The sequence below is a fragment of the Passer domesticus genome, chromosome 1 (assembly GCF_036417665.1).
Source record: "Passer domesticus isolate bPasDom1 chromosome 1, bPasDom1.hap1, whole genome shotgun sequence".
Taxonomy (NCBI): domain Eukaryota; kingdom Metazoa; phylum Chordata; class Aves; order Passeriformes; family Passeridae; genus Passer; species Passer domesticus.
The window spans coordinates 36,180,706-36,296,619 of record NC_087474.1 but is presented as its reverse complement, the minus strand read 5'-3'; the positions used below and the strand labels follow the sequence as shown (position 1 = coordinate 36,296,619).

At 39.0% G+C, this 115,914-nt stretch overlaps 6 protein-coding genes and 2 long non-coding RNA genes across 14 annotated transcripts in view; 6 read left to right on the top strand and 2 right to left on the bottom strand.

The window, feature by feature from the left end:
• Window positions 1-4,911: 4,911 nt before the first annotated feature.
• Window positions 4,912-9,735, top strand: SGO1 (shugoshin 1). Of its 3 annotated transcripts, none has more exons than XM_064414229.1 (9): window positions 4,912-5,057; window positions 5,427-5,569; window positions 5,653-5,849; window positions 6,259-6,363; window positions 6,819-6,883; window positions 7,039-7,178; window positions 7,759-8,604; window positions 8,794-8,968; window positions 9,200-9,735. In XM_064414229.1, exons 2-9 carry the CDS (start codon window positions 5,434-5,436, stop codon window positions 9,300-9,302), a joined length of 1,767 nt encoding a protein of 588 aa, XP_064270299.1. In that variant the 5' UTR covers window positions 4,912-5,057; window positions 5,427-5,433; the 3' UTR covers window positions 9,303-9,735. The 3 variants fall into 3 exon arrangements, with proteins under 3 accessions (XP_064270299.1, XP_064270301.1, XP_064270289.1); XM_064414219.1 differs by having other exon boundaries at window positions 4,922-5,057; window positions 5,365-5,569; XM_064414231.1 differs by lacking the exon at window positions 6,259-6,363 and having other exon boundaries at window positions 4,920-5,057; window positions 5,365-5,569.
• Window positions 9,736-10,353: 618 nt separating this feature from the next.
• KAT2B (lysine acetyltransferase 2B) lies at window positions 10,354-50,692 on the bottom strand. Of its 2 annotated transcripts, XM_064414194.1 has the most exons (18): window positions 50,324-50,692; window positions 41,936-42,062; window positions 36,872-37,017; window positions 36,279-36,368; window positions 34,359-34,540; window positions 31,933-32,124; window positions 29,406-29,512; window positions 28,686-28,811; window positions 27,118-27,254; window positions 25,532-25,740; window positions 23,185-23,311; window positions 20,857-20,967; window positions 19,690-19,833; window positions 16,808-16,922; window positions 16,007-16,043; window positions 15,584-15,647; window positions 15,402-15,486; window positions 10,354-12,333 (listed from the first exon to the last, which is right to left on the bottom strand). In XM_064414194.1, the coding sequence occupies exons 1-18, from the start codon at window positions 50,543-50,545 to the stop codon at window positions 12,140-12,142; spliced, it is 2,415 nt and encodes an 804-aa protein (XP_064270264.1). In that variant the 5' UTR covers window positions 50,546-50,692; the 3' UTR covers window positions 10,354-12,139. The 2 variants fall into 2 exon arrangements, with proteins under 2 accessions (XP_064270264.1, XP_064270275.1); XM_064414205.1 differs by lacking the exon at window positions 15,402-15,486.
• A 152-nt stretch (window positions 50,693-50,844) lies between these two features.
• On the top strand, window positions 50,845-80,398 carry LOC135297086 (uncharacterized). Its single transcript, XR_010359105.1, has 6 exons — window positions 50,845-51,179; window positions 51,621-51,701; window positions 52,227-52,452; window positions 52,549-52,967; window positions 78,160-78,332; window positions 80,265-80,398. It is a non-coding gene; the product is annotated as an uncharacterized LOC135297086 (long non-coding RNA).
• LOC135286611 (protein phosphatase 2C-like domain-containing protein 1) lies at window positions 57,075-60,637 on the top strand. Its single transcript, XM_064399700.1, is given in 5 exon segments — window positions 57,075-57,169; window positions 59,878-60,327; window positions 60,329-60,370; window positions 60,372-60,477; window positions 60,479-60,637. Coding segments are annotated over 5 exon segments (831 nt in total). The 3' UTR covers window positions 60,617-60,637.
• PP2D1 (protein phosphatase 2C like domain containing 1) lies at window positions 62,935-65,122 on the top strand. The gene is given in 10 exon segments (XM_064399686.1): window positions 62,935-63,001; window positions 63,956-64,013; window positions 64,015-64,052; window positions 64,055-64,086; window positions 64,088-64,569; window positions 64,571-64,617; window positions 64,620-64,783; window positions 64,786-64,846; window positions 64,849-64,962; window positions 64,965-65,122. Coding segments are annotated over 10 exon segments (1,221 nt in total).
• Window positions 65,301-81,688, bottom strand: RAB5A (RAB5A, member RAS oncogene family). 3 transcript variants are annotated; one of them, XM_064414259.1, is made up of 6 exons: window positions 81,372-81,688; window positions 75,670-75,922; window positions 72,261-72,412; window positions 71,041-71,163; window positions 69,116-69,209; window positions 65,301-66,797 (listed from the first exon to the last, which is right to left on the bottom strand). In XM_064414259.1, the coding sequence occupies exons 2-6, from the start codon at window positions 75,830-75,832 to the stop codon at window positions 66,682-66,684; spliced, it is 648 nt and encodes a 215-aa protein (XP_064270329.1). In that variant the 5' UTR covers window positions 75,833-75,922; window positions 81,372-81,688; the 3' UTR covers window positions 65,301-66,681. The 3 variants fall into 3 exon arrangements, with proteins under 3 accessions (XP_064270329.1, XP_064270312.1, XP_064270319.1); XM_064414242.1 differs by having other exon boundaries at window positions 81,495-81,687; XM_064414249.1 differs by lacking the exon at window positions 81,372-81,688 and adding an exon at window positions 80,926-81,127.
• Window positions 81,689-87,536: 5,848 nt separating this feature from the next.
• Window positions 87,537-102,257, top strand: EFHB (EF-hand domain family member B). Of its 2 annotated transcripts, XM_064414176.1 has the most exons (13): window positions 87,537-87,687; window positions 87,988-88,047; window positions 88,852-88,995; window positions 90,305-90,485; window positions 91,109-91,219; window positions 92,829-92,955; window positions 93,307-93,390; window positions 95,183-95,250; window positions 96,730-96,884; window positions 97,726-97,933; window positions 98,295-98,498; window positions 99,002-99,183; window positions 102,012-102,257. In XM_064414176.1, the coding sequence occupies exons 1-13, from the start codon at window positions 87,622-87,624 to the stop codon at window positions 102,174-102,176; spliced, it is 1,755 nt and encodes a 584-aa protein (XP_064270246.1). In that variant the 5' UTR covers window positions 87,537-87,621; the 3' UTR covers window positions 102,177-102,257. The 2 variants fall into 2 exon arrangements, with proteins under 2 accessions (XP_064270246.1, XP_064270255.1); XM_064414185.1 differs by lacking the exons at window positions 87,537-87,687; window positions 87,988-88,047 and having other exon boundaries at window positions 88,954-89,089.
• A 13,403-nt stretch (window positions 102,258-115,660) lies between these two features.
• Window positions 115,661-115,914, top strand: part of LOC135287655 (uncharacterized) — a 4,708-nt gene continuing 4,454 nt past the window's right edge. The window contains exon 1 of the long non-coding RNA XR_010351220.1: window positions 115,661-115,787. This is a non-coding gene — a long non-coding RNA (uncharacterized LOC135287655). The remainder of the gene's footprint in view (window positions 115,788-115,914) is intronic.

Sequence of the window (115,914 nt, the reverse complement as noted above, 5' to 3'; positions counted from 1 at the left end):
TGCTTCTGACTGCAAGCTCTGGAACCACTGTGTACTGGAGAAAGTCAGGGTTCTGGTCTACTGACAGGTGGCACAATGATAAATTAAGGTACATACCAACAGAAACGTTGAGAAAATGTTTAACATTTAATTTACACTTTTGACACGTTATTCCTCTTTTCTCATTAGACCATTTAGTTTCAAGATTTCAGATTGACACTTATATTGTTGCATACTGGTATGGATTAAGACAATCTTTTGGGAATCTGGATTTTTCCTGGCACTGAAAGGAAAGATTTGGTGGCAACTCAGATATATATAATTCAGAGTGTCTAAAGTGGAAGACACAGCTGTATCTGATGCATATAATTATCACTGCATATTTTTGTCTCAGGAATATTTCTCATGAACAGATCAAGATGCTTGGTAATCTTTCACATCCTTACTTAAACTGATTAATAATTAAAAACATTTTAGAATTAGTTAGAATACAAAGATTTATATATATATATATATATATGCATTTATAGCAATTTAGAATACATATTTACACCAAAAAGACACTGATACAACTAATGTAGGAATGCTGATTTATAGATAATTAATTTTAGCTTAATGAAACCCATGTTGCCTCATGCTTCAATTAACTCAGGCTTCTTTTCCTCTTATATTTGTGATTTTGCTTGTAAGTAGAACAAAGTTATTTTTGAGAAAGAAAAAAAATAGCATTGTAATTAGAAAGTGGTTATGGATAACTTAGAATAGAGAATGCAATACTAATGATATATTCCAATAGGAATAGTCTGAACTTTAGCAACTTATGGCTCTAATTTGATATATCTTTCTGAAATGCAAAAGAAATAGCACATAGGGACATACAAAAAAATAATTACACCCAAAAAACGCTCACAGTTCTTTTTAACCTTGCCAAAGGACAAATATCAATTATCAGTTATCTGGTTGTCAAAATCCTCTCAGGTTTTTCAGTCAAATTTGTACAAGCTAGTACACCTTATTTGTTCAAATATGCCTTGCCTGCTTCTTCAAAAAACGTTTGCTGCTTTTCTGTTTTCAGGAAGAATAGTGTGTATCAGCATCTTGCAGTTCCCACACGTCAAATATTCTTGGACTCCTGTCAGGATACTTCCAAGATGATGATAGCTACAAACACCCTACTGCAAGCTGATCAGAGCTGAACAGTTTGAAGGCAGCTCACAAATGAGCCATCCAATGGCCAAGCACCGCAAGGCAGCATCAGTGTGCATGTCAGAGCAAATGAGAACAGAGCTGACTCAGCAAGACATAAATGATCTTCCCAAACCCCAAAGGTAATGGAAAGCAAGACAGTCCTATGTGCCACTAATCAGTCTCTATCCCTTCTAATGGAAGGAAATACTGCTGGTGTGTAAGAGCCACTTCTAAGGATGCCCTCTAACAGGACACTTGCAGGATTCATTAATTTGGTACTACACATAACAGTATATTGTATACACTTTTCCTTTTACCCACACAGTATGCACTGCATTCCATACATTGTGATTTCCAGCTCTGTACCTCTTTATGGTAGAGGTAGTAAAATATGAGTCATATCTACCATCCTAACCCAGCAACTCTGATGGTTAGCACCAGACAGTACCAACATCACCACTGATGTAGGCTTGGACGTGGAGGAGCTGAAAAGAAGGGTGGGGTATTTAAGCTGGGTATCAGGAGGTTACCCAGCTGCCTGCATCAACAAAAGCTTGCCATCGGTCACCACATCATGGCTGCTCTTCTGTGCCCTAGTAGCGGTCATCAAAAATGAGTGAAAAAGTAAATACAGCAAGTCTAAACATCTGTTCTTATAAGCCATTCACTTCATCCTGTTTTTGAAACCAGTAAGAGTTTTAAAAATATTTTCCATCAAGTACTGGATTATCAATGCCTCTCATAAGCACTCACTCAAAAAGTTAAAAATCCATTTATTTGAAGACATTGGTTTTGGTAGCAATAAAAGTAACTTATTTAAATTTGCACAGGATATTTATTAGCTTATTGTTTGCTTAGTTGGGAAAAACAACTTTCTATCTTTGAGCCCTAACAGAATGTTTTGGACATCACCATGTAACATCACATTCAGACAACTCTGATAAGAAGTAGCCAGAACTCTCCCGAATCACGGCTCTGAATCCTGTAATTTGCTGTCATTATATGAAGCAACTCTTGCCTTGCAATGCAAGACAATAAATCTAAGATGAGAGCAAATCTTTCCATACTGCAATTCCAGTCGCAGCAGCAGCTGTTTTGCCACATGAGTACACCCGCTAGAAATAAACTAATAATCCATAGCAACTCTGGCAGCAATGACAGCATCAATCTTTATAGAGGAAAACATGAAATTGCTTACAGCAAAGATTCAGTTGAGCTAGAAAAATTCACTACTTGGAATCCTCTGCTATAAGTAAGTAAAATAATACAGAGAGTGTAGCCTGCAAATAATCTAATAGAAACAAAACTGTCTAGAGATGAGACTAATGCACAAAGGAGCACACCTCAGTAACAGTCAAAATGTGATTATCAGGACATAAAAATTCAAATACAGGAAATAAAAGATAATCTTCAGAAAGATTCCAAAGTGCTTCTGAAAGAGCTGTAACAAAACTGATGGAAACAACAGAATGGAAAAAAAAAGGTGATATAAGTATACTCAGGACAAAAAAAAATTAATGAATAGTAGCACTTAGATAATAATGAGGAAAGAATTATTTTTTAATCAAAACAGGGTTCATTTAATCACAATGAGTGTATTTGTGTTAAGCTAATAAATGGCTAATAGATAAAAGACCTTACCAGCATTGCTGGGAACTATCAATTGCTACTTGGCCAAATGCAAAACATTTTAAGCAAGACAAAGTCTGTAGGGAAAGGTATTGCTTTGGGTGAGAATAGCTGTGCCTAGCTGGGAGGAAAAAAAAAAAGAGCTGAAAAACAACCCTCCAAGCCCCCAGAAGCTGAGTTCAACCACATAGTTTCATCTATGTTTAGAGACAGAGAGATTTGCAATGCTCCAGGTGACACAGTTTGCTGCAGCTGAGTGGAGGAGTGTGCCCAATTATGGCCTTTAAAACAGTGAGAGGCCCGAGGGAAGGGGATGTAAAGCTAATCATACAACAGCAGAAAACCAGCATTTCTACAGACTGTGATTCCTGATGGCCAGAAGGCCTCTATTTTTCTTCTGGTTTTGCAGGGGAGGGAGAGAGGGGAAGAGAAACTGAGGAGGTTTGGGGTTTTTTGGTTGCTTGGTTGGGTTTTAAATTAAAACCTTTCTTTTTCCCCCAAGCCTGTGAGGTTTTGTTTTGTTTTGGGAGAGTTTTTTGGGCTGGAAGGATGGGTGGGTAGAAGTTACTTAGGTTCATCAAGCAGATGAGAAAAAAGAAAAAAACATGTGGTGAGAAACTAAAATTGTGGGTTGCTGTGGTTTTGTGTGTTACTAGTAAGTAAGTGGGTCTATAATGTGTGTAAATTGCTAGTAATTTTTCATGCTGAATCCTAAAGAAAATATGAGGTTTTTTACACGATCTCATGTCTCCAAAGGGAATAGTCACACTGCATCCAGGGCTGGGTTTGCAGGACAACCTGTTTGCTAACAGGAATGCAACAGCAGCTTTAATAGTATCTATTGATGAAGTAGGAAAGTTAAATATTCATTTATACTACTGTAAAACTACATAGGCAAGGCTTTCAAGGCTGAACTGGAAAAATTACATGACTTTGCAAGGAGTGGGGAAGGACAAAAGCAAAACATCATGGTTTCTGTCATGATCCATGAGAATTGTTCAAGTTTGAAATCAGATTGCCACAACACATCCAAGCTGTAATGAATAAAACCAGGAACAGCTGTAAGACAAAAAAAAATGTGTAGTAGCTATGAAATGCTGATTTAACAGAATAGAGAATACCATTTATTCTGCTAATAAGACATCATTTAGCTGATTTTTTTCCTCCAGTTTCTCTCAGTGGTTAGTCAAGGTTCAGCACGCTATGGTAAAGATGTGTATAAGCACACAGAAGATGCAAGTTCCCTCACGCTTGTCAGGAAAATCCACAAATGCCAGAGAGGTTTATGTCCAAAAAGGAGACAGAGGAGTCCTGTAATTTTATTCTAATAAAGAGAGGGTCCACCGGGACACGCAGATGCTGGGTTTTCTCTCTCGAGGTTTCAGAGGGCACAGCCTCCTTTTATCCTGAACTCCCGGCCGCATGTTGTCCTCTTCCCTTCCCCATTGCTGAGGCACTGGGAAGGTACAGCCTTCCTGAACCGCCTGCCACATACTCACCCCTTGAACCGACTATTTTACCCCAAAATCAGGTTTGTGCAGACCCTTATCTATTTCACAAGCCGAGCTGCCTGGGCTCTGCAACAAACTTGCTGCCTGAAGTTGGAGACACCAGGACCCATTTCATAGACTTCAACACCCACACCTTCACCCATCACATCGCTTGTGAAGACATCAGCCTTCTTCCTCTCGCTCTTGTCCTACACTTCACGGCCTGCCTGGCCGTGGGTGACTCTCACAGTGCAACTTTCACAGAGTGTGAGAGGTCATGCTGCTACTGCTGCAAGAAGCGGCCACAAGCAATAAAGCACCACAAATTAAGGAGTTTAATTAAGGACTTTAATCTGCCGTTTACACCGCGATTACTCGCCCCACGTCTGCCCCGCGGTCACTGAGGCGCTGCCGGAGGTGGGCGGGGCCAGGCGCGGGTGCGCGCGGCGCTCGCGGCATGACGCAAGCTCGGGGCGCACCAATGGGAGGTGGCGGCGGCGGCGTTTGAACGGCGCGTAGCGGCGGCGAGCGCGGGTGGTGCCGCCCCGCGGGGCCCAGCGGCCGCTGCTGCGCTTCCCGGTGCGGGGCCCGAGCGCGGAGCGGGCACAGCCGGGCCGCGGGAAGGAGCGCCGGGGAGCACCGAGCTGCGGGACGAGGGGAAATCCGCGCCGCTGCTGCGCCCGGATCCGTGCGGGCCCTTCCGCCGGGGGCTCGGGCGGCCGCAGCCGGTCGCGGGGAGGGGCCCGGCTCTGCGCTCGCCCCTGCGAGGAGGTACGGCCGGCCGGTGCGGGGTGCTGGGGCGCCGTGCCTGCGCTCGGATGAGCGGGGGCCCGGCTGCCGGCGCCTCGGGAGGCCCCCGGCGAGCCCTTGGCGCCGGCCCCGGTGTTTAAAGCCCTGCCGCGGGCCCCGGGCGTTTCAGTTCAGGCACCGCGCGGCCGGGACTGCGGCCTGGCCGCTGCGGCTGCGGGGAGAACGGCAGAGCGGCGCGTCTGCTCCTGCTGTGGGTGCTTGCTGTGTGTGGGCCTCCGCTTAAAATCGGCCCGAGCTTTACTCGTCTGTCCCTGTGCCTTCCCTTTAGGCGTTGGGGGCGCGAGGTGCAGCCCCAGCTTCGTGGGCGCCTCACACTTCCTGCTTTTAAAGGGAGAAGATGGCAGAGACCTCGAGGAAGTCCTTCAAAGACAGTCTGAGTGATATAAAACAACGTATGAGAGAGAAAAGAACTCAGAAATGGTCAAGGCTGGGTAAAACTACCCAGTTCTCCACCGTAAAGGCCAAAAGAGCAAGTAAGATGCTTAAATATCTTAGGATTTATAATTTGTTTGTTTTCTTTTCAATCCCGTTTGAAACACTCACTGTTGCGTTGCAGCCAACAACTCCAACAAAATGAAGATCATTCAAGCAAACAACAGAGATCTGGCTCTGTCCTTGCAAGAACACAAACTCAAACTGAGGGAAGCTGAAGCTACCATTCTTCAGCTAAGGAAAGATTATCACATTTTAAAGGCTCAGATGTTTGACTTGCAAAGAAATCATAGATTCCAGCAAGAACAACGACGTGTGGAGGTATTCTTAATAATAACTATATGAGCTGGTGAAGCTGAACATCAGAATCTGTACCAATCCATTGATAGATATTTTTATGATCTTAAATGTTTCATAAAACACTAGCTCAGTATGTTCAATGGGGTTTTTTCACCTGACTTGGTATGCAGGTTTGGATACCTTGACACATGGTAATGAAGTTTTCTTCTCACTACTCTTTCTCATTTACTTAAAATAAGAAAGACTTTATGTTTACTCTTAGTTAACAAAAATTAAAGTCTATCTTGTGTGAATTTTGTAGGGAGCTTATCACATGTGAAGACAGATGACGGGTTTCTTCAGATTTTAGTTACCTCCTAATGCTGATGAGTTTGTAGTTGGTACTAGAGTATGATAGTAACAGTGTTACTGTCCTTCCTTTGTCCATTAGACCCGACTGTCAGCCTTGAATGAGATAATTTCCAAAGTTTCTCAGAATTTACTGGACTCGGTCACTCTCCTTGGCCCAGCAAAGAACTTGTGTTCCATAGATGTAGTAAGTAGCTTTTCCTCTTGAGGAGCAGGGCTTCTATTTCTGGTTGCCTTCACTTCTTCCACCATAGATGCACGCAGATTTTGAGATTTTTAGAGGAAGGACTAGTCCCACAGTTCCTGGTATCCCAGGAGTGCACAGTGTGGGAGTGTGTCAGTGAGTTCTAAGTAGGACTGAGGCTCTGCTAGGAGGTGGTTGGACCTGATTTTCTGGGGTTTTATGCACAGTCTCTTCTCCTGTCTGCTTGCTGTAGGATTGAGCTGGGGATGAATGTGCTGATGTGCAGAGGCTGAGAAGGTGGCTGGCTAACACCCACAGCACTTGGTGTTAGCTACACAGAAAGAGAGTCAAGGGCCACTTTGGTGCTTCCTGGGGTAACTTGGCTGTTGTCTAAAATTTGTAGATGGTGCAAGCTTGTTTCAGCCATTTAATCACAGTAAGATTTATTTTGTTGACAGAATCAAAGAGTGCTTTCTTCAGGTCCTGAAAACAGTTGCAGTGTCACAGAATCAGCACATTCAATGTAAGTATCATTGATTAATTCCTGTCTGTGCTTGGAAAAACTGTTACAGGAAGTTTAATTTTCTGACTGGAAAAAGGGAAGCAACCCCATGTAATGAAAACTGTTCCTAAACTCTGTTGCTGTTTAGTAAATACTACCTTTGGTATTTTCTCCAGAGGACCTCTAAAGTGCCTTCTTGAAGATGGTCCTGTACTTCCAAGTGGGATGGAAGCTGGTGGTGACAGAAATTCCTTGTCAAAGATCTGTGGGGAATCTGACAGTGACATTTCCTTTACCAAAATTATTCCAAGTGAAGGTAACTAAATCAAAGTATCAGACATTGCTCTGTTTTTGAATTAGGAAAACAATGTGTGAGTACAAGTTTAAAAAATTGCTGCTTTTGAAGGAACAGATAAGTAACTTTCTGCTTCTCGTCATAAAGGGGAAATAATAATGCTGGTAAAATGTTTGAATGAAGATGTCCAGCAAAATGGGGTGGAATTTGAAACTGCTTTACCTTCTCTATAGCTGCAATCCAGTTTCATTATCTGTCAAACAGTTCAACCAAGTAAAATTGCTGTTATACACTCATTAGCATTTATGCAATCAATAAAAACTTACTAACAAAGCAAAATAATCAGGAAAATAAATGATCTGTAAATAACTTTCCAAAAGGAACATTTCAGAGGAAAATACTAGTGTTATATTGCCCAACTTCTTTCTGCATGAAAGCTATATTAAATAGAGCTTATCCCAATTGCCAAATTTTAGTTTTTGAAAATTGGAGAAAACCCAAAGAATAGTCTGAATTTTTGACAGGTTCAGAATTTTTGCACAAGATCTTAACATGGTTTTTCTGTCTGCCTTTAATATGACATTTTCTCTTCAACTACAAGGACAGCCATCTGATTTTCATCTGAACAACACAGAGCCAGAGCTGGAAAATGTTTCTTCAAGTGTCAAGTTTGGATTTGGTAGCGTGTTACCAAAGAGTGTATCCACCAGACGTCACTTTTCAAGGATCAGGAACCCTGATGTAATTTGTACTGGTGTCTTGGACCATTTAGAAGCACCTGATTCAGTAAAAGAACTTTCTGAACAGGATGAAATTAGGCTTGAGGAAAGTCTAGAGAAGTGTGCTACAGAAAATATAAATGCAGCTGTTCCTCGCTTGAATGAAAGCAATATCGATTCAGAGCTGGCGTTGAGGCAGAAAACTTCTGAAACTGCACAGTTGAAATTAAAGCGTAATTCTGATCTGAAACAACCGGAGTGTAAAAGCAGAGAAAACCCTCAACGAAGGAAAGAAAAGCACCAGAAAGGAAAACTGGAATGGCCGCTTACTTCCCAACAAAGACCAGGAAAACTGGGTAAAAAGGCCTCTAAAGAAAAACGGAATTTCTTGGGTGATATCAGTGATGCTTATGACTTTCATTTGGAAGAGAGTGTCCATCTTACACCTTTTCGACAAAACAAGGTGAATGACAGTGATACTGAAGTGGAGGATGAAGAAGACTCAGCTGAAACCAATACCATTGAGTCAAGCAGTACTGCAGGTGACTCAGATGACAGCCTCTATGAGCCTTACAAGGGTAAACCAAAGAAAAGGCGAAGCTCAATGAATGAGAGCCCTGTGTCACCAATCCATCCAAGGCCAAGGTCTAAAAGATGTTTGGCACAGCGTGAGCAGAAGCTCTGTCATGAAGAGGAGACTGAAAACAAATTAAGTGATAAATCTATTAGTAAGTACAGAAAGTGTTTTGTAATTGGTTTTGTTTTCTTGAAAGACAGCATTGTTTAGGAGATTTAGGCTTTTTTATTTTAGGGGGGGGTTTTAATAGCAACTAAAAGAGTAATGTTTTAAGAATGGTTATATTTTCTTTAAAGCCCACTTAGCTGACTGAACTGAACTGTGCCTAATTTCTTCACAGAGCAGCCTTCTGAGCCATCTCGTGGGCATCTCTGTGATGTTACCAATACAGCTGCAGTGCTCCCCAGCACTGGAGATGCAGAAATTGTCTCTGAAGGTGAAGGACATCAGTCTCCAAAACGCATGAGGCGAAGCTGTGCTGGTACTGTGAGCTACAAAGAACCAAGTATTGTAGGGTAGGTGTTTTTTCAGTTTGACATAAAGTTCAAGATATTCCATCCAATAGAGGATTTGAAAGGCTTATTTAGATCTTGAAAACAAGACCTTAAAAAAAGAGCTCAAAGAACTCAAATTCTAGAGTTAATAATACAGCCTAGTTCGTGTGAAATGGAGTTTACTAGCTAAAAGTTATTGTTTTAAGTGATGTAGGGAACAGAACTCAGTTTTGCCTTTCTTTTTTCAAACAGGAAACTCAGGAGAGGAGATCCATTTACAGATACAAAGTTCCTGTGTTCTCCAATTTTCAAGCTGAAAAAAGATGCTAAGCGACGTTCTCGTAAGATTCTATGAAAATATCCAATGAGAAAATGGTTTCTTGCCTTTGAGATTCTCAGCAAAACCACGCTTCTGCCATGAAGACAGTAATTTCCTGGATGAAATATTTTGTTGCACAATATGTTATATAAATATGTAAATAGTTGTGTGTCTAGTATTAAAGACATCAGATTAAGGGGGCCTGGATTTTTTCTAGTGACTTGTTTTTAATGATATTGATTACTTTTCTAACTAATGTGATTCTATTCAAGCTCCTTTTGAATGGATCTGGGAGTATATGAGAAATCTCTGATGGATACAATGGTGAATATCATTTTATGGGTGAACTTCAGGCACTTAAAATATTCTGAGCAGCAAGTATTTTTAATAACTGTGTTTGTACAGATCTTATGTGATGGCTGTAGTTTCATGTCGAATCTTGTAATAAACATCTTAGTATTTTGAAACAGCTCTGAGTGAATTAGTGTTTTTTGGCAGTTTCCCTAGTTGCTGCAAGGGCACTAATGTCAGCAGTGGGCATTACAGGCCGGTGTACTCTATTCCCATCTTATGTGGTGGCATAAGCACTGTTCAGAAGCAACTCAGTAGCTGCAATTTGATTCTGTAGTAGCTGCAGCTACTGAGCTGGTGTAGCTGTGTTCACAACACAGCCTTTGGCTGTTTGAATGGGAACTTAGCTTTATCTTCGTATCCTGAAATTCTAGCCACAAGGCCTCACCCTCTCAGTCTGGAATTCTAGGACTAGAGGAATTTGAGTGGTTGAACTATATTGGTTGGAGCCTGATCCCAAGACTGCCAAGGTTGTGGGTCCTATCCCTGTATCAACCATTCGTTTTAGAGATGCACTTAATGATCCTTGAGGGTATTCTGTGAACCTTAGGTGCTCTTTCATTAAATAAATCTGCAACAGCTGTTTTAGCAGGGAGAGAAAAAGATCAGGGTGATTGTAGAGCAACCCAAGGCAGGTGTAGCGGGTCTGGGTAGTGTTTTTTCTTACTGGATTGAGCAAGCTTGAAAAATTGAAGCGATGAAGTACCAAGTAATGAAAAAAAGAGACCAAAATAAGTAGGGTTTTGTACATATATAATTTAAAACTATTCTGTACCAGTACAATATATTAATTTGACAAATGTAAAGTTCATCAGCTGTTAAAGCATTTGCAAAACCACATATCCTACCATAACTTTATTGCACAGTATCTATGAAAATATTAATTCTTAAATTAGAAAACACGTTTCAATATAGAAGAGACAATCTGATTGAAAGACAATAAGAAAATCTACTCTGAAAATAACAAAAATTCACAGGTTACCAAGCTTAACAGGTGCATCTGTAGGCCCAATCTACAAAACAGGTTTATAGTATCCTGTTCTGGCTATTAAAGAAAAAGTACTCACTGTACCTTGGTTATAGATCCCAATGTAGGTCAGACTAAATTCATACAAAACACGATGGCAAGTCCAGCATTAACATTTTGAATACCTTGGGTGCCACATTTACTACTTCTAGATAGTTCCTGACATCTCCTTGCTGAATCTAAAATTGCACAGGCATTTTGCAGGAATAAATTCTTTGACACAGCACAGGACTGGTTTTCTCAGTCTCATAACTTGAATTTTACCAGTGTAACATCTGTAATTATAAAACACCAAGAATGAAAGTTTAATCTGTTTTTCACAAAAGCAGTTATAATTTACAAACTAATTAGAAAATGTCAAGGGACAGCTTTTTGGCCTGTACTGATCTCCATTAAGGATTTAGGTGTACCTCTTAAATGTAGTGTAAGCAGCAAAACGTATATATATTATATGTATATATGAGTGCGTGTTCCTTTTGAAGATATACTAAGAGTTGTACAATGCTAATATGTTCCTGGGTCTAAATAATCACAGTTAATATGCATTTACAATAAAGCTTGGTAGAAAATCCAGTTTACCACGGAGCCAGGTATCTAAGCTCAAAGCTGTCCTATGTTCTCTTCCTTTGCGTACAATAGTCTTATTTCTGCTGAACAATCTAAAGAATTTAGCAGTGAGGAGTAGTAAGTAGAGTGGATCATGAAGTGCATAAAACCTTAACTCTACTAAGCCAATTAAAATTGTCTAGTAGATGCGAAGTAGTCTCTAAAGTTATTTTGGGTACTTATGTCCTGCATAAGCCAAGTCACTATGACATTGCGCATCTAGCCAGTTTTTTTTTTTTTTAAGAGTGGTTATGAGATTACAATTTGCAGGTAAAATATTTATCAAAACTGAAAATGAATAGAAAAACTTGCATCTATCAAAGACCACAGGCAGTCCTTTTTCAGAACTGGCTGCTCTTCTCTCACAGCTTCTCAACCAGCTGAGTGTTTCTTTTAAAAAATAATATCTTATAAAAAGATTCTACAAAGAAACAAGTGTTTCAGAACCCCCCCACACCTGTTGTTTTCCCTTACAATTTTCTTTTTTTACTGGAAAAAATAATAAAACTTTATCAAATAGGTACTGCATTAGGTAAGCTATAACATTAGGTAAGCTATAACATCTGTTGTCTGGGAATTTTCTTCATCTTCCCAAACATGTGCAATTTCCCCCATGTTTGTGGGGTTTCTGAGGCTGTAGCTGATAAAATTATTAGGAACATAAGGTAATCGGCACACAAAAGAAATATTCCGTAATTAAATACATTATAAAGCATTTTAATAAAATAATTTTTGTAACTTCAGTATAATACATGTTTGTAAAACTAAAAGGGTTTTTAAAAGTGCTAAGTATTAAACAGAAGTTTCTTAAAAGTCCCACAACTCAGATATAGAACGGCTTTCCCTGTCCATAACATAGGCACACTATTTGGTAGTAAAAAAGACAGTGTCACTTGTCAATCAATCCAGCTTCTTTAATTTTTGTGTAGAAGAATTTCTCCAGTATATTGGCACATTTGTAGTATTCACTCTCGGGGGGGTTGTACTCTCTGCAGTTTGTAAAGACTCGCTGCAAGTCTGCCATGAATAATTTCTTAGACACGTAGTACCTGTTCTTGAGTCGCTCACTCATTGTTTTGAGATCTGCACAGAAGAAAAATAGATTAACAGCGTTGGATTCAAATTTGTTTTGTGTGCAGTGTCCCTTCAGACTGATTTGCCATTTAACATGAACTGGCAAAGCTAGGACTTGGAATGGAAATTGCCTTCATCTCAGGCAGGGTCTGTATTTTAGCTTCAAAAGCAACTGAGCTGCTGGAACTAAGCAATGTCTCATGGTAAGGATGAATTTATGTAGCGTTCATTTTTAATTCTTTAAAACATTAAAGCTTTTTTTGTTCTGTTCTCATACTTAGAGCTCTGAGTTTCCTGTGGTTAGTAGATGTCCCTAATCCTCTTCTGACTGTCCTGAGACAACCTGTTCTCAGCTCTGCTGGAGGAGGCCTTAGGGGCATATGGGCAAAGAATTCAAACATCACAAAACATGTATGTTAAACAAAAATCCTTACTGCTGTGCAAACACAGCAGAGAAGATACATTGGTCTACACTACGAGCAGGATTTGCAGCTTTGGAAAAAAAAAAAAAGACAAAATTTGTTCTATGCTCTACATACATTTTTATTACCTCTTGAGTGTTTATAGTTGTATATACTTTTTAAGAACCACGTGAGAACTGATCTTCCCTGCTTTCAGAGCATCATGCAAAACATTTACTTACAGAACATTCTTTAAGAAATGTTCTCCTTTAAACTAAAATCAGTCATCCATAAAATATGTAAATCATATAAGTGTTCTCCACATAGTCATTTTCCCAGTAATTCTCATCAGGCATTTAAAAATTCTGTCTACATTACAAGGGTTTTAAGAGTGAATACAGGAATAGAAGTAGTGGGAGGTGTGCTGGATGCCATGTTTTCTCACCTCAGATGCTCTTAACTATTTTTTTAGCAATGCTTGAGCCAGACATCAGCAGCACCTTTGTGAAAATAACAGAAGTAGTGGAAATGCAGAAGACTTAATGAGTATTGCAAGGACACCAGAGACCTCCAATGCAAAGGAATTAAAGTTTTTAACTTCAAACTTAAAAAAATATGGTTGTATTTTTGTTTTGGTAATGGTTTGGGGGGTTTGGAGGGTTGGGTTTGGTTTTTTTAAGGGAGATTTGAATTTATTAAAAGAGGAAACCCTTTAAATTGACAAGATGGGCTTTATCTACCGGATGCTCTCAAACATTTTTCCAGTGGTACAGAACTTGCCACTCCCTAGTTTTGCACAATATTTTGCAAGAGTAAAAGCTCATTCAGCTCCCACTAAGTCTGAAATTCAGGTGCCTATACCTAAACTAGATATCCATAGACTAATTATAGCACCGAGCTGAAAAAGCTGTTCAGCTCACCCTAAAGCAAATGTTGCCTGGCTAGAGAGTTAAGCTGTTCTCCTCTAAGCACAGTGAAAGTTTGGCTCCACCTGTCACTCAGCCATACAGCTTTTGAATGGCAGATGAAAAGGGGGGAAAAAAACCCAAAGAGTATTGCTTGATATAGTTTTAAGTGCTCTGAAGAGCACTTAAACCTTATACATGAGAACTGACCTTAGGAGGTAGAAAAAAAACATTTACAGCTATACCTCTCAAAAACTGTACGATTTAGTCTGTACACAAACATAAAGGCAATTGTTCTATCTTGTCTGAGCAACTTTTTACAGTATCAGCATGCTGGCAGGGAGAGCAGAAAGAAATCTGAATGTATCACAAATCAAGGCACAGTTTAGTCATGCTGGGTTCCTTAGCTGAAAAAAACAAAGCAAAATTAAACCAAAGACCTCAGCTCAATCCTCAAAGTAAACTGCTGCCCCTACCTCTAGTGTAATGCATCTGAACAAGGAAAGGACAGACAACACTCCTAGTTTGAGTCTGCCAACTCAGGTAAGTTATTTGTAACCACTGTTCAGATTAAACAGATTTCTGAGCTAGATCTGCTCAGAAAAGCAGATAGAGAAAACGCTGCCACAAAGGGGGACTCATATTCTTTTTCTTCATTGGTAGAAAATAAATTTGTGTTGGGGGTACAGGAAACCAGTGATTGGTTTATAAAGTATATGTACATTTGGGAATGGTGATTTGAATACAAAAAATAATTAAACTAAATTGATAGACATGGGCTTGAAGCCCATGCAAAGCAATGTGAACAAATACTTTTATTCTCTGAGAACCTGATGGCTAGTAGCCTGCCATGAACCTGTATTTCATTCTCTAACAATATTAAAGGGTTCAGAAACTGTAATCAGAATGATAGAGGTGAGTGTTGCATAAATGAGGGAGGAGTACCAATTCAATTGGAATTCAATTTTCAATGTTGTGCAGTACAAATCAAGCATTCTTTTAGAGTATCACTGAATTATCATTGAAATTATATGTGCCAGAAGTCAAAAGCTGGGTCATAAGAGAAGCAGTCAAAAGAAAAACATTATTAGCAGTTGTGTACTTCCCTTTGCAAGCAATCCTACATAAACAATAGCTGTGCTACTTAGAAGTAAAAATAAATATAAAAATAAATGTAACACCTCAGACAACCGTGGCAGATCTAAAAGATAAAGATAAAAGCTTTAAATTAGTTGCATGAAGCATTTCCTAAACTTAGATTGGAGCAAAGTGTTAAGACTTAGTTAGAAAACCCTGTGACCTTTGAAAATGCTTTTTTTTTTTTTTAATATGATTTAGAAATCTTAAATCTGTATTTCAGAGCAACTCAAATGCTCAGGTGTTACTGAAAGTTAGCCTTGCCTTCAGTTTTTTTAACATATGAGTAGGATCTGCAATGGCCAGCTACCACACACAGGAATGTATCCCTACAACTCACCTACACCAGCTGAGTCCTGAAAGCTTCTAGCTGACTGCACCATTTAAGAGCTTGTTAGAGTTCTCTGGGGCACACTAAGATTTCAGATACGTACACCACACGTTTCACAAAGGTCACAGAGCACTCATCAATTTCAAACGACAGCATCACACTCTTGACACTTCAGAGCTGCAAGGTATTCAGCTGCAAGTAACATATATCTTTTACCATAAAACAATCAGATTAAAATGTATCTGCTATGTCTGCAGCTATAATGATTTTTAAACTCTACTTAAAAAATGTTAATGGCATTACCCATGGGAAACCTTATAACTTCATAATATCCAGGAGCTTCTGTTCTCTTCACAGGTTCCATGAAGGGCCAAGCGCTTTGATGGCTCTTTGGTAAAAAAAAAAGTAAGGTATCTAATATGGAAACTAGATATTGGAAATAATTTTTAAATCTTTACAGAAAGTAAACTAGAGGTAGCACTCACCTTGACTTGCTGAAGGATGGTTTTTAACGTGCTGTAAAGTTGATCTGGATCCTTGGACTCCTTACTTGAAGGAAAATATAAATAGAAAAAGATTAGTTTGGGTCCCTTATCTTTGTTTCTACAATTTGCATCTTACCTAAAAGCAACGCCAAAGTTTCAAGCAATTTATGGAAGAAATAAAATTTAAAACAAGCAAACAAACCCAAACAAAAATCCTCAGAAAAGAAGCCCATTACCCAAACCAGACTTGTCTATAACAAAAAATAAAATAAAAAATACCACCAAAAAGCCACTTAAGAACTCATCTCTTGTAGATTATTTGATTTCCAACGGATGGAAGGAAATATGAAGTGACATTGTCTAAAGACTTTTCTCAAAGGAATATCCCAACTGCTTCAACATTTTACTTTGTGTAGCACTTACCCTCTTTCTTTTCCGCTTGGTTTCCAGCCAGTCTCTCCTGTATACCAACAACATGAGATATTATATGGGAACTACAGTAGGTCAAAACATTAACTGAGTTATTGCAACTCAAAGAAGAAAAGCCATTTCAGCACTACTGCAGTAAAATGGGTTTGTTTTAATAAAAGCTACTCCTAATAAATAACATAACCATCTAGCCCGAAGCTCCATTCAATTTCCTACATGACTCTTCCACCAGACTGCTGAAAAGATTCTAAAATATTTCTATATGAAACACATTTCTTTCCAATAATTCAATACATATTTTACTGCAACCCACCCCTGTAAAGAATAATCATGACAAAGTTATACAATTTGATTCCCCAGGGACAAAGAATAAATTGCAGAAAAGCCTAGCTGAAAAAAAGTCCCCCAAAATATGATACTTAATTATTTTTAATTCTGTTTTGTCCTGTACATTCATGCCTAGCACAGAAATCATTGCTGCTCAGGAGTTCAGTGCATTAAAATGGTGCCAGAGGGAAACTGCTGCCTACACTGTGATACAAATCAAAGAGGGATCACATATAAGTAAAATTATATACACGTACATAAAAGAGGATCAGCCTGGGATGCCTTGGGGAAATTTCAAAGACAGCAGTTGTAATGGAAACACAATAATCTTCACAGAAATCAAATCAGCAGACTAAAACCATTACATTCTAATCAAAAAGAACTATGTAACTACATTACTATTTCTAGTCTTGGACCATTCTTGGTCTATTCTGCTCCTGTTCTACATTAAAAGAGATTGATACATACTAATTCCAGGAATGCTTTCTATAGGAATCTGCCGTACTCCATCTTTGAAGCAAGAAAGGCCGGGATAGACTTTTCGGATTTGAGCTTGCTTCCTTTCTATGAGCTTTTTAATGATCTGTAATAAAGCAGCAGAGAAAACAAAAAATAATTTATTTGGTCCAAAGTCACCCAGAAGATTAATGCAAAACTGTGATGAACAGAAACATTCTCACTTCCTATCCTTGCAGTCATTTTCCATGAAGCTGGAAATGGGGCTGAGCTACCTGACCAAGCACAGATTTTGCAAATGAAGCTACTAAGTCTCTCAGCTATTTTGGTACAAATCTAGAAAAAAAATCAGTGATTGCTTCCTCTATTGATCACAAGCTGCACAGCTCTTGGGAAGACAGGAGCAGAGGCAGGGAAGGAAATTTCCTGGAAGAAGTTTTGAGAACTGGCTATAAAATTTCAACAGCTGGAACCTCTGAAATGCTTCAGCACAGCTGGTCAAAAAATTTCAAGGCACATATTGATGCATGTATTTTTATGTACATACATGTTCATATTCCAAAATTTTAGAAATTAGAAACCCATTTACTTCAAAGTCTCCATATAGCTATCTGCAGGAGCTGCTTATGTATCAATCAAAGATACTCTCATGAAAGATTTTCTCTGGAGGATGTCAGAATGATGCCACTCCTCAGAACCAAAATTCTACTCTCTTTGCAAATGCTAGGGAAAGGCTTTTCCCACTCCTGGGTAAACTCTGTTTTACTTTGCAATCTCATTACCTCAAATTATAAGCAATTTGCTTTGGTGCTCTTGATACCCAGTTAGATACTTATCTAAGCTTTGTGTGTCCTGGACATGTGTCTTTCAAAACTTCCTAACTTGGAGCAAACAAATGCACAGCCATAGAGACTTCCAGTCTGATAGAATATTTTCTTTGGAAATAATAAAATGGACATATTTATATTTTTAAGGACCTTCACTCCCTCATACATAGTATTTCCTCTCAAAGAAGGGAAAAAGATAAAACCAGACTTTCAAAAGAGCTTAGAAATGTTAAGAGGAATACAGTGTAGAACAGCACCATGGGCAGATTCCAGCATTATAGGAAAATAATTTCAAACTAATTATCAAATCCAACTTAAGCCCTTCTTACAATTTAGGAACTAGTGGCTCTTCCTGATCAAAGCAAGCTGTTCAATCAGTACCAGTGATTACTCACAAGTCAGGAGGTCACAAAGCTTTGCATAGAGGGACTGGTCATGTTTTCCAGAATGACTATAAACAAGCTACTGGTAGAGTATCAGGTGATATGGTTTTAGCAGCCACAGGCATATACTCCAGTTCTTTAAATAAAGGCTTATATCCCATGAAAAATTTCACTTCTAGAAGGACAGATACTGAAAAGCCTGATGTCTGCTACTGGTCAATACCAGCATTCAACAAAATTGGTACACAATACCAACTGTCAACATTCAAAATTCTTTTTATGTCCAGGTAGCATTTCCACTGCCTTTGATATGCACAGACAAACAAACACTCTTCATGAGACTGCAGACTGTGGGGGTTATTTCTAAATTTCCTTGCAACAGGGAGAGTAAAAAATCTGATTGGTGTTTTTAATGGTAGGCAGGCAATCCTAAGATGCAGCTCCAAAGCTGTATGTAATTATTCTCAGAGAAGATCAACAGCACAGATCAATGTATAACAGCAGCTTTCCTCCTGGTAATTTTAGACATGAGATGTCTGGAGGACCAAGGCACTTTATAAGACGAATGTCTCCAAGTTCTTTAGAATAATGTGGACATTCTAACAAATAAGAGAGTGAAAAAAGCTAATAAAGCAGACCCAGAAGCAAAACTTTGAAAACTAACAACTTTTTGGAAGTGGCATGTTATGTTGATGGTTTGGGCCCAGAACCGTACTACTGCAATGAGGCATGCCTAGAGATGTAACAGGCTACCAGAGACACATCCACTGTCCACACTGACAACATCCCATCCCTAAGGGGCAGCTGGCATTCCAGCAGCAGCCTGGAATCTGAAGGGTGATGCAGCCAAGCAGAAATGAAAGGGGGAAAACTTATGATCCCTGTTGTATGGATATATGAAAACTTTCCCAATAAGAAAAGTTTAAAAACCTTGTAAATTAAATGTAAAACCATCATCACATCAGGAAGTGTCTTTCCTTCTCCAAGCACAGGCCAAATCATTCTATTGGAAGAAAAATTATTGTTCCATAAAGAAGCTTTTTAACAAAATAAAAAGTCAGGCTTGAACAATCTTGCAAGAACAAATTATAATTGTATTTCTTCAAAAACAAAGGAAAATATTTAAACAAAAGGAGAAATGTCATAATTATTTTGCTGATAAACTGCCTTATTATACAGAATATTAGTAAGAATTAAATAAAGAACAACCCACATAAAATCCAAAGAAATTAGGACAGTCTACCCTTGATTTATATATTTTACAAATGATGGAAAAAAGTATTCTCTTTTTCTCAAATAAAACAGGCCATGAAATACAAACACTCCATTTAAATGTCACTCTAATGAACATTTCTGAGGGAAGAAAGGAACTGACAAAATCATAAAAAAATAAACCTCACAAGATTTTGCTTAGTTAACTACCACAAAATTTAACTGTGAATTACTCCTCAAAATAACAGTACTTTAACAGTCTTGTTCTTGCTATGTCAGCAAGTTAGAATTTGATGCTTCAACTAAAAAAATTTGGTACTGGGACTTGAATGAAGGGATTATTCTAACTAATAAAAAGTATGCACTCAAATTTAAGCACCAAAGCAAATAAGAGAGCTAACCTGGCACCCACTGAATTGTTTCTAAACATCTGAATAAAGAGTAACATTAAACATTTCATTTCAACATTCACCTCTTTTTGCTTTTTGATGATGACAGAAAATTCCGTGTAGGGGATCCTTGGATTTAATTCACATCCCATTAATGTGGCACCCTCATAATCTTTGATGTAGCCAACATATTTTGCTTTTGGTACTTTAATATCTTTGGAGAAACCCTGACAAAGAAAAAAAAAGAACTTATATTGTCATTATGCCATTTTCCTTTTACGTTTTTATTTTAAATGAAATGAATGAGGATTGAGAACCAAATTCATCATAATGTTAAAATACAAAAAATACAACGGTGAGTTACAGACCATGGTTCAGAGCTGCACAAACCCTCTCATGGGAGTCACTTGATAAAAGAATAGTTAATTACTAAGAAGGGCGATAGGGGAGATTGTATTAATTTTGAATGTGTGAAGAGTAGATTGAACAAGTTTTATATACAGAACCATAGAACTGGCTGGAAGGAACTTGAGGAGGTCATCTAGCCCCATCTCAGCTCAGAACAGGTTTCATCATATCTGGCTGATTGAGGCCATGACCAGTTCAGAATATTGTAAAAGGACAGAGATTCCACCACCTCCCTCAGCAACAATTTTCAGTATTTCACCACCCTCAGGACAAGAAAGGAAAAAAAAATTTCCTTCTACCTGCTTGCAATTTCCCACTATTCGGGTCATCTTCACTGCGTAATGCTGTACACCTCTGAGAAAAATCTGACTCCATTTTGCTGACCAGATAGTTGACACTTGTTTATCAAATCTATTTGACAGAACAGACATTGCCATCTTTCCTGAATTTGAACCTCACACTTCAAATCAGGAGGAGCTGTAAGTGCAGGTCAGGTAAGTTTTCATCTCTCACAGGTATGCCTAGTCCTTCTTTATACTTCTTATAGAATCAGAGAATGAACTGACATTTTACTAGTTTTAGACGACATAAATTATAGACTATACCATCTACTTATGTTCAGCTGATTCTATCAAAGTATTAGAAGTCTTCAAAATGTATTAGAAGTCAAAAACATTACATGGGATGAACACAGGGCATGTAAAGATTTTATAGATAAAAAACACACATGTAAAATTTCACTATGCATTTTATCCAATTACTTTGTCATGCTTAGTTATTTAGTTCAACCCTGCTAGATATAAAACTTCTCGCACAAAGTAATTTAGTCGCATTGAACTTACTTGTTTTTTGAAGTAGCCGATAGCATATTCGTCTGCATACGTGAGAAAGTTGAGAATGTTGTGTTTGATGTGGTACTCCTTCAGATGGTTCATTAGGTGAGTCCCATAACCCTGTGTGAAACACAGGAGGAAAAAGCCATGACAAAGCCTTTGGGGAATGCACATGTTAGAACCTGGGGACCCAGGGTTATTATACACTGTTTTTCAAAATGCAATCCTTCCTTCAGATCCTGTTTAAAAGATTTTCTCTTAATTAATTGGGTGTTGCATACTCAAGAGCAAACTCTCTTGAGCCTTGTAGGGGTACCTTTGTGACCCAGCATGGAAGTTGTAACTCAAGGTGCCCACCTCTTTTTTTTTTTTGTTCCTCTTTTAAATTACATATCAACCATTAAAATCACATCACCCACAACAAAACTGCACATACTGCAACAATAGAGCATCCTTTCTGAGCCATATCATTTCAAAACTACAAAGCAGTAGCAATACTGAAATTATTCCAGTGTTCTGTGCACCTGTAGCAAAACAGTCTCTGTCTCAAGGGATTTATTATCTAAGCTTATCATAAAACATAAAAAGGAACAGTGAACAATTACCATAATAAGGAGCAGAAAATTATAGAGTCCACAATCAAATAAAAAGCTCCACCTTCTGACTGCACACAGGCATGATTTCCATTTAAATTTAGCCCCAAAGTAAACAAAAAGCTGCATTTATTCACATTGACAAGGAAGCTATAGTCACCCCCTTCTGCTGTGATATGAAGAAATGTAAAGTAGATAGGTAAGCCCATAATAATGTTTTGCTCCTGCATATGTTTCAATTTTCTCACCATGCAGACACTAACAAGACACTTAGAGAAACATACAATCCTTTTGGTTACTCTGCTCTTAAAAACTAGGAAAACTTTTACTTATGTAAAAAAGCCAGTAAAATGAATTAGAAAATACAAACTTCTGATTTAATTTACAATTTCATAGCCCCAAATATGGCAATTGTCAGATAGGAAACTCAGGCACTTACCGTAAAACTTAAAATTATTTTGTAACAGGAGACCAAACCACCTCAAAACCAATTCAATTTGTATGGGAAAACAATTTCTATATTTTTTACTCCAGCCTCAAAGTGAATTAAAATAGGAATATATTTTTCCTAAGATCTGGCAGGTCACCCATGTGTGAACATTTCTTTTTCTCAGTTACCTGTTGACAGGGTCAGCTCACTCAGAGCAAAAAGCAGGAAGGCAAATGTTCAGAAACACTCAACTGATACAGCAAAGCACCCAGAGGATAAAAGAAATGAACAGTGTGTTATGCACACTGGGGACAATCTGATGGGTCAGAATTATCTGCTCTATTATTTTGAAAGATTATTCCTAGAAAATCACAACCCACCTTTGGCAGCCTCACCTGTGTAGTGCAGTTAAGCACAACCTAGGCATCTTCTGTTCTGGTTTGCATTTGCTAAAACACTCTGAATGCTGACAGGTCATTGCATAATGTACGGAAATGCTCCTCTCTAACACCAGAGTTGAATAAAATCAAATATAACCTGAGCATTAACAGCTGTTGCAGACTTTCAATCCCACTGTGTTACTCTTTTGCAGCAGGGTGTACAATTTTTGCACGTTAACTGCTATACACTTTAAGTTAACCCATGTATCAGCTCCTGCTTCTTGAAATGAAAATCATGAAGCTACAGCACCATCTAAAGGCAAAACACTGAACCAAATGGTGAGTAGCTGGAAAAGATGGAGGAATCTCATGTATTCATACTGCTCTGTATTTTTTCAGCACAGATGCTAATTCTGAGAAAATGTTGTGGCACTAACTCAAAAAAGAGTATACAGAATTGACCCTGTGCTTATTTTGAGATGTAAAACTGCACCTAATATTTTTATTATATGTCATTTGGATTGAAGTTTTGTAGTGTCACAAAATTCTTGAACACAAATTACTGCCCCACACAAGGAATACACATTTCAGTCAACCATGAGATGTTACACTACACAGAGACACAGCTGCTGGGGACAGAGGCATGAAAAGTCCAAGAATGGCAGACTACTGGCCACTATTGCTCTGATGAGAAAAATTTTATTTAATTAATTAAATACAGGTAATCCTACTATTATAATGATGATGCTAAATCTGCATATTTTATTTTGGTTTTTGTGTTATTATATTCGGAATTTCTGTATCTTTCAAAATCTATTTCTGTCTGGCAACTCAGCAGTATATTCAACATGACTAAAATATTAGGAGCATATGCAGTGGGTGAATGGGATTCAAATCCATTTACTAAACACTTGCAATACAGAATTCTTTTTACCTTGACTTGCTCATTGGAAGTCACAGCACAGAAAACAATCTCTGTAAATCCTTGGGAGGGGAACATCCGGAAGCAGATACCACCGATAACACGACCATCTTTTATTAATGCAAGGGTTTTATGTTTCCTGAGCAGACAAAAATAACAATCACTTTAATTCATGTACATAGTACATCAAGTGCCATTAACCTTCCCTTTTCAGAAACCTGATTCACTTCTTTCCATGATGATAATGCAATTCTGTATGCCTCCTAAGTTAGCCATTTGTATCTGTAGAAGAGTTGTTACTTTAATATCATGCTTTCAATATACCATAAAGGTGATCATCATAGAGCAAGCTCCTGGCCTTGCCAAGAACTCTGAAATATTCAGGTAATGCCCAGTAAATAAAAGTTGTATTGCTTTCATTGAATCTATTGTTGATAGTTACACCATTGCACAATTCTCAGGATGATTTTATCCTGAGTAAATTAGAAATTAATGGAGTTACAGCAGATCAAGTCCTTTCTAAGGGATTCCTGTTTCCTTGCATGCACTCTCCATTGTTAACCTATCAGTCTCAAATGCAGCTGATGAAGTAAGAGAGGACATTTCTTTTTTCTAATTACCCACTCCTCCGGGAATCAAGACCAGAATAAACATCCATTTCTGTTGCACTTATAGTGACTGCCAGGAAAGATGTAGCAAGATGCAATTTCAACTCTTATGTCAAGGATTATGAATTTTAGTATAACCCTCAAGGTGTGAAAACAATACACCATCCTTTTAGATTATTCAATACAGTATCATATAAATCATATAAATTATACAGTCAATATACGGATGATGTATTTTGGGGAAAAAAAAGTTGGTGCCAAAAGTAACCCCCTGCCAAAAAGCCCAAAGAGTAGTTACATTGTATCTGTCTACATTGAAGAAGATTTTATACATATTATATATTCTTTTTTTTTCTTGTACATATTTTAGTGCTTTTTTTCACTTGTGGAATGACAGCAGCAATGCAGTAGCTTGAGCTTTTGTGGTGGTTCTGCCCTGGCTGGATGCCAGGTGCCCACCAAAGCTGCTCTATCACTCCTCTCCTCAGCTGGACAGGGGAGACAAAATGTAATGAAAGACTCAGGAGTTGAGGTAAGAGCAAGGAGAAATAACACAACAATTACCACCACAGGCCAAACAGACTTCACTTGGGGAAATTAGCTGAATATATTACCAATCAAAATCAGAGCAGGATGACGGAAAGTAAAACAAATCCTAAAACTATCTTTCCCCTCCTCCTTCCTGATTCTCTACCTTCTCTCCCAAGCAGTGCAGGGGGATGGGGAATGGGGTTAGGGTCAGTTCATGTTGTCTGTGTCATAGTTTCCTCCTCAGGCAGAGGAGTTCTTCCCCTGCTCCAGTGTGGGGTCCCTCCCATGGGCTACAGTCCTTCAGGAACTGCAGTAGCACGGGTCCCTTTCCATAGGGACATAAGTCCTGCCAGCAAAGCTGCTCTAGCAGGTAGTGTGGGCAACTCTCTTCACAGAATCTGCCAGGAGGCTGCTCCAGGGTGGGCTTCCCACAGGGCCATAGCCTTCCTTCAGGCATTCACCTGCTCCAGCATGGGGCTCCTTCACAGGGACGTGAGCCTCCCCAGGGTGTTCACCATGGAAGGTTAAACTGCTGGAGCAGTTCATGAAGAACTGCAGCCTGTGGGAAGGACTAATGTTGGAGAAGTTAATGGAGAACTGTCTGTTGTGGGAGGGACCCCATACTGGAGCAGTTTTAGAGTGTGAAATCCTTCCCTGTGGAGGAAGAAGCAGCAGACGCCACATGGGAACTGACCATGGCCTCCATTTCCCATCCCCCAGCACTGCTTGGGGGAGAAGGCAGAGAATCATGAATGCTGCTAAGCTTGGAAAGAAGGGAAACATGGGGCAAAGATATTTTAAGATGTAGTTTTTATTTTCTCATTATCCTATTCTGACCTGATTTGTAAAAAATTAGAGTAATTTTCCCAAGTTGAGTCTATTTTGCCTGTGATAGTTATCAGTGAGTGATCATTCCCCCATTCTATCTAAGAACTTTGTACTTTCTCTCCCCTGTCCAGCTGAGGAGAGGAGCAATGGAGCAGGTTTTGTGGGAATGTGGCATCCAGCCCATGTCAACCCACCATGGACCCACAACAAGAAGCCACTTATTAATAATACAGCCACCAGGATGGCACTTGGGTAAAACCCAATTAGATTGACCAGGAGTTATGAAAGCTTGAAAAGATGGCAAAAGCGTAGCACAGGCAGAGCTGCTCTCCACCCCTCCTCTGCTGCAAACAGCACCAGACTCCCTCTGGTCACTTTCCAAGGATACCCACGGATCAAAGACCAAGCGGGTGATGTATTCCTTCGGCATTCGAGGCAGCTGATGGGAGAACACATTCTGCAAACCAACCAGCCACATCATGATCTTCTTGTTGGGCTTCTGGTTCAGGGAGTTGCCGACCACATGGAACTCAATCACGCCCCTGCGCTCCTCCAGCCGCGCCGCCTCGTCCCGGGCCGAGTGTGCCGAGAGGAAGTTGGTCTGTACCACACAAACGGGGCGCAAAATCACAGCTTTGAGATTTCACATCATCTGACAGAACAGCATTAATGAACAAACCACTAAAACCCACTCTCTTTTTCCAACAGGACTGCCAATGGCTGCCTTTGTAATGTAGCTTTGCAGAAAGGACACCATCAAATAAGCCAGATGTAAGTCTACACTACAGTCTGTAAAGGCCAATCTGAATTTATATTGATACAGATTAGAAACAATAATGATGGTTATGACTCAAAAAGTTCCAAAACCCCTTGAGGGACAGCACACATCTGGTTGAAGCCTATGCCACTAAGTCTTCATATTTGTTTTACTCTTAGCCAGCTTGGGCGTGACTTGTGGATTCGCCCACACATACTGCAAATCACACATTTTAATGGCAGTGCAGGAAAAGTCAGGTTTTTTTTTCATTTTATTAGTGCTTTCCACTATCTCTGCCACTACTGTAATAGCCTAAAAAGATTTTAATTCCTACAGAATTTGCTGTAACATATCTAGCCATTGCATCTATATATCTAAATTCAGATTAAATTAATACAGAAATTTATTTAGTTTATTTTTTTTCAAGATCAATTTACAATGCCAAAACTTCTCTGTATGCACATACTGTTTACTTTTTTGAGCAAAGTTTGGCTGCTGGGTTTCGAGTCACTGCCAGCCCCAACAGCCAGGCTGGCAAGCATTTGTAATATGCAGAGCCATCAGTCACAGTACATAGTTTGAATAAGAAATGTAGGTGGTTCCAAATCTTCAGCAGTTTCTAACTAAATCTTGGCAAATGAGCTGCTGGCAAAACATAGCCTGGCAGAGAGAACAGAAGGAGGAAAAGCCAGCCAAGGAAAAAAAAGTGCAATTCTGTACATGGCATAATTCCGCAATTCTGTTTGTTTTTCTCTTCCAGACAAAAAAAAAAAGAGCAACTGGGGAAGACAGAGTAAATAACTGTTTAGACCAGTTTCTGCATCAGAGGTTTTAACTTTGGATCTCTCATTCTGCTGCAATTCTTGAACCCTACTTAACCTTATCTTATGAGCTGCATCTATGATTAGCAATAAAAAACCATACTCTGGAATCATTCTGTAACAAAAACACCTTGCACAATAACCTGAGATCTATGTTTTTACTATCAATAGTTTACAAGTCTCTTTGCTAACTGTACACAATGCATTAAAAAAATCTGTAGAACTATTTTTCATGTTAATGTTGTATTTCACTGGTATTTTTTGTTCACCTAATCATACCCTTTCAAAGTCTCTTTTGTTGACAGAACTCCTAGCTTATCACATTCTATCCATGTGGAACATTTACTAAAAACAGACCATTCACAAACAGACCATTTGCAACACCAAGTCTATATCTCACCTCTGGCCCAAGCATTGCTGCAGGATCTGTAATTGTTGACATTACTTCGTTGATTAACTCAATAGGGATATCTCCTACAACCCTTGGTCTTTTCGAATCCTCCAGAGAATAGGGTTCATTATTTTTTCTCTTTTCTCCTATAAGACAAAATTTGGACAAATTACAAATGACCAAAATGTCACAGACTAGCACTGTGAAGTCTAGCACTTCTGCCATATCCTGTAGTTTATGTGACAAGTTTGAGGTTGGGATTTTTTTGTTTGTTTTTTTTTCATGTTTTTTATCCCTATAGACAAAGAGAAAGAGAAATAAATTATACCTGAAAAATATTTATCACTTCTCAATTTCAGCTTTGCACTGGGGTATTAGCATGAAGCAGGAAAAATATACCTCTCCTTGCACTATACCTCTGTGAATTCACAGTTAAACCATTTGCTTTTTCTTTTGCTTCAAAATCCTCTGCATGGAACATCTGTGCAGCTGTCCTGGAAGGTCAGTGCTCAATACACAAATTGCAGTGCCTATTTCTTGATAACATGAAATCCCCCTTTTAGGATTCACTGGAACTAAGTATCCATCTTATAATTCTTTCACCTCTTCTGTAAACCAAGCAGCACATGCAGTCTGATGTGTCATACATATTTAAAAATCCATTAAAAAGTTCCAAATCAAAATATACTAAGTATATTAGTATATTTTAACTGCCCTACTGACTGCAGAGCCACTTGTATTATGTAGCAAAATAAATTAGTTAAATTCATAGAATAGTCCAGCAAGGACTAGCAGAGGTGCAGCAACAGAGGTCCAGCTGCTAGCTCAGGATTATCCCACTCATCATCCTACTCATTCCTGCTTCTGAGGAACAAGTTGAGAAATGACCTTAAGGAAAACTGCAGTTTAGGAGTTGCGCTAAGTTTCTCTGTAGTGAACACTGAGACTAAAAATTCACTTTGGTTTTGGCTTTTCTCCTTGAGGACTCACTTTACATAAGCTTGGGATCATCTCTCTGACCTATCAACCTCTCTTGACAGGCTCATTAATCCTGAGGTGTTTGAAAAAGGATTTATTAGGAGAATTTATACATCCACCAACTCTTTTCCTTATAAGGTGTTTTTCCTTTGACCTAACCTCATTCAGGTTTTAAATTTAACTGAGTTGGTACATCTGCATTTTTCTTCACTGCTCAAATGTATGCATTTTCAGTACCTTGAAAGATTAAAAAACCAAATGTGATGGGTCCTTCTACTCTGCCATAATTTAAATGAAACCTCTCCTCATGGCTTATAGTAGATGTACTCCAAGAAAATAATTTTTCAAAAACCTCTGACACCACCAGGCCTGTCCCAAATTTAATTTAATTTAAACAAACCAATTGGTTTTTTTTGTAAATACAGTTGTGATTTCTGTTAGTTAAACATTACCATAGCAGAGAAAAAGGCATGTGTGTGCAAATCTTTCAGCAAAAACACCTCAAGTTTGCTAATGTAGAGTGAAAGCAAAGGTCACCATATACTGCAACTACTGATAATATCAACAGAAGTCAAAAGGCAAGACTCCCTCTCCATTACCTAAGTTTGGGTCAAGGGCAGAAGAAACTTTACAAGCTGGACTCATATTCCCAGTGTTGGATTGCTCCAGAGATGAAGGACTTGCACTGTATGCAATAGATCTTGCAACAGGAGGTGGACTGATAACTGCAATGACACAAAAACAAACCACAAAAAGAGCAGGTAGGTCATGGAACCATTCTGGTGCTGATGGAAAGATTGTCACAAAGACAGACACCCACCACCAAAAAAGTAACAGCGAACACTGTGCAACAGAGCAATGCCACCAGTTCACAAGTATAGACATTAAAGCTTTATCTCAGTGTATATTTCTAAACTAAATTCTACCTAAGGAGGGACATCTGGATAACAGGGATTGCAAGCATCAGGCTTCATTAGTTCACAGTTCTGAGCAGAAGCTAAGAAAACAAACTTCCTTCACACACCTGCCAAGCCTGCTGGCATTTAGATTCATGAAAAGGTTTTCTGTAGGGCTCTATTGAAAACCAAAATCTCATCATTCAGCTTCATCTGTCCAATTTACAGTGCTCCAAGACTGGTTGCACCAATCAAACTCAATAAAGGGACAAGCTGTTTCACCAATTAAGAGAGTGAAACTATTATTTTAAAAGGTCACAGACTAACACCTCTCTCTAATATATATATACATATAAAAAAACCCCCATTAGTAATAAATCACACAGTTTTCATTTGTGTTACCCACTACTAAATGCAAATTACCTGTTTGGATTCCCAGCTGGCCAGTTCTGGAACTGGACACCATGAAATCCTGATCCCAAATGGGAGAATTCTGGCTGTACACTTCTTCTTCCAGCATAGACAGAAACCTAGGCACAAAATCAGGCAAAATATCAACTAATGGGATCATTCCAAACAGGTTCTTTTTCAAAATAAGCACTTGAAATGTTTTTAAATTAAAAACATTTACTAAGTCAGTACAAAAATGCCGTTGGCCAATGCTATTAAAAAAAAAACAAAACATACATGCAAAAATCACAAGCCAGAGTAGACACAAAGTATCATAATTCAGTAGAGGGCTTTCACTTACTAAACCTTACCTCTGATAACAAGCAGTAGTTATCTAATTTGCAAGTGCAGAAAAAGACAGTTACAAACTATTTTTACAGAACTAAACTTCGCTAATGGGAAAGCTATGAGTTGATTGACGTTATAAAATGATGGCAAAATATGTCTGTTTTGATAAATCAGTATTTTGCAGATGCATTTGCTTTCTGTCATTGATAGAATCCCAACATTAATAACAATGCTCTTAGGAAGATATTTTCATTCCTTTAAGTGTTCTACTGTAACTTCTAACTGCATGTTGTGGTTGCATAACAGTACTTTTAACCTTACTTTGGTACAGCTACAGAAACAACATGATGTTAAACTTCTCTTAGCATTATTGAATTCCACAGATCAGACTCTCCAGCACCCTCACCCTCTCAGGCCTAACACACCAATTCCCTCCCAGCAGCAAGACAGCTGCTTGGCCTACGTTGCACAAAAGGGGTTTTCAGATCAGAAGTTGACATGGCACATTTCTACTCTCTGGAGTCATCTACATTTATAGAAACTGTTCAGCTGAAACCAGCAGGATGGTTGGGTAAAATTCCCTTGAACAGGATAGGGATTTTCAGGATCAAGTCAGACTCTGATATTGTATATATAGAACAGCTATACCTCAGCAATGTGCAGAGTTTGCTGCTGTCTATACAGCTGATAATGGCTGAAAAGTTTGCAACAGTGACCTGACCATCTGTGACAGAGCAGAAGGACTAATTCAACTTTAGCCAAAGCTCCATTTCCAGGCAGCACAGAGGTTCTGCCTTCAGCCCCTTTAGCAGCTCCTTCCTAGGTATGCAAAGACATAAGCTCTGGGTGCTCCTTTTGCCCAAAAGAAGAGCCCAGGGCAGAGGGGGGCCCTGTGCCAATGCCAGGATCCATGCTCTGAGACACAGGTCCTCTGCAGGGCTCACTCAGAACAATGCCAGAGGAAAGACAAATGCTTCAGACAAGTACAGCCCATGAAAGATTTAAAACGTTATTCATGCTTCCCACAGATCATCTGCAAACAGTACTTGTCTTTTTTTCCCCAGCAGAATACCAAAAGGAATTTCAGTGAATAATAATGCTTTTCAAATTACTGCAAAAGGCTTTAAAAGGCAGTGGAAATGGGCATGTTCACCTGCTTCCTCCACAAATCTGCTCCTTGCATCAAAGGGGTGTCAAGTCCTTTTCTATATCTGTTTCAGGGCCTGTATCCAGTCTACCCCAAAGACAGTGTACCTTTTTAAAAGTGGTAAAATAAATTAGTAATTATAGAAGGAGAAACAAACCCTGGCTCTACTCAGCTTAGGAAAGTTCATGTTGTTTTTCATTCCCCTGAGCTCTAACCCATCTTCTGACCCAACACAGTAGCTTGCATACATAGCATCAGTGCCACCAGGTCTTATGTAGGTTCAGTTCATTTGTTGTTAGGAGGGACAGACTCTTAAAGTACGACTTGGAGAACCAACCTACCCTTGTAAAATAAGAATATTTTTAAAGTGATACATTATTTTAACAGGAATTCATTACAATGAATGATCCTGTCATCATCATTACCCCTCTTTACGACCACTAAAATGTTTGAAATTAATGACTGTCAAAGTTGAGCATGTTTCAATACCCCTATAGGTAATTACTGCTGTTTTACTGCAAGAAATTGTCATCAACATTCCAGTACTGGAAAAGATACTCTATATGAAATTTATGAGTTTAGGATTCAATTATGTGGTTTTATACTGACTCCTCTCTAATAACCCCAACTCTTCTAGGGGTGGGGTGACTACTTTGTTCACTATTAAAATGTTAAATTAAACTGAAATTCTTATAAATTCTGTACAACACTACCCCTTTTTAATGCTCCATCACCAAAGCAGATGGGAGCATGTTTTTGGAAGTCCATTGTTTCCAAGGACTACAGAAAAAGAAAATAATTGACGTACAATATCAGCTAACAGGCAAACAGTACAATCCCCCAACAATATGAATAATCCTTTTCCTAAAGTAAACCCTAGCACAAAATAAAACAAGCAGCTGTGTACACAAAATACACTAATCTAAGTTATGGTAGTAAAGAAAGCTGCAGTATCTAGTTGCTACTGAATAAAAAGATAAATTATTTTAAGCTGCAGGTAATTTCTCTCTTTCCACAATGAAGTTGCTGGTTAACTTTGAATGCAGGCACACTGTGACCCCTTACTTTGGAAAATGAGTGAGGATTAGTGTTCGTTTTTCTTGAGGAAGCTTGTCTTTTTCCTGCCTGGCCTGCTCCAGCAGTTGTCGTCTCATTACAGTAAAAACAGAGCGAAGCAATGTCCTACCAAAAACCTGGGTGGTTTCATACCGAGGTAGACTGTCACAAAACTGAGGGACATTGCAGTAACAAAGCCACCTGTAAAGAGAAAAAAAGCCAGATCATTATCACCATCATGACTTAATGCAATAAAACCACTACTCACATCATTTACAATGCAGCTGAGAGCTATATTACTGTATAAATCAGTTCCACTACAAGGCTGGACAAAGTTAAGCAGCATTTATATTGCCCAGTTTTTCACAGAAATGACAACCAAGTACTTTTAAGTTTCCATATATTATTTTTCTCTGCAGTTAGTTTACACAAAGTGCTCTTGCTCCAGACAATAATCACAGATTATAGACAATTCATGGGTATGTCAGGGATTCTCTCCACAGCTCATCTATTCAGCCTCACACATCTCCTGCCACTGACCCCAAAGACCCCCAGCACAGCCTGTTTTACCCTCTAAACTTTTACCTTTCCCCATATAGAGGCCAAATGGGTGACACTTTAAACTAGCTCCATCCCAATCCAACTGGATTCCTGCCCTGGTCTTCCACCAGTTGGCTTCTTCCCATCATACCCTGCCTTGTTACTCTTTCATTGCCAGTATCTCCATCCATAATAAACTTTGCACTGAGGAAGATTACAGCATGTCACGTTTCTTTTCTAGGAAAAGAGATTATGGTACCAAAGAGATAACTCAGAAGTATGCTATGTACATCACAATATCTGTTAATTCTATAAACTAGATTTTGATATCTGTGTGTAAGTGAACAGTCATTGGAATCTGGAGCTTCAGCAGAATCAGACCACAACCACTATGAAAGATCCAGCAATGAAAAGAAAATATTAGGAATTGGATGCAAACACACTGTGCTGGATCTTGCACACATTTCCTCATCCAGACCCAAAGTACAGCCTGTCTCGAAATGTTCTCCCAAGCTCTTGCGCCTTAATCTTTGCAAACATGGGTTGCAAAAGACTTGTGAGATAGAGCTGTTCACAGACTTCTACTCCCTGTTCTTGGCTGATAAAGCACAGGTCTCAAAACACAAGAATGCATGTGAAACTCTGATACGGTTTCATTCAAATCCTCAGGTTCTCAAATGAAATTGGTGACTGCAAAAATTCAGGTGTGCCCATGGTGCCCAGCAGTGCCCTGAGCAATGCCTCAGACACAGAGGACAGAAGCTCACAATGACAAGTGAGATTTGGTGGGAAGAGCACTTTGGGTCATGGAGGGACCTTAGGAACTGTGGGCAGGATAGTTTGAGAAAACACACAGGACAAAATAATTAACAACAAAAAGCCACCAACCAGAACCAATTAGATATCGATTCCTAATAAGATTTAACTCCTACCACCCCTGGCTGATGCCACTTATCACCAAATGGAGGTCAAACATCCACCACACATGGTCTTAGGAGCACCATGGATTATACATGTCCTTTATGGTGACAGGATACCTGGGCCAGACACAGCACAGTCTACTCTGTCACCAGCAGAGTCTCAACTCACACCAGGTTTGCTGCTGCTCTCCTCCCTGGAGAGGAGGTGTGTGAGAGGAAAGGCCACCAGGAAAGCAGCCAGAAGGTGGTGCTCACCCCGGGCCAGCAGAGATGTCGGGGGAGTTCCTGAGAACAGGGTGCTGACAGAGGTTAACTACCTGCTGCCTGACCTGCAGGACCCTGAACTGCTCTCACTGTGCTCACTGAAAAAGGCACTGCACTACTCCTGGGAGAAAGAGAAAATAAACAGACACACGTCTTTTTATCCTAGCTCTTCATCCTCCAGCAACTCAGTTATTCCTTTGAATTCTAACAGTGCATTAAAAGGTCATAACAAGAACTATAATTTCAAGGAACCTAGTAATATCTGTTCCCCATTTAGCATTCAAGCACTTGCAAAATCATTTTGATTTTTCAACTCCTCTGCGATTTGGTTTCAAACAGTGATGCTAACAATGCTAAATCTTATCTCCTCTTTTTCTTTTTTAAGCTGAATAATAAATAGTGAAATTATACAAGGCTCAAATATTAAGACCGAGAGCATTTCACAAACATAGACCTTGCAAAAGCATTGTTAGATACAAGTGTTCCAGACTCTGGTCCCTGTTCTTGGCTGATAAAGCACATCTCTCAAGACCCAAGGATTCATGACAAACTGATACTAGTCTCACTAAAACCCCTAGGTCTTCATGTAAAATCCATGGTTGCAAGAATTCACAAGGTCCATGTATGGCATAAAGATACCGGTGTACTCCTGAAGTTTGTACATGCCATATTTGTAAAAAGAAGACTCCCAACAAGCAGAAGCAGCATTACCTGGTATAATTCACTTTATACCCTGCAATATCATCATTGGGTGATCTTAGTCTTCGCTGAGAAGGTGTCTCCAGGTGCCAGTAGTTAATGCGGTTCAGAAACATTTTAGCCAGTTCCACTATTGTTTGCCTTTCCTTCGAGGGTAAGTGGCTAAATTTGTACTGCACAAAATTATTCACACCCTTAAAAATTAAAAAAAAAAAAAAAAGTTTAATAATTTAGCCATAATTTTTATAGGTGCATCCTCAAAACATTCCTCCCTTTATGTTTATCATGAACTTGCCATTGTGTGGGAAAGAAAATAAATATTGGAGACCATGAACTCCTTGCTCAGCTACTCATGCAGATGCCACAGGCTGGTACCTGTGTACACAGCAGGAGGTACATCCAGGCATTTTTAACCTGCTCTCAGCAGCTGATGGAAAGGGAAAGAAGAAGAAATTCATTTTTTCCTTCTTTCTCTATGTCAGTGAACATTGAGAGAAAGCTCTGGTAGATTTTAATCTATACATAAATCAACTATCACCCTCAAAACTCAACAGTTACTTTTCAATAATAGATTAGGGCTTATGGACTTCTACTTAAGTTTATGTCTACAAACCATATTATTTCTTCAAGAAGTCTTAATACTTCACAATCATGTCTCCTCTTTGCACTTTGAACACTGTCCAGTTTGAAGAAAAATCTACTGAACATGATTAAAATGGGTGACTAAAAGTGCTGCAACACATATATTTTATAAACCCATTATAACACCTGTGCTTAGCAAACAACTTTGTTTGATTGAGTAGCTGAGCTGCTAAAAATAGAATTGAAAATATTGGTCTTTTTTAAAGGGAAAATTATTTCAAAATAAGATGTAAAATAATTACCCTTTAATCTCTATGCTTTATTTTCTTAAGCAACTTGAACATCATGAAGAATTTGACAAAAAAATTGCATTGTACAAAACCTTTTAAATAGTGTATTTTATGGATTAGGAGTTTAGGAGGATTACATACACATTTTTTTGTTTATAGTCAAACTAAAGGAGAACTTAGAGTGTAGACTTCTCAGAAATTCAGCAATAAAGTGGTTTGATCTTCCTACTCGATAAGAAGTGAGAGTTGCAAAAAAATTATTACTACAAGTAACAGTCTCTACATTTAAATTATCCTGCTTAACAATAGAACATCCATTCATCCACTGATGGGAAAACATGGAGCTCCTGTTTCAACGAGGTATGTGAGCCTCTGCCTAGTCTCACTGGAATTCATGGGTCCACTTGTCTGCCAGGAGTGCATTCTTAGGAGCTTGCTTAACCAAAAGCTGAATTTGTCATATGTTCTTTATCTACTGAGAGTCACAAAAGCCTCAATTATTCTTTAGTTTCAGCTTTGTTTTTTTCTTGTGTACCCGTTGAAAGAGAAGGCTATGATCTCACTGAATTGGACTGTAACATTTTTCTTGATATACAGAAGGCAAGCTTCATTTTAATATTGGATTTCAAAACTTCAACAGCATTTTTCATCACTTGAAACAAAGAAAGATTAGAACTGCCCACATAAAAGTAGAATTTCAAGTTAATTCTCTAAACCCACAAAAAGGTCAGTTTCATTAAAGCCTAAGACCAATGATGAGAAATAGAATACAAATAATGTAACTATTGTACAAACACTAAAAGGAGAACCAAGAGCAATCTCCTATATCCCCCTATTTTGTCGTGAGCAGAACACAGAAACATCTGCAAAGTGCCTAAATAAATGCCATGCTTTCAAAACCAGTGCTCACTTTTACAAAAAGAAAAACAAACCACAAAAAAAAATCCCAAAACAAACAAAGCCTCCAAACCCCTATCAAAATAAAATGTAAAAATATGTAAATAAACAACAGAAAAAACCCCACCACACGCCAATGAAACCCACATTTTGACATCTTTACCTGTTCAATGCTAGGTTTCTCAAATGGGGGACTTTCCAAAGATCCTTCTACTACAGGTTTTCCCATCTGTAAAATGCACTTCCTCAGAAGCTGTTAAAAACACACAAATTTTTCAAAGTTAGTATATATTCATACAGAGAGTCAGTGGAAGTCACAAGGGCACAACACACTTTGAGCAGTGTTGGAATTCTCCTGGCTATATACCTGCTTGTTTAATCACCTGAATTTGCAATTACTAAACTTCACTGTGAAATCACCTTCTCTGAAATGTGTACCAGAGGCTGCTCTGAGGAAATGCAGGCAGCCAAGTTACCATTCATGTCAACTGACTCTCCCTGGTATGCCAGTGAAGGAGGCTGCAGTTTATACACGGGACTCAGGGTCAGTTCCTCAATCATCTGGATGGCTTTTTGGGGTAAGAATCAGTACATTGCAAGTACGAGAACATCCAGCCCACAGTTACTCAGTAGAGCATCATCCTAGAGAAAAACTGTCTCGGCAGATAAAGTCAGTGCATGCCCAAGTGGCAATGAAATTGGCTTATGTGTGAGAAAGTGAAAAATCTGAGAAGATACTCCACAAGTTCAGCTTACTTTGAACAGGTAGAAATAAACTTGCTTGGTGTCTGCATCTTCTTCTTTGTGGACACAGGTGAACAGATATTCCACATCCAATACAATTCCCAGAAGCCTGTTCATTTCTTCTTCAGACACATTCTCCAGGTGAGAAACATGTGCAGCTAAACAAAATAAAAAGCCAAACTTGTAAAAGGCTACTGAGAGGACCCACAGCACAGCTGTATCCCAGGAGATCTCCAACTGAGCCTTAACTGTGAAGGCACTGATCCTGTAATAACCTCTTTAAACAGAACACACCTTATCAGAGGTAACTGAAACCTGTGTCACATCTGAGCAGTTTGTAAGGGCTGACCAGGGGTGACAACTTCCACAGCAGAGGAATGGCAGCTGCTTGGAATCACATCATCTGTTAACACTTAAGGCTGACTACACAAGTCCTGCTTGTATTAATATGTTGCACTATGTAAGTAACTACATACATTTTTGTCCTAGAGCTATGTATTTGAGACAAGGTTTCTTGACTTAAGAAAATAAATCCAGAATTTCCATAAATTATGTAATCCAGATGTAAGCAGCACCTTATTTTGGGAAAAGTGAAAAAAACCCAGTTCCAAAAAATGCCTTTTTGCTTTAAAGTGGGCATTTTTGGCTAAGTCCCTTGCTTTCACATCATGTAAGATCAAACTGTGCTTTGTGCACACTATATTAACAGAGATTTTGCAGACTGTACGTGCTCATTTGTTCATTTCCAAGTGACAAACTCCCTTTTATCATCTCCAAAGGTAAATACAGTTCCACATCTGTAATTTTCAAAAGCTTGAGGTTTCTCCCTGTAAAATGGGACATTCATTTCAAGCTGGTTTGAACAAGTGGCCCGGGGAAGAAGGAAGGCAGTGTAAAACAAAAAGTCAACTCCCAGAAAGAAGATATTTGCATTACAAAAAGCAATGATCTTAGCTGACTCCAGGCCAATGTAGATGGCATGCATATCCTTTCCTCTGAAAGTACAAGAAAATATCCTTTCAAAGAAAGAGAAAAATACTTTTAAGTTCAGGAATATTAACTTTTTATATTTTAATAAATTTTATCTATATTTACTTCTTAAGATTAACATATTTTTTCAATGGAAATCTGACTCCTTACTGGGGAGCTAGTGAGGAAAAATAACACTTGACTTGAAAATGATCACATTTATTGGCCACGCAGCAAAGATGGTTGTTTTGAGAAGTTTAGTATGATACCAAAACGTTTAAATTCAATATCTTTATTTCGCTTCAAGTAAAAAGTACACTGTAATGCAGAACTTTAAAAGTATGACAGCAACTGTTTCCACTTAAATGAAAATTTATAATATAGTGTCTTAGGCACAAGGCCATCACAAACCTCCTTTGAGAATAAATATTCTGTGCAGAATAAAATCATTTAACTTCCATCCTTAAGACATGTATGAAGGGTTAATATTCCCAGCAGTCTGTCTTGATTATTTGCAAGCAATAAATATCCTCCTAGATGAGCTTTGCTTTAGAAACTGATAACATACCAAAGAAACCTTGCCTTCAACAAATGAATAAAACATCAGCATAAGAAGCCATTTCTATGCAGTTTCCATAACAATACTGAACCTTGACTACTTAGTGGTGTTTAAACATTTGATTAAACTAGAGAATTATTACCTATACTGTGAATCTAAAAGTTAAGTATATTACCAGCATGTATTTGTCAAAGGGATGCCAATGTTTATACACCAGGCCAACAAACTATCTTTATTCAGATATTCACAGCCCATTGCCAAACTCTATGGCTGTTCATAAGTGTTTTATTAAAATTAAAGATTTGGTACATTGACATCAAATACTGCATCACTCTTGACTAGAGTTACACAGTTCCAATCAATGCACTGCCCAACTGGTACACCTTTCCTTAGTTGCTGTTAGCCTGAAAAATATTAAATATCTCATGTATAGATTGCTAGGGCATGCACAAAAAAGCAAGCAGAAAGAACAAGGCTCAGTGACAGGAACATCTGCAACATCAGCAAGCAAGCATGGGAGTGCACAAATTAGGAACAGTGAAAAAACAGATTAACAAGGAATGTTTCCAGCCTATCTCAAAACTCTAAAACCAAGAAATACCCAAATATGCTATGTGAAGGTACACAGCAGGAACCAATAGAGTGAGGGGGAAAAAAGAGACTGAGTGTGTATACAGTTTTAACTAGTTTTAAAAGTGATTCAAGACTGACAGTGTTTACCAATTTAAAAATGCACCCTGCAACACAGCAGAAACAATCAAATAGAAGTCTCTGACCATGCAACACCTCGTCTTGTGGCTGGTGGACAGTGAATTGTTCCAGCATCTAATCCAGCCACACTGGATTTATGTTAGAAAATATATCACCCAAATAAAATAAATACTCATTAAAACAACCACACTGATCCAAACTGTGGGGCTGTGCACCAAAAGGATGAATATATATGTTGTAGATAAGTAGACAATAATACACACAATCAAATAGATTCATGCACCAAAAGCTGCACTGGCTTGAAGATAAAACAACACTCCCAGAAAGAGACTCCTCAAGCAAGATAGTATGTAGGATTACCTCTGGATGAAATAAATAAATTCAGAAAAGAAAAAAAAAGAGAGAAGAAAAATAAAAAAGAAATCCTACATTTTTACATCATGTACAGCTTTAAGCAGCATATTCCTATATTGCTACTTCAATGGCTTTCTAAGAGGAAAAAGCAACACAGCTAATGTGAAGCCCACACACCTTGTGGTAAATCTGGTTTTAAAGGTGTTCAGCAGAAACACACTAATTTAGAAGAGATGAATAATAAAATTATCTTGGAAAACACAGCTGAAAGACATATTTTTCCAGTAGTATGAGGAAGCACTCAGCAACTCGTTTGAGTTATTTTAAATGAAACCTCTTCCTCATAAGGTGCAGTCAGAAAAAGTATTTTCTAAAAAAAAAGCAGTAAAAAAAAATACAGTTTCTTCATAAAATACTTTTGCTGGTTCCCTAGCTAAAGAATGATTTAATATTTTGTAATAGACTAAAACCAAGCCCAGCTTTTCGAAGGGTTGAGTTTTTCTACAAAATACAAAGCATCCACAAATTCTGCTGAAGAACAGAGAAGTGACAGGAACATCTTGCAAGTTTAAAAAAAAAGAAAGAAATAAAGAAAAAGCCCTTTTTTCAAAGGCAGGATTGAAAAAGAAGAGTAACACAAGCCACTCTAATTGCACAAACAGAAGCAGCACAGAGAAGCTGTGTGATGAAAAGTTGAAACTAACTTGGCTAAAGTGACTGAATTTTCTGTGATACTGTGATACTATGCATCTTCTGTGATACTATGCATCTTCTTACTATTCTGTGATACTATGCATCTTCTCCTGCAAGCAAACCCAGAGATTTGGAATACCAGGAAAAAATCCTGCTGAAAAGCCTAGAAATAAATGACATGTAATGAGACCATAAAAAGAGGAGGGCAGAAATAGAAATAAATCCCATTAAAAAAAAAATATAATACATTCAAAGTACAATATCCTTTTCTAAAGTAAAATAATAAATTATCTATTGTGAAGGTTTTAAGTTTCCCATTTCTTTCTTTTTTTTAAAATTTCATTGTCCTAAGTTTTCGGCAGCAAAAAAATTAAATAGTAAGTGTTTCTTTTAAATTAGTTCTGAATTTTATTTTAGCTGAATTTTTATTCAGTATTTACTAAGAAGGATGTGAATCTATGATGGAGCAAGTCGAGAAGAGAGCAATGAAGGTGATCTGAGGGCTGGAGCACCTCTCCTATGAAGTCAGGCTGAGAGTGTGGGGTTTTTCAGACTAGAGAAGGCTCCAGGGAGCTCTTAAAGCAGCCTTCCAGGACCCAAAAGTGGCCCCCAAGAAAGCCAAAGGGGGACTTTTTCAAGGACATTTAGTGGCAGCAGAAGGGGTGGCTGCTTTAGATTAGTTTAGATTATATATCAAAAAAAGGGTTTTTTATTATGAGGGTAGTGGAATACTGGAACAATCTGCCCAGAGAGGATATGGATGCCCCACCCCTGGAAACATCCAAGTTAGAGTTGGTTGGGGCTCAGAGCAATGAGATCTAACAGAAAGTGTTCCTGCTGACTGTAAGTGGGCTGGACTAGATGATCTTTAAAAGGTCCCTTCCATCTCAAACTGTTCTGTGATTCTGATATATGCAGAAACAGCCATCAGCTTTTATTTTGGACAAGTATAAATTCTTAAAATAATAATACAGTGATTCAGCACTGTTTTTTCAGGCTATGTGGGTAACAAATTGTTATTTATTCTAAGTCTGAAAACAAAACCAAAAACCACAACAGTATTTAACAATGGATTTTGAGCTGTTGCTTCCAAGACACGCAAGCTGTCTGCACAATAACTCAGACCATGCTAAGATGTACAACCGTAGTTTTATTTTCTGCAAAAAAACACAGTTCTTTTTGCAGGTCAGAGTACCTGCTTCAGCAGTGTTCAAGAATATTTTATGCTTTGTTTTAAAGTAAGGAAACATAATACAGCCTACAGGAGAGAGTCATTCACCTTGTAAAGAAGGCAGCTGGCAGATAAAGCTATGTAAGGTTTAAAGCTATGTAAGGTTTAAAGCTAGGTAAGGTTAAGGCATATGTAACACAAAGTCTTAAAATTGTTACATTCTAGCTTAATGGTGCTTTTGCACTTTAACAACTTTGGGTATCTGTGTTGTTGGAAGTTGCACCTTAGCTGGATTTCTCTAAAACTAATTTGAGGATTATTTCCACATTAAACATATCTTTTAAATATTAAACATATTTAAAACCAAGCATTTACACCAAATCATAACTCCTATTTCTAGGCCTTGATGTGAAATGTTGGGGCGAGTGTGCCCGGAGCGTGGGAGGAGAAGGAGGAAGAGGGAGAGGGAGAGGAGGAGGAAGAGGAGGAAGAGGAGGAGGAAGAGGAAGGGGAAGGGGAAGGGGAAGGGGAAGGGGAAGGGGAAGGGGAAGGGGAAGGGGAAGGGGAAGGGGAAGGGGAAGGGGAAGGGGAAGGGGAAGGGGAAGGGGAAGGGGCTCACCCAGCGCGTGGCTGCAGCTGCGGCAGGGCTCGGCCAGGCTGACCGCCGCCTGCTGCAGCTCGGCCCGTGGCGGCGTGGGAGGCGGGTTCGGGTTCTTCCAGCCATTGCATTTACAGGATTCCTCAGCCTGAAATCAAAGCAAAGGGATATCGATCAACGCCACAGAACATAGGAATTTGCTGCAACTGCGTTATTTCAAAAGCAATAAAAAAGAATTACAGGTTGCTTTTTTTTATGGTGGGGGGTGAGAGGAGGGGAGTTGGGGAGTTTTGCCATTGTTTTGTTTGCATTTTTATCTACCACATTACTAACCCTTATCTTTTGGAAATTGTCAGAAACAGAATAGTATCCCAAATAGAGAGATTAGCACAGCTGGGTAAGCTGAATACATAACCCACCCTGCCTAGCTCCTTTACGGACGGCTGTCACTCTACTGAAAACAGTATTCAAATATTTACTAGTAAATCAACATTTACAAATCCTGCCACTGAGACAGATTTAATTATTTAAACATAAACAGGTTATCCAACAGGCAACACGTTTGTCACTGCTACACTGGCACCAAGGAATCACAGAGCTGAAAGCAAGCCCGTGATGACCCAGGCAGGGTTAACTAATGCTGAAATAATCAAGCAATAAATGCACTATTGGAGAAGGCTGTTTAAGGCAAGGATCGCTTGGCCACAAAAGCAACAGATGCCAAAGACACTTCCACTGCAACCTGCTGCTTTCCTTAGGAAGTTTACTTATGCTCACTGAGTGTGAAACAACCACCAGGAGAATGCAGCTAAGAGGGAAGACCACGAAGGGAGAGGTTGTGACTTTGGTAATCATATCTCAAATCATTCAGAAGATCAAAGTACCAATTCCAGTTATCCAAAGAGCAGCTTCACAGGAGGGGATTTTCTTCTGCATGTCCAAAAGATCTTGGTTATTCTAACAGCATTTGTACTCCTATTTGAAGATCTAATTGGAAAGAAAGTCTGCTTTTCTACTCTTCAGAGATATCTGTGCACCGGGTTGTAAAAAGATACTCATGGAATTGCATTGCCAAGACCTCAGTGAGGAAAGTATGCCAATCGCTGCATAATACCTATGGCTGAAACAATCTAGTAGGAAAAATTGTGATGGTAATATATGCAGCACTAATGTATCATTTTTCAAAACTGATTCTGCATGCATTTGCTGTGATCTATTTCAGGAACCTATTTCATTTTCCTTTTAAGTTTCCAAATCCCATCCTACCTAAGGAAGAAGAACACAGGAGAAGCAGAAAGGATCACAGCTTGACAGCTCCTAACACTGACAGCTTTGTAAATGGCTGGTAAATTGTTCTTTTAAACTCATTTCAATATTCAGTAACCTGAGAACCAAGAAAACTGCTGCCTGCAGTTTGCTGAGCACCACATGATGTTTTTACCATCTCTGAGGCTTAAACATTTATCCAGCTGGGCTCCTGGCCCTGGGTGCCACGGCCTCTGCCTGGTCCAAGGGCTGCGAGCAGCATTTTCTGTAGGCACCTGGATGACTCAGAAATCTTCCTGCAAGTGCCCAGCAAAACCATCTCTGCATAGTTCACTTGAAAAAGGGACAACCTGCATGGCCTGAACCTCCTGGCTCTCCAAACTCACTGAGTGGGCGCAGACCGCCTGCCAACCCATGCATTTATAACGTGAAATCAGAGAGGCTTCAGGATGAAATGAGGGGAAGATGAAAACAAATTTTTTTCTAAGTCTCATAAAACACAATCTGAAAAGATTTATGGTGACGTTTATGCTCTTTTCCTATCGTGTTTTCTGTGAGTAATGTGATTGGCAGAGAACTGAAGTGTAATTTTATGGCAGAAGCCGTCTCTTACAGTTTCACAGGCATTGAGCCAGATGTGTTTTCCATCCAGCCCTACAGGACCTCCAAGCTAAATGGGCTTGAGGGATCAGAGATTGAGGGATACCTGCAAGGCACAGGTTGCCCCAGTGCAAGGACTCTGGACATCTGGGAGATGACACAAAACCCCTTATTTTCAATTAGCTTCCCAATGCAAAACCAATGCCAAATAAACTATACACGTTTGTTTTGTGAGAAAGGCAATGTTGCCAATTTTTTTGCATTTAATATGAGGCTACAGAAACAGTCAACAAAAAAAAAGAAAAAGTCTGAAAATGAGATTATTGACAAAGAAAATGCAAGAGACAATTGTGAAGGAGTTGTCAAACAAAAAAGGACTGAATATTATTTTAGGGAAGTAAGATTTGACCCTTCCCATGCAGCTGTCTGGACAAATGTTCAACACTGTAAATTACTGACATATCACCATGCCTATTATTTATTGCCTTAAATCATGCCCCAATGAAGCATATCCATAACTCCCTCCTAAAAATAGGCACAAGAAGATTTTTGAGGTTTTTTTTTCTCTGAGTGGAAGCAGTATGCCACAGAAGCTCACCAAACAATGTTTACTATCAAGCCAAAAAGCTATAAACAGTGAGTAACTATGCAAACTTTAGTGTCACACCATAATTAACAGCAAAGATGCAAACAGATGTACGAATCATGATAACAGCTCAGTTAAACTGACAAAAATAAATATCAACCCACCCACAGAAGAACAAAACCAGCATGCTCAATGACAATTTTTTTTTCTGCTCTTGTTGGTATTTCCTCACCAGATCTTTTTGCAACAGCTGTTAATTGGTATTGTTCGAATTATTCTAGAGACCTCAACCAACCAACCACTAGGGTGGCTTTTTTTGGTTAATCTCAATAAAACACCAGAATTAGCATACATATTCTGTTAACCAAGGCAAAACAGAACCTAAAAATGTCCTCTTTAAAACTTAGCTTTTATTGTATATGTTGACAGTGCAACTATTTTGCAGTGAATATGCAATGTGCATTCCTCAGTGGCTTAAATTGCTGAGTTGTTTTAAATGTTCCACAGCATTTTGCTCATTCAATCCTTTCTTTGACTATCTTCAGCTTTTTCCTTTCTTCCTTTTTTTTTTAATGTCACTCATCTGCTTTTCATTAGAAAATAAAGTATGACTTCACCTCTGCAAAAACTTAATGTAAGATCAAAACAGTTTTGAGGGAAGGAAGGAAAAGTATTTGAACTAGCACATCTAGTCCTTGAAGCCTTGTTTTCTGGGACATCTGCAGAGCTTTGATAAATCCACTGTGGAGCGATGGGGACTTCTACCCTAATGAGGCCTGAAAAATAATGACCACCATCTTTGCAGGCCCAAGGATCATGAACACCACGCCTTCATTGGTAGTTTTAATAAAATTTAATAAAATTGGAGGATTGCAACAAAATAAAACACAGCAACTACATGCTGTTGTCTTTCCCCCTTCCTGCAAAACAAACAAACAAAAAAAAAGCCAACCATAAAATAAGCAAAAAAAAATCCATTGCAGAAATTATGTACATTTTGCACTGCATGACACAATTTTAATTTTCTTTTTAACTCCTTCCACATTTGGTGGAGTGTTACAATGGGATAAATCAAACTGTCTGGTAGCTCTGGGCAGTGAAAACTATAACTCTAGGAAAACTAAAGTGATCGCTTCCTTTAGAATTCTGAATAGGTATTCACTGATAGGTCAAATATGGACCGTGAAAAAATACAGCATATTTTAACACATTTAACACAATTTAACTGTCAGTATTGTACTTAAAAAGGGAACACCTGAAAGTTACAATATTGCACATATCTTAGCCCTTTTTAGGTGAGTTTCAGCTCTGCAAATAAAAATAAATTAAGAATGTTACAATAACTTATTGACTAAAATATCCCTCCCCCTTTTAGATAGTGAATGTGCAAACTGCAAGCTAACTTAATTATAAGGTAAAAGACCCCAACAGTTCTAAATGTGAGTTTCAAATAGTTGTTGTGCAGAATTCTTCTTTCCAGCTAAAAATCATACAGGTTACCCTATTTGATAATTGAGATGCAAAACAGGCTCAACAGATTATACACAGAACATTACAGATCTCTATTTCCAGCAAGTATAATTACTCTAGAAAACATCATCTTCCTCCCAACACAAAAGCTGTGTAAAATACCCTAGAAGCTTTCTCCTGCTGGCAGCAAGCTCAAAATGATAACTTTATCAAAGACATCAATTATAATAAATACATTGATGAATTTAAATCATATGTTTTCCCTACTCATATGCCCAGTACCCAAGAACCAGACAGCTGGACACTACTCAAAGAGCCACTCATATGTATCAGGAAATTAGCTGACCCATTTAACTTTAACAATACAAAATAAGCAGTTTAATGGGCAGCTTAAAGGGCATTTATTGATTGATCCAATTATTTTATTCCCTGTACTTTCCAGTTTCACTTACAGAAGAGAAGTAGGCTACCATATAAAGCTTTTATTAATAATAAGCACGCAGTTCCTACCTTGTAAAGTTAACGGTAGATTTCCTATTTAAAGGAAGATGCTATAATTTGGCCTGTAAGACATTATAAAACAGATTCACTCCACAATGAAAGTGATAAGAAAGCTTTAGATGACTTCTTTTTCTCCTATACACTTCTGCAGAAAACAATACACTTCAAGTTGAGCTTCAAGGAGCTGTACTCCCACTACATAGAGCCCAGCAGTAACATGGCCAAATTGACCTTTTTTTTTTTTTTTTTTTTTTTGTGTGTGTGTGGGAAAACTAGAGGTCACTCTAGAATGAGAAGTGGGAAGTGCTTCAAGAAAGGATCAGCAGGTGGTCTGGTGCCTGGGGCTGGGATTCCACTTCCACATCTGCCTGTTGCTCACCTGCTGCAGGGCCTTGGCCAAGCCATCTCATCACAACCCTTCTCACTCTGTCTACTTTGCTTATCTAAAGCAAAAAGCTATTCTTAAAGGAGGTATTATTCTTCGTGCATGTGCTTTAGGCTACTGGGTTCTAATCATACCTGTAAACACCCAGGCATTACTGTAAGAGATGTATAATGAAAAATAAACAAGTTTACAGAAAACTTAGTGTACTAAAATAGTACGTATTTCACCTTATTTACAAAAAAAGCTCCCAGTGAGACGGAGAGAGAGTATTTTCACATATTGTAAACCAATAGGGCAAAAAAATGCAGAGGAGGCTTCCTCCTACATCTTCATTAAATATATTCATGTGTGTAAGTCACACAGTGCTACTTTTATACAAAATGCTGCAAGCTCACATGCCTAATGCTCAATCTCACAGTGGACAAAACCAAAACGATGTATGCAGCCATTCATATACACACAGGCACAGCAAGTGCCAAATACAAAACCCCTCACAGCACACAGCACTACTGTGTACCTCCAAGAGTCATGAAAACTGTACCAACTCCTCTTATACATCTTGTTCAGAATGCCACCCTCCTCCTTCAGACTTGGGCTTTCAAGAAGGTTTTTTACTAAGAGTCTGTTCTATGCCTTCCACACAGAGTTTTCTCACAGAGGAACAAGTTAAGTGGAGCAGCTCAAGAGCTACAACTCTCCTGTCCAGTTCTTTTATCAGGAAAAAAACCCTAACTCCACATTTGTCTAGCCTCAGCTCCCTAAACTTCAGGCTCATTCTGCTCAGGATACACCAAATATGTATTTACCAGCAGTCTTTGTCCATGTTTCCCTTGATGAAAAGGGATGGGTCATAAAGAAGGACCAGGAGGTCCTTCTTGGGGACCAAGCACCCTGCTCCAGATCTGTGCCTTTTACTCTTCTCTGCTCAGCATTTCTGCTGTCACCAGTGACTGACCTTTTCACCTTCTTGTGTTCTGACCTGATCCCTAACAGACAGGTGCTCCCTGGCTGTTACTCCAAACATCTCTGAGGCTGAGCTCCTAATAAATTCTGCATGCTGAATTTTGCAATGAAACTCATGTGGGAGAAGGTGATTGGCGTTAAGGATGCCGTTACATATTTTAGCACTCCAACTTGTACAGCTCCATGTAGATTTACATAAGATCCACGTACAGTCACTACTTGAATGGGAACAGATGTCCCCTTCAGAGATGGTGTGAGCGTTTGCCTCCTCTCACTCTTTTGCACTCACAAATGCAAAATCAATGAAAGAGAAGTTGCAACCCAAAGTAGGAAAAAGTTTAAAGTTACATACGGCACTCCTACAGTTGGCAAACCAGCTTCTCCAGGCTACAGTTTCCAGCAAATCACTAAAGTTACAAGCCAAGAAGTGGCCTTCTGGAGCACCTGCCAGGCGCTCAGGGAAAAAAAAAAAAAAAAAATTCTTCCACCCTGCACCATCCTTCCTACCTTATCCCACAGAAGAAGCTTGCAAGGAGCTTCCAGTCTGCTTACTTGTTTCTGTTACGAGATCTGAAAGCAAGCTGCCTGCCACTGTAGAGAAGTTGAATAGCAATTTTAATCTGAGCACAGTGCAGCATTTAGTGCTGGAACTGTGCCTGCATCCTGGCAGGAGGAAGACCCCCTGACCATGGTCCTGCTCCATCCATCACTGCAGTACCAATGGGATACAAATCCAAGACTTGTCACAGGTGATGGCTAGCAAGGACACTCAGCAGAGCACTGACAGGAGCTGTTCCTGCTCTGTACCCCATCACCAGAGTCCTGCAAGGGGGAAAGAAGGGCTGACAGCAGGTACAGTGTGCCCTCCTCCCCTCCTAAATGGTGTTCACCCAACGTGCCACAAAGCACCTGCAAGTGAGAGGCTAGTGAGACCCCAAAGAAGCAAAGGGTTTCAGAGGAGACAAGGCTTCTCTATAGCACAGCAACCTCTGCGGGGCAGGAAACTACAGGAGATGGCTTTCACCCCCAAACATCATCTGGAGGTGCATCAGAGAAAAAAAAAAAAAAAAAAAGAAAAAAAAGAGAGCACCAACCAGAGAAGAAAAAAGCAATCCAAACACACACACACACTTCTCTAACAGCCTACAAAAATTTACCCACTTCACAACCAGCTTCATTTATTAGTAAGTCTTGGTAACATTAAAATGGAGTAACACTGGTACCATTATGGGGATGTAAAGGGGAATTATCACTGGGAAAGCTTCAAACCATATCACTCTGGCCACACTTAGTGCTGCAAAGTTCAACTACAGCAGCTACTCTTTAACCTTATTGGCACTGGTGTAATCTCACGCTGTCCCATGCATGCACCAAAGCTGAAGTGTGCCTGCACATGTGGAAACAGCTAAGATATTGCAATGTGTGGCTTCTGTAATTTGCCCTCCTTGGCAGCATTGCGCCATGCCCTCAGCATACAGTTAAATCTCCTTGCATCACCAGCCAGGACTACAGAGCCATGGTGCAAGGATGCTTCGTCTCGTTTGTTAGCTTGGCCTTTCACTTAACATCTGCCGAAGTGGGAGAACAGAGAAAATAAGACGCACTTTTTTCACAAACGGCTACTCTCAAAGCTGAAAGCATTACTAGAGGATCTGACATCAGCACTGCCAATCTAAATATGTCAGCCCCGCTGTGCATCCAGAAATTGGCTTGACAGCAGCAGCGCAGCCAGCGGCCCGTGCTCTGAGCACAGGCGACAATGCCCGCGGTCAGAGCTCTAAAGGCGGGAGTGACAGCTCTGACCGAGCTCATCGCTCGGTAATAAACAGGCGAGTCCTGCTTCTCCCACCAAGAAGAAAACGCAGGTGGACAGAAAGCGCTTGTGATGGGAAACGAGGAGTAGCACTCCTGAATGCGATCGCAGGGCAGACACGGAGCAGAGAGCCCCGCTGGGGCAGGGTACAGGTGGACAGGGGACCCCGCCGTCCGCTCGGGCACCACACACCGGACACCGGCCCGGCGCTACGTGACCGCCGGGAACACAACTTTCCCAAGCGCGGAGGCCGCGCCCATTCGCCCCTCTGCCAGTGCTGCTGGCGACAGTGACAGCTCCAGCTCGGAGCAGCGGCTTCAGCGGTGTCAACAGCTCCGCGCTGCGAGACCGCGGCCAGGGCCGGGCTGGAGCAGCGCCCGGCGGGGCCGGGGCCGCGACCTCCGGGCGGAGCAGAGGGGTGCCCCGCTCCCGCCCGGGATGTTTACGCTGCAGCAGCGCCGCTAACCCAGGCGCACCGCCGGCTCCGGGAGCCGCCCCGGCCGCCGCCGCCTCCCGCGGAGGGACTGCCGGAGCGGCGGCGCCGGGACGGGCAGCTCCCGGCGGGAGGGAGGCGGCGCTGCCCGCGCGGTCCCGTATTCGGTGCGCGCGGGTTTAATTTCTGCGGCCACCAGCCGGAAAGCTCCGGGGGGAGCAAGATCCACCGGCACCTCCGTAGCCACCACTTCCTCGGGCAGCGCCGGGCCGCCCCCGCGCCCGGCAGGGCACGGCCCTTCCCCACCGCCTCCCTCCCTGCCTTCCTCCCTCCCCTCCCGTCAATCCCCACCCTCCGTGGGCGGGGGGGCTCCGCGGCCGCCCGGCCGGTACCTTGCAGGCGGAGTAGACGCCCAGCTTCTCCAGCTTCTTGGCCCGCGGCGCGGCGCGCAGCTGCGCCTTCTTGCCCGCGGTGCGCGCCGAACCGGCCCCCCCGGGGTTCTCGGCGGCGCTGCGGACCGGGCCCCCGGCGGCCACCCCCGCGGCGGCCGGGGAGCCCTGCTGCGGCCCGCCGCCGCCCGCCGCCCCGGCCCCGCCGCCGCCCGGCTCCGCCATGCCCGCGGCGCGGCGGCAGCCGCCCGTCCGTCCGGGCAGCCGGCGCGGCGCGGCGCGCCCGGCCTTAGACCCTCCCCTTCACCGCTCCGCCGCCGGCGGCTGCTCCCCGGGGGGGGCGGGAGGAGGGACCCGCCGCTCCGCGGGCGGCTCCTGCCCCGCCGGCGGGGGTGGGGGGCCGGCGCCCGCCTCCCGCCGCTGCGCACCGCAAGGGCGCGCCCGCCGCCCGCCTCCCTGCGCGGGGCTGCGCGGGCGGGCGGCGCCCCCGCGGCACCCGCTGCGTGCGGAGCCGCTATGGAGCCATCCCGGGAGGCTGCGCGGAAAGTTGCCCTAAAAAAGAGGCGGCATCGCTGGCGGTGTCGAACGGTCCCGAGCCGCGGTGCTGCCGCAGCCGCTGTGGCCCCTCGGAGCGCCGCTACTTTGTTTGGCTTAACCATTGCCTTCCCGCGCTGTGTACTCTGCGCCCAGCTGTGAAGGGTTCAGTCTCTTCCCCAGATGATTTCTAACTGAATGTGAAAGTACGGGTCAGTTTGAAATACCGGCTAATCAAAAACTCTCTGCTTAGTTTCACGCCTCATGGTTCTGGGGCTTGGTTGTTTGTTGTGTCCAGAAACAAACAAGAAAGTGTTGAGAGCAGGTCAGTTTATACCTTAAAGGGATTACCCTTTAATTGAAACTTAATTTAAGGAAATGGCTCTGCTCCAGAGAGCGCACTCCATGCACAGCAGCAAGTGCACCGGGGCTGAGGCGGTTCTGCCCCGTTGCACGTATTAAAACCGTGGTTGAGCCGTGAGAAACCACAAATGGCAATTCCGTACTACGGCACCACGGTTTAAAGGGTTGGGATTGAGGCTGGGCGTTTGCGTGGGATTTACGGTTCTTTGATGTGTGAAGTTAAACTATCAAAGAAGCAGTATGAGTTTGGAGGGAAGTCCCAGCGCAGAGAGAGGGCTCTTGCAGGCACAGGGCCTTGGCACCTTGCATGGGAAAAGCAAAAATAACTCTAGGTTTCTGCGAAGTAATATTTGGGGGGGAGGGTGTGTGACAAAACCCTGTGGCGTCCTTCTTCCCTTCGCAGCTCCTGGGGATATTTTCAAGCATGATATTATACAGCGAGCTGGCATATTCACGAAACGACAGGAAACTGGAATAAAATGAGGTATTTAATGAAATAAGGGTATCTGTTGTTTTTCTCTGTTTACTTATTTATAGCTGTATTTTGCTGAGGTGTAAAATCGACAGGGTGTTGATGGGGGTCAGACCTGCTCCCCGGCCTCCGCCGCGGGCTCGCCGGAGCCGGGGCACCCCGGGGAACCCGCGGCGGAGGCCGGGCTGGCTTCGAGCTTGGCAGCAGCTGTGACAGCGACCCGTAAGATGGCTGCTGCCATCCCCGGCGCTTTAAGACGGACTGGTTAAGGTAGAGGAGCCGCTGCCCTTGGCGGTAGCAGCCTCAAGATTAATGGGAAATTAAACGCGATACGAAAATCCAGTTTCTTTGGCATTTAGGAGAGAATTATCTTCGTCTTTTATTTTTAATTTTTTGTTGTAAGTGTCCGAATCACGTTTTAAAATAGCAAAGAGCCTCTGTATGTTAAGCAGCCCCTAAGAAGCTCTTTGCTTGCATTTTCTTTATGCCGGTTAGGTTTCTGCTTTCGGACTTGAAAATGAAACTGTTCTTGCTTAGTTTCGCTTTCAGCTTTCCCACGACTCCTCCTCGGCAGAGCAAATGTTACCAGCAAAGAGCACATCTGGAACAGCGTGCTGGCTGCCATGGACCAGTCAATATCCCTGCCTGAACACAGACCTCTAGTTTTCCTGGGAGTTGATGTACCTTTATATGCCCCTGTATGTTTTTCCTTTTTTGGTTTTGGGATCTTTTTTCCCAAATCACCAGGTTCTCCTTTAACCAGGTAGATAATGATATTTAACCCAGCATTAAGTTTGCCCACTTACATGTAATGAATTACAGTTTTGATACTGAAAATACATTTACTGCTTTCACACAGATGAATAACTCCACCGATGTGCATCAAGGCCACTCAGTGAGCACTTATGTCTGAAGCTGCACAGGTGAATGCTCACAGGATCACAGCTAGGTGAACAACCTTATTCTTTAGGAACCTTAAAAGCCCGAAAACTTGTTGCTTCCAATAAAGTAAAATGAAAGACGAAAGTTGTCAGGAAGCAAATAATTTTCCTGCAGTTCCTTCTTGAATCCTCAAGAGCATGGCTGCCTTACAGTACCATGTCTCTTTTTTTCCATTATACCTTGATGCTCGCCAGATAACCAAAAATGTAAGTCTACCAGCTTGTGGCTACAGATACAGTTACTATAGTAACATTTATAAACACTAATTTCACTACACTTGCAGCACTGCTGCCTGCTAGAAGCTGCTTAGAAAGAAACCACTCTAACTGTGAATAGGTAAGTCTTTCTCCTTTTTTTTAACGTTAAGCCTGATTATTGCTCAAATTCTAACTTTGTGTGAATATGTTGTTAAAAACAAAAAGGAAAAAAGCTTTACTTTGTCTTTAACTGCTCTAGCAAAAAGAAAAATATTCCATTTAAAATTTTAGCAAGACTAAGGAGCAAAAAGAAAAACAAAAACAAACCCCCTATGCTTTGACATACATGTGGATACATGTCATTGTTGCATATATCCAAGCTGTTTTCTTCTGTTGGCTGAATTCACAAGTACAGTACATACTAATTTTCTAATTATAATGCATGCATAAATCTGAGCACCATGTAACCCCTCTGTTGCTTGGTTTTCATCATTAAACATGAATATATTAAATTAGATTAAAACTCACAGTATTGTCTGAAAAACCCTTACCACATTTTTCAGTTTCTGTCCTTTGGGGCATGTCAGTGGGTTTGCACAAGTCAAGCTGACTCTGAAACCCAAGTTGAGGAAGCACAGGTGGGAGCAGATGATCCTGCCTGTGCTGCTCAGCTCACAAGCTCAGGTGAGTAGCCAGGTGACTTCAGGAATGCTACTCATCTGCATCAAATTAGGGAAGGCAGGAGCTAGGTGAGACACAGGTGCCAGCTCATGTGGGTTTCAAGTCTCACTCAGGCTGCTGATAGCCCCGAGGAGGTGCCTGCTCAGAGCCCATGCTCCCAGCAGATCAGACATGCATTTCACAGTTGTTGCTCCTGCATGAATTCACCTTGAACACCTGACAGGCTTAAATGCAAGAGCCTGTGTGTTACTATTATTCCAAGGAGGCAAAGGAGGCAGCTGCATTCTTGAGTCACAAAAGAGGAAATCAAAATACAGTTTAGGGTGTGCCGGACTCCTGGTTATTACCAAGTTGTCATTTAGGGCTTTTGGGGCCTATCTTGCTCTCATAAATTAAAGAATGACTCAGTTAATAGCAGCCTAATGCTGAATGCTACTGCTCTGACAGGGACCACCCAGCCTGCAGCTGAGCTCTGGGAGTCTACCCCTAACCCTGATCCCTGTCTCACAGCCCAGTCAGATCCAGCACACCCAACCCAGCCTCCTTTTGTTCAAGTGAGATTTCTTCCAGCACTCCCACCTGTTTTTGTTCTTGCCATTCCAACAGAAAAAGCGTAGCTCTTGCTCTTCCAGGAAATTTGTCTGAGTATGAAACCCTGTTGCATCCTTTCATTAGTGCATTCCTTGTGGGTGAAGCGGCCTCCCTCCTGGCCACCAGGAATTCAGGAGTGCTATCAATACTTTATGAGTCACTGGAAGTATTAACAGTACAAAAGTCTTGCCCACTAGGCCGTCTCTAGCATCTCATCAGCTTCCCATGGCGCTTACATGTGATTCTAACAACATCAGGTTTTTGCTCTAGTAGGAAACCTCACACCCCAATTACCCAGTTTCTGAAGGAAAAAATGCAGAAAAATAAATGGAGAAAATGTCATTTGCAACACCCATGGCTGCTCCAGGCACATAAATTTCTTGTTAGTGGTGGACCATTTAGCAGTTTTTATATGCTTCTTACCCAGAGGATGCTTTTCTTGACTGTAATCAGACTTTTGATTTAATCCAAATCAAATGAGAAAACCAAAGGCTGAAGTCACTCCTGCCTTTGCACAGTTTGAGCTGTGTGTGTGAAGTCCAGAAGATATTTGTTGAAGTTATTTAGCCATCAGCCGTCACTGCATAGGCTTACACTTGTATTATTTTGTGGTAGTGAGAGCTCTGGATTTATTCTAGTAAACATGGGATGTATTATCTATTTTTCCCTTACCTTCTCTTTGACTCCTCACAATTCTTTTGTTTATTCCTTTCTTTAATGTATTTTTCTGTTCTTTCTATTCCTGAACTCAGGGCAGAGATTCCTGCAAACCTCTAGGTCACCACTTGGTGCATTTTGACTGCTTGTGCCATGCAGGGCATGTCATTTGGTGCTGGAAGCCTGAAATACCCCTGGAAGACTGGCACAGGCACTGCTGGCAGGGTTGGGAGAGAAAGGGCCTCCTTTCTCCATCCTGCACACAAGTGCAGGTGCCAGCCAGCACCCTTGACACAACACTGACGTAAATATTATTTCTGTAAGATGAAGTTACGGTCGCCTAAGCACATCTGATTGTGCAAACCCAGCCATGGGCATTCCACATATCTGTGTGGGGGACCACCTGGAAATCCTCGATTTTCCAGGAGCTACAGACACAATGGCAGGCACCACTGCTAAGCCCTCGGCCAAGCAGCAGAAACTAAACAGGCTAAAAACTTCCATTTGGACCAACTGTAATAGTGCTGTGTACAGCTGAAAAATGCAGAGGAACCCCAGGAGTACAGCACCAACCCCAGATGGGGATTTGTGGGGGAGGGAGGCAGGATTTCACTGGGAGTGCAGAAGGCACAGTTATGTTATCACCACCCATCTTCTACCTTCTGCCACAGCTTTCTTTGTGGGTCCCGAAGCCCCTCACATCCCTCACCTGTGCCAAGGCTGGCAGGCTCACTGTCCCACTCAATGTTTCACAGCCTCTCTGCCCCACACAGGCCCTTGGGGGATAGCAAATTGCTACTTCTGCCTCACTGAGACTGACCCATCTATGAGGAAGAGCTGCAAAATTATCTGGAGTTTAGAAAGAGCTGGTTTGTTGTTGTTTCACTACTCCCATTTCCCATTTTGATGCTTCCTCCCAACTGAGGAGCTGCACCTCTGCACAAGGGGACAGTGTCACAAATTAGAACTCTGGCCCAAGAAGACCTAATGATGGGGACTCTTATTTTATAGGGTGGCACAAAACCAGAGGGCCTGGAATCCCGGGATTCCAGTTTTGGACAACACTTTAGGACATAAATAAGGAGATTAATTATCTTAATTTATTCCATAATTATTTTAATTATCAATCACTTCCTTCTTTCTTACCTATTATCAGGTTTACAGGTGGGAGTACAGGATTCTAAGTCCTGAATGCAGGCTCTGCCCCTGGCATTCTCCCGTGACTCACCAAGTCTTTATCTCTTCCCACACCTATCATAACTAGACTTTCTTGAAGCTGCATCACTGCTTCTGGGGATGCAGTAAGTAGGCTATACATGCCTACTCCCAAGTTGACTCACTTGGGAGAAGATGTCCTGCTCCTTCTGCACCATTCCCTCTGTGGATGGTTTTGGAGATTGAGAGGACCAGCTCTGATAAAAAATTATGGGGGGTATAGGGCACAGCTCCTGGGTTAGCAAACAAGCTTGTTTTTTCAGGTGAAGACTTTTTCAGACTTTTTTCATGAGTTTAAGGAAGGCTTTGTAAGGGTTTTCTCATAAGATATTTGCTCTTTTCTGCTTTGGCCAAAGATGACCATGTGAACCTGGGACCTGCTAAGGCAGCACCCACCCAGCAGAGGCTGGCTCTGACTGTGCTGTGGGACATGAGCTACACAGCACAGTCACACTGCACCAGACAAGTGCCAATGCCTCACTGCCACCCAGGGTGTCTCCTTGACAGATGCTGGGGGCATCAGGCACCCTGCAGCTCAGGGACAGACAGTCCTGGCCATGCTGAGAGTCTCTGTCATGGTTGCTCTATGTGGGTGTGATGCATTCACAGTTTTCCAGGGGAGGTGCTGCTGCTGGAACTCTGCTGAAGGTGTGGTGGCAATGAAGCAATGTCCTGGTGTCACAGGCACATGGGAAGGAGAGGACTGAGAGGGAAGCACTACCTGAGACATGAGCAATAAGTAAATCAGGGAAGTAGGAAAAGACAGGCAAGGAAGCTGGTGCTCATTCAGCAAGAATTTGTTTATATGTACTAGTTGATAATATTTTGATGAGAAACTCAGGGAGACCATGACCTCCATTTTACACCCCACAATCCTTCTCTGCCTCTTCCTGTCACACGCAGGCAGGTAAGCATCTTTCCAGCACTGGTTTCAGCATCAATAACAGTCACCATTTTCTAAGACCACAAGTATGTAGCAATTAATAAAACCCCCAAACCTAACAGAGGAAGGAGTTCAGGCCTGGAGATTGTGCAAGCTAAGTTCTGACTGTGTCAAAGGGAAGTGAGGAAGAAGCACTCTCTGGGTGGAGATAGCAACAACATGTGTCAAAGGGAGATAAATGCATATGGGACTTGTCTGTTGCGATTCAACTCAGATCCTCCATCCTCAAAGCTCAGGAACGTCTTCCATCTTTGGTAATTAAAAAATGATGATTGTAGTGCCAAACTGCAGAAACAGAAAATAATCTTGCCTTACCTTATTAACAGCAAGCAGCTCCAAGTGTCATAGCTAGAAAGGTTTTCCAGAAATATGAGATTTACTGAGACAATGGTATCATCTGCCATGAGCCTCATGCTCTGCCTCATTCTGCCTCTTTTAGACAGGCCAGCGTACGGCAGACTAAGCTCTGACCAGGAGGCTCTTTGTTATGACACACACAGTAAATACAATTTTTTTGCCCTTGAAAACACATATAATCTCAAACTGCGGTTCACTCCCTATTCTTCTACATCTAATTTCTTTTTATCTCCTTCTATTTTCATCTCAGAACATTAAACTGTGTTGGGTTTTGGCTCCCTAAATAGGCACAGGGAAACTGCAGTGAGCTAGAAAGCTGAATTTTATCTTTTACTGTGAGGCTGGCAGTGCTTTAGCTTGGTGTATTGTGCTGTCAGTATCTCACTGTTATCCTTTAACCTGACAGCAAAAAACCTCCCAGTCTGTATTTGTTCCTGATGAGGGAAATGCAAGGAGAGAAAGACATACAGACTAATCTTTTTACTTCATAAGAGATCAGCAAAGCAAATGTTTCTTTTTTTTTTTAATTTTTATTTTCACAAGGTTTTTAGCTATTAACATAAGCAATTTATGCATAGCATAAAAAATTAACATCAGGGCTGCCCTTTTAATAATTATAAGCAAAACTATTTCAACTAAAGAGTTACAGCCTATCTTGCTACATTAATTATTATGTATACTATCCTGGTTATTTACACATTATAATTAACTTGGACTGTTTTGGTGCTTTGAAAATGTGATTTGTTAGCAGTTACAGCCACTTATGGAGACACAAACCCATGTAAAATGTACGTGAGTGCTAAGAGAATTCAGTTTGCTGAGATCAAACCAACATTTTTCTGAAAGTTTCAATTTCCTGCCTCTAATCCAAAAGGTTTTTATATACACTAAATGTAAAATGGGTTAATATTTAAAAGACTGACAAAAAATAGCTTACCAGATGTTTTGTATACACTAGTCCCAATTTTTCTAGTCCAATGCATTATTGTAATGAAAACATTGAAGTCTTGTGACATCTCTCAGTCTCAAATTCAAATTATGCAGAATAAAGGAAAAGAGATCTGCACAAGCAGCTTTATCCATGTACCTCCTTACCTTTCCCTGCTGAAGTGGTGCAGCATTTTCAGAGGAGTCTGATGTTCACCTCTTGTAGAGAGACAGACTTTCCTATAAACTGGTCCAACAGCAGATTGAGAGTTGTAGCCAGCTGCAAGCCACCTCTGAAAGGATAAGCTATACTAAACTGTCATAAGGGGTCTTTATGTGGCTCTGCTTAATATCACCCTTTACAGAAGATATGTTGTAATTGATCTACCTCAGATGATCAGAGGCACTTGATTCATTAAGATGTATTAGGATTAATTTGAGCTGGAGGAGGTTAGGGCTTCAAATTTAATGAAATTTTATCTAACTGCCATGACAGAAAAGAGGCATACATTGAAACACAGACTGCAGAAATCCTTATAATACACAGGTGATGGAGAGAAGTAGTGAGACCAAAAAAAAAAAAGTACTTCCTAGCTGAAACCCTGGAAGAGAAAACAGGTGCAAAATAGTTTATCCAGGTGTGGCTGTATGGAATGCAAAGAGAGCCCCAGCAAAGGAATGAGGCTGAAGTAGGATGAAATTCCCAAAGGCTGCTCTTGTAATGTGGCTATGGGGTATTACTGCAGCTAAACTACCTTACTTTGCCCTGGTGATGAATTATCAGCAGTTGACAAAGATTAACTGAAACAGAAATCTCACAACAGAGAATACAGCAGCACATGCATTTTTGTCTGATTTTTCTCATCCATAAATGCTAGATACTAAAAAAAACCAAACCATAATCAACTTGAATATAAACACTATGTTTTCATACTTAGTAGATACATGAAGTATAGGCTGGCAAGCTTAGCTGCTCACATGGTGTTAGGATTTTGTGTTATGGTGTCTGTGCATGTATGTCACATGCTGGTTTAGAGGGAGGAGATGTTATGCAAGCAGCAGTTCATACTGAAATTTTTCAAGCCTGAAGCAGAATCACTTGGGAAAAAATTCTAGGTAAAATGGCTTAGCTATTTCTCAGAATAGGATTTGAAAAATATGTTGTTTTGAATGTATTAAGCCAAAACTCTTTTTTTTTCCTAGAGAAGCTCCAAGACAGTCAGGTTTTGAAATACCACTTGGCAACTTGGCTGAAATGGCATCAGCAGTGTTTCTTTTGTCATTCTTGTCAATTTGCCCAAATCAGAGCAAGTTTCAAAATTCAAGAAAGCAGCATCAGTTTGCCCATGCCAGGCAGAGACATGCCAGCGTGCAGGTACTGCATTGGAACAGGTCCCTCTGCGCCCCGGGGCTCTGTCAGGAAGCAGCTTGCTTGGAGGCTCTACAGCTCTGACTCTTGCCTTTGCAGCACCAGGTGCCCGGGAACAGCACTGGGGGTGCAGAGGGAGGTGAGAGAGACAGAGCTGATGGGGGAAACTGGAGCAAGGAGCTGGAGTGGAAAAATTGGAAGTACATGGGGACAAGAGGGAAGATACAAGCTCTGGCTGGAGGACAGGCAGAGAAGCTGGTGCTGACTAGAGTCAGGTCCTTGCAGTACCTAAATTCCACACTGCTAAAGTCTCATAAAGACACATAGGCAGAAGATTCATTACTCACTTGAATTTCATGTAGATAATCCCACTCCCACACTATTTTGTGATCTTGCCAATGTCAACAATCCTGGTACTTCTAAGAAAGTAAATAATTCTTTAATAAAAGCATTACTGATCTGCTAAGATAAAAATTCCACATGGCAGAGAGTCATGGAAGACAGGTTTATTGCGCTGGACAACCATGAAAGTAGGTCAGATACATGCTTTCTGGAGATTCTTGATGGCTGTCACGGTGTGACAGCTACAGATACAATTGTAGCAAAGCTTCCACTTTTATTTCTTGAACAGCTTTCTCACATAGATTCCTCCCACAAAAATAAAAACTACAAAGAGCAAATTCTAGAATTTTTTGCCAGATTAATCAAGGCAGATTACAGGGAAAAAGAGAAGAACCAGGCAATGAGGAGACCAACAAGACCAGTCTATTATGAAAGTGTATGCTAAGTCCTTTTGGAGAATGCAGATTTTTACAGCTGGGAAGGAATGAGGTTTTCAAAGGTTTTCACTGGAGTGGCTGTTCAGCGTGAAAAAGAATTCCTAGTGAAGAGATGGATGGCACTATGGAAAGAGGAAAGAAAACATCCTGAAAACAACACACACAGCCCATTAGCCAGGACAGCCAAAGGTGTTGCTAGGCTACTGCATGTTGCTATTATAGGTATATTCCACACCAGGATTTTTTTTTCCCTTCATCTAACTAAGTAAAAAAAAAAAAAAAAAAAAGAAGGCAAGCCTAAATTAATCTAGAGATTTGTTGGCAGTTGGTATCTGGAGATAAAAAGCAGCAATTCCTTTAGCTTGACAATGTGAAGCAGACATGATAAATTCCCTCACAACTGATACTGCTATCTGACAATAATATTCAGCTTATTAGATAAGTAGCCTGAGCACAATATTTGAATTAAAGCATTTAATTCAATTTACTAATGTAAAAGACAGTTAGGAAACATTCCATAACACACCTCTGTAAGAATAGTATGTTTTTTTAATTAAAAAGTTTAAAGTGTCATCACTTTAGAACAGGCTTCTGATTTTTGATGTGTCAAAGTCCTTGTGTCAATGAATCATTCTTAAGATATTAATTCATTTGTTTCATTGGACTGTCACCACATTTTGCTATCAGCAAGCTGAAAACATGTTTGAGGGAATAATCTGAATGATTACTTTCTGAAATAGGAATCTGTTGTATTTTACTCTTATGAAAGAACTATTCAGACCTGTTTCCTTATGCAGTAGAACCTAGCTTTTCTTTAGTACAGAATCAGTTATTTTTTACAATCAGAAACAATGGTACATGCTAATGCTTCTTCATCCACCCCTGCTACAAGGGATACTAGAAAAGCTCTTGCAGACTAGCAACTCTAGCTGCTAGTATCTTCCCACCTGGTGATTTTTGTTACTAGTTAAGATCTCTCCTGTACATAAAATAGCTGTGAGATTACAAGCAAGATACTTGCATTCCCACCAAGGAGTGCACAAGCAGAGTGGGTATAAAAAAAGCTGGTGGGTGAAGAGTTCCAAATGGATTTGTGTCTGCAGTTACATTCTCTTTCAGCCTCTGCTTGAAGCACATGCCCAGCACTACACCACTTCTCTATCACTCTCCTTGGCATTAGTAAGGAGTGGGCTGCCACTGCCACTGACATCAGAGGCACTCTTTTTTCCTGTGATGTGTGCATTCACACAACTTGTAAGACTTCTTCACATTTCTCCATATGAAATTTGACCAAAATTAATGAAGAGAGTCAAAGATCAGTAGAAAAAGGGACAACCATTTGAGAGACTTCATTATGGGTCAAGACAAAAAAAAAAATCATGTTCTACATTTGAAAAAAATAATTCCAGATATTTAAAAAATACTTTTCCTTAACAACAACTTGCACTCATCTGCCAGCCTGAGAAACACTGTAAACTGACTTTATCATGCACTGACACTGATCTAGGTAACTGTGGTGTATCCCATCACCTTCATTCTTTAATGCTTGCTCTACTTTAGCTTAATTAAGCTTTCTGCAGTTATGTGACCTTTACTGGTACAGGTATCAAAACAGGTAGTTCAGCACTAGGCTGCCTATTCTTTCAGGAAATGCAGTCCCACCTTTACTGGAATACAGCATTAATTCACAGAAAGGCTGCAATGTTTTCAGAGGCATTTGTTTCCACCTTATTGGAAACACGTTTTATTTCAAAGAGATTGATGAAGGCAAGAACTGAGGCTGGGAAAATTCTTTACCAAATTGCTTCTGGGTCTTGTTACCTGCCTCATCCATTCCTTGCAGAGAGGGTTTCATGATGGATGCAATTAAGGATACCATAAATTTAAGCTCTGCTAACAAGTTAAGATTTGAAATTCATCAGAGGTACTTTAAATCTTTTATGATTAAAGTCCACATTTCTGCACCACTGCTAAATACACATTTATTAAATATAATACAATTAATTTACCACCAAATGTACCACATCAAAGGAAAAAATTCATGCAACATGAACCTTGATTTTTCCCCAAGGAGTGCATTCTTACAGAAGTACAGACATGTTTCTTCAGCTCCAGATAAGCAACTAAAGAGGATGGTCAGATACAAGGAGCAGGAGGTGGTGACATGGGCCATCTTCTTCATTTAGTCCCACATTGATAGGTCAGCTAAGTTTTGTTGTTCTTTTGCCCTGTCTGGGGTTTGCAGACAAGACAGACTTGCATCCAAAAGGAACTAGATTTTACCTTTTTTATGCACTCAAATTGTTCCACATGGGTTGTATTATGGCCTTAGTTAGGCTTAGAGTTGGTGGTCTTGTTCCAAGGGTTCAAAGGATATTTTACACATTCTTCTAGCTCTCCATGGAAATCAGAGGAAGGAAGGGGAAACAAGCACAAGGACACATATAGAGCAGAACTTAAGGCATCTAAAATTTATAATTAATTAAAAAGATGCATCCTTCAGTTTGGTATTTTGAATCACTTTCTGATTTAAGGCAGAAGAAATTTGCCTTCACAGACTACACTTAGCTGTCTCCTCCACTCGATGATGCCAATACTACCCAAGAAACACAACTACTGTGTAAGCAATGCCTACTCATACACCCTTTTCAGAGGTCTGTGCCCCAGTCTAGCCAGATGACATTAAAAATACAATATAAATGAACACACTGCAGCCAGCTTCATGTCTAGAAAGCCATCACATCCCAAGCAAGTTCCTTCTGCCTGGCATTGCTTTTGCTTGCATGCCAACACATTGGAGGGGACTGAACATCTCCCCTAACACAGGAAATGCTCTCCCAGGGCAGCCACAGAGGATCTCAGACAACACAGCACTTCAGAGCTCTTTCATTTATGCTCTGTGTTCAAATCTGACATGACCAGCTACCTGCAGTGTTGCAATTGCTAACACTGTTAATTCTCAGATTTCAGAAATGTTTAGGGATAGGAAAATACCTCTTCCTACTAAAGCCAAGAAATTAGTCCTCAACTTCCCATAATGACTAAGAATTCTTGCTCCCTTGGATGCCTTAACCAAGTAAAAGATTTAAGGCATCCTGTAAGTAAACAGTAAATCCTACATCATGCCCAAATTATTTTCAAGTACTAGAATTTGTAGGCTGCCAGAAACAGTCTGAGCTGAAACTTCTTGCTGAGTTCATTCAGACACTTGAAATCACATGTTCTCATAGGAGAACAAGTATTTGAGAAAAATAGAGAAGTTGCACTCTGACTGGCTTTTAAACAAGAGTTCATATTTTTCATATTAGACTGCACTTTAAGCTGCATGAAATGTCACCTAATTCTCCTCATAAGAGTTAATTTGCAGTCAAGAGATTAAGATTCCAGAACAGTCTTCTAAGAATGGAAGGGGAAAAACCACAGAAAACTTTGCTGTAAAACCAGAAACAGATTCAATGATGGACATATTGTTGCCTGTGAAGTAGATTATTAACTATGATCTCAGGTTTTTTCCCAGTCCTTAACAAAAGGCTGATACTGTAAGAGCAGTCTTTTAAAAACCCAGTATGCTCTAAATACTATTTCAACTTGAGATGATGTATGTGCAGTCTTACATAAAAATAGTCATGTCTCTCAAGAGCACAGCTCTTCTAATGTGAGAGAAAACACTTCAGAATGGTAGAAACATCAGCACTAATAAACCAGATTTGTAAAGGGATACCTGAGAACTACAAGGGCTTCTTGGATGTCAAGGAGCTCCAGTAAAAAGAACATCTGTTATACCTGTACCTTGTACTGCATCTGTCCCTACCAATGTTACTTGCCAGTTTCTTATTTTGGCTTCTAATGGGCTTTGAAGGGTTTTGGATTACCTGAAGTACTTGCACCAACTCTTAACATTCACTCATTTTTTGAGAATGCATGAATGCTGTTCAACAAAACAGGACTTCGTGTGTCAGTACCTAGTATCCCTCACTGGAGACAACTTAACTGACTCAAACACTATTAATCATCTGCAAGATAGAATACAGCTATTTTATTCCAATAAAGGTATTTTTCAGAGTGACTCAAAAGGCAATCTGAAACAAAATCAGTGAAAATGTTCTAGGAAGAATTATGGACATAGTAAAAATGGAACTCCTAATAAGGAAACCAATGACCACAAAAATCAACCTAACCCAGAACTGTCTCTTATCAGTAATAATGGAGTAAATTCAAAGAACAGAGATATGCTACTCCAATTCTAGCACACAAGGTGACTCTGAAGAACTCAGTTTGAAGACAGAAAATTTTATCTAAGTGAGACTTCAGAGCAAGAAGAAACCACTTTCTGTGCAACAGGTCCAAGTCAGAGCTATAAACAGCTGCAAGAGAATGTGCTGGCATCAAGGTCTAAGGTCATGAAAATTACCCCAAAACAGACAAAACCATGCCATCTAATTCTCACTCAAATACACAGCTGGCAGAAAAAATGGACTCCAATTCATTTTGTGACAAAGTGCAGGTGATGCTGGTCAAGAACTGCTAAAGACTGTATCACCACTGGGTTCCAAACCACCACCACAGTTTGAAAAAGATACAAAAATGTACCCGATCAATTGTAAATCACAAGCTGCAGAAGAGACACAGTCAGCTCAGAGACATTGCAATGCAACAAGTCACCTTGTGAACAACTGGCAAAGACTGCATTAGCTGCAGGTTCAAGAGACAATATTACTGTTTTGATCATACTTATAAATGGATATAATAAGATACCAAATTACCTCAACAGTTAAAGATTTATCATAGGATAACTGGAGTGCCACAATATATAAAGGACAAGCTTATATTTAGCTATGCCATGAATTTATTGTAAGCATCTTAAATGCTGACCCATACAGTGAAACAGACAATCTTGTCTGGAGCTGTACAAATGCAGTAAAACCTCCTGAAACTCTCAATAAGAACCAGTAATCAAAATTTTTTTAAACCACTTTATTCAAACCTGAGCACCTCAATATAAAACTAAACACTGGTGAACTGTCATTTTTCTTGCTAAACCCAGATTACTGCAAATTTAAAATCTGCACAAGTAAGTTTCTATCAGTTCAACATTTAAATAGACTAATTCATCTCTTCTGACACACTTTGTAGATTTCATATAATGAAAATAACTAAAAGAATTAGTGCAATATACTGGACTGATCAAAATAAAATGTACTTTGGAAAACAAAGTTGCGAAGTTCATTACTGACAGACAGCAGTACTTATGTTACAGATACAGGAGCATCATTTATTACTGTTCTAGCCATAAAGGAAGAACTCAGAACCCCCTTTGATTAGAGAGGAAAAAAGTTAGCTTTAAGTAACTGTACATTCTGTATACCTTTAAGCAACTCTTAAATATTACAGAAAGTATTAAACAAATGTAGACTACAATGCAGAGTACCTATTTACAGTACATTAATATCCAAATTTAAAATCAAGTTGGATGTACATAATTGTTAGTGCACTATTTTTTTTTCCTTAGGGGAAAAACAAACTGTAATGGCCAGCAATGATCAGAAACAAGAAAAGAAGTCACAGACACCGAGTTTGTTGTGGTTTTACTTGAAGAGCTCTTACAGTTTGTAGAGGACAAAAAACCCCATCATCCTAAGTTGTAGAGTTGAATTTACTGGTCTGTACCCTCTGAACAGATTAGAAATGAAGTTAGACTTGATTCATCACTAATTCATTAAGATAACTAACTGGGTTGATATAATTTACATACAGTGTACCAACTAAGACTCCACTTTCTGGCAAGCACAGGATTCTTAAAATTGTTAATGCAAGTATTATTTGTAATAAAATTATTAACCTATGGAATGTATAACTAAACAGTGGATACCTGCAGAAACAACTGGTTGCATCAATACTGCAAATAAGTTTAAGTAATTTTTAGACCCTGTTTCTAAGGAGGTTTTAAAGCACAATTGAGAATTATGAAAAGACCCAATTCTATTTATTACAACAGTGATCAGTATTGAGGCTACAGGAACTGGCCAATTAGGTCCACAGAAAGTAGTTCTTCTACACCCCTAATAATAACAACTGATATTTAAAACCTTTCAACTGAAGGAAGTTTATTCCGCCTCCATCTCTCCTTTACTGCTGAAACATTACAGCCAGTGGTGGATACATGCATGTTAAAATTTTATGTGAAAAGAAAACTCTGTATCATGAACTTGACTATTATTGTAAGTCTCTTCGCTGTTTGGAAGCTGTACTGGACCAGGTTAAGCACTCCAATTCCATGGTTATTAACAGTTAGGAAGCAGAAGAATATTCAGAACAGTTTAAAGCAATTGATCTTTTAGTTACTACAACATTGACTCTTGGGTGGTTGTGTGGGTTCAGTAAGGTCTACTCCTCTTCCTCTGGCAGAGCTGGCTCCTGCATTCTGTGGTTCATTCTTGGGCAATTTTTTTGCTGTAAGGTGAACAGGAAGTAAGAGTTAAACCTGAGATTTTACTAAGATTAAATCACCTGAGTAAACAGAACACCACATTATAGGCATATCAGTGTACTCATTGTATAATCTGATTTGATTTGGTGCATTGGTAATGAGAGAAGTGAAGACACTTCTTAATGATTAGCTACTTTATGATTTCCAGGAGTGAAATGCACTGGTAACTTGAGCAGTAAAATGTATCTGCACAGGTGTGCTACGCCAGTAAATGACAGCTCCTATGTGAATCCACCCACACAGAATAGAATTTAAGATCAGGATGTTAGTGCAAAAAGATACAGAAACATTGAAACGAAACACAGACAGAAATGGGTCAAACAGTTCCCAGATATCCAGCCAGAATAAGTGTTTGCAGACAACATATAAAATGGCCCTCAACACCAGATCAAGCCACTCCTGTTTTTATTCAGTCTCTTCTCTCCAGTTCTTATCAGTCAATTGACTGGTAATTTCTTTGTTGCCCTTGTAGCTCCAAGGTTCCTCCTCAGTCTTAACACAAAAAATAAGGCTGAATGCTGTCACCCTTCCAAGCAGCGGCTTCTCCTAGATTTCTCTCCATCAGAAAACTGCTAAGTTCTACACAAAAGGACTTCCATGGGCCTATCTTAGCAGGGCCCAGCAACCACCTTTGTTCTATAGTTTGGCTGAATGATTTCACTCCAAACTAATTACTTCTGTCAGTTTTTAAAATAACTTTTTCTAAAATGAATGAAAAGAAACCAAAAAAAGCCAAAAAAAACGCAGAGCAGACATCAACATGCTGTGGTGCCAGGTAAGCTCAGGGTGCTGGGCAAAAGGGTGGGCCAGCCACAGGGATCCTCTGAGGTCCCCTCCAACTTGGGCTGTCCTACAGTTCTGTGGTAAAACCCAAGAATCCACATGGTACTAAGCTGCTGAGCCAGTACAAAGGGTCAATGCATCAACAGAAAAATGTCTTCAGAGCAATGTTTTGGATTCTAGAACTGAATTAGGACTGGAATTTTTTAACTGTGAGTTCAATGAGTACTGAAGCAGTCAATTTACAAGCAGCTGCAGCCTGCATCCAATAATTCTTTCAACATTCTCATTTCTCATTTTCTCTCAGCTTTAACATCATATTTACACATGGTCCTGAGGATTACATCCATATTTTGCAGGCCATTCCAAATTACATGCAATACTTATAACCTCATCAGAATTTCCATTCAGAATCTATTGCTGCACAGATCTTGTTCTGATGCACTGACAAAGCTGAATTTCACCCCACTGATGTAAAATTCTCACATGGCCAAAAAACATTGCAGACAAAACACAGTTACTAATTGGCCATTTTTTTCCTCAAATTTACTTTGTAGACTTCATTAAAATATGGAAGCAAGAGTCATTGTTGATATATCAAATTTTAAAAAAGCCCAACAGATTCTGGGGACTTTTTTAAACAGGAAGTAACTTGCACCATTAAAGATAATTTTGAAATTTCACCAGAACAGTACAGTTGTGCATTTCTGTATAATTAAATGCAGGCCTATCTTGAACATTTATGAGAAAAATATGTTTTCCTGTCAGAAAGTTAAGTATCTGTGTCTATCCCCCTTTTTCAATTATTTACAGCTAATATGAAGCAAGTACTTGTTATAAAGTGTGCTATGCTGTTAATTTAATTTGCATCTCCTGGAAGTTTGAAAGACACCACAAACTACCTCCTGCTCTCCTGGCCTGGAAAGCAGAAGATTAAGACCTCTTTAAAAACATTTAATTTTAACATCAAAGATGCTTTTTCACAAAAAGCAGGTTAGAGTAGTGCAACAGATTGAGAGAGGTTATTTGATGTTATACATTACTACTACCCATTAGCAAAGCATCTACTATAATTAAGGTTACTACTAAATTGATTACCGGCCAGCCTAAAAATGAATTCTTTTCCCTCTGCTTTCAGAAATTTATTAACAATTAAATACAATTTTCAGTATCAATGGAACACAAAAGTTCTTGGTTTATACTTACTACTACATGCTTGCAGAAATCCCTAAGACTATGTTAAGTTAAAAATATATGAGTAGATTTACTTTTCACATGCAGGGTCCTTTACTTATAACTTGGACACTGAATTTAAGCACACATTGCTATCTTTGGCACGGCTTTTGGATTTCAGATAGCTGCCTAAATAAAATTAAACAAATGGAAGGGAGTAAGAAGGCTTCAATACCAAAAATAATTTACATTAAGTTAGGAAGATTGCCATGGTGTGAATCTCATGAAAACATTCCCTTTAAAGTTCTCATTTTGTTCATAAACTCACCAATTGCCATGAATATTTCATTTACGTTCATAGATGTTTTAGCAGACGTCTCCATGAACAATAGGCTGTTGTCATCTGCATAAGCCTGTGCTTCCTGAAAGTTAAAATAAGGATACATTACTTCATAAGAAAAAAAAAAAAGAAAACTCATACAATCATTACACACTGTACTTTTAATTGCTACAAAGCAGCAATCTCTGCAGCATTTTGAAAGAAAGTTTGTGGAAAGACTTATCTGACAAATTTATGCACTAGCTATGGAGAGGTTAAAATTTCACCAATCACTTAAACAATTATAAGTGGAATCTTAAAGATCCCTACTCATCTTAAAAAATATTCAGGTGGAAAAATGTAAATAATAAACGGCAAAACTAAATAATAAATGAAAATATTTATGAAAGAGATAACCCCAATGCAGAACATTAGATGTGATAGTAAGAATAAATAAGCTTCAAAAGTGCCATCAAATGTCTCATTATTACCCTGGAAAGAGGCAGTCAGTGAACTATCTTGAATCTTTCAGCCACTGAGGCAGATGGATCAGAACAGTTTTATTATCCTGATATAAATTCACAATTACAGCAAATAAGCAGTAATCAGTAATTTGCCATGTTACCTCCCTTTTCAGTATGAATTTTAATCTGATACACTGCTCTTAAGAACCATACTATTTTTGCCACTTCTTATTAGTCAATTCAGCTGAGAATCTCCAGCTTCTTATGATTATGTAACTGCCTTTGCATTCAATAAGAAATCTGTGAAAAAGCAGAACTACAGAACACCTATGATGACAAGAATAATTGATGACTCTATAATTGACACCTGCAAAGATCTATGTAATTATATATGAAACAACACATTAATAATACTTAAAAATCTAATATTTGATTTGCAATGAGAAAGTTCTGTCAAGCCCACAAGGAGCCCACAAATCCACTGGAGCAATCCTCCCTACATTTGAAAAACATTAAGACTGTAATTGCTAAAAAAATAGTACAGATAGGTCTACTTTGGTAGTTAAATGTGATTACATTATTGACTGCAGTCATGTATGAAATTTTTGTTAAATACCACAATTTTTCATAGAACACCAAAGCCACCTGTCAACTGCCACAGAAGTATAAAATTAAAAAACTGGCAGAAGAACTCCTAAACCACTGTTAACCTTTTAATTCAACTCTCTATAGTTACAAAAGGATTCATTACTATATGCAGCTGCATCTCAAACAGTGACCCCAAACACAGATTAAAAACTGTAAATTACTGACTAAAAAATACTATCTTAATTCAATTCAGTCAATCATGAATGGACCAAAACTACCTGCAGTTAGTTTAATTCAGTTTAAAGGCTATTTGCTGATGACTTGATTAAACTTTCTAGAAGATAAAATACATCAGTGAGAGCACAGATGTAATCACTAAACCAAAAGAAATGCCATGAAAAGCTCAATTAAAATTTCAACACTGCTTCAACAGTACAGCCTAAGCATGTTAGGCACATCAATCAGCTTTGTATCATAGGGTAATCAGAATTCTCTGGCTGACAAGCCAGACAGAACAGTTTGCGCTGAGTTACTGCTATCTCATCCACTGAAACTCTAGTTACCGGTAATTTTGGGAACAAGACAGAAAGAGGTCACATCAAAGAACAGATACTCAATTAGCATTAAAGATATGCAAATAAATTAATTATTCCTCAAAGTCAAATTAATTATTCCAAAAAGCCTATTCCTCCATATTACTTGTACAGAAATAGGATTTTCGGTAGTATGTATAATTTAATTAGTCTCAGTTGACATTTATATTTAACAGCATGACCTCCATAATAACTAGCTAGGCTATGCATATAAGCTCCCTGTAGGTTTATTTACTATCTATCTATTTAAACAAAATGCAATTTCTATGAACAAAAATGATGTACATACCTGGAAATCCACAGCTCTTTTGTTAGCTAGATCAGCTTTGTTTCCAGCTAAAGCTATTACAATGTTAGGACTTGCTTGTCGCTGAAGTTCTTTGACCCAATTTTTCGCTCTGGCAAAGGACTCCTGTTAATGATTATAAATGATGCAACTGAGTTTCATCATCCTTTTGTACTCACCTACTATCCCCATCTCTGTTATCTACACTTCAAGCAAGAAAGGCCAATGCAAGGCTGCTACCTTAGTCCAAAGGCACACTCCAAATTGCCGACTGAGCTTTTAAAATGAAACATTCCTACCTTAGTTCTCAACTGTGCTTAGCTGGGATAATGCTGAAGTAAATAGGTAGGAAGATCTTTGTGTAGACAGAGTAAGGAAAGAAGTGGTTAAGAGAAAAAAACAGGAATTTCAGTTTCTCTGGAAGATTCAAATGTATGAACAGCTACATTGAAAAGGCCTCAAAATTACTTTTTAGTTACTGAGGACTGTTCATTATGGTATATGATTTTTGTGGGTTTTTGAGAGTTTTGGGTTTTAAGTCTAATTTTATTAGATTTAGTTTATTTTAAACTAGTGAAGCTTATCTCATCTAAGTTCAAATAAAAATAAATCTAACAACCTTAGGTTTTGGTCTCAATAGCTTGTGCTATCTTTCCAATCCTTAATCAAAATTTGCAAAAATACAATATTAAAATAATGGCTGCACTATCAGAAATAAAGGTGCCACCAGCAATGTGATCAGAGTAACGGCTCAAACTCCACAAGCTGATTTAAGGGTCGGTTAGAAACATTTTTACAAGAGGATTTTTCCTCTTCCTTTCCCTCTTTTTAATACAAAAAAAAAAAACACCAACAAACCGAAACAAACACACAAAAACAAAAAAAAAAAAAACCAAACCAAAACACAACAACAACAAAAAAACCCCAAAAACCCAAAAACAAACAAAATCCCAACTCTAGACACAGTCTTTAGCCAGCAAAGTTTAGAGACATAAATTGACATTACACAGTGCAGTATAAAATGACCAATCTGGTCTAGCGAAGGCATCCCTGCCCATGACAGGAGTGTTGGACTAGACAATGTTCTTCCCATCCAAACCATTCTATGATTCTACAAAATGATGAACTGATTTATACAAGTCAGTGAGAAAAAAAATAAGTAAAGATCAGTGCAAGACTGGTAACTTCCAAATCCCCCTTGTCATCCCTAATGCAGTACTTACCTCGTTTGTAATGTCGTATACCACTATAGCTGCTTGTGCTCCTCTGTAGTACATGGGTGCTAAACTGTGGTACCGCTCTTGCCCAGCTGTATCCCAAATTTCAAATTTTACCGTTGTATCATCCAGACATACAGTCTGGGTTAGAAAAGCAGCTACAAAAAAGACAGAGGTGCTGAAACCAGAAGTTTGCTTGTATCTCTACATTCATATATAGTTATGCTCACAGAGATGAAAAACATTTCAAGCCTACTATTAAAATACAACAGGTTTGATGCAAGCATTAGCTGACAGTCTGTGACTGATCAACACAGAGGAGTTATTTAAACAACTGGACTTTCCTCAAGTTAGACATAAGAAATCAAAAATTGGAAAGAATTCCCTTTTTCATTATAGTAAATCAGAGTAACTGTAAGCCTTCTCTTAAAGCTTCTAGATACAGTCTGTTTAAGCAGGATGTACACCAGAGTACCAGTAACAGCATCCCATCATGCTATAATCCAACAGTTCAGATATTTTCAATTCTACATATGTGTATTACTTGAATAGCATCTTAAAACTTTGCTTTCAGTTCCTAACAACTTCAACTTAGCTAACAGGTCTGGAAGAAAGAAGCACTTCTTTTAAGTTCTTGTTCTCAAAGCAGCTATATTTTTGACTTTGCAAGTGATCTCAAGAATTAATTTCAGCACAATTTCAACTGCCTGCAGTTTCAGGGAAACTTGCAGCCATTGCTACTGCAGCTGAACACATTACCATAAATAATGGTTTTCAGTTACAGAAAATACTAACTCATTCCAAGTCTTCAAAGAGTTACTAAAATTTTTCTATTCAGATTAAGATACAATCAGAAGCATGGAGGTGAGTGCTCACACAGCATACAAACCAGCATTAAAAACTAAATTAAAGAAAGCCCACTACTTAGCTGAAACAGGAACTCTGATCACTGGGCACACTGACGGACTGTGGCCAATTTAAATCAAATGGCTTAAAAGGCACTGACCCATAACGCTTGCATACCTGGGATTTCATCCTGTCCTACATACTCTGACACATCATAGTGTATGAATCATTCCAAAACTGCTCCAACCTTCAACTCAACTCATTACCGAAACCAAAACGAAGCCAATCTTGCTCTGTAAAGGACATTGTAACTAGCATACAGAAGTGCCCCTGTCTCAGCTGTAAGCAGCAGCTGCATGGTACTTAGCTGCTGGCTGGGGTTAAACCGTGACCAGAAGCTGACTCCTTAAGTGGTCAGGTGCTCCTGCTTCAGGGGTATTAGCATCCATCACAGATGAGCAGGCAGGCTGGAGAAGGTAAAAGCTTTGATGTTCCAATGTTAAATCAACATAAATCTCTCTAAATGCTACATATCCGAACACTGGTAGAACAGGCTCCACTTGGTAGCTCCCTAAGCAGCCCAGAACCAAAACAGAGTGGAAAAACACCATACATCCTGCACTAAACTAAGGGCTTTCTCCCCAGAACCTGCTCAATATTGTATTTCTCCAAGGCAGACACATGATGTTAAGCAGATTTTCAAGTTCTCACAGACATTATTCTCTTAACAAAAAAAAATACCTACACTGTACTTGGAAAGAGAATTAAACAAGAGGTTTATTCTTTGCAATTCTCTTTTTTTTTGTCAAAAGTAACACTTCAACCACTTTAAAATTCCAGTTAACTTTCTTCCACCTTGCCAAGACCATAGTAAATTGACAATTAATCATCTGTTAATTGTCTGAAAGTCTGTAATCTTTAACAGCCATACTTTTGTCTTAAGCAACTAACAGGCCTTGCTACACTAGTCTGAAGTGGCAAAACCACACCACTGCCATCCAACATGTCTGCCTTTTACTGCACTCCCTTTCAGATGTTTTTATCCAGATACACAATGCACATAAGCCTCTCTTTGTTAAAAGGCCCTTCTGTATACAAAGAAAATTATGCCTTAGGCAACTACAAGCCACAGAGTTAGACAGCTTTCTCTATAGAAAACTTTTCTGAATCCCAACACTGGGGCATGTAGTAGCTCTCAGCTGTATTATATAGCATTTCCTTGTTTCTATTTGATATAGAAGAGGCACAAGTTAATACAGATTACACTAAACCTTATATATCTGAACTTGAACTTAGGCTCTTTTTTAACCTTTGTTTAGATTTTGATGAGTGTAACAGGGTTTGGGTTATTCCAAACACTAAGACAAGAAAAAACTAAACAGAGGGTAAATGAATTTTGAGATCATTGAGATGGGACAACTTAATTTTACTTAATTTTAACTGTTTTTCTAAACTAAAAACCTTGGTGATATTCAAAAGTTAATTTACAACACATCTTTGAGAATGCTCTCTGTATTACCACGCAGCAGTTTATCAGAGCATACAGAAACTTTCATACCAACACTTATCCTCAAGCCATGATAAAATGCACAAAGCCAAAAGTGTGCATTAGTAAGATTGCTAAAGTAGAAAATATGTGGTTGTCTATTTATGCTGACAGATAGAAAAAACAAACACATGTAGCAGCTAGAAACAGGGCAAAAGAAAAATGCAATGAAGTTCAGCTTGCATTTATTTTTGTAAGCTTTCCAGCATTTCTACATTTCAACAACTGTTGGTGTGTGAAGACACATACAGACCACTGAAAGGCCTTCACATAAATATTACAATGGAACAGGCTGACTCATGCAAGCTGCAACAGCAACTACTGGAGATTATTTATCAATTCACAAAATCCATACTTTGCAAAGTCTGTATGCTGTTAGGTAGTTTTGGGATACATTTAAATCTATCCAAGCAGGAATACAGCTCAAACAACTCCAAAATACAATATAACTTAAGAAATCTGCCAAGGGGAAGAGTGTGATAAAATCTGTTGAAACAGATTTTTTTTTTTTTAAATTCTGGTAGCCAGCACCTGTTTTGTTTGAAGTCACAAAATGGAAAAACAGCACAATAAATTCTGTTATTACTAACACAGAAATATATCCAGAAATGTAGCAAGTTCTCCAAAATCAAAGACTGTCTAAGTGACAAACACAAGCTTTATGGAAGATGCAATGCTCTGGTTTTTTTTTCCACAGAAACGAAGCTCATAATTCTTACTAAGCAGTTATTTCATGCATTAAGCATGCATCACAATTAAAAGCACCACACCACAGACCCAATTACAAAGAAAATGTAACATTTAGCCCATTTTTCAAAACTAGGCAGTTCAAGAACACATTTACTACCGCCACTTGAAAAGGATGCTTGTGTTTAACTCAGGGAGTTATAGTTCTCAATTACAGACACAGGTTTGATCCTCTCAAATGATCCTCTCCAGAAGTGCCATTACATTACAGGCTTTCAAGGGCAAGGATGATATAAACACATAACATGAATAAAATTAACAGGGTAATTTTCTCACCTCCAATCGTACTTTCTTGAAATTCATGAAACTGTCCTTTTACAAAACGAAGCACCAAACTTGATTTGCCAACTGCAGACTCTCCTAAAAGTACTAGTTTAAATTGGCAAATTTTATTTCCAGCATTTGGCCCGTTGGGCCTTGTTGCTCCTCGATTAGCCATGTCCAAATTAGAAAGCAGTCCTTTGTTTCAACAGCTTTTGAAAGCAAGCTCCACTGAGATCAGAATCCTGGTTCTTCTGCCAGTAATAACCTATTTTGTGAAAAGACAGTGGGTGCATTAGATTTACAAACCAAGTAAGACAAGTCTCATTCACTAATGCAATATATTATATGTAACTTCACCTAGTATTTACCAAAGTCAACAGTCCAGACTACAGGTACCATCATTTCTAAGTTGCCAACTATAGCCAGATTTATGAAACATGAACCAGTCATCTTCTTCAACACCTGGTCTTCCCATCACAGCTTCAAATTAGCACATCAAAATCCAATTATGCTGCTTCTTGCAAGACCTCAGTATCCTGTTATTTCTTAACAAATCAATACTGATGTATAACACAACAGATTCAGACTTTCAAATTGTCAGTAAAATAACAAATGACAAGCAGGAACAACTTTTCAAAATTATGCTATTGCTACCCAATATTCCAAAGTCAGCACTGCTCAAGGATGCTAAAAAACTGAGCAGTTTGGGAAAACTCACCACAGTAGCTTGTTTGCAAGTGCAGTTCATCAATTCACTTCTGTCCCATCTATCAAACACAATTTCCTTACATAAAAGTACAGATCTTCACACACACAAATCATTAATATCCTCCCTAATTAACAACTGCACTGAGAAGCAAAAGTAAAGCCTTCCATATGAAGACAAATTGACCAGTAAGAATTCCAGGTCACTTTACACAAACTACCAGAGAACTACCATACAATGATAAATTTATATTTCCAAAACTTACACGTGTCCTAGATCAATATTAAGAACAGAGATTTTAGTATGAACAAGTATGAACAGAGTATTGCTTAGTCTGCTTACTCTTCTTTCCAGCTGCTGGAAATAACCCCACCCACAGTACTTATTCACATAGAAAGGGAAGCCTTTAGACTCTGCTGGTACCACTTCTGACCCTAATACTTATGCTTTTACACATGTAATAGTCAATACAAAACAAAAGACCTCTCAAAATTAGCTCATAATTTTGTCCTACTCCAGCTGATGATTTATTTGAATTAAGCACACTTTGCAGGGATACAGCTTTTCCAACATATAGCATGTGAGTTAGGTTAGAGTATATGCTCCTAAAGCAAAAAATGGCTTTAATTCATACGTTGCAAAAAAGTAAGCAAACATGATGGTTTCAAATGACTTCCTGTTCTTTATTCCTTGTGATAAAGCAACTACATTTTAAACCAAGCAGTAGTCTTTAACCATCTTCCTATTTCAAACACAGATCAGGCAATTAAGCATTCCAGTTTGCTACAGGCCTAGCTCGGATGCTAAGCCTTCCTTCTCCTTCCCAACTCCCCTTGCCTCAACCCAAGTCCTGAAGAACATTCTTTCCTGGAAAGTGCTTCAGCAGTCTAGCAGAACACTACCCTTCAGTAAGATACTCCCTTACAAACCAATGTTCACGAATAAATGAGAACAAAAATCTTAGCATTATTTACGGAATAACATAACAGCTGAAAAATGATCATTGTAAACAAAATACAGGTCTTGAAATATTTTCAGCATCTTAGAGATACAAGACAAGGAGGAACAGGAGCAAATAAAAGTATCTCTCAAAATAATATATCTTCTTTGAGGTAGGATGTAACAATTTTGCATTCTGTCCTGAGTTTGTTTTCCACTTGACTATTACATCACACGTAAAAATAAGTATTTTTAAAATTTCCATTGTACATGATCTATAAACCTTTTAGCTATATATTCTTAGAAACATGTGAAAGTATTCTGCAGAGAAAGAATGAAGCAAAAAAGCCCCTGCAAATCCTACCATAGTTCTTATTAACTACCAATTAATTCTATACTACAAATCTTATTCATTAAACTAATTTAGGTGAAGTATTTCAGAATACAGGAATGGATCCAGTTATTTTAAAAATCCAAGTCTTTCATCCTTACACCATAAAACAATGATTTTGCACTACTAGTGTGTTGGTTCTCAGGCAAGACTCCCCCCTCCATGCTGTGGAAATATGCTTCAGAAGTTGTGGAGTGATTTGGATAAAAATGGATCAGTGACAACGGTTAATCTCTCCCTAATTGTAATACAATAGAGAATGCAGCAAGGCATAACCAAAATATAGGTGGTTCAGAATACTGTTAGCCATTTGTTTATATTTTCCTTTGGAAAAGTAATGAAGAAAATTAAGACATTTTTGTTTTAAAATGAAAAAAAAAAACAAAAACAAACCATCTGTTTGTGTTTGGACAACCATGAAATAATTTAAAACCCTTTCATCTTAATATGTCCCATGTTCTTCCAGACTCTGCAGCATCCATAAAAACACAAGGACAACATCCAATGACTATGTGACTTAGTACTCCTGGGAGCAAGTGACTTCTGGATGATACACAGTGAAGAAATCAAGCCTCTGCACAGGTTACTCCCTATGACTGCTTTTTTCCTTGCTGATTCCCATACTGAGAGCAAAAGGAGGTATGAGAAAAAGACTTTTAACTTGCATAATATTTACCAATTTCACCTGAGCATTTATGGCTGGTTATTTCAGAGTTTTATCACTCACAAAACAGTAATTACTACCCCTGGCAAAACTACTTCAGAACACAAAGCTGACACAGGTTGTGAAGGAAAATATCTACTTTGATTTTTATAGATGCCCAAGCTACAGAAGCTGTAGTTATCAGAGAACTTCAAAGTTTACATTCTTACAGCATCCCTCCCCTGAAATCATTCTAGACAGTCAGATACCATGTACAAAAATAACCAGCTCTCAAGCTGATAGCAGACCACAGGACCTGACAGGAAGGCCATCTAAGAAACATATTGCAAACCTCATTCATTCAACAGTTACATCAATACATCTAATAAATTACTAATGAAACCAACTAGTCATACCACCCACATTTCAACAGCTCAGGATAAAAGAAAATGCAAGACTGAAAACCTGATAGAGCACATCCAGATGATTGTGACATATTAAAGCAAGTCACTAACACCTTCTATCAGTGTATAGGGAAATCACCATCTTTTGATGCTTCAGATGATGCCAAAACTCTGTAGTTGAAGTCCACAACATGGCAGCATACTTACACAAAAAACAAGGGAAGTACCTGCTTAATCTGAAGAGAAGCAGTACTGCAGTTTGACACAGCCACTGCAGAATGGTTTTGGCCTGGTCTTTTCACATCTCTGAGCTGAGCACACAGTGCCTCACAGAGATTCAGAAGTAGATTTCAATGCTACAGTCCTCCGTGCACACTCCAAGTCTCAGGTCACATTCGTTCTACTGTTTCTTTATTCATCAGTAAAATACAAACCTGGAGAACCCAGGAGGAATAGTATACTCAGTACCCTACACATACACTGCATACAGCGCTGGTGAAAATTTCCTTGGAAAAAATCCACTGATATGGCTCCCCTTCTCTCCTTCCAATTTTGTATGCAATGCAATCAATATATTTGGAACATGTAAAGAAAGAAAACCTGGGTAAGATATTTTCATTCACCTACACAAAGGCAAGTACACAACTGCTTGACTTGAAACAAGCTCTTAAACTGATACATATGTGAGTTACGGAAGTGACCTACTAATATGGAAATCTGCTAAAGAAAATATAATAACATTTTTTGAGATGGATGGCTTGGGCAGTATAAATACACAGATCACTCTGCTAAGTAGGAACTTTCACTTTTCTCCTGAATACCCCCCCCATAACAGAGCAGGTCCAAGCTGAAATGCCAGAACACAAAGCCTGGAGTATATTATTAGCCAAGTTCTCCTGGTAATCCCACCAACTAATTTCCTGGATGCTGGCTATTCTCCTCACTCCAGAAGAGAAATTTGTATGCTGTTGGACCATGTTCAGTTTTATTTATGAAAGAGTCCTGAGTATTTTAACAGATCAAACACAAATCTTATTATGCTTGAGTCTGTGTACAGAAAACCAATAGCCCCAGCCAATACCTACAAACTCTCAATTCAATGGCATAATTCAGTCATGTAAGCATAAGCACTGGACTATTTTCAACTACAAGACAGCTAATACAGAAGTATCAAAGTAACACTGGTGACAAAAGCCAGCCTACTGAAGAGATTAAGACAGTGAGCACTGTTCCTACAATTAATGTGATTAAGTGTATTATCAAATACAAAGGCCACACGAAAAAATTCACGACAAATTTAAAACTGTAACATTCTACCACTTTTATATCTCATAGCAAACAACACTGTTTCTTACTAATAAACTTTTGCATGCTGCTTTAACGGACACAAAGCAAACAATGCTGAGGCTGCAACTATTACCTACTTTAAATTTCTTCATACTGGACTTTCTTGAATGTTTTAAAAGGCAGTAACTACAAAGGCTAATATACTAGCCACTCCTACTAACTGAATTTTCCTTCCAGGTTCAGCAGAATTAGTGTGACACCTTACTGCAGTGTTCAAGACAGTGACAGAGACAACCAGCAAAATGATTGTCATATGTAAGCCATATTGAGACATAATGAGACTGTAAGTTAAACAACTGAATCAACACAGTTGCTGTGAAAAAAATCATAGCCCTACAATTAAAGGTAATAACTATCTCATAAGCTCATCCAAACGATGAATGGTACCAATTGCTTTCAGATAAACTGGTTTATCATACAGGAAATGTAAGCGATGACTACAATACCACTGTCTCTAGCCACCTCACTTCAGCCAACATCTACCTTGTCCTGACACTTCTCATTATGGAAGAACAATACCTACATGCAATCTGTACGTAAGCATGACTGTAACTCTGAAGAGACACTCTAAAACTAGAAAAAATAAAAAATACCACGATTTTTACTTTGCCTGAACATTACATGAAAGAAACTGATTAATTTCAATTGCTTAATTAGCTGTTTAGCCTCTCATTGCCACCCCCAGCTCTGAAAGAGGTACAAGGTAGGGAAAAAAAAAATCATTAAAAATGCCGAGACAACAGCCTTTCACGGCCCTGTCTGAAACATTTTGATAGTTCTTATGCAATTCAGCTCTCCTCTAAAACATACAAAGCTTAGGTTTGTTCCTCTACCCTACCCCAGCTTTGTGCCTAGCTCCAATTCCGTGCGATGCAGAAGATATCCAGCATGCTAGGCCTGTCGCGATCCCCCCGATGGCGACGCATCGTCGGGAGCATTTTACTTCCCACCTAGTTCACCGTCCCTCCTCCAGACGCAAGCGAAAGGGAAAGCGAGGGACCCATCACCCAACCTCCCCTTCCCTATCTCTCACACGCAACTCGAGGGGCACAGCCCTCACGGCCGGCCCCGGGCTGCCATACCCCTCTGCAGGAGCGCCCGCACGCAGGGGAGGATCCCCGCTCTCCCGGGCCCAGCCCCTCCAACCCCCGCCGCCACCTCCCCTCCCCCGCGGCTCCCTTCCAGGCACAGGAATAAGGGGAAGTGGGAAAACCGGGGGCGCCATTTTGAGCCGGGAAGGGAGAGAGCAGCGTCCCCTCCGGAGCCGTACGCCGGGCTGCCCACCTCGGCCACCCGTACCGCGGCACGACGCTCCCGCGGCGCCGGGGGCGCGGCCGGCGCCGGGAGCGCGGACAAGGCGCGCCTCGCCGCCGCCGGGACCCCCCCGCGCCGCCACCGCCTCCTCACCTGGCCGGGGCGGGGGAGCCGGCGCGGCGGCGCAGCGCTGTCCGTCCGTCGGTCGGGGCTGGCGGGCGCGCCGGGGCAGGGTGGGCGGAGGAGGGGAGAGAGGGGAGGCGGCTCCTCGGTGGGGGCGAGGGGCGGGGGCGCAGCCGTGCCTCACCCAGCCCCGCCGCCGACTTCCGCCGCCGCCTCTGCCCCGACCAAAACACACTCACACACACACAACACGCACTTCCGCCGCCGCCACGTCACGCCCGCTCGCGCCGTGCCCTTCCGGTTCGCCCGCGCCGGCCGTCACGTGGCTCCCTTTCTTTCCTACCTTTTCCCTCCTCCTTTTGTTCCCGCTCCCTCCCTCCCGCCCGCCCGGCCGCTCCCAGGGCGGCCGAGCCACGCTCGGCTGTAGGGTGTTCCCTATCTCCCGCTCCCCCCCAGCGCCCGGGGGAAGAGTCCCTGCGAGCGCCCCGCGCGCCTTCCATCTTCCATGTACGGTGGGGGTGGTGAGGCGCTGGAATGGGTTGCTCAGAGAAGTTCGGGATGCCCCGTCCCTGGCAGTGTTCAAGGCCAGGCTGGGTGGGGCTCTGAGCAACCTGCTGTAGTAGGAGCTGTCCCTGCTCGAGTTGAGACTGGATGGTCTTTAAGGTCCCTCCCACCCCAAACTATTTCATGATTCTCTTCCAATCCTCCAGGGATTGCATTGCAGCCTGAGGAGGCCACCGAGGAGCCAGGAATGGGATCTGGGTACTGCACACACAGACAAGTCCTGGCTTAATCCTTTAAAAGAACCAGTTTCCAAAGCTATTAGTCAAATGAGTTGAAAGGAGGAACTTACATAGGGAAACCTGAATTGCCATTGGGAATTTGCCTTTTTTGAACTGATAAAGCCCAGAACAAGTCTTGATTGCGTCATAGCACAAAGCATGACCTTGTGAGAGAGCAGGATAAGGGCCAGTTGGCCACAAGCTGTAAGTGGGTTGTAGCAGAAACAGAACAATTATGATAAGTGTTTCTTCATTATAGCAGCTTTAACGAGGTCTAAGAGTTGGCATTTTAAAGAAACAAAAAAACAAACTGGTAAGACATCAGTAAGTGTATCAATATTTAGTAAGTGTATCAAATTGTACCAATTATTTAGTAATTGATACAATTTAATGAAGATTGTTTAGATACTCTATCACAGGAAATAATCGAGTTGATGTTGCATTCTCAAAATATATTTTTTTAATTCAAACACAAATATTTAAATGAAGCAAAAATCAAGTTATGTAAAGCCTGTGGTCAGTGTTATGCTACTTTCCCCTTAGTATGACATATCAATACTTGAACATACTGAAGTGAATGGAGTGAAAACAGATTATTTGTTTTTTTTAATCTTCATCAGTTCTTCTTTGCCGTATACTTTTCCATTGGTACCAGTTTGGTCTCAGAGTAACAATTTCCCCGTTCTGCTTTATTAAGTTGAAGTTAATCTCTTCTACAATTGCTTTGTAAAAGGCCGATAGGTAACTTCAAAAAAAGTAAAATAGTCTTTGCATTCACCAGTGATGTAGAATGCCAGACTAGATCCAGAGAAACAAGTTTGTTTAAGTAAAGTATACGAACTTGAGCTGTGAGTTGGCTAAATGTTTGTAAGAGTTGTCCTTTAAATCATGTAATCCTGCCCTAATACACTGCTTATTTGCCATAACCCTCTGACTGGTCCCAGTATGTTCAACTGGATTGCAGGATTTGCTGAGCAAACAGCAGATTCCTGATAATGAAATGTGTTTTACTACACACCTGACGGGCATGCATTGGAGCACCAGACAGCATCCAGTCAACCTGGCAGCTGCTCACTCACTCACTCACTCACTCACTCACTCACTCACTCACTCACTCACTCACTCACTCACTCACTCACTCACTCCTAACTCACTCACCTCCCTGCAGGAAGACAGAGAACGTAACAGGAAGAACAAAAGCAGGAGAACTTGTGGGTTAAGATGAAGACAGTGTAATAGATTAAGGAAAGTGGAAGTGAAAAGGCAATACAAAGGAAATTGTTGGCTACCTCCCATAAACAACATGCCAGTGTCAGCCAGTCTCCAAGCAGCAGCCGACTTGGAAGATGTTTCCTTTATCTACCTCCAATTTCTATTGCTGAGTGTGAAGCTGTGTGAGATGGAACACCCCTTTGATCAGTTTGAGTCAGCTGTCCTGGCTGTATTCCACTCCCATGTTTCTGGATCATTATCAGCATTTCTCCCTAGGTGGGCTGATTGCAAAGTGGGGAAAAAGAGAATGTCCTCACCCTGTGCAAGCACTGTTCAGCAGTAGCTGAAGTATTACTGTGTTATCAACAGTAGTTTAATCACAAATCCACAACACAGCACCATTCAGGCTGCTATGAAGAAAATTAACTCCACCTCAGGAAGACACAGTACACACATTAACAGTTTTTGTGGAAAAATATTACACCGAATCTTTAGAATTTACACACTTTAGAATTACTTGAACTAAATTCAATTTAAAGATTAAACACGTCATACATGACATTTTGTGTTTCACTTAATCTTATCAAATAAAGGACCATACTATTCCATATGTAAGGATCATTATCTATGCTTCTAATATAAATAAATCATAAAATTGAAATAATGTTTCAAATTATTAGATGTATCTGAAGTTCAAGGCTAAATGGAATTTTTGATGCAGGAATTTTATTCACATGATATTGTTGCTGTTAGGAAGCCTGTTTTACATGCAGGAGGTTCCTGCTGGCTAAGTTGACTGACTGCAAGGCAGAGCTGTAGCACATCTCTCTTGCTCTGTGGAACGCCCAAGTTGTTCACAGCTGGTTGACAGAGTGGGACAGCAAACACCAAAGGTTCACTGTGAATGTGTGAAATGGAGGCACGAGAGAATGTGGCAGTAATCAAATGACCGAGTTCCTGTATTTACTGTATTTCTGTATTTCAGGATTTACACGTCGCTGTGAGTTCTAGTGGTGAAGACAATTTCTTCTGTTGCAGTCTGCACAAAAAGGTGTTGAAGGAAAGCTCTGAAATCACACAGATAGCCCCTACCAGTGGTCATGTTTTCATATTTTGTTTCATAGATCTTATACCAAAAGTGAAACTGCTGGGTGATATTAACAAATTTATGTTAGTGGGTCATGGTTTCACCAGGTGGTGAAACTATTCTATCTATTTGAACATTTCTCTGCAGGGTTTTAATATTATGTTCTGCTCAGCCTTTTTGTGTTTAAGTGAAAGTTGACTTTAGAGCATGTGCAGAATCTCTTATTGTGTCTGAACTTCCCAATTTTTTTTTTTTTTTTTGCTATAACATCCTTTTTTTCTGTCTCCTATCTCTACTTGTGTACATTTTCTCTGTACCTACATTGGCTTGGTCATATCACAACATACAGAAAGTGTGCAGCACATAGAAAACAGTAATTTCCTATCCATAAATGAATTGAATAAAAAAATATGAAAGCAACCAGGCAGCAACAGCAAAGTGCATCAGCATGGCTGACATCATTCAGACATTTCACAACATTCTGAGTGTTTCACATGGAGTACTCTGGCCTTCACAGACCTTCAGGAATGTAGAAACTTGGTGCTTTGACTCCAGTCTGCGCCAGCACCATAGTCAGAGTGAGAGCTGTGTTGCAGAACATGGGGTGCTTGTGCTTCATAAAGAAAGTAAAATGCAGGGTTTTGGACAGTTTCCATTCCTCTGTTTTAGCCTAAACAAGACAGAAAAAGGCATTAGGCTGTGGGAATTGGATGTCAGAAACTAGTGAAATGTCAAGTACTGTTGAGGAAAAAAAGTGCTGCTGTGGAATGGAAAATTTTCAACTTTTTCCAAACATCTTTCTCTAGAGATCCTACTTTTGACATAGGGGATTGACAAATTCCTGCTTAAGTAAAGAAAGTTTTAATATTTTTTCCCTAAAATTGAATTCAATTAGTTTTTGTTAATTCATCGTCTTATCTTTAAAATTACAGGTCCTTCCCACTCCACAAATATTCTTTCTGTGGCCAAAATAACTTCTAGTATAAGAAAGAATGGATATGACACTGGCTCCAGAATGAGAGGAATTATAGGACAGAATGTGTATTGTCAGTAGATTTCAAATTGATTTATAAGGACCCACGTTTCTGCAGAAAAGGAAAGAAGCACAGAGAGGCAAAAAAAAAAAAAAAAAAAAAAAAAAAGAAGGCTGAGGACTTCTGCTCTGCTGGTTTGTGCAATAGGCACCCTTTTACATGTCCAAGTCCTATTTTTATGCCTTTGACACAACCCACTCCATCGGAATTGAGTGGATGGTTTCAATTAGCAAGTGTGGCCACCTACTGGGGAAAAACCAAGGTAAAAATAAATCAGCAATGCACAGAATGTATAAAAATGATACCACCCTGAGCACAGGTAGAGAGCCATCTAGAAATACAACAAACACAAGGACAAAAATCCCATTTCCTGAATTTTATCCTGGGATTAAAAAAATCCCAGTTTCCTGTGCCCTATTATTACCATGTAATTTTTACATTACTGTACTTTGCTCTTCCTCTCTATAAATAGTTCTCCCTTCTGACAACTTTGCTAGATAGAAATTGAACATTACAGATTAATGGATCACAAGACGAGGTAACCAATCATTTTATTCATTAAACTACCAAAAATATTGCTTTATTTTGCAGGAAAACTTCTAAACTTCAAGCAACAAGAAATATGCTTGAAATATTAAAAGAACTGAACACACTAAGACATTACAAGATCTTCTTTAGCTCCTGAGTGGACATGGATGTTGCACACTAGGGGCGTGGTGCAGCCACATCTACAGCAGAAAAACACATAACTTCTTTTGAAAAAGAGCACCAGCATTGCCACAGCTAGCTCATAGTTGATGCTATACATGATGCTTCTTGCCTGGAGAAAACCAAAATACATCTGTATGTGCTGGAAGTTCACGGATCATGGCACTGACAAGTACTGCTGGTGACTTGGACAGCCCCAGCAGATCATTAGACAGCAGAAGCTGCCTGAGCCTCTCACCTTCCATTTGTAGAAAAGGAATTTAGTTTTAATCTAAATCATCTAAAGTCTATACCAAACAAATGTTAGAACAGAGAATAAAATGGTGACACCTGGTAATGTCTGATTAATTGCAAATAAGGTCTGTATATTTATCTAAAATTGGTTTTGCCATTGAAGGACTATGGAGAATGGAGCAGGATGTGATTAAATTGAGATATTTTGCTGGGAAGAACATGATAGTTTGCCACATGTCATCTGAGAATAAAAGTCTTTGTAAGAACTGAGGGTCTGTTAGACAGCAGTGAAACTTGTTCAATCTTATCCATGCTGCTTTTCAGAAATAATCCACATCTGTTGCTAGAAGGGAAATACAGTGGATTAGATATCCGAGGTGTTGACTCTTTTAAGACAGTGAGAGCACTCACGTGTCTGATACATGGGGTAGTGCTGACGGGCTTCTCTCACCCACCTCCAAGCTGTGGGTGGGTGGGAGCTGCAGTTTTCTCTAGAGGAACAGCCCCAATATTTTAATAGCGTGTAACAACACTTGTGATAGGGGCAGTATTTTTTATTACAGTAATAAAGATTGAAACTTTTGATCATGTAAGACCTCATTTCAACTTCAAGATTCAACCCACCTGTCTGAAAGCTGGTAGATTTTCAAAGATTTAACAGTCGGTCTAAGGTACCTCTACGGCTGGGCCTTAATTATTTTTCTAGATAACGACATTTATGAAACAGCCCAATCCAATTTATTTCCTGACTTTTCACGAGGGGTGTGAGATGTAACAGGGGTGGCGGTGCTGAGGGCGGTGGAGGGAGGGTTGTGAGGGAGAAGAGGTGGGCGCTGGTGTGAGTGGGGTGGCAGAGAGCTGTGAGGGGCAGGACTGGGGGTGCTGGGTGCGAGGGGATGGCGGAGCGCTGCGAGGGGATGGCGGAGCGCCGTGAGGGGATGGCGGAGCGCTGTGAGGGGATGGCGGAGCGCTGCGAGGGGATGGCGGAGCGCCGTGAGGGGATGGCGGAGCGCTCTGCGCGCCGGCCGCACCGCGCGTCTCGCACGAGCGCTGCCGGCGCCGCCGCCGCCGTTACCGAGCGAGCAGAGTAAGCGGCGGCCATGGCGGAGCAGCCACTGCCATGCCCCAAAGCGACGCTCTCCGACGGGACTCCAGAGCTGCCGAAGGTGGGTGCCTTCGCCGAAGGGCTCCCACCGATGCCCGGGAGCTGCGCCCCGCTTCTGTGCCTTTCGGGGGCGGAGTCTCGCCGAGGGAAGGGGCTGGGGGAGGGCAGCGTGTGGGACGGGAGGGCGCGTCTCCCTGCGAGCCCCATCTCCCAGAAATGAGGGTGGCTCCTTCCCACCCCCATCAAAACCGGGACAATTGGACAACGTCCCCTGCGTAGTGTCAGATCCCAATTTGACTAGTTGTGTCAAATTACAACGAGTTTCGTTTTACGTTATTTATTTTTTGATTTCATTGTTTAGGCTGGAAAGTTGAGTCTCGCAGCCAACACCGTTGCGAGTTGTCTCAAAGACACATCCAGGGTGAGTTGGTTCTGTAGAGGCTCCTGTTTTGGCTTTTTTTCCTACATGCCTTCGCTTTTGAAACTAGCGCTTATTTCAATGTTGCTTTTTATCACGTGGAGTTACAGAGCTGGCAAGATTGGAAAACACTTCTGGCAGTTCACTTTCATTCCACATGTTTTACAAAAGTCACTGTGCTTGCTTACTTGGGACTAAATATAATTGTTTTAGGCAGTTTTCCCCTCTGGTAATGCAGTTAAAGTAATTATTAGGAATTATTATTACTTCTGATGGAGGTTCTTCTTTACAAGGATGCCTGCCAGAATTGTGAATCCCACTGGCCCTTCCCCATGGCTCTGAAGAGTCAGAGGCTACTGAGACACAAGCGGATCCTGTAAATAGCAGGTCTCCCTTTAAATGATAATTAAAGAAACCCCAACATGTAGTTTAAATAATTTTCAAAATTGCTTCATTGATGGTGGAATTGTGAATCGGGTTAAAGGTTTCTGAAATTTATAATTGTAACATCTAGTTTTCATCAAGAGCATGTGAACTAGCTGTTACCCAAATTAAAAAAAAAAAAAAAATTATGGGAAGTGTTGAAACTTAGCAGTGCTAGTTTGATAAAATTTAGTTTGGGTTATGTTGACCTTATGCTCACAGTATCAGCATCTGCAGGAGCATATGTATGTACTGTAGCGCTAAAGCATCCTCATATTTTGTTCTTATATATGGAACGACACAAATGTCTGCAGTACATTTTCTTTTCATTAACATTTTGTGAGTGTCTGGTGTAAACTTGTTTTTGCTTTGCCTTACGTGTAGCCTGTTACTCCCACCGCTGTACGAAAGTTTCGAAATACAACGGATCCAGCTCCTGGTGCTAAAGTAATATTCTATGGCAGTGCAGGTGATCCCGACGTTGCAACTCACTTGACACATGGCATAAAGTCAACCTCTGAATTCACTGTAAGAATGTGACTCATTTACTCTTGTTTAAGAATGAACCTCTTAAGAGTGTTCTTAATAAAAGCAGCTGATGTCCTCATAGTAAGGGATGAAGGTGAGTGATTTATACTGCAGCATTTCACAGCTGCTGTGAATTACCTGAGTTCTGAGGGCAAATCATAGGACTTATTTAGCATTATTGAAACTGGAAAATAGTTGAAGTTCAGTGACTGTTATCAGTGATGTAACTTTTTGTAGTGACTACTGAATTGTTAATTTCATTTCAAGATTTGAGTTAATAAACAGCCTTCTGCCCACAAATTTTGCTGCTTGCTTTTTTTTTGTTGGGTACAGAGATAAAACCAGTTGAGCTCTTAGCAAAAGAGCTGTTATCTGCTAATGCATTTACAGTTTGGTATAATTATTCTGTATGCTTTCTTACGTTTGGCTAGAAACTGATTTCTTTAGCTAAAAAAGTGATGGTTTGGATATGTCAGACTATTTTGTGTGTATTCTTTAGCAGTTATCTTTGTAATCTGTAATCAAACAACTGATGAGATCATCCACAATTTTATCACACATTTAGTGTTCCTATCTCTAAAGATAGCAGTTGTGTTATTAAAGTTTATTTTATGAAGGAAATAAGTCCTAGTATTCCAGGATGTTAAGTAGGACATTTTTTAGGCATATCCAAATTGAAAGCCAGGTTTTGGTGTCTTTCCTTAGAAGTTTTCTGTTAAATAGATTGATCTGTACTGGATTAGCTTGTACTGTCTGTTAAAGACTTTGCATTGTTAATTAAATATTATCTGTAGAAGGGTTGGAAGCCTAGTCAGTTTGCTAAGATGAGTTTGGATCAATTGTATTTGTTACTAATTTTTTCAGTATTTCTTTATATAATATTTAATGAGAGTTTAATAATAGATCTTCACTAGAATCTCCATTACTTTGATAGCCTGAAAAATCAAATCAGTTTAGTTTTGATCACATTATAATTTGACTATATTTTGTAATATGTGCTAAGAAAAGAAAGACTGCACTCAGAAAATGTATATATTAAAAAGTGGAAAAGCTAACATAAAAATAAAAGTACCTCACAAATAAGTATTTTATTTAGCTGGAAATTTAGCATAGCATTGTCTATTAGTGGTCTTCTCTCAAGATACAGTTTTGGTTTGCAACTCAATGGATCGTTGGTCAGTGTAACCATGGAAGATCTCATTAGAATACTTAAGAGCAAGCTTTTGTTGGTGTGGGTAGCTGTAGTGATGTGTGAATGATCAAAGTTTATTGGTTTTCCTGCCTCTGGTGTTGTTTGTGATGTCTTCAGGTAGCTTCATTGATAAGTCCAGTTCCTAAAAGTGAATTTCAAGAAAAGATGCAAGACATGAAAGAAGCAATTTACTCCAGTAATCGCTTAGCACCTTTGGGTAAATCACATGATCAGTCTTCGATGTTACCTGAGGGCTTGGATATAATTAATACTACATTTGGAATGAAAGTCTTCAAAGGTAGGAAAATGTGCCATTAAAACCTTTTTCCTGTAAATACAAGATAATCTGCAATTTATTATCTAGCACCATGCTCTAGGATTCCAACAACCCCATTTTAAGAGAAGAGGTATTCCATAACAGCTACTGAAAGGCCTAAAAATTTTTCAGTTACGATGAAGAAACAAGCAACTGAGAACATATGGTAACTACTAGGGCTTTTGGCTCTCTTCCTGATCTGTCTTTATAGATTTCCTGGGAGAACTGTAGGGTAACTGTCAACTTACCTTCCTTTTCCCAACAACTCTTAACCGGTCTCATGGAAGAAACTTCCCTGACATTCCTCCACAGGCTGGAGGAAATCACATCTGTATTGCCCATGTAGCTTTCTTGCAGAAGTTCTGTTCATCTGGATTTCTGTGATTCTCTCTCTAGTCCCATGTCATTATATAAAAAATGAATTAGATGTTTATTCATCTATTCATTAGATGAATATAGATTGATTAGCAGTGTGCTAAGAAGTATCATCCTTCCACAGTATTAGCAACTTCTCTAACAAGGTATTGTTTACAATTAAGAATGAATGAAGCAAGATATCCATCCCCCTTAGCTCCCCCAACCATACATTCTTTATTTGTTTCTAGATTTAACAGCTGGAGAGCTTGTAAATCCACCAAAAACCTTTGAGGAAGTGGATAAAGAAGCGAGAGAAGGACATGATTTGTATGTTCTCTCACATGAAGATTATTATGTGGGTAAGTTGAAAGGCTGATAAGAAACCACATGAAAAGTTCCTCTATGTGTATTCAGTGCCTACTGCATGCTATTTTTCGAGATGTAAGCTATTAATTTTAACCACTGTATTAATACAATATAAATTATTTTTAAAAATTATGTGAAAAAAAGCATGTGAGAGAGCATGATCTCAGTTTCTAGAACTGTCAATCACTTCAGGATGGGCATTTAAACAGTGTAAGAACTTCATGAAGGAGTTGGAAGCCTGATTTCTTTTGGGTGCTCTTTGAAAAGCAAAATATTTCCAGGAAACTAGGAACTCACAGATGCCCTGGTTGCTTACTGAGTTTGGCATTGACTATGCCACTGAAAGCAATCTCAGATTTGAAGTCACAGGCTGTGAGCCCAACCCATTCCAGTACATTTCCTCTAGTTCCTCTTTTTTCATCAGGATCCAAACAGAATTTCAGAGCAGCCAGACTTTCTGATGAGGAGCTTAGCATCAAGATCTGGTTACAAAGAATTTCAGGCTGCTGGGTGGCTCTCTGGAATGCAGGTTCCTCAGCCAACAGAATCCTCCCGTGGGTCTGTGGGCTGTGCCTGCATTGCTTCAGCTCCTGGGGGCTGTACCTGTATGATGTGGTCTGCTCAGAGATATTTACCCTTTATTTCACAGGTCTGCATAGGAGCAGAGTGAAAAATAGCACTCTAAAATGCAGTACATTTATTTCATATTGTAGACACTTCTATTTTTCCCAGTTCCATGACTTTCACTTAGACTAAAAATGTAAATTTTATGTGGAGACTATTACATAGATGTGAAATTATAGTACTTTGTTTTCTCAGTGAGAAATTATTCTATAAATAGTATTGGTATAAACTGGCTAATCCTCTAACTTTATTTTCTCTCTTCCCTGCCTTCTTGGGTGTTTTGGTGGAATTATTCATTATCTGTTTCTGTCTCTCTTGTAACATCCATCCACCATGGAGAGGCCAAGTCAGAAGCAGACTGACGGAAAAAAGTCAACTATGTGCCCCAGCAATAGTGTAAAAAATGCCATGCTGCCATACAGCCATATGGAGCCCTTGTTAGAAAACATGCAGTGAATAATATTTTTAAAAGTTCTAATCGTCATTCTTTTTAAAAGGTGATTGAAAAGACATTGAAGAAAAAGAAGGTTTTTTCTGTGACAAAAAGACATAGCAAGACTATATCTGAAAATGCAGCATGTCAAAACCTTTTTTTTGCATTTTTTGAAAACAATAAATGAAATGGTACACATTTCTGCTCAAGTGTAGATATTATAAAGCAATGTTTGCTTGACCCTCACCACTTAGGCTACATGGTTTAATTTATCCTGTTGGGCTTGTCTTTAGTCAGACATAAAAGAGCATCCAACTGAAGCAGGTTTTGCTTTTTATTTTGTCTTTTATCTTCACTTTTGACAATGAGATTGTTCCTAACTACTCAATTAACAGGGAGAATGCAAATTATTTATCTTTAATTGAACAGGTTTGCTACTTGTTTGCCTTTGTTTCTTCATTGTTTTGTCTTAAGAATGAAGATACTGGGTACATTTTTCTTCCTTAGGTGTTTTACACAGGTGGAAATGCCTGCTTTTTCTGCAGGGGAATCAGTCAATAGGAAGTATAACTCACACTTTGACAAGTCTTCTGTTTACGGAAAGGAAACCCCTCACTATGAAGATGGGCGGAATACAGCCAAGACCTTAAATTGGGTCTTGGACCTGGATTCGTAAGTTGCAATGAGTTAATTAATTCATTAATGGGATGAATTATCAGGAAGAGTGGCTCTTCATATTTGAAGAAAATTGTGTATCTCACAATCCTATCCTTAGCTGTATTGAACTGAATAGAAAATTCAAGGTGTGATTTTCGGAACAGGTTATCCAAATAACTTTTAACCATATAACAACTCTTGGATGTCTTAAGCATTATGGAAAGCCTTTTGATTTTAAGTAGCAAGGTAGTTTAATCACTAAGTTGAGAGGAGTTGCTGTTTAAAAAAAAAAAATTAAAATATTATTGAAAAAATATTGAAGATTTCTGAACAAATATGTGCAGGAGTGATTTTTCTAATTTGTAGGAAGAGAGCCCCACACCTTGTGTCAAAAAGAAGTGATGATTTCAAGGAAAAATACCAGCCTCTTGTTGGAAAAGTTTTTGATCCGTAAGTAAGCAAACATACCTTCTGTTACAAACAGATCAAGCACAAAATTCACTTGCTTTTGCCATTTCTCCAATATCTTTTTATGTCCTGGATAAAAAATATAAATGTGTGCTTAAAGCTTCCAGTGCAGCACTCATTTAACAGAAAAAGGACCTTCTACCTGCCCTAATTAGGCTGATAAGTACACAAGTTTCTAGGAAGGGCTGTACCATGTCCATGTAGTGAAGTTAGATCTTACTGTTTAAGTGGTCAAGCACTCTTTAAGACATTTTTTCGCCCAGTATTTTGCAATTAGTAAGGTTTGAAAGGACTGACACATATCACCTAATGTTTTGGGATTCAACCATTTTGCTTACTCTCACAATATTTTTGGTCTTTGTTACATCAACTGTAATCTCACTGTATTACTTCATTGGAAAAGGACATAGAACTAAAGTGTATTATTTGGCAGCTTTTACCAGTCTCTGTTGAATTATTAGAATGACTGACATTTATGAAGCAATCTGGGACAGAATAGCGCTTAAGAACAACCACAGAAGTCATAAGGTACAGTGGGGTTATGAACCAGGTGTGCTGCAGATCTAGGGCTCCTGAATGTATCAAAAGACTGTCTTTGCAGATGCTCTAGATTTCTGCAAAAATATATCTGAAGGCTCACTAACATTGACTTTGGTAGCAAAAGATAATTTTAAACTCAAGATCCCTTCTATAACAATATATCTGAAGGCTCACTAACTCTGACTTTGGTGGCAAAAGATAATTTTAAACTCAAGATCCCAGGTTTAGGCTGACTGGGGGAAGTGTTCTCATAAATGCATGTGAGCAGCGAGCACAAATACGAGTCAGTTTCTTCTCTCCCTGTCACTGTGTCCCAGCTTACTGTGAGACAGACCTGGAGCATGAGCAACCCCAAGAAGTGTGGTCAGTCAGGGATGGGTTGCAGTGCAGGCTGAAACCCAGCACTAGTATTACAAGACAGATACAGGCTAAGTTAATCTTATTTAATGACTTTTATGCCATCCATGTCCTATGTGTGATATGAAAATGATAAAAGAAAAAGATACATAGTAGTTTTTAGATTGTTGTATTTCCATTTCTGTGTGTGGGTTTTTGTTTGTTTGTTTTGTGCTTTACAACAAAGCACTGATGATATTTTAAATTCTGCTGGGGATTTTTGATTCAGATAAGTGTTTTAATTATTTAATTATTAAAAATAGAATTAGCATTCTATCTTTTTGAAATTAAAAAAGGAAACAGCAGAATTTTCAATTTCTGGAAAATAGAACTTGAGAAAAGTTTTCCGCATCGATATGGGCTTGGTTGCTAGTTTTGGCATACATAGAATTGCATGTGGAAAAGCAGAAATATTGATTAAATTTTTCCACTTTAGGCAAAAGTAGTTTATTTCTGACATTTCAGTTGGAGATTTTGTCTAAATATTCCTATTATTTGACTACAAGGACTTTTCTTAATTTCTATAATTTTCTTTGGAAAAATGGCATAGAGTGTTTTTCATTTTAATGAGCATAAATGTTCAAAAAGTTAATGTTTACATTTGGCTGTGTTATGTGAACAGTGAGTGTTCTAGTCAGCTTTGTAAAGGCTTGCTTTTCTGGAATGGTAATGTTGAAACAAATAAACAAATAAAACAAATTAAAAAACCAAATAAACAAATTTCAGGTAAAATATGAGTATCATCCCTATTATTAATCACTTTTTAAATAGTAGCTGAGATTTTTTTTGGCTATTAATAAACTGTTTGAAAATTTTAAAAAAATGTCCTTTTTGATAGTATAGCAGAAACTATGAATGTTCCCCCAGACCACATATTTGGATTGGTGATCCCTCCAGATGAATGTGGTAAGTTCAAGAGCAGAATAAAATTTTACCTTGCTGGTGAAACTCTGCTGAAGTAATAACTGTTGGTTGTATATATAAATTTCCTAAAATTTTAAGAGGCAGGGTACAAAAATTTCTTGACTGTAAATTCTTGAAATGTAAATTCGAGTGGATTTGAAATTGCTACTGGGGAAAAAAGTAAATGTCAAAAATAAAGAAGCTTTAGGTTTGGGATTATCATGCTGGGTTTTTTTTCTTTTTTAAAACCTTTGTATCTGAATGTAAGAAAATGGGAAATGGCAGAAAACCGTTATTGCCATCAAAGTGACAAATTAAAATGGCTATTTAAATCAGTCATGAATATTCCCACCCAATGATTTCTCAAACACTTCTCTAAAAAGAGTAAAAATAACAAGCAATAAATAGGAATAAGAAGTTTTTGAAGGTTGCAAGGAGATAGAAAGCAGAATAAATAAAAACCTCTTAATTTTCATTATCACAAAATTTTGAGGGCTAGTCAATTCAAATAGTCAGTGGGATTGATGATGTTTTAATGTTGTGTTTAATAATTAGGGAGTACACTCAATAACTGGGAAGGAAAAAAATGAAGTGGATCAAAGTGATACAGTTATTTTGGGCCAGAGAAAGTCTGTTCAAAGAGTGCATGATCTTTTACATGTTTTATATGTAGTGTAAGAAAGTTCGTGCTGTAAGGAAGAGCAGAAGGAACTGAACAAAAGAGTTCATAATTAACAAGTAGGAAATAATGCTTGTACACTGCTGTTAGAGGGGGATTACACGAGCTACTCATGTTTGTTACTGTACTTTGAATGAACTTCTTGCACTCCAGAAAGTGATCTTGGCACCTTGGGAATTTGGATGAAGATTATAGCTCAGTGTGCTAAAAGTACAGATAAAGTTAGGATACATGGAAAATGAGAACAGTAACATAAAAATAGTGCATTGTCTTTCTAGAAACCAGTGATATATAGTTATACAAAATACCAAATTTTGGATAGTGTATATATATATATACTTATATCTCATAAGACTATGGAACGTGACAGACTGGAAGTGGTATATCAATAATATATGCTCTTTTTTGCTCAGTTGTGTGGACATTGAGTAAAAACTACTGCTTTTAGAAGCTTTTGGAAGCAGTGGATAGATTTGTGAAGCTACGTTATGATGTTCCAAAATTTTTGATAATATTCCAAAATTTTTGTGTGTGAGTAGAGAAATAATTATATGGACCATTTGGTCTTGCAATAAAGTGACTGTATCAGCTCTGCAGCAGTGCTGAAAATCAGCATCTTGAAACTGAAATTCTCCTTTTCCTAATGAATGCAAGTTTTTTTTTTGTTTGTTTGTTTTTTTTTGTTTGTTTGTTTTTTTTTGGTTGGTTGTTTTGTTTTGTTTTGTTTGTTTTTTTGTTTTCTTTTTGTAAATGTCTGATTACTGTATATGCACAGCTAGTTGAGGAATTGTTCATTTTTCTAGATGTTCGTGATCTTCTTCATGTCCGGGTTCCATGTGAGTTCCTCCGTGGGAAGGACAGAGCAAGAGTTATCTTGATTGCAGTTCGAGAAAATCTGAAGAAAGCTAACTATAGGAATTTTGATGTGTTACTAGAAGCATTAAGACATTTTGATAAGGTTAGTGCTCTGAAAAGGTATAAATGTAAAGGAATGTGTGACATTAGTGCTCCTGTGCTGTAGAAATACAGACATGAAGAAACACAAGCATAGCGAGGTAAATATGGATGAAGACTATAACTGTGAAGATAACTTCATAGTTATTGAATGTCTCATCTACTGTGATATGCTATGGAATTAGACACAATAGATATTTTTATATTTTTATATCCAAATATTTGGAGCTTTTCATGGTATTATTTGGAATATCCAGGTTAGAGGGAACAAGGGACACATTAGCAGGAGTAATCTTAATAATTTTTAGACTTCAAAATCTGGTATTTTTTTGTAAAGAGAAAACAGTGGAAGGGGTTATGTTCATATTTTCTTCTGAGCTGTACTTTTTGACTGAGTTGCTAAGCCTCAGAATTTCAGGGTTTTTTTTCTCTCTGGACAAAAAAATTGTAGTTGACATTTCATATGTAACACTAATTGTAATGTATACAGAATGGTTGATGTCTTACTTTAGAGATATCTTGGCTTTTCCTCAACATTTATGATTAGATTGCTATCTTGTCACAGTAGCCTGTCACACTTTTACTCTCAAATCACTGTATTATTTAAGTTGAAAATTACTTTTTGACACTTTTCAGATTTCTAATGTCTAAAATACTTAGGGTTTATTTTGTATTCAGCAATATTACTCTTCTTGAAATAGTGTGTCTGGTGCTATTTATATATAAGTATAAATATATATACATACATGTATAAACACATGTATGTGGTTTTTTGGTGAAGTTACTTTATCATGGCTGTTAGAGAATCATAGAATATAACGACTGTTTTGTTTTCTTTGTAATAGAATGGTGATGGAATGATACACAAGGACAACCTACGACAGATCTTTTTTCAACTGAACCTGAATCTGGATGATGAGCTCTTGGAATCCTTATTTGACTGCTGTGATTTGGATAAGGATGGTCTGATTAATTACCGGGACTTTGCGAACTTTCTGAACTGGAAAGATAAAATGGGTGTTAAAGAGTTTGAAGAAAAAATAATTACAAAAGGTAGATGTCTTAATACTGGGAAAATATGGGGATGATCTTGTTCTTAGGATAGCTGTTGAAAGGACAGTGCTAGGTGCTCCTTTAGAAGGGTAGGATTTAGAGAGTGGTTTAACTACCAGCAGAGTCTCAGGTACAGATGTGTTTCAGAATCTTGGAGTTCTGTGTTGCACGCTGAGATTGACACTGGGAAGTTTCCTTAATAATACAGATCAACAGAAAGTAAAATATCTCCTAGAAGCATTATCAGAAAAGTAGATGAATTATGTTACCTCCTTTACAGTTATTCAAACAAACTTTTTTACCTCTTAGTCTAGAATATGTTGATAATATATCTTGGCTGTCCTGTAACTTTTGTATATAGGGAAAAAATTAGATGCCTATCTTCCCAAAGACACAAAGAAAGAGGATGAACTGCTGCCAGAACAGGAAGATCTCGAGTTAAAAGAACCAGAAAGCTCAGAAAAGATGCCAAAACCACTAACAAGATCAACAGACCGTGTATATACAAATTATCAAACATCATCTTCTCAGTATAATGCTGTAGTTGGTGGTATCCCAGATTCCTGTAAGTACAGTGGACTGTGCCGCTCACTTCTGAGCATTATTTAAGACAAAATCAGGAGCAAAGTTAAAAAGTATTGCTATAGGGTCTACTAATGTAAAATAGATAATTAATTTATCTAAGCTAAGGTTTTTTTTTAAGATTAGGACTTGGAAATTGGAAGGGGTGGTCTATTCAAAACATTGAAATTAATCTAGATGTCTTTGAGAAATTATGCTAGTAATTTTGGGAGGATCATGTCTCCTTGCAATCACCTAAAATACTTTTTCAGCTGAGAATATTAAGTTAGTAAGTACTAGTATATTACTAAAAGATTCCTTGTTTTCATACTTCATGATGTAGCTGAAGCCAGGATTTCTAAAAATATGAAAAAACATAGGAGGAAGAAAATTATATAGCTTGTTTTTGAACCTATGTCAAGCATCATATTTCTTCTTATTTCCTGCAAAATGTTTTATCCTCCCTGGCACTATTTATCCATGCTGCCTGTTGATTGATTTTCACAGGTTATCCATTGTGTGGTGTTCCAAGTATTCGTTCAGATATTCCTGCTCCTCGAGTTCGCCGCCTCTGTGACACGACTAATTATGGTGACCAGGGCAGTAGTTTTTCAGTACTGTTCCCTTCTGTCTTCAGTCAAAAGGGAGTGTATGAAAAAGATCTTTTAAAAAAGAGACCAAAGGCAGAGGTATAGTGAATTTCTTCAGAATATTCTTCCAAGATAATGATTCTGCTAGCCATATGGGAGTGGGAAGTCATCAAGTAAACAGGTTGTAAAATTCATTGTGCAACATTACCATCTTGCTTTACATCCATTCAGCTATCTGAAAAATATGTACTCTCCACATTCTAAATTATTCATAAAGATGGTAGATATTAACCAATACTGAAATTTCAACCTATTGAAATATCTGAGCAAGGTCTCAAGCAACATGGTTTAATAGTAAAGTTAGCCCTGCTTTGATTATGTCATTGGATGAATGATCTCCAGAGATCTCTTGCAATCTAAATTATTCCATGATTCCACAAAATGTCTTTAAAAGCCCCACAAGAAGATTTTTACAGGTGTATAAAAATAATTTCTATCACATAGGGGTATTTATTGGAAAATTTTACCAAAAGCCCCTCTCCTCAGACAAACTTGGCGGCTTTTGCTAGTGACAAATTCAGCAAACCACTTGAAAGTACCTTTTAAGTGCTTTGCTGAGTCACAGTTGTAGGCTCAGGTCTACAAAGAATCTGTATAGTGGTGGAGAACATTGGGAGTCACACAGAAATGCTGTGCTGTCTCATAATTCTGAGGGACATGAGATTCCAGGGACTTACTTGCGGACTTCATGATTTTTCTGATATATCTGCAGCCTCCTACCACTCTGGTTTCTCACAGACCAGAATTTCTCTCCCATAAATATTAAAGTAACTGCAGTATTGTTTGCCACTTTGGTTTTACATCTATATACAATTCATAGGGAAAAAGTATTAAGAGAGAACTTCATTACATGAAATATAATTTATTAGACAATTGTAATGAAATGTGAAATTCCAATCCAAAATGAGAAAAGAAGCTGTGGCAACCTCTTCATTACATTAATGACCTCTACTCATTATATTAAATATTCAGCAGTCATGTTTGAAAGTGGATCTAGAAATTTAATATATATTTTACAAAAAATAGTGTTACTGGTTGGTGACTGGGGGTAGAAGGTGTGGTGTCATGGTCATCAAACACCTTAGCAGAATGTTGTGTACATGAGCATTAACCACTTTATAATCTAGCTCTGAAAGCAGGAAATGAGTGCATGCAGCAAATAGCTAGCAGTAAATGGAATTCATGCTTCATTGAGAAGCCAAATCATCTGCCAATTACATCTGTTGGGCACTAGATAGAGCTGTTCTTTGAAGTTATAACGTGTCTTGAGATGTCATACTCTATTGTAGACTATACCAACTATATAGAATTCAGTGCAGAACCACCTCTGAGTCTGTTGAAACACCCTATGTTCATGAAATGGGATATTTGGGCATTTGATGATTATTGGTTTGATATGTATAATTAATGTTTCCAAAAATTTAATGGTTAATGAAATTATTCTGTGATTACATTATATTATTATTAGATGAAAGCTCAGAGTAATTTAATACTGTTTTTGTATAATGTTGTAGAAATGAATGCAAATTCTGACTATGGAAATAGTTTAGTGAGGTGACTCATCTTGTTGCAAAAGAACAAAATAGTTCTGGGGCTTGCTGTTTTCTTCACTGAAATTCTCTCATCTGTTGAAGAGAATAGAAGTTATGTAGATGAGGAATACTGTGTAATTTGTATGCAGCATGTTGATCATAGGTGAGAGTGAGTTTTATCCTGTCTGCACACAATAGTCTGTGGTTTGGTCAGTGATGATTTTACAGCAGTTGCTGAGTCAGGACAGAGCCCTCTCTTAACATGGTAAAGCCAAATTTTGAGAGCATGTAGTCCTTTATTCTTCCTGCAGTGGTGTTCTGTGCAGGAATATTGCTTCTAGTTTAATTTCTGTATTTCACTAGCTTGTTGAAGACGCTGGATCAGGTCTGGTTTGTTTTACTTGTGGGTAGAATGATTGATTTAACTGAAACAACACCTATGCTTAAAGAAACAAAACTCAGTCCCTTTTTTCCTCCTGCAATTTCAGCTTGCACAAACACTCATAGATTTATTGGCTACGATGAAGGTGAAGATTTGCTGTGCTGAGGATCAGGCCTATGTTTATACAAAAATAAAAAAGACAGTAGAACAAGGTTGATTTGACTGTGTTAAGTCTCTGTAGCATAAATATAACATACGTTTGCACACACATATATAATACAGTTGAAGAAGCCAAATGTTTGCTGATAACAGAAGCACAGGGTGCATCTATATTCTTCTAAAGTTACCTTCCTCTAATGAGTCAACAGGTTAGTGTAATGAGACATACAACAGGAAGCATCCAAGTGAGAAAATATGGAAAAAATCCCTTCTGCTGAATTATTTTGGTGTAAAATTATGGCAAGGCTCAAAGTTGATATGAATCATTTCATTTTAGTCACTTCACCCACTTATCTACACCAGCTGATGACCTTGTGTATAGTACTGTTGCTGTGAAATGTAGATAATAATACAATCTGATTTATGTTGGTAACTGCAGACAGCAAAAATAGAGTGGATAATCAGAACTTTACTTAGGGCTTTTGAAAAACATTTACTTTTCCCTGAGTCTTCTGTATTTGATTTTTTCCCAGTGTTGAAGTAGTGCGTCAACATTACTGTATTAATTACTGACAATTTTGTACAGCTTTCATTGCAATGAGATTCAGATTTACTTAAATAGGAACTTCTTTCTTTAAGGATGCAGGATGCAGTCTGTAGTTATTAATTTTAGAGTGGGAAGATATTTTTTGGCAAATAAAGATTGCTAAATATGTCAAAGCCAGACACTGTAGAGTTTAACAAAATGCTGACTAGAATTACATGAATTGCATTATTTTGTATTATTTTTGTAGATTAAACAAGTTCTCCACAATATGGGCATGAATGCTTCAGATGAAAGGTTTGAAGAAATATGGAAGCAAGTGTGTACAAAACATGAGATAAAGGAACTTTGTGATTGTGAAGAAAGTATGTGGAATATACTGAATAAGATAAATGAATCAGGCATAACATTCTAGTCTCTGATTCTAGTCTCTGGGCACGGCTTTTATTTAACATCAGTCATAATTCTGGTGCTGAATAAAAAAATACACAATAAATATTTATATGTGTATTGTCTTTCTGAGTAGTGGGTTGACCACATATATATGAATAGCTGCATTTGGTAGGAACTGGTATCCATGCTTGTAAATGTAATACAAATATTTACAAACATCTTATATCCTATTTTGCATTTTAATTTTTTTTTCTCTTATAAATGGAAAGACACTTTTGAAAGTGCTAAAGATAAATGTTTCAGATATTCAAGGCCTGTCAAAGGTTATTATCATATCATGGCATTTTCCTTTTCTTCTCATGTTCCATAATTTTTGTCAACAGAGATCTGGTTGTGGCAAAGTATTTGAGATGTTTGAACGTTCATGTGAGAAAGTGCTTTACAGTAAAATTGTAAGGAAGGTACATAGCAATAGGTGTGGGATCTAAAGTGTTGTCATGAAATAGATTCCATAAAAACCTATTGGTTAAGAAGTGCCAGAAATGAATGTCTAGTTTGTGGCAGAGGGATCCTATTCTTTGTGCAAGCTTATGACTATTACTTAATAGTATTCATCTTTCACAATGAGGAAAAAAGTATGGATATGGAGAGGTGTTTATGTAATAAACATTACATTACTGAGTAGTTAGAAAAGTTTGTGAGGGCTTTCAGAGAGCCAGCTATTCATTTGTGACCAGTGTGGTTTCTTGGAAAGAGGGAGAGTCATTAACAGAAAACCCTTAAAGATTATTATGCAAATCTCAATGAATAGATATAAAGTTCAATAAGAATAAACAATGGAAAGAAAATAATATGAAAACCTGCAACTGTGAGTTGGAATGTTCACTCTTCTACTACAGTACTGAACTTTGTTGTAAAACAGATGGAAATTGTTCACTATTAGCAGTGAGAAATATTACTTCTAGACTTACAAATTCAAATGAAAGATCCTTGTGCAATGTACTCTTAATATGCAGGATTTCAAGAAGGATTTTATTTTGTCACCTATTCGTGTTTTAAATACCTTAATAAAGTTTGGAGAATGTTGCCAGCCAAAAGTGTAACTGGGTTTTACAATGAAAGTAAAAGTTTGTTTTGTTAAATACTAGAAATGCACATGTAATGCCAGCTTAACATTTTAGTTCCTTCTTCTCTCATGTTTGTTAAGATTCCTCTTTTGCCTGTGTTCTAGGAGCTGGTCATTTACACGTAACTAACTTGTTATATGAAATCTGCAAGCCAGACCCTTTTGTACATTATTTTTGTAGCATTAACATTAGCTGTCTTACATCAAGTAGAAAGAATTTGCTTTCTGGTATCTCCAAGGAGCAGGTGGTGAAAATGCTGCTTGATGAAGGCAACTTCTTTCCTGCTGTGAATGAATGTTCTGCACTGTCGCTGCCTTGCCTCCCCATTCTTCTGGAACTCTCCAGGAAGTAGACTGACTGTCCCAAGTGGAACCATGACAGAAAGATAAATGTACAGCTGATTACAATTGAATTTACAATGTTACAATTTTACCACCTTCAGTGAAATCCTCGAAAGCTTATTTTCTGCTCATATTATGTGGGAAGAAAGAATCCTTTCCTTTGTGGCAGTGAACTTTCAAAAGCACTGGAGAGAATTACTTTAGAAAAAACAAAATATTGTTCCTCCTCAACAGAAGATTTTAGATGAAATACTCAAGCTCATGTCAGGGGAAAATGAAAATAAAAACTTACTGGATCTGTGTGTATGTATTTATGTATATGTGTGTGTATAAATATGAGATCTGTTGTGTTTGTTCAGCAACTTGAAATTCTGTGAACCCTTTTTAAACTTAATCTACATAAAGATACTCACAGTCCTCTTTCAGTAAGATCTTCCCCTTTGTCAATGAAATGGAATTAATGTTGCTCTTGGTCAGTCTGCTAAATAAGTTCCAAGTAAAGAAGACTGCTAAATCATGGTTTCGTTTTTTGTGAGTAGATTTGTAACCACAGACTAAAGATTTTCTTTCAGGTTTGGGTTTGAAATTACACCTCTGAAGCTTTAAAAAATAAATTACTGAAAAGACCTTTAAATTCTGCTTGTAAGTGCTTGTTTTTCATCACCGTACTCATTAGGAAGCCCCTGAAAGATTTAATCACTATAACACAGTGATTTCTCAGGAGTTCCTCAATTCTTTTCCTTCCTTTTATGAAACGGTTTGTATATACAGAGCTTTGGTGCAGGTTTTTCTGTTTCATGTCTCTTTGACTTGCCAATATGTGAATTCAATGAAAAGTTTTTAGGCTTTAAAGCTGTAAGTTGAGTTCTGTAATTTTTGTGGGTCCCTCAATATATTCAGACAGAAAATATAAGGTTTGCTTTTGTCTACATTTTAGTGTGATTCTAGGTATGGACCTAGTGTAACCAGGACAGCACACTACCTTGCACTAACGCAGGGGCTCTATCCAAGGTAAAGTTTTTGGGAAAAGATGTGAAAACAGCTCAAAAGAGATGTGTTCTAAGAGTAAATGTAAAAATTTAGAGCTCCAGGAAATTTATTCTGTTAACAGTTATATTAAAAAAATCACACGTTGTCTGAGACGGTGGATAAAACTAATAAACAAAAATTGTAGCAAAGGTAAATATTTTGTCAAAAATCGGTGAGTTCAAGACATTTTCTGCCAAATTTTCTTAATAAAATTTTCATAAAAAAGGACAAGGATGAAGGACACAGCACATTCAAATACTTGTGCATTATTTCTCCATTAATCTGTCTCACTGTAATGAGTATTCCAAAGAATAATGTATTTAATAATGATGCATTTTTAATTGGTTCTGTCAAATGGAAAAAGTTCATTTTAGAGCAGATATATAGGTTTTCAGGAGCTGAGCAGGGAGCTCTTCCTATATATGGAGGTGGAGACCAATGTTTGCTAGTCCTCAAAAGCCATGACAGGGAAACTGACTTTCAATACCTAAAGACATTTGTAAAAGATAAAGCTGAAGATCTGAATGTGCAAAATTGCTTTTCATTCATCCTATATTTCTGGCACTTTATCTTTAGAAAGTGAATATTAGCATATACGTGAATGCGAATGTACACAGCTAGTATGACTTACTTGGCAGTGACTTGTGCTAAATAAAGCAGATGTTGGACTAGATTATTCTGTTATTATTGCTGGTATTATTTCAATTCTCTAATAAAAAAAAATCATCTGTGCAATGACTTTTGTTTGACGTGCTGGAAGATCCAGCCCACTGTCTTCCACAGAAATGTATGTACAAATAAATGTAGGCCTTTCATTGATATTATTACTAGATAACATTATTGTATCTGTCTTAAAAACATTTTGTGTTTTTGTTCTGTACATCAAGAACTATTGCTTTTCAGTGATTTATCTGATCAAGTAAATTTCCTGGTCCTTGATCTCATTCCTTGAAGTGAATGGTCAGTTTTGTTTGTTTACTTGATTTGATTTCTAAACAGCTGTATATAATTATTTGTGTGCTAAATAGAATCTTTTATACTAAGAAGAGTACTTCAAATGGATGCCTAAGCAGAAAAAGTAGTGGGGGAAAGACAATTCAAGTCTTTGTGTTGTCAACAGATGGGAGCAGGTATTATGTTTTTGGAACAATGTACACAGCTTAATTAGTTGATGTTTGCCATTAGGATGCATTCCTTTGGACAGTAGTTATTTACATTTGACAGTCTGTCACAGAGCACCATCCGTCTGCGTGGCTTCACCTTGCTGGATGGCCAGCGTGCTTTTCTAGCAGCTAGGTACAGGTTCAGGCATGCCAGATAAACATGAAATGCTACCATGGTTAAGTAGTTCCAATAGAATCTTTATTTCTTTACTACTCTTTAATACCCTACTAATTTTGAAGATGTTATCACAGGTTATGCAAACGTGTAGGAAAGATTTTGGAATCTGATCAGGACTAACCTGCAAGGAGAAAGGCAGTTAAAACAGTTGCCAGTAGGTTCTGATTTCTTAAGACAGGTGCTTGCTGATTTCTGCCACATGTGTGTGGCTTCTCTGAGGCCTGGAGAATGTAGAGAACTTGTGCATCCTCGGGCCACATTCTTAGTTCCAAATGTGGAAATTTATAGTCCTGGGGACACAGGTATGCACAGCTGTGTTCTGAGATTATACCCTAAAAGATGAGGTGTTAAAGTCTGTAATAGAACTAAACAGTAAATCTGCTGTATTCTGCCTGTTTTCAAAGCTGGCTTCTTATTCCAGGGCCTAGATGTAGATGAAAATGGCAAAACTAAGACTTAATCTGAAAGAAAAGAGGACCTGAGTACCACTGACAGGTTTTAGTTATGGCTTTTGTGAAGGCTCTCTTCCTCTAGTAATAAGGGTCATATGTTCTGCAACTTAAAAAAAATACTGTGTGTGGTGTATATTAACTACATAAGGTTCTACCACACAATCAGACCAAAACTAGACAGAGGAGCTTAAGAACATGTACTTCTAGAAATAGCTTTCTTATAAGCCTTGATATTTTCTGCAGATTCTAGAAACTGTCAAGTATTTCTTTGAATCTAGAGTGGTACAAAGGACTGAAATAAGAGTGAAGGGTTTTCAAATGGTTCCAGTTAATCAGGGTTGTTTTGTTGTTGTTGTTGTTGTTTTTTTGTGTTTTTTTGTTTTTTTTGTTAAATAGTTTTCAATAGATTTTAAAGACAGACATACAGAATCCCAAACGACTGCTTTACTAAATGTGTGTTCCTCAGTGCATGACAAAATTTAGTTTTGTGCTTGTGAGCAATGAATATAACATGAAAATGTAATGAGTATCTGCACAGGGCAGCCCAGGGGTTCTATCTTGCCCTGTCTGCCAACTGACAGCAGTCAAAAACATATTTATGGAGAAGTAGCCACCAGGGAAAATGCTTCAATGTTTGTTCCAAGCAGTCTCACAGTGCTCCAACTACTTGAGCCTCAAGTGGTTGAAAGGAAGGAAGAACTTTTCTGAGAAACATTCTTAACATTCAATGATCTTAAACATGTTTATCTTCATGAGCTTCCTCAGTGCCACCTTGAAACTTTGGGATGCTCTACCTTCTGCAACACCTTTTGTCATGGAATCCTATAGTTTTACCAATACATTGAACAGAAAACCTAGCTTATTTACTTATTTAAAAGCTCCTTTCAAAGGTCTTAATACAATGTAAGATGATCATGCTATTTGAAGAAACAACAAACAAATCAATTTCCAAATGCTGTCAGTGGTAGAGATTTTATAAACCTTTGTCACATCCTTCCTAAGTCTGGACTGAGGACTGCTTGCTTAACTGTTGCCTGCATAGAAATTATTCCTAAGTCTTCTTTTGACAGGTTATCTTTTTCTGAGATGATTCTGATTCTGCAGCACATTGTCTGAGGTACCGTGAGCATGGATTTAAAAGCAGCAGACAGGAGCTTTCTCTGCGCTGTCAGTTGATTTCCCCCAGTATTAGGAATAACTGCTGTATTTCAAACATGGAAGCAGGGGCAGTTTCAAAGGAGTGCATGATTTTGCACTGAGTCAGAGGTCATTGCTGAGGGCAACAACCATGTAATATATTGTTGTATGCTTACTGCAAATAGTTCCCCATGACCTGCTCTGCTCTTATGTACTGAGTCAAGTAGATTTGATTCCAGGCTGTGTGTTGCTTGGAGAACAGAATTTGGTTCCCTTTATATACCTGGACAGTCTACGTGATTTCTTTTGTAAAATGCTTTGGAGGTATAGGATGGAAGATGAAACCTAAAATTAAATGGCTTTGCTTTTACAAATAGTCTGTTGTTGTCCAGTTGCAGTGGGAATGCAGACTAGTGCTATATCTGTATTTCTTGGTCTCATTCCAGTGGATTTGTATCAATAAGAATATATCACTCAAGCAGTGTTTCATTCAAAGAATAGTCCAGCTGAAAACCAAATATAAATGAATTCCAGACTTCTGATGTTTCAATAAGAATGTCTTTTGAAGTCCTTATTTGTACCAACTCTAGAATAGAAAGCATTACAAAGAATTTCTGAGAGAAAAAACAAACTGGTGATTAATTTCCTCATTTGAATTGGGCTTAAATTGCTATTAAAATAGTAATATGATGAATAGGGATGTAGGATTGGAGGGGTTTTTGTTGGTTTGTTTTGGTTTTGTTTTTTTCTCAAGTCTTCTTTTGTCCTTATTCTACAGGTGGGGAAACAAAGACTCATATTACCACTTTTTTTGAGAAGAGCAAAATGCATTTGTAGCTGCGAAACCATCTACTGAAGACAGTAGGCAATTGTCTCTGTGTACATGCAGGCATATAATTGTCACAGACCTGGTTTTCTTTTCTAATTTAATCACAGAGGTGGCTAAGTCAAGCCTTGTTAAACCACTGTAAACCCTTATTAAACCACCATCATCAATGATTAATATATCCTTGCTTAAGAGAGCCCACAGTTAACTTCTCAAGTTGCTTTGATGTGAAACCTAATGCCAGTAGCAGAGATAAGATTGAGATCAAAAGCTTAGCTATCGTGCCAAGTATTTATCTTTTGAATAATAGCTGTTCTTAAAATTGTGTTTGTTTGTGTTGGGTTTGTTGTTGTTTTGTTATTTTGTATTGCTGGAAACAATATCTGTAGCCTGACTATGTTGTCACAGAAAGTGCTGGTACTTTGTTACTGACTCATTTTTTGCTTCATTTCCCTCCATTTATTGTGTTTGTCAGCTTTTCTGTTCAGACAATTTACTTCGGGCTTGTGAGATTGACGTAGCTGGAACACACAGCCTAATAGTGTTTGCAGGTGGCCAGAGATGTGCAAACAATGTTCCAGTGTCATGATTACTGGTCTTATTATTTGAGAACAAAAAGAACTGAGAGATTACTCAATAAAATTCTGCATAACAAACATTTGTTTGTAAAGCTAGGCATAGTTCAGATGAGTGATGAATGCTTCCCTTTCCACTGCTGCTTCACTGGAGAATTAGGGAAGCAGATTGCTATCCTGGAAAGAGCTTTGCATGAATTGAAGATTTTCTGGCCCTGGGGCTTGAAAGATGTCAAGTGTCATGTCCAATTCTCCCTCCGGTTAACAGTTAACAGAATTGGTAGGGAAAACCGACTCTGGAATGAAAGGAAAATAAATCAATGTTTTGTATGCTATTACACTGTTGTTGTGGGTTATTTCCTTCTTAAATGTAAAATCAAACCAACCAATCAAAAAAGAATGTCAGGGAAAAAAGTGTCTCCTTTTAATTTTGTTCCACTGAACAGGTAGAAAAAAACACAATAAGAAAAAAACAAAAGAGAATATTGGGAAATTGGAAATGTGTAACATATGAAAAGGAACACTTTTCAAGAAAAATGTGCATCAAAAGGAGTCTGCTTGGGGTTTTTTTGATAAGAAGAACAAAAAATGAAAAGACTTTTCAGTCAACTCCATCCATTTCTGCCAAAGAGCCTACATGGAAGAAAGCTGTAATTCCCTAAAGGGAAATTCCTGAAAGGACATTGAGCCTTTCTTGAAATACAGCAAGAGGTTTGAGAGAAAAACATACTGCAGCTGTCTGTAGAGTGGTAGTTGTTCTGCAGTACTAAAGGATGTTTTGAAACATTGAGAGGAATGTCATGTATTGGATTGTATGACAGCAGTGTGCCAGTACGGTGTGTTCTTGATTCTTTATTTTGAATGACTCTATAAATATAATAATAAATCACCATTCTTCCCTAAGTTGTTAGTCATGCAATAGAAGTACAGTACTTTATTATGCTGTTTAATTTCCTTGGAAACTGTAGGAATATTGATAATTATCACTTTATTGAGTGACTGCTGTTGGGATGATGTAGAAAGTATACTTGCCTAAATATTTTGTAGTGTTTAATACAAGTGGGAGGATATGTTGTATTGCTTCAAATCCATTTTCCTGTCAGAATTGAGAGCTGCAAACACTGTATTTCTGACAAGCAGCCCATTTGTTTGAATTTCTAGATGTCATTCACTTCTTTAATTCCAGGATTCCAGGTTAGTAATGATATTCTGGAATAGTGAATCATACAAAATGGTTTTATCCAGCATTTAATAATATGTTTAATTTAAAACATAAATACTATGGTAATTGAGATATGTATTTGTGAGATAGGGTCATTGGTGATACTAAGCACAAGATCCCTCTGTCTTTCTCCTTAACTGCAGGCAATCTATTGAAACACCAACTTTCCTAAAGGTTCCTTCGCATTAAACAGAAGGAAAGATGTGAAGTGGCAGTTAAGTTTCTCAAATATTTTTCCACTATTCAAAGACTAAGAGGAGATTTAGAATCTCTTTAAATTAAGCGCATGAGCTTGGTGAATGTTTGGGGTTGTTCAGTGTGAGGAAGAGGAGGCTCCAGGGATACCTTAAGCAGCTTCCCAGTACTTAAAGGGGGCTAACAAGAGCTGGAGAGGGACTTTTTACAAGAGCATGGAATAAAAGGGCAAGGGGTAGTGGCTATAAACTGAAAGAGGGTAGGTTTGGATCAGGTATTGGGAGGAAATTCTTTATGTGAGGCTGTTGAGGCACTGGAACAGGTTGCCCAGCAAAGATGTGGATTCCCCATCACTGGGAGTGTTTGAGACTAGGCTGGATGAGATTTTGAACAACCTGGCCTAGTGGATGATGTCCCCGCCCATGGCAGGGGGTTGGGACTGGATGGTCTTTAAGGTCTCTTCCAAGCTAAACCACGTTTCTATGATGTTTCTCGACTCAGCACTTGTTTTACCTTCCTCAGTCCGTAGGCTGCGTTTGTGCCTTCCATTTCCATGTACATTATATTATCATGTGGAAGACAGTAATTTTTTCCTTAAAATTATTTGTGAGTTTGATCTACGACATTCTTTTTAAAAAAACCCACGAAACCTTCTCTTGTAGCACAATGCTGCCTCAGCAGATGCCGAGGCATCTGATGCGATTTAAGTCTATTGACTTACTTCTCGATGGCAGCGAAAAGAGCGGGAGGAAATCCTTGTCCTTGCGAGACGCTGCTTAGCAGCTCAAGCTGGGTTGCGGCGGTAGCGGCCGTGCCAGCGGCAGGCGGCGCTCCAGGATTTCCAGAGCCGCGGCCGGGCAGCGCCGGAGCCGCGGGGATGCGCGGCTGCTGCCCGACAGCGGGAATCGCCTAACGCTGCTTTTCCAAAGCCAGCATCGTCACACGGTGTTTCCCTCTGCTGTCGAAGCCCGGAGTAAATGTAGCCCCATCCTCCGCATTGAATTCTAACGGGGGGGGGACAGTAATTTGGGGATATTTAGTGTTGCGTGTTCACTCTGGTCTGTGTAATCTTCCCTGGGAGAAATGCGATTCAGTAATACTGGAGAATTGTGATGTGTAAATAAATACCTTATCGTACTTCCTCCCCTGCTGTGCAAGTAATCATTGTGATTTTTGTACTATATATATATGACTGGATTTCAACATAGCAGGTTCACACAGGTAGAAGATTTTCAGTCAAGTTCAATAAGTATTAAACTAACACACAAATGTCCAGCATGTTCTTGTCTGTTAGGCTTAGCATAGCTACTCTCTGCAGTAGACTTTGTTCATAGCTCAGAGATCCTCAGGAAATGTCACATTTTGTCATTGGTGCAAGCAACAATGTAAATTAGATAAAAATCTGTATATACATTCTTTAATATCTATGAAATATATAAGTTATGTGAAAAGTTATTATTCCTTTAATGGTAAGGTTTTTATTTGATGTATGTAGCACCCACAGTGAATGGCAATTAAAACGTGAAAAAAGAAAACTCCAGAAAAGATTCCTCAAAAGAAGCTGCAGGTTTTATGGTAGTATTGCAATAACAATTTACAATAACCTAATAAACATGGAAAAAGAGTCATTAGTAAGTGCATATGTTAGGGAAATACTTATGTCTTCAGTGTTCATATAAAGGGTTTGATTAATCAAAAGAAAAAAAAAATTGCAGGGATTTTTTTTTGGTTTTGTTGTTATTATTTTTTTAAGCATTGTTAATTTAAAACACTCTTGGAACAAAATAGTCCTTTAAAATTTGCTATTTCTATTTTATTAGAAATAAATAAGCATTATTTAGCATTTTGCTGTGTAATGATAAACACGGTGCTTTTAGTAGTGAATCATTCACTCTGTTGCTTGAACACACACTGGTAATGTGTTTTCTTTTTGATTCTCATATTTTCTCAATGCTAAGCTTACTTCATGGTAAAATATACTCCAATTTGAACAGTAATAGGTTCACTCTAAACACCTGGCCCCAGGAACTGTTGCAGAGCATGGGATCAGAACTAGGAAATGTCACATCTCCAGCTCTTGAAATTGAACTATATTAAAACCTATCAGTCTTTCTCTGTAGAAAGAAAATGAAACCAAAAATGAAACCAAAACAAATTGAGCTGAAAATCAATGAAATTGTTCCTGTATTAAACAAATCTTGAGAGTATACAATTTTTTTCTCTTAAATCCTCATCTCACACTCCTTTTCCCAACAAACACCCAGACTCTAAGCCAAAAGATAACTTTCTGTAAGATTACAGAGAGATGGAGAAAGAAAACCCATCTGAGTTTAACAGGAGTTCTTTTACAAAGGGGTTTTTTTTAAGTACTGAAAATTTGACCTGCTTTCAATTTTTTTTTTTTTTCTGGGACTACTTGAATTACTTTTAAGAGGTCTGGTGTTTGAAATGATAGGCTACCAGTGTTTTATAAATCTAAAGGCCATTAAAATTCCTCACAGAGTAACAAGATATGCTGTCACTCATAAGCACGAGACATTGCAAGTAAAGTAGTATGTCTTAATATTACTTCATCCATAATCTTCCAGTGATTCATACTCTAACTTTGTTAAACGGATCCTGAATTTAAATTTCACTTTTAAGGAAGTGAATAGAAAGCAATAATAAAATTTTGACACTTTTGTCTAATGACAGAGGAATTGAACCAGCATCACAATTCTCTACTTTTGTATTACATTTCCTGATTAATGTAGGGAAAAAATCAAGTCCTAGTCCGGATGTTGTCAGGTTGCCTGATATTTTAACTTTTTTCCTTAAAGGTTGGTGAAAATTCTAAAATTTCAGCTGAAAGAGCATACACATCTGTAAGTGCATTTGGACTAAGTTTGAATCTACCCTTAGGGTTGAATGGGAATCATGCGTTGCTTGCAAAAGCAAATCCTCTCCAGTGCCATCCAGCAAAGTAAAATATTGCTAGCAAAACATTATGGCCCTTGCAGAGAAGTCTCCATGTTAGCAGGAGCTCTTGCCGCTGGCAGTGCTGCAAAAGTGATGATAGTGACACACAAGCTGCTGACAGTCTGACATTGTGGATTAGTCTGTGGGCAAAGGGTTCATGGTCAGACCACTGTGCAAGTCACTCCAGCCTTGTCCCATCCTTTGTTCAATGTGTGGGCTTGTACATGGAAGTGAAGCTATTTGATTAAGGGTTATGTACCTGCCCACTGTTTTCTTAGGATTGTTGAAAATTCAGATGCCTTCCTAACTATGACTGAATAGGTTAAATGGAACTATTCTCTTGGAACTAGCAAAATGATGCCTTTCACTAATTTTTTGCAGTTAAGTATTTGCTACCAAGGCTGTCATCTTTAACCGTAATCTTAGACTCCCAAACTGATGCTAAATTTTAGTTCTTCCCTTTTTCTCTAAACTCTTGATTCCTGACATCTATCCCAAAGCTATGGTCTCAGGGTGAAGACTTGTCTTTACAAGTCTTCCCTCTCAAACTACTCTTGTACTTTCACTTTGCTTTCTCTCTTGGAAGCACAAATTTACCAACTTACTAAGGACTTTTCTTCTCCCTTCCTTGAGCCTGTCTTTCATCAGAGTCCTTGATATGGTTCTCAGAAAACATTCTAAAGACTCTCTCCCCTACTTGCGGTGGCTTTTGGACAAAACATGATGAAGATTAATAAAATTCAGTTGGAAGTTGAAATTTTGGGCTTAAACTGGTTACTTATAATGTTGAGCAAGAGTTGAGCTCATGGTTTTGTGGAGATTGCTGGAGTGACCAATGCCTCTCTGTCTTGAGGGTGAATTGTAGGACATGTGAGACCATCACTGATCTTCCTTTGTGAAAAATGGATCTGCTTTGTCTAATATATGAATGTATATTTTGTATATGTTTTGACAGACAATAGAAAGTAAATAAGTCAGGCATCTGTGCCCAAGAAAATTAGGGAGAAAATTATTATTTTTAGAAATAATTTGTGGTTCATTTCCCCAAAGAAAAAAATGCCAAAAACATAAAGAAACTTCAGAAACTCAGTGAAAGCTGTTGGATTGCTTTGGTTGTTTGTTTCATCTCCATTGAAATGCTTTTAAGCAACATTTGCTATTGAGATCTCTGCATGTCACTTACTTTAGGTTTTAACTACCCAGGCACATCAACCAGTATCAACAGATGCAGTGGACCAAGACTAGTATTAACTCACAGGTGTAAATATTGTAAATGTTGAGACTAATAAGATGCTATTTCTGTTTTAATTGCTTTAATACTCGCTGTGTTTTACATGTGGGTGCTACAATGTTTTTTTAAATGTCATTTTCCAATCAACTTTTTCCAATTTTCTTTTAGAAATCCATAGTAAATAAACTTATGGGCTAGCTGCAATACTTAATTCTGTGTCAAGCCACCTCTTTTTTTATTGTATTCACCTTATTTACTTTCACTGTTCTTCAGAACAACATGCTTAAATTCAAATACAACATGTTTTTGTACTTGAATTACTAATTCACTAAATCCCTAGATAAGTTGAAATCATCAGGAAGTCTGTGTTAGTATGATTTTTATATCCTTAAAGAAAAGACAAACATGATCCTTATATACCTTTGTAATTTCAAGTGAGAAAAAAAAGCTGTATTTTCTATACTTACATAATTTCTTTAAAGACTGAAGAAAAATAAGTGTATTGATCTACATGGCTAGGCTTGATGTGTGCTTAAGAGATGAAAAAATCTTTAAAGTAAATAGAGAAGTTTTACTACTTCAAATATACAAAGGTATAGGTATACAAAGGTGGGTTCATGTTCTAGTTACTCAAATTTCATAAATATGAAATTTGAGAATAAAGATTAACAACATAGAGAAATCGTTAATTTTCAGCCTGGTTAATAGAAATTATGGAACACTTCCATTGTTTGACTGCAATCTTACTGAGTCTTCACTGAGACTCTGTTCCCTTATATTCCCCTGCAATCTGTTTTATTTTTTGTGCCAGGTATGTGTGCTTTAATTGCTCTGGGATAGGGTTTTAGTTTGAATAGCCTGCCCTCAGAAAGAAAAGGAATATGGTAATGTCCTTCATATGGGAAGAGTCACCGTATTAAATGTAAATAACACTCAGGTGAGAAGATGAAAACAAGAAAAAGCTTTTCTTTCCCCACAAAGCCTTCTTTCTCCTCAATGAGGTGGTTTGGATCTTATTCAGCTGATGTTGCTTTTATCTCCTGGTCTTGTTTGTGGGGGAGAAAAAGGTGGAGAATTCTCCCTCTCTGTGGTATGGCAGAACTAGGCTCCTGCTTTCCCTTGGCTTGATGATTTTGCCTTTTTGTGATAGGATTTCAGCTAATGCTGCAATGCTTTCATGTTAGATGGAGTGAAAAGAGGTATGTGATAGTCTTTTTTAATTTTTGTGGTATCTATGGGGTTTATTTGCTTTTTGCAGGCTGCATAGAGGTAAATGGAAGTTTTATTTCTGAATTTTTTTTCCTTTGAAATAATTTAAAATTCTTA

Coding starts and splice junctions, on each gene's coding strand:
- SGO1 (XM_064414229.1), top strand. CDS start 5,434: ATGGCAGAGACCTCGAGGAAGTCCTTCAAAGACAGTCTGAGTGATATA. Junction 6,884..7,038: donor ACAGAATCAGCACATTCAAT/GTAAGTATCATT, acceptor TATTTTCTCCAG/AGGACCTCTAAAGTGCCTTC. Junction 8,969..9,199: donor AAAGAACCAAGTATTGTAGG/GTAGGTGTTTTT, acceptor TTTTTCAAACAG/GAAACTCAGGAGAGGAGATC.
- KAT2B (XM_064414194.1), bottom strand. CDS start 50,545: ATGGCGGAGCCGGGCGGCGGCGGGGCCGGGGCGGCGGGCGGCGGCGGG. Junction 28,812..29,405: donor CCAGCTGGGAATCCAAACAG/GTAATTTGCATT, acceptor GTGTCATTGCAG/TTATCAGTCCACCTCCTGTT. Junction 16,044..16,807: donor AGAAAGCATTCCTGGAATTA/GTATGTATCAAT, acceptor GTTGGTATACAG/GAGAGACTGGCTGGAAACCA.
- RAB5A (XM_064414259.1), bottom strand. CDS start 75,832: ATGGCTAATCGAGGAGCAACAAGGCCCAACGGGCCAAATGCTGGAAAT. Junction 71,164..72,260: donor TATACGACATTACAAACGAG/GTAAGTACTGCA, acceptor AATCATTAACAG/GAGTCCTTTGCCAGAGCGAA. Junction 69,210..71,040: donor AAAGAGCTGTGGATTTCCAG/GTATGTACATCA, acceptor TTTAACTTTCAG/GAAGCACAGGCTTATGCAGA.
- EFHB (XM_064414176.1), top strand. CDS start 87,622: ATGGCGGAGCAGCCACTGCCATGCCCCAAAGCGACGCTCTCCGACGGG. Junction 95,251..96,729: donor GATCCCTCCAGATGAATGTG/GTAAGTTCAAGA, acceptor TCATTTTTCTAG/ATGTTCGTGATCTTCTTCAT. Junction 96,885..97,725: donor CATTAAGACATTTTGATAAG/GTTAGTGCTCTG, acceptor TCTTTGTAATAG/AATGGTGATGGAATGATACA.